Source organism: Cervus canadensis, chromosome 27, assembly GCF_019320065.1.
Source record: "Cervus canadensis isolate Bull #8, Minnesota chromosome 27, ASM1932006v1, whole genome shotgun sequence".
Classification (NCBI taxonomy): domain Eukaryota; kingdom Metazoa; phylum Chordata; class Mammalia; order Artiodactyla; family Cervidae; genus Cervus; species Cervus canadensis.
In genome coordinates, this window is record NC_057412.1 from 150262 (window position 1) to 286753 (window position 136492).

Genomic DNA, 136492 nt, shown 5'->3' on the forward strand with positions numbered 1-136492 from the left:
GATCTACATCTGGTTTACCCATTCATCACTTGTTGAACAATTGGGTTATTTCTACTTTTTTGGCTATGGTGAATAATATAGTGCTATGAGCCTTCCTGTGTAAATTTTTGTGTGGACACACACTCTCATTTTCCTTGGGTCTATACACAGGAGAGCAACTGCTTGGTCAGGTGACAACTGTGTGTTTAAGTTTGTGAGTAACTGCCAAACTTTTTCTAAAATGGCTACGTCATTTTACATTCTCACCAGCAATATGTGATCGGTCCAATTTCTCAAGACCTTCAATTTACATTGTACTATATGAGCTATCTCTGCATGCATATCACTGTTCCTCTTGGATTTAAACTCCTAGAGGGCATGAACCGCACTGTGGCTGTCAAAATAGCAATCACAGCACAGGCCAGGTTCTGAACAAATCTCACCTGTCAGTTGGATTACCTTTTTTATTATAATCACTTACAGTTTCAAACTAGAGGGTAATCTTGCTTCAGGAGAAAGTACAGATCTAATTTCACATCTTCCAAAGACGTCTACAGAGAAACCCCACTTATTGCGCCCTTACAGGATACTTGCCATATATGATCTTATTTTTCAGATGAGGAAACTGAAATCCAGGTTACTCGTCCAAGTAATTAACAGCAAAGCTAGACTTTAGACCCAAATTTTCACTGAACCACATTGACCTTTACGGTGAAGAAATTCTACCTATTTTGCAATAAAGGGGGAGGGGGGCGGGGGGAGAGGGAGAAACAGACTTAGTTCAGTTCAGTTGGGTTCAGTTCAGTTGCTCAGCCGTGTCCGACTCTTTGCAACCCCATGAATCGCAGCACGCCAGGCCTCCCTGTCCATCACCAACTCCCGGAGTTTACTCAAACTCAGGCCCATCGAGTTGGTGATGCCATCCAGCCATCTCATACTCTGTCCTCCGCTCCTCCTCCTGCCCCCAGTCCCATCAGGTTCTTTTCCAATGAGTCAACTCTTTGCATCAGGTGGCCAAAGTACTGGAGTTTCAGCTTCAGCATCAGTCCTTCCAATGAACACCCAGGACTGATCTCCTTTAGGATGGACTGGTTGGATCTCCTTGCAGTCCAAGGGACTCTCAAGAGTCTTCTCCAACACCACAGTTCAAAAGCATCAATTTTTCGGCGCTCGGCTTTCTTCACAGTCCAACTCTCACATCCATACGGTGACCACTGGAAAAACCATAGCCTTGACCAGACTTATTTAAAGGCTTTTTTCCCCGCGTCTATAAACTCCCCAAAGGCAAGGACCAAGACTTTGCTTCTTTTGTTATCTCCTACTCTACACCTGGCTTCCCAGGTGGCGCTAGTAGTAAAAGAACCTGCCTGCGAATACAGGAGACGCAGAGAGATGTGGGTTCCATCCCTGGGTGGGGAAGATCCCCTGGAGGAGGGCAGGGCAACTCACTCCGGTATTCTTGCCTGGGCAATCCCTTGGACAGAGGAGGCTGGCAGTCCATAGGGTTTCAGTCAGACACCACTAAAGCGACTTAGCACGCACGCAGGAACTCCGTTCATAACAGTAATTCAAAGACTACTTCTGTGAACAATGATATAATGACTAATAAGCTAAAAATCAAAAAAGGAGGGTATTGTTAATCGGGGTCTGGTTCAGTTCCCTCATTGCGCCCGTATCTGACAATATACGGTAAGCGTCTAACCTCTTGCCAACGGCGGCAGCCAGGGCTATATCTCGCTTAAATCCCCCAAAGTTGGCCTCTGTGCCTGAAAAACGTCACCACATGGGACCCACAGAAGCGCTGCCGCTCTAGCTATAATCCCTGTGCGCCAAGACACTGCCCGGCGCCTTGGGCTAGCGTCCGCTGTCAGAAAAGCGGAACTAGAGATGGAGCTTTTTGCCCCTGACCAACATGGCCACTCTGAGACTTCAGACTGAGGGCGGCAGCCTACGGATCACGTGAGGAAAATCGCGGTCTTCTATTGGCTTCCTCTGCTGGACGGCCACGGGGACAACAACCCACGTGGGCCGGCCTTAAAGGGCCCGCGGCTGTCTCCGCCGGAGCTCTGCCCTCGGTGGCCGGCCGGGGCCCTCGAAAGGCAAGGCGGCGGGCGGGGCCCGGCGCTCTCCCGGAGCCTCGGTGACCGCCCCCGGCTGCGACGCGAGCCCCGAGGCGGTTAACAGCCAAGTCGGCAGACCGGAGAGACGCGCGAGGATCCCGCGGGCGGCCGCGCGGGGATGGAGGACGGCTCTGCAGGGCCCCGGCTCGGGGCGGCGGCCGAGGCGGCCGAGGCGCTAGCGCAGCCCGGGGGCACGCTGCGGCCCTTCGCGCAGTTCTCGGGGGCGGCCGGGCCCGATGAGGGCGGCGGCGACTGGAGCTTCATCGACTGCGAGATGATGGAGGAGGTGGACCTGCAGGACCTGCCCAGCGCCACCATCGCCTGCCACCTGGACCCGCGCGTGTTCGTGGACGGCCTGTGCCGGGTGAGGGCCCTGGCGCGGCGGCCCGTCGGGCGGAGGGCGGACACTTGTTGCCGGGACGAGGCGGCGCCGAGGTCCGGGGCCGGCCCGGGGCAGCCTCTTCAAGCCCGGCCGCCGGCGGGGCAAAGCAGCGATGTCCCCGGCCACCCTGCCTCGGTCCCCCTCTGTCCCGGCTGGGGTGGGAGCGCCCTCCCCGAGATCCCGGGTTCCCGAGCACCTGCCGGGCCGCGCGCTGCCCGCCCATGGTGGGGATCTTCAAAGGGGCTTACCTTTCACCTGGGCTGGCTGTTAACCACCTCCCAGCGATGCCCCTGCCCCCCGCCCCCGGGTGTGAACTCGGGTGGGTTAGAGGGGCGCCATAGCAGGAGACGATCGGAGGATGAATAAGCTGCCCAGATGGCCGGGGATGCGCGTACCCTCACCTTGGGGCTTGGGTCGTGCCGGGCACTTTACTTAACTCCTTTGAGGAGGGGTCGCTTCATTCATAGGGAGGAGAAAACAGAGACATTTGGCCGCGCGACGTTGACTCACTGTACATAAATAGGACGGCGTCTCCGCATTCTCAATCTGCACGTCTGGGAAGGAAAGCCAATATTTGGGTGAGGAGCCGCGGTTGCTCTTTATCCAGCGCTTGGCCAGTTTTGGTTGAATGGAGTTGGGGGAAGGGGACCATTTCCTAGGCCTTAAGGATAGTTAGTCGGGAATCCCGCTCCCTAAAGGGGCGGGGGGCAGGGGATACTCAGTAAAGGGGGAATTGGATTTTGTTTTCTGTTTTTATTTTCCCCTCCAGATCCCCACCTTTTATACACGTTGGAGGGTGAGGGGGCAGGTATGAGTAACAGATGGTGGTGGGGAGGAGGGATTTATTTCTGATCTGCAATCAGTGTGCAGAATAAAATGTGGACCTCATCGGGCATTGCAGGATAAAGCCTGCCTTTGAGAGAGATGCCTCATTAGGGGAGCAACTATCAAAGAAAGTGTTGCTTTCGGATGCTTGGCTCTGAGTCTGCAGTTGTCAGTGAACTGGAGTTGAAGGCGGCTGCCAAGAGGAACACCATTGGAACTGAGAATGGTGCCCTTAAGTACCATCAGGTACAGGCCCATCTACTCTCAGAAAGGATGTCCAGTGCTGTGTGCTTAGATAAGGGTCTGTGACTGCTTTCTAAAGCTCCAGTTGGCGCAAATACAGGGTCTAACTCCTTTCACTCTAAAACCTTTTCTCTTCTTGAGGCTGAGGTCTCTCAGCATACGGAGTCTCTTTCTTAAGGGTCCTAGGCTGTCATGCCAAAGGAGCAAGATCAGATCATACAAGGTGCTGCTTGTGTGCCTAGCAGTCTCATAGTTTTGCAGTCTTCTCTGTGTCAGAGACCATCCTGAAATTGCTGCGTCTGAAATGTTGCCCACCTTGCAAGCTCTTCACTTTAACAAATGCGTGGAGATTCTGCTTTGAGCCAGGCACTATTCTAGGCTCCGAGGGCACAGCAGTGAAGAAAAGAGCCTTCCTGCCTTCAGGACTGGCATTTTTGTTGGGGAAAACAAGACAAGAAACAAATACATATCAAATAGGTCAGGAGGTGATGGTACTATAGGAAAAAAATTGGCCTTAGGAGATAGGGATGGGAGGGGGACGGCTGTTTTACCATGAAACGATTGGGGAGAGGCTTACTCACAAGGTACCGTTTTGAGCAGAGACACCATTCATTCATTTATTCTTTTACTGTTTAGCGAATGCTTCCTGTGCTTCAGGTGCTGTTTTAGGCCCAGTGGACAGAGTGGTGAACGCAATGAGCTTTCTGCTTATGTTCTAGCAGAGGCTGAGGAAGGGAGAGACAGTGTTAAAAAGGGGGTGCACAGGTGGGAATCAGGATGATGTGATAGGGAGTGACCGAGGAGAGGACAAGGACTGGGCTACAGCAGTCAGGGCCTAGCAGGGACACTGCAGTGGTTCAGGAGGTTTAACGAAGAACTGGTTGGTTGGGGCAGGACTGAGGGAATCAGTAGAGAGTGTTGGACAGAGGGAAGTCCTGTTGCTGGGGAGGAACCTCCTGGCAGGAGCTGCAGACATGGAGGGGTGGAACTGAGATGCTGAAGCAGTGAGCTGCAGGTTAAGAAGTACCCCAACTTGCCCCAGCTTTCTGATCTCATCATTGGTGGAACCAAGCTGGCAGCCAGGAGGCTGGGGACCCCAAGCAGTGCAGCTGGTAGGTGGGGTCAGGGCTCAGAGAAGGTGGAGGGGGCAGAACACGGCCCTGGGATCAGTGCTGGTAAAGAGGACCTACAGAGAGAGTCAGCCTGCAGCCCACTTTACACCAAGTGGCCCCGGAAGGCCACTCTGCACTGCTTGGATGTGGCTGGCAGGAAGAAGCTCCTCATGTAGATAGTTTGTGGCGGGCATCCAGGCAGAGGGCATAGCAGATGCAAAAGTTCCAGTTCAGGGATGAGCGAAGGCCTTTCCAGGGCCCAGTGAGGGTGATGGTTGTGGCCGAGGTTGGATGCAGCCAGGGAACGGTTCCCTGGGAGCCTGGGAGGCCCTGTGAGGGATTCGGGTCCTGTTCTAATTAAAAGCTAGCTGGAGAATGGCTTTGGGGAGGGAGGCTGGGTGGGCAGGAGAGGCAGAAAGGAGGCCCCTTGTGAGCATGTCAGCTCAGGTTGTCAGGGGAGCTGGCCAGGTGTTTGCACTAGGCTGGTGGGGTTGGAAACTGTGCTTTCTTCTCCATTTGGGGATCAGGAGCTCCGAATGTGGGCAGGGGGGCTCTGTGCCTTGGTTGCCCATCTACAGGGTCCTTAAGACCACTGGAGAGCCTTCCAGTAGAAAGCTAGTCTCTCATTTAGCCAACACCACCCCTCCAGGTGGGAAGATGCAGTTTCTGAGATTTCAGTTGGACAACCTTACTGTTTTGAAGGCCATTTTTCCTAAAGCTGGAGTGTCACCTTGGGGTGCTGTAGTGAAAATGTGATTCTACTTGAGGTCAGTGGTGTCTGACCCTTGAGTAGGCAGACTGTTAACTGTGTTGCCCACAGAGGTCCCCTTTGTTCTGGTGGTCTGGCCCTGCAGGTATCTTTACTTGGTCTGTTGGAGGGTCACCTGGGTGAGTGACAGTGTCTTAACCTGTTAAAGCTACTGTAACAAAATATCACAGACTGGTGGCTTCTAAACAACAGGAAATTATTTCACACAGTTGTGGAGGCCAGCGTGGCTGGGTGAGAGCCCTCTTGTGGGTTGTAGGCTCCTCTGTGTCCTCATGTGGTGGAAGGGATGAGTGAGCTCTGTGGGGGTCTCTTACAAGGGCATTATGTAATCTAATCCCTCTAATCCCATTATGAGGGCCCCACCCTCATGATCCTTAATGACCTCCCAATAGCTGATACCATCATCTTTGAGAGGGAAGACATCAGTCTATGAATTTGGGGGAAACAGGCATCCAGAGGGTGGCAGGTGATGTGAAGGAAAAAGGCTGTGTCAGTGTTCTTCCCATGTGTATTCATGTCATTCTCTGACCTTCATCTTAAAGGAAATAAAGAAATTGACCTGAACTATCAGTTCATTTCCTGGTGGCACAGACGGGAAAGAAACTGCCTGCAATGCAGGAGACCCAGGGTTTGATCCCTGGGTTGGGAAGTTCCCCTGAAGAAGGGAATGGCAACCCACTCCAGTATTCTTGCCTGGAGAATTCCCTGGACTGAGGAGACTGGCAGGCGACAGTCCATGGGGTCGCAAAGAGTCAGACAGGACTGAGCAACTAACATCAGTTCATTAGGGAGTTAATATCAGAAGCCCATTTTTTAACTATCACAGTTGGATCTGATATGTAAAATGTATTTTTGTTAGCTGGATCATCATCCAGTATTGTTAATTGTTTATCTAAAAAATGACTGAAACCATATCATCATTAATTTCAAGTAATATTAGTCATTTCAAGTAATATATTAGAGAGATTCACACCATTACGAATAAATGAAAACTTTTATTAAAATAAGATTATTTTTCTGTTGTACAAATGTTTGCTTAGCATATTCCACTGCTGTATTCTTCTTGTGAACCTTTTTGGTTTTTACTGAGAAAGCAGAGCTGTGCTTTGCACCAGAAATTACCTGTGCTTTGGATTGTTGGCAGTGGTTGGCTGGTTCCCTGGAATAAGAGTTCAGTTAGTTGTCACCATGCTAAACAGAAATTCAGAGTTCTCGCGTAATATTGTTAGTTTCCAGGCAGTAGAGGTGGTTCCACAGAGTAATGGAAACGAATACCATGTTTCTGTTGTCTGAGCCATGAATGTATATGTGACCGACAGAGCTTTGCCTGCAGGCTAATTTGGAAAATGCTAATTATAGAAAAATTCACTCTCCTAGTGAATAAACTCACCTTTCTTAAAACAAATGTCCATGTAAGGTTTGTGATACTGCCATAACTTTCCTCTGAAAACATGAAATATCCTGATGGTCATGAAAGGAGTTGGAGCGGTGTCCTTAAATTCTTTTCATCAGGGAAGGCCCCTGAGCAGTTCACGAAACGCCTGTGCCCAGGCCCCTTCACACCAACTCCAGTCTTGGCCTGGGAGTCGTGGCCTGGGAGACTCCCCAAGGTGGTTCTAATTGAGAGACAAGGTTGAGGCCCACTGTCTAGCCAAAAGGGGTCTAGCCTGACCAGAGTCATTGTTATATCATGAAAATATCCTTGAGTCATTGATCACCGGTTCCACTCTCAGCCAGATCTGTGCCTTGGTCTTCTCCAGTCCAAAATGAGAGTCAGGGCCATGCTCTGGGGCCTCCCTTCTCCTAAGCGCCATTTGACCCTGTGGCTATAAAGCAGGATGACTGGCCATCAGCCCCAGAGCCCAGCCTTTGGGACAAGAACACGTGAGCCAAGAGCACCTCCTCGAATGTGGGCTTGCCTCGCATGGCCTCTGTCCTCATCCTCTTGTGCTGCTGCTCACTCCTGCTGCTGCTGCTAAGTCACTTCAGTCGAGTCTGACTCTGTGTGACCCTGTAGACGGCAGCCCACCAGGCTCCTCCGTCTCTGGGATTCTCCAGGCAAGAACACTGGAGCGGGTTACCATTTCCTTCTCCAAGGCATGCATGCATGCTAAGTTGCTTCCATCGTGTCCAACTCTGTGCAACCCCATAGAGGGCAGCCCACCAGGCTCCTCTGTCCACAGGATTCTCTCCATCAGACGTCAGATCCCAGACTTGGCCTCCTAAAGCCTGTAGTTTGGTAGTAAACAGGTTATCACTCAGTAGTGATCTGATGATTGAAACGTTGGGGAGCTCCCAAGTGGCACAGCTGAGGTGCGTGGTTTCCACTTGCACGGCTGTTATGTGCTTGGCCGTGTAGCTGTCTGTGTCTGTCTCGAGTCAGTTTGTGGCAGCGTGCTGTAGAAGAGTTAACAGCTGGGTTCCGTTGCAGCGTGACATCCCCGCCTGCCCGGACCATCACTTCCAGCCTAGTGTCACCGGCTTGCTCAGACTTGACCCAGGCCTCACATTTCACCGTAAACCTCCTCAAGTGTGGAGAGATTTTAAGCCAATATGGTATGCTTTAGTTTATTTGGGAAAGTTCAGAATGTTCTAAGTTTAAGAAAAGCCCGCCTATTATATATGTGCAAAGTTTACAGTTATCCACTGTTTCCCTAATTTCAGAATTTCTGGCTCATGTATAAACAAACAGAACATATTAACATCCACGAGGTTCTTTTGATCGCTCCTCCCTGTTCCCCTCCCTCGCAAGCATTCGATCCCCTTTTCAGCTCAACCCATCAGCACCCGTCATTCATTGCTCAAAGCATATCTTCTTCGGTGCAGTCATTTTAAGGACTTGTCAGCAACTACAGACATTTCAAGCCCCAAGACAATTACATAAAGGAACCGGGGGAAAAAAAAAAAGGCTTTGTGATAGAACAGCTAAAGCAGAGGCTGTTTGATTCCAGTGTTTATATTTCAGGCTCTACTCCTTTCTAAAAAGGCCAGCAGATGACACGGTCCATTCTTTTTGCCTACAGGCCACCCCTGTTCTGTGACTGCCCCACTCCTGTACGCTGATGGCGCTTGTGTATGTCAGTGTGTGTGTTGGGGGTGGGCTGGGGAATTGCCTCCTCGGTGTATGTTTTCTGTGCACAATTGTCAGGACCCATTTCAAGGGCTGAGGAGAACTAGTAATTCAAAATACAATTCAGTTGCGACAGAGAATTTTTTCCTTTGTAAATACTAATCAGAACGTGGATACGCTGGCACTTAATGAAACTATAAGTGACTCTGCTCTGCTCTCTGAGCAGTGATGGGCTACACCATGGCCATACTGGAGTGGGCTGCCATTCCCTTCTTCAAGGGAATCTTCCTGATCCAGGGATCGAACCTATAACACTATAAAAGAATGCGATTTTAGACTCCACTAATTAACGTAAGTAAAATATCTGATTGATAGGTTTACAGCAAAAGCTGTCAGTCCATATACTGAACTGAACATTTCTGAACTGAAAGTTCAGAAAATTAAAGCTTTTTTTTTTTTTATGTTGGGAAGGCTCAGTACTTTTCCTTTCATTACTAATTTCAGCAGGTGCAATATGTATTTCCCATGTGTAATCATAATTAACACCAGAGAAAGAGGTGTTTGAAGTTGGCCTGAATTCAGAATTAAAAGACAAAAATGTTTTTGGATTCAGAAAGCTAATTTTGGAGTTTGTTTTTCGCTCAACAATAGCTTGTTTTACTTTGTCACCTTTATCATTTTTGTTAAATTTTCTGCTTTACTCTACTGATAATAAAATAGTTTCTGTTCATTTATGTGAAGTGCTTTCTGTGTAATATATACCATTTCATCATTTTACAAGAACTCTGTGAAATTGGTACTATCATTCCCATTCTACAGATGTGAAAACTGAGGCCAGGAGAGGCCAAGTAACCTGTCCCAGGTCACATAGTAAGTGCTGGCCCTATGATGCAAACCTGCTTTCATGTTAGTTGCTCAATCATTTCTGACTCTTTGCGACTCCATGGACTGTAGCTCACCAAAGTCCTGTCCATGGAATTCTCCAGGCAAGAATACTGGAGTGGATAACCATTTCCTTTTCCCGGGGATCTTCCTGACCCAGGGATCAGACCCCAGTCTCCTACATTGCACAAAACTGGTTTTAGCCAACTCCAAAGCCTGTTCTGGAATCATCTTACAGTATGTAGTAATGCACGTGAATTTTTCATATCTTTCATATCTTATTTCAGCCCTAGGATAGCTCTATGAATAAAGTTCTTTTATCCACAGGAAACTGAGGTTCAGATGAATTACAACTCTGTTATTCTCTCAGTCATTTATTTATGTTTAACAGGTATATTTGAGTGCTTTTGCTACATCAGTCGCAGCCCTGATGACATTCTTGGGTTCAAGCAGAAGGCAGTACCTGGGTGCTGGAGCCAGACAGACCTGGATTGAAATCCTGGCTCCATCACTTCACTCATTTATTCATTCATTCAACTCATTCACTCCTTCCTTCAATCATTCATTCATTCACTCATTCAACAAGTATTTTTTTAGGTAATATATTGTTTGAATTTCATTTTTATTATTGTCATTGAGTTTGTACATTTTGATACATTTTTAAATTTAATTTTTTTGAATATAGTGATACACTCACATTGTTCAACACCCAGAAAGTATTAAAAGGTATATAGTGAAAAGTCTCTCTCCAGGCCTTGATAGTCAGTCCTCTCAAAAGTAACTATGATTTTTGGTAAATGTTCTGCTTCCAGAGTTTCTATATGCATGTTTGAATATAACATGGGTATTTCACTAGACTTTCATCTCTTTCCCCTTGACACACTAAAGTTGCATATTTGTTTACTGTTCTGTATCTTGATGTTTTCCCCACACAACGGTGTAGCTTGGAGATGTTTCCATGATGGTTCACAGAAAGGTCTCGTTTTTTCCTGCTGCGTAGTATTCCATTGCACACATACTATACTTTGTTTAACCAGCCCCTGTTGGTAGATATTTGGTTTGTTTCCGTATTTTTCCTATTACACATGACTTTTCCATGAGTTACTTCAGATGGGTGGCAGAGAATTCGTCTAGTCAAAGGGCATATTCATTTTAACACATGTTTCTCAGGGCCTGCTGTGTTCTGAGCACTGTGCGGGTGGCAAGGCCCTCTGTAGGACCCCAGATGAGTCAGTCAGCCTCCCCAGGCCCAGGCTGCCCAGTTGCAGAAGGAGGACAGTAACTCTACCCCCCACAGTCTTGGTGAGGTCAGTGTGAGAGGTCACAGCCCTTGTTGAATGACAGACAGCATCCTTCCTCCTGGTGCTCCCAGGCCGGCAGGGAGGACACACGATTTTTTTTCTTAATTGTATATGCTATGTAAATACAGCCTACGGGCTTCATGGGCTTCCCAGATGGCTCAGTAGTAAAGAGCCTGCCTTCCAGTGCCGGAGATGTGTGTTCGATCCCTGGGTCAGGAAGATCCCCTGGAGAAGGAAACGGCAACACACTCTGGTATCCTTGCCTGGAGAATCCCACGGAGACAGGAGCGTGGCAGGCTACAGCCCATGTGCTCACAAAGAGCTGGACACAAGTGAGCACACATACACACACACACATGCAAGGGCTTAACAGATCCCTAACAAACCACCCGTCCTTGGGCAAGATGTCCTCCCAGACCTCCGCCGCTTCATCTATGAAGTGAGCTGGCGGAGCTGGATCAGCTCAGCGAGTCGCTTCCGGCTCTTCCGTCGGTGGAGCGCGGATGGCCTCTTTGCCCCTTGCTCCCCCATAGGATTTCCCTGGCAGGAACTGGCTCAGGAACAGAATATTCTTTGGTGTGACCGTGACTCTAGTTCTCTTCCGTCAGGCTTTCCAGCCTCACACCTGTAGGGGAGACAGAACCCTGCCTCTGCGTGTCCTAGGTTTTCGGCTGTGACTCTTTAAGAGAAAGATGGATCACAAGAGAAAACAGTTACTAACGCATGCAGTATGCATCAGCGGGGAGAACCCTCAGCACGACGACGTGGAGACTTAGAACTCGGCTTGTACAGCCTCTTCAACAAAGAATAAATTGATAAGAGAAACGGTAGGAGGGAGGGAAGCCGTTTCAGGCTTCCAGCTCGCTGCAGGGAAGTCCGTTCGTGGGAGGAAGCTGATGGGCACAGTGGCACACTCCTCCATGAGAGTCTGGAACGTCTCCATTAAGAGGGTCATTTATATCCTACCTTCAGACAGGAAAGAGAGGAAAGATGGAGGTTTCCTGCATATGTGCTTCGTAACTACCTTCAGATCCAAATAACTTTTATGTTGAAGAGGCATACTTGGGGGGTGACATTCTGGCTTCCCCATCCCCACACTCCTGCCTTACCCTGCAGTGGTCCCTGGGAAGCCTGTCTGCCAGTTTGTGGAAGAGAAGAGGTCAATTTCAGTCACTTAACTGCTTGTGTCTGTAATTGGTCTTGGAAATTTCATTGCTCCAAGAGGAACCTGTGTCAGAGACACTCTACCTGACCCCACAGCCAATTCTGTCCAGTTGCCATTTGAGAGTTTGCCAGAGGTTTATCCTCACAAAGCCAGAACACTTGAGTGGGACTTTTCTTTTTTTTTGAAGTTTGTCCATTACTAGGGACTTTTCCAGATCTCCTGATAGTCACTTATTATCGACAGGGTGACTGTGTGCTCCAGTTTGCCCATCTCGTCCCAGGAAGGTTACTAGTAGTCCCCTCTTTCATCTGAAGTTTGAGTGATCCATTATACATGTACTTAGTAATTATACAGTCTGTGATAAACACCCTTTTAGCACTTAGCGTTGGCCAAATATTTTATGTACATCATTAAATTTCATCCTTGTGCTTAGTTGCTCAGTTGTATCCGACTCTTTGCAGCCCCATGCCCTGTAGCCTTCCAGGCTTCTCTGTTCATGGGATTCTCCAGGCAAGAATACTGGAGTGGGTAGCCATGCCCTTCTCCAGGGGAATCTTCCCAACCCAACATTGCAGGCGGATTCTTTACTTGTCTGAGCCACCAGGGAAGCCGACTCATCCTTCTTACAACCTTCTGTGATAGATACTGTATTTGCCCATTTTATAGATGACAAAGTCTTTCTGCTGCCTTTGCGAAGCTAATTAGCACATAGAATCCCATGGCAACTGGGCATCAGATTCTAGGCGCAGCTACAGAACCACGGCAGAAAGGACCTCGGGCTCAAGCCTTTTTCATTTCTGCAGGGAAGAATCAAGGCTCAGAGCGGTGCTGAGGTTTCCTCAGGGTGAACTCACTACATACTGGCAGAACTAGAATTTTCCCCCAAGCCGCCAGTTACACCGCTTGTCTAATTTCCTGTGCGATGATGTCCTCCCCTGCTCCGTCCCCCAGCCCTCGCTGAGCATGCAGAGCTGCTGTTTAGTCAGCTGAGTCATGTCAGAGTCTTCTGTGACCCCCTGAACTGTAGCCCGCCAGGCTCCTCTGTTCCATGGGATTTTACAGGCACAAATATGGGAGTGGGTTGCCATCTCCTGCTCCAGGGGGCACCCAGGGCATGTGGATAATGAGGTGGACATCTAGAGTCCACCATCGGCTGGAACAGGAAGAACTGTCCCTGCTCCACCGTTAGGGGGCCCCCGAAGAGCAAGGTATCTGTGGCCGGTCCTGGTGGAGGGGCAGAGGAGACGGTGTCCTGAGAGCTAGTCCCCAGGCTGTTCGAACACCAGCGCCCGCCACCAGGGGGAGGTCACCTCACATAAGTTCTGCCATAGAGACTGGTGGTTGCCTTAGGATATTTCTGGCATCAAAGACAGAACGTGCATTTTCAGAGGGAGAACTCCCTCCTTGTGCTGCAGAGAAGCTATTGTAATCATCGGTGTGTAAATGAAACTCACAAGTGGAGAAACACCTCCCAGAAAGCCAGCCAGGGGAGGGGACCCTCCCTGCTGCTGGGCAGTGGGACCCCCTTTGGTTCCAATGGGGAACAAGGATGCTGCACTCACCTGAAAGAGTGACCCCCCTCTCCAGCTGCCCCTAGTACACCCTGTGACGTCCTCCGCCCCCTGCTCTGATCTGTGGTTACTTGTTCAGATTGTGACTCAAACTACCAGCCTAAAGAAATACAAAGAGAGCCCACTCAGACAAAGCAGGAACTTCACTGCAGAGATAAGGGCAATTTTCTGAGCTGGCTTCTGCCATTAGGTTGCTCCAGAGATTAGTTTTCAAAGGCAAAGCTCTGTGGTGACCCCTGTCCTCTGAGGAATTATCTGCTGCCCAGGCGACATGGTGACAGTATTGCTGAAGTCAGGATTTGGGACAGTTTGGGTAGATCTCAGCTCTGCTCACACAACCACCTTTCCATCCTAAGCTGCAGATCTCAGATGGTGATGGAGAACCCTCAGGCCAGAGTCAGCTGACTGCTGTTGTTTAGTCGCTAAGTCGTGTTCGCCCTTCGTGACCCTGTGGACTGCAGCATGCCTCGCTTCCCTGTCTTTCACTATCTCCAAGAGTTTGCTCAGACTCAGGTCCATTGAGTCTCTGATGCCATCTCATCCTCTATCACCCAGTTCTCCTGCTCTCAATCTTTCCCAGCATCAGGGTCTTTTCCAGTGAGTTGGCTCTTCCCATCAGGTGGCCAGAGTATTGGAGTTTCAGCTTCAGCATCAATCCTTCCAGTGAGTATTCAGGGTTGATTTCCCTTTGGGTTGACTGGTTTGATCTCCTTGCTGTCCAAGGGACTCTCAAGAATCGTCTCCAGCATCACAGTTCGAAAGCATCAATTCTTCAGCGCTCAGCCTTCTTTATGGTCCAACTGACTATAAACTCCTAAAAACAGACCACTTACCAGCAAAACTCACTGGGTTATAGTTCGTGAACTGGCCAGGAGACCCTTGCAGACGTCTGGCAACATCTCTCTCTCTGGAACAGCCCCATCGTAGATATATCCTTCAAATTCAACCACCTGTTTGACCCTGACACAGCATTTCCAGAGCGGTTCTCATTTTTCACATCAACTCTGAATTTGTGTGTTTCTTCACAGTGCTTTATAAGTTTTCAGGGCATGCTCAGACCCCAGTGTGTTCTGTTACTTGTTATTTCCTTGATATATCTTGGGAAACACCATTATCGAATGGTCAGGTAGTCTGTAACCTCCACGTTCAGAGTATTTCCGTTATTTGGAACACAATGAAGATAGTGACCTGGTTCTCACTTCTGTGAACATGCCTGAGACGGTGGCATGGATGAGTTGGGTGGGCGTAGAGAGGTGGTGTGTTTGGGGGGTGACTTCCTGCGTTTATTGGAGTGTAGCTGTGCAGAGGATGGAAGAGAGTCCACTGTGCTGTATCTGTGGCTTGGACTGAGGCAGTAACAGCCAGCCTGTGGCTAAGATTGTGAGCACATTCTTTATCTTCTATTGTAAAACAAGGGCTGGGTAGTCCTTTACCCTACTAGGATACTGGGAGAATGAAATATAGCAAGGCCATGTTTGTGATAATTCTTGAAGACAGAACATACCCTGAAATAATCTGTTTAGTCTTTATCAGGACTTTGTTACTTACTTTATGATCAGAGGTTTTGTATTGAATCAGTTCAGTCGCTCAGTCGTGTCCGACTCTTTGCAACACCATGGGCTGCAGCACGCCAGGCCTCCCTGTCCATCACCAACTCCCGGAGCTTGCTCAAACTCATGTCCATTGAGTCAGTGATGCCAATGTATTGAATAGCCATTTCATTTTTATTTCTTTCTCCTTTCTTTTCCTCCTCTGTTTTCTCTCCTACATAGCCCAGGGACCACACTGGCAGGATCACCTACTTGCAGGCTTTCTTCTTGCGTGTTGTTCACCTTATTTTTATGGCTTAGCCCAGAGTGAAAGTATCCAAAAGAGAATGCACGTGTTACCCCGAGAATGCCCACCTTCTTTATAGACAAATGCCTACCTTCCTTAAGGGCTTCCCTGGTAGCTCAGTGGTAAAGAATCCTCCTGCCAATGCAGGAGACACAGGTTCAATCCCTGGGTCGGGAAGATCCCCTGGAGAAAGAAATGATAACCCACTCCAATATTCTTGCCCAGGAAATCCCATGGACTGAAGAGCCTGCTGGGCTGCAGTCTGTGGGGTCACAAAAGCGTGGGGCATGACAACAACCTACCTTACTTTGGTGTTGCGTGTGTTAAAAGCACAAAGAGCCAGACACAGTTGAGCGACTGAGCACAGTGCAGACGTTATAGAAGCAGTAAGATGCAGTAGTTACAAGGGTGGACTCCAGAGTCAAGTCGGTCTGAATTCAGATCCCAGCTCTGTGAGACCTTGGTCAAGGAAGTTATCTTCCCTGTGCTTCAGTCCCTTTGTAAAATGGGGTAATAAAAGTATGAGATGAAAAGAGCATATAAATAAAGGGTTAAGAATAATACCTTCTGTTAGCAGTTTTATTTCAGTGATTACTAAAATGCAGACTGTTGTATCTGAGATTGCTTACTGCTGTAATCCTGTGCCCAGGATAGTGTCTGCCACATAATAGGCATTTAATAAATATTTGTGCAGCAGTGGAAATAAGACATTAACATTATAAGGAAAGTATTGCTCTTTTAAGTTCATTAAACGTCAAGCCTTATTTTCCCAGGAGTAATTTTAGGCACCTCCAGAAGCTGCCTACATTATCTTAGCCCAGTAGGCTCTGCTGAGCTTCCAGGTGGCTCAGTGGTAAAGAATCTGCCTTCCATGCGGGAGACTCGAGTTCGATCCCTGGGTCAGGAAGATCCCCTGGAGTAGGAAATGGCGACCCACTCCAGTATTCTTGTCCGGAAAATTCCATGGATAGAGGAGCCTGGCGGGCTACAGTGCATGGAGTCACAGAGAGTCAGACAGGCCTGAGCGGACTGAGCACACGGAGGCTCTGCAGCGTTAAAATTGTTGCACGTGCGCGTGTGCAAGTGCGCGCACACACACCCCCAGGCCTGTATGAAATTGACAGGCTTAGATTTTCCTCAACATTTAGGATACTGTTGTGAAATGTATTGTAACCGAAGACTACCCTGGCATGTTATCACTTGTAATGCTTAGAAAACCATGTTTTAACATGAATGAGTGTTGCCACAATGTTGAAAACAAAGAAAACTATAAACACTTAAAAAAATAGGTCAGCAAGATAATGTACATAAAAAACCATCAATTTTATCTGAAACAAAATCATTATTGATGATGAAAAGAAATCCTAGGCTTCTCCACACACACACACACACACAATCCTGTAATTGAAAAATATATTGTCATCTTTGCTGCTGAGGTTTTCCCCCCTCACTCCATCCCTCCCCTCTTCTTTCTCTCTCTCTCTCTGCTTCCCTCCCCTCCCTTCTCCTTCCTTGTTCTTAGAATGCCTTTTTGAGGACACATAGATCTTTTCAGAAATTCACTGTCATCTGCTGAATCCCATGTGCTAGCCAGCCTCTGGCCTCCTTGGTAGAAGGGAGCAGGTTGTTCTTGGCCAAATCTCGTCTGAAGAGGGCAAAGTCAACTTGTGATCTTCTTATCTCTGAACGCTGCTGCCCTGGTTTCCATCAGATTGTGCCAGGAAAGATGACCTTCCTTAATGAAATGCATGCTGTCTGCTTAATACTCAGTAGACTGCTGTGCTTTTAATTAAATGAACCAGTCTTTAAAAACTTGAGTCTTATCCCCGAAGCAACATGGCACCCACAGTCTGTCCCCAGGTCAGCCATTCCAGATGGTTACATCAGAGAGCGAGCAGCACCCGTGGGGACTGAAGATTGGATCGAAGGGCTTTAGCGTGGTGTGATCTGGGCTTATCGTTCTTGGGGTGCTTTCTTTGTGCTTTTGGTCCAGGATAACTCAGCCTTCATCCAGCCTTCCAGTCAGGGTACAGGCACGACACGCTGACTTTAGCAAGAAGTTACTCACCGTTGTATTTACATCTACACCGTGCCCGGGTGTTGTTCAGTTGCTAAGGCGTGTCTCACTCTTTGCCCCCGCCCCCTGCCCCCGTGGACTGCAGCGTGTCAGGCCTCCCTGTCCTTCACCAACTCCTGGAGTTTGCTCAGACTCATGTCCATCGAGTCATTGATGCCATCCAACCATCTCGTCCTCTGTTGTCCCCTTCTCCTCCCGCCTTCAATCTTTCCCAGCCTCAGGGGCTTTTCCAATGATTCAGTTCTTTGCATCAATTCTTTGTGCTTTGAAGACTAATTCATTATAAAATTTACATTTGGTCACTAAAATAAAAGCATTAACTGAAAATATCTCATTCTTTTCTCTCATTCTGTTTGTTAGAAATAACCTCTAGTTTTTATGTGTATTCTTTCATACATAGTCTATATACACCATGTGTATGTATTTATAAATATTATATACACTCTTTTGCTACTTGCTGTCTTAAAATATTAGACATCTTCCACAAGACTCAATGCATTTCTTTTGATAACTGCCTTGCATTTCTTAATAAGAATGCAATGTAGTTTATTCTTTTTTCTTTTTTGTTAGACTTTTGGCCACGCCATGTAGTCTGACCAGGGATCAAACCCATGCCCCCTGCAGTGAGAGTTCAGAGTCTTAGCCGCTAGAGCCCTAAGGAAGTCCCAGCAGTTCCTACTGATAGACATTTAGTTTGTTTCTAGGTTGGGTGTTTTGTTTTTGTTTTTTCCTATTGTGAGGAGCATCCTTATACAGACCTCCCTGAGTGTCCATGGGGGACCCATTCCAGGACGTGTGGTTACCAAAATCTACAGAAGCTTGAGTCTCTTATGGTAGATGACATCATATTTGCACATAACCTCCGCAGTGTAAATGCTCTGTGCATGCGTGCATGCTTAGTCGCTCAGTCGTGTCCAACTCTTTGCAACCCTTTGGACTGTAGCTCGCCAGGCTCCTCATTCCATGGGATTCTGATGAGAATGCGAATACTGGGGTGGGTTGCTCTTTCCTTCTTCAGGGGATCTTCCCAACCCAGGGATCGAACCTGGGTCTCCTGCACTGGCAGGAGGATTCTTTACCCTCTGAGCTACCAGGAAAGCCCCTACAAAGAATGAAAGCAAAACGCAACGACCAAACCTTGTTGGTATTTTGAGTGAGATTCCTTTGGGTTGATATTTACTTTGGGATAATTGACATCTTTAAATATTATGTTGTTATAATGTTGTTCTGGGCTTCTCTGATAGCTCAGATGGTAAAGAATCTGCCTGCAATGTGGGAGATCCAGATTCGATCCCTGGGTTGGGAAGATCCTTTGGAGGAGGAGACGGCAACCCACTCCAGTATTCTTGCCTAGAGAGCTAGAGAATTCCATGGACAGGGAGCCTGGTGGGCTACAGTCCACGGGGTCGCAGAGTGTCAGACGCTACTGACTGAGTGACTAACACACAGTGGTGTTCTACTTACTTAAGCCATCTTTTATGCCATATGTGCAGGTTTGGCATTTTCCATATGCATATATATATTCTTCACATAGATCACCTATATATTCCTTTAGTTTGTTTTTATGTTTTAGATTTTTCAGTGTAAATATTTTCATATAAGTTTAAGAAATATATTAAAATATGAAATCTCCTTTTCCATTAGACTTCCTTTTCCTTTCATGTAAAGGGACTGTTGTTTCCTGCATATTGACTTTGTAGCCATCTGCCATACTAAAGCCTCTTATGGTTTCTTCTGCATTTTGCAGGTGTTAAATCACATCATCTGCAAATAGTGGCAGTCTTGCCATCCTCTTTGTAATACTTGTGTTTTATTCTCTGATTCACACGGCACTCAGACACTAGATTACAGGAGCTTGTGGCCAACCCTTGAGGGAAGTGTGCTGGTGTTCCACCATTGACCTGAACCTTGGCCAGGCAGTGTGGTATTTTAACTCACCTCTGGTATCTCTGACAAATACTTGCCTGTCCTAGACCTGGTTACATGCAACAGACACACCCAGCTGTCTCATTGCTTTTCTCTTACCTAGCACTCAGTTCTCCTTCTAAAGAAGTGACTTCAGCCTTTTGGCCAAAGTCATCATCTTCCAGGAATTCACCAGAATGACCAACAACACAAAGGAAAAGAGGAGAGGCACCTGCTTTGTGTTCTCTAGGTCTCTTAGAAAACACGGATCCGTTCCTTTGGCCACATATGTGCGAATCCACAGAAAAGGTAATATTGTGGACATCAGGGAACTTGACAACTTGTGGGCGCTGTTGACAGTGGAATACCCCCAAATGTTCCCATGGCAAGACTGGAAGAGTCCACAGCGTGGCCTGACGTACTGTTGGGATTGTGGCAAGCAAGCAAGTTAAGGATATGGTTCCTGCCAAGACAATTAATGTCCACTAGACAGCTTCCTGAAACATGGGAAGGGAAATGATCGGAAAAAGAAGGAAGCCAAAGGGGAAGGTACTTGGGTTCAACTGAAGCTCCAGCTGGCTCCACCCAGAGAAAGAAACTTTGCAGAAACCTGCAGAAAGGAGCTTGAGCTGCTGGAACCCATTCGCTATGAATTTAGGGCATAACAGGTATAAAAAAAATAAAAGGTCTCTGGACTATAAAAAACAAAGAAAAAGAAGTGACTTCAAGAACATTAAAAGCATTTTTATTGTAGTATTGTTGATGTACAATATTATGTAAGTGTACAATGTATTGATTCACAGTTTTTGACTGTTATACTCCAATTGTCCTTACTATAAAATATTGGCTATATTCCTCATGTTGTACAATATATCCTTGTAACCTGTCGCTTTCATACATAATAGTTTGTACCTCTTAATCCCCTAACCTTTATTGCTCCTGCCTCTGCCCCTCTCCCCGCTGGGAACCACCAGTTTGTTCTCTGTATCTGGGATCGGTTTCCGTTCTGTTGTATTCACTACTTTAACTTTCAGATTCCACATGTAAGTGATACACAGTATTTCTGTCTGACTTAATTCACTTAGTGTTAAGTGACTTGCCCTGCAAGTTCATCTGTGTTGTTGCAGATGGCAAAAATTTCCTTCCTTTTTATGGCTGAGTAGTATTCCATTGCGTGTGGATCACACGCACCGCATCTTTCAAGAACAGTTTCCGAACCCTATGTCTCTGTCTGCACAGTCTGGACGCTGCTGATGGAGCACCCTGTGTTGATGGAAATCTTCTGTGTCTGCTCTGTCCCTTGTGATAGCCGCTGAGCATTTGAGACGTGGGTGTGACTGTGAAGCTAAATTTTATTTCATTGAAATTAATTAATTTAATTAAAATTAATTTAAATCATGATCAACTATTGAGCACTTAAAATGCAGCTAGTGCTGCTAAGGAACTGAGCTCTTAATTTTGCATATGTTTAATTTATTGTTTTATTTTTTTTTTTTTTATGTTAAGACTATGCTTCATGGCACAAGGGTTCCTAGTTCCTCGACCAGGGATTGAACCTGTGCGCCTTGCTGGGGAAGCACCGACTCTTAATGACAGGACCACCAGGGAAGTCCCTTAGTTTAGCTGAAATAGCCGCCTGTGGCTATTGGCTCCAGCAGTGGGCAGCACCGGTTCTTCCATCATGAATGACATGAAAGGCTGGGACGTGAGCGTGGAAAGGACCCGGCAGCCCCGCTGTGCCCGGAGGGGTGGCGGATGGCCTCGGAGCGTCACACGGCACGTTCGTGGTTAAACAGGAGAAGCCAGGCTCCCTGTTCTCGTCTCTGGCTTTTCTCACTGTGCTTGACCCTCCTCTCAACTCCTCCCTTCCCACGTCCCTTCTTCAAATGACAGCTGAAGTCCAGGTGTGTACCGACTTACACACCTTTGATAAACACGTCTTAACCCACTGACTTCTCCACTAAGTCTGGAGAAGTCTGGCTTCGGGGCTGGTGCAGATGTAGAATTTTCAGCTGTGTGGTCTTGCCCTGCAGGGCCAAGGCTCTGTCGTGAGAAGGGCAGGTGCAGTGGGCCTGGCCACGCCCCACGGTGGTGAGTCCAGGTGCAGTGTCTGGCCTCTCTGCCGGTGGGATCAGAACATCCTTAGACACCTGAGGATGTCTAAGATGCTCCGACATCCTCAGGAACACTCGTTCTGTGCCCTTTCAGTTCACATTGTCTTCTGGTCCCTTCCTTAAAAGATTGTAAACATCGGTGCTTCCAGCATGACAGCAGGGCATTGCTCCCCACCCCTTGGCTAATCTAAACCTTAAGAGAACTCATGTCCTGCAAGTCAGGGAGGGGGATAAAGAAAGCAGAGCCTTCGAGAAGGCCCTCAACCGGGGACTCCAGGGTAGAGGGAGGACCTCTGAGTCTTGAAGGGCCCCACGGCCTTGTTCTTGAGGCCCTTGGAATTCTTGCTGCCTCTGCCAGCCCCTTTTCTTCCCCGGGGGTTCCTGGTCAGTCACTCAGGGTCACTGCTGGGGTCCTCCTTAGCTGGCCCCTCTAGCCACTCATTCAATGGAGGCAGGAGGGTCACACCCAGGAAGGAACTCTTTTTTTAAAAAAAAAATTGTGGACGTTCAGTTGATTTACAGTGAGGTGTTAGTTTCAGGGGAACAGCAAAGCGAGTCAGCCGTGTATCACGTGCATACATGGGGGTGGCAGTCCAGTAACTCGGCCGTCTCTGACTCTTGCGACCCCGTAGACTGCAGCCCACCAGGCTCCTCTCTCCGTGGGGTTTCCCAGGCAAGAATCTTGGGACGGGTTGCCATTTCCTCCTCCAGTGGATCTTCCCGACCCAGAGATCAAACCCATGTCTCCTATATTAGAGGCGGATTCTTTACCGCTGAGCCCTCAGGGAAGCCCATACATCTGCATATATCCACTCTTATTTTTTTAGATTCTTTTCTCACATAGGCCATTACAGAGTATTGAGTAGTGTTCCCCATGCTCTACAGCAGGTCCTTATGAGGTACCTGCTTTATCTGTAGTAGTGTGTATGTGTTGATCCCAAATCTTCCAGTTTATTCTTCCCTGCCCCTTTACCAGGCCTCCCTCTGGTGGCTCAGACAGTAAAGAGTCGCCTGCAGTGTGGGAGACCTGGGTTCGATCCCTGGGTTGGGAAGATACCCTGGAGAAGGGAAAGGCTACCCACTCCAGTATTCTGACCTGGAGAATTCCATGGACTGTGTATAGTCCATGGGGTCACAAAGAGTCGGACACAACAGAGTGAATTTCACTTCACATATATATATATTATCATCTTAGAAAGGCTTCCCTTGTGGCTCAGCTGGTAAAGAATCCAGCAAATGCGGGAGACCTGGGTTTGATCCCTGGGTTGGGAAGATCCCCCAGAGAAGGGAAAGGCCACCCGCTCCAGTATCCTGGCCTGGAGAGTTCCATGGGCTGTGTAGTCATGGGGTCACTGGAAGGAACTGCCCCCTTTCTCTGGTCACGGTCAGCTTAGTTGTTAAGAGTGCAGGACTGCCTGGGGTCCAGCCCAGCTCTGCCCCTCCTTCCATGAGGCCGGGCCACGCTCCACCCGCTCTGTGCCTCAACTTGCCTGCCTGAAAAATGGGGGTGGTCACCCTCAGGGCCCCTCCCAGGGCTCCCAGTGAGGAGCGTGTGAGTCCCTAGATGGAGCGAATTCCGATGGCCTGCCTTGCCAGGACACCCTCCACAGAGGGTCACTCTTCTTTACACGGGAGACGTGATGGCTCTCCCTGTCCTGAGAGCAGGTGACCCCCTCCCCCAGGCCCAGTCCCCCTCTGCCCCTCCAGGGAAGCTCTAGATGCAGATCTGGGGAGCACTTCCTGGATGTATGCGGACGGCTGAACCCCCTGGCCCCAGAGAGTCTCCTTTGCTGGCTGCATCACGCGGGCGACCTGGCTTGGTGGAGGGGTGGCTGGTGTGTCTGACCGCGGGTCCCGGCCCCTCGGGGCGGCTGGTCCTGCCCCCGTGACCCCCGTGTGAGCTGCTGGGGTGTCAGCTCCTCAGGCGGGAGGAGGGCCTGCCTCCTGGAAGCCTGATCACACCCCCCCACCGTGTTTCTCTTTCTCGGCCCAGGCTTCCAGAGTGGCTCTGATGACAGCACCCACCCGCAGAGCCTGGCCCCACGCGCTGGAATCTGCGATGAATACATGGCTTGTGTACCCTCATCGCAGAGTCAGTAATTTGCTAAAAGGTCAAACTCAGCTTGATCAGAACACAGCATATCTAGGATTCTAGTCCTTCTGTTGCTCCATTTCCCCCCCGCCCCCATGATCAGGGAAAAATCCTGGAGAACTCTCTTAAAAACTGGGCAACTTTTCCTCCCCCTGGGATGACCTTTTCCCCTGCCTCTCAGCACCATACAGAGAAGGGAAATGGAGCCCCGGTGACCTGACCCACTGTCTACACAGCACCTACTATGTGCCAGTGCCCAGAGCAAGGGGCGCACCTGGGGGTGCTGATGCAAATGGTTGTGTGGTGTGTATTCCACGCCAGGCACTGTTGTACATGCTTAGCAACGTGGATGGGTTGCATCCTCACACAGACCCGGGCGGGAGATGCTGTTCTTGTTCCCATTTGATAGATGCAGGCACTGAGGCCAAGAAGCCTGCTCATCGCTGCACAGCTAAATTGGGGTGGGGGCTGGACTTGAACCCAGAGTCTGGGTTCTTAACCACTCTCCCTCACCCCAACCGCCTCTCCGCTCTGGTCCCTCACTTTGCCTGAAGCCAGCATCCCTGGGAGGTACTCACTTGCTGTGTGAAGATGCTGAGGCCTGGAGAGTCAGTGTACAGGCCAGTAGCCCGCCTGGGGTTCGGACGCCACACCCAGGGCCCTGACTGCAAGCCCTGCTCCTTCCTGGCGCCTAGAGGCTTTGCCAGTCCCAGCCCCTGGACCCTGCCCTCCTCCCCTCTCACATCACCCATTCAGTTGAGTGACTTCAAGGGGCTCCAGGCTCCCCTAAAGGGAGCACCTCTCTGCTTCTCTCTCCCACAAAACATTCTCATCTTCTTTCTTTCTTTCTTTAGCCGCATCTCTGACTATGAAACTGTTCTGTCTTCCCACACGCGTGTTGACTGGTCATGTTTCCCCTAGCTTATTTCCTCTGGACAGTTCTTATCATTTGCCTGTTCAGCTGCTGGACTGTTTGTTTTAGGCAGGTCCACTGTCTGACTCAAGGGTCAGGACCGAAATTCCCCTGAGTCCACCAGTCAATACATAACATCTCTGTCCCTCTTCTGGCCTGCAGTGACTCTGAAAATAATCACGTGTCCTTGGTGCTGAGTAAGGGGATGAGAAGGTAGACTGTGTCCATCCCCCAGCCCTCCAGCCTCACAATCATAAACCAAGGGTAGGGACTTCCCTGGTGGTCCAGTGGTTAAGACTCCATGCTTTTCCTGCAGGCAGTGCGGATTCCATTGCTGGTCGGGGAGCTGAGGTTCTGTATGCCATGTGGTGCAGCCAAAAAAAAAAAAAAGGCAACAATATAAACAAAAAACCAAGTGTAGAGTGGCAGTGTTTTTCTTGCGTGGAGGTCGAGGCTGTACCTGGTTCCTCCTGTCTGGGGCCTAGCAGGCAGGAACCTTCCACAGGCGTCCATCAAGGGAGTAACTGGGCAACTCCCATGTATTAGATGGGAAGACCCAAGAAAACAGAAACTGGCCCAGAACTTCCACGAGAGAGGAGAACACCCACAGCAGTTTTCTCCTTGGTTTCCCAGACATTTCCCCATTTCTGTATTCACTGAACCCTATCTCATATTCTGAAAACCATGCACACCTGTTCTCTGGGTACATCTCACTGAGGCTCAGTTCCCCCAGTCTCTAGGAGGCTCTGTGTCCATGTCTACAAAACCCACACAGTTATTCCAGTTTAGGCCGCCTCTCCCCCCATCCCTTGCCTAAGAGAGAAGGCAAGTGGGTTCACGCATGAGGACCTTCCCATCCTTACAAGACAGCAGTAACGCCAGCTCGCTTAGCATCCCTTCATAACTTCCCTTTTTAAAAGGAAGCTAGTGATTTGATGTCGTACCTCAGCCCATGTCACCAGCCGAGTATTATTCGTAACTAGTGTTTTATAATCTGTGGTGATGCATCCGGGCATCTGTCCTGTGAGGGTGAGCTTTGCATGTGGTAAACACAGGTTGTGCCTTGTCCAGTAGCCATAGGCACTCTGCAAGCACGCAGTTGACAGGTGGGAGGGTGCATTAGCTTTGTGTCGAAACACACGAAACCTCCAGTATCTGAGCATTTTTTTTTTAATCTAAAATTGTTGATGCTTCACTATGACACCTCCCTCTATGATCAGGTTCCTCGTATGAAACCGTCTCAGTGACCTTCTCTGCAACTGGAGCAGGATCGAGGTCCTCATATGAAGACCTGGTCCATATAAACTCAAGTTACGTTTTATTGAAATCTCAGTGAGGGAGAATTTAGCTCATTTCAGAGAGAAGGCCAGCATCCAGCCCTGGCACGTGACTGTGCTTGTGGGCCCCTGTGTGGCGAAAGCCCCTCTGCTTAGAACCCAGAGCTCGATCCTGTCTTCATGCTCCTGTGAGAGTGTGCTCAGTCCCTCAGCCTGTCTGACTCTGTCCAGTCCCACAGACTGTACCCCACCAGGCTCCTCTGTCCCCGGGATTCTCCAGGCAAGAATACTGGAGGGGGTTGTTGTTTCCTCTGCCAGGGGATCTTCCCGGTCCAGGGATCGAACCTGCGTCTCCTGCATTGGCAGGCAGGTTCTTTAACCACGAGGGCCACCAGGGAAGCCCCTCTTCATGCTCCCAGATGCCCTTGAAAGGAGCAGCACCACAGCCTCTTCCCAGGTCCTCCTGGAGCCCAGTTAAGTCAGGCTGGCGAGGTTTTCCTGTGATTGAAGATTGACGTCACCTAGTGATCACTAAGTGTGTAGAAGTCACATAGGAAAAACTCGTCAGGGATGAGACAGCCTCAGCCCAGAAAACGTTCCTTCTTGGGATCAGGAAACACAAGGAAGAGACAATTAGGTCCTGTTCGCTTTTTAAGGCTCCGGATGGCCCCAGAGAGACAGTTTAGATAGAAAAAGCAGGTTGAGGATCTGGTGAATGAGTGTGGGAAAAACTGTCCCACTGTGTTGAAAGTGAAGTCGCTCAGTCGTGTCTGACTCTTTGCCACCCCATGGACTGCAGCCCACCAGGCTCCTCCATCCATGGGATTCTCCAGGCAAGAGTACTGGAGTGGGTTGCCATTTCCTTCTCCAGGGGATCTCCCCGACCCGGGTCTCCTGCACTGCAAGCAGATTCTTTACCATCTGGGCCACCCCCTCTCCCCCCCGCATTGTGTTGACCTGCCAACTAATCCTGGAGCTGGGAAAATGGGACTTACCCCTCCCCCAACCCCACCCCAAATGTTCAGCACCTCCCGATGCAGTGTTGTATTCAGAAGAACAGCAGCCTAAAGACTGATCCTTGGGTTTTATCAAATCTTTATTTAGCCCCTGAGTCGGGGGACAGTGCCAGCTGGTGTGGCCATGTGCTTGGGCATCATCAGTTCAGTTCAGTTGCTCAGTTGTGTCCAACTCTTTGTGACTCCATGGACTGCAGCACATCAGGCCTCCCTGTCCATCACCAACTCACAGAGCTTACTCAAACTCATGTCCGTTGAGTCCATGAAGTCATCCAACCATCTCATCCTCGCTTGTGTCCTTCTCCTCCCACCTTCAATCTTTCCCAGCATCAGAGTCTTTTCCAGTGAGTCAGTTCTTCCCATCAGATGGCCAAAGTGCTGGAGTTTCAGCTTCAGCATCAGTCCTTCCAATGAATATTCAGGACTGATTTCCTTGCAGTCCTGGATCTTCTTGCAGTCCAAGGGACTCTCAAGAGTCTTCTCCAACACCACAGTTCAAAAGCATCAATTCTTCGATGCTCAGCTTTCTTTATAGTCCAACTCTCGCATCCATACATGACTACTGGAAAAACCATAGCCTTGACTAGCCGAACCTTTGTTGACAAAGTAATGTCTCTTTTAATATGCTGTCTAGGCTGGTCATAACTTTCCTGCCAAGGAGTAAGCATCTTTTAATTTCATGACCGCAGTCACCATCTGAAGTGATTTTGGAGCCTAAAAAAATAAAGCCTGACACAGTTTCCACTGTTCCCCCATCTATTTGCCATGAAGTGATGGGACCATTTGCCATGATCTTAGTTTTCTGAATGTTGAGCTTTAAGCCATCACCCTGCACTAATGAAAGCGGGGCTGTCTGGGGAGGGAAGCCCAAGCTGCTCGAGAGAGCTGCCTGCAGGTGGGGCCGGCGGGGGTGGGGTCCGGGCTCCTCCTGACACCTAGGTGCAATGCCAACCTGGCATTTCCCCCCTTCTTCCTCCGTGTCCGCTCCACTCCCTGGCCCCCATAAGCAGCACTTCTCTTCTGGATGAAAGTTGAGACATTAGGGTGAACTGGATTGTTTTTCTCAGGTTTCCTGACTCCCCAGTGTTTTTCTTTCATCTGTTGACAAAGGAAGATTAGGTCAAGATGGTGAGCTTTGAAAGCCTGGCAGAGGGAGCAAGGGGGTCAGAGAGAGTGTTCCCAACTCTTGGTGGCGTTTTTACAGGTAGATTCCTGGTCTTGCTGCAGCTTGCTGTGTAAACCACCTGTGTCGTAGTGGGGGTGAAGGGGAGTGGGTGGGTTACAGGAGACGGTGGCTTTTTCTACCAACTTGTGTCCACTGAGGGCCATTTGGGTTTTCATTAAAGACCCTGATGCTGGGAAAGATTGAGGGCAGGAGGAGAAGGGAACGACAGAGGACAAGATGGTTGGATGGCATCACCGAGTCAACAGACATGAGTTTCAGTAACTCCAGGAGTTGGTGATGGACAGGGAGGCCTGGTGTGCTGTGGTCCATGGGGTCGTGAAGAGTCGGACATGACTGAGTGACTGAACTGAACTGAACTGAACTGAACTGAACTGACCATCGTTAAGATCCAAGTTGTGGGATCTTGAACCCTTTAAGTAGATCAATTAATTGAATTGGAATTCAGCAGCATTTAAATGACTTAAAACTCTGTTTAGTCTCCAGGTAGTTGTGTTTGAAGCTCAGCTTTGATTTCCATCCCTTTCTTCACATCCTCCAGGATTTCCCTGTCTCCAGTGTCAAGGGGTGTCCCTGCATTGACCAGTCCGTCTCTGCTGCTTCCATGGGTCACCAGGCCTTTGCTCTCACTCTTCCCTCCCCTTGGAGGAGTTTTCTTTCAGAAAGCATAGCTGGCTTCTCACGTCCTCTGGGTCTTGGCTTACCTGTCATCATCTCAGGGAGCAGGTCCCTGTCCATCCTGTTTCAGCTGCACACCCCCCACCCCCGCACATCTTCTGCTCCCCTCACTTTGTTTTCCATTGTCCTGCTTCTCACACGCCGCATGTCTTACTTATTGTTTATCATCCACTTCTTCCTATCTGCCTGTGAACTGTGCATGGGTGGAGGTTTGTTTCAGGTTGTTCACCGCTATGTCTGTGTCCCCCACTCCTAGAGCTGTGGGAGGTACACAGTAGGTGCCTATATCAGTACGTATCAAATGAGGAAAGGAATCCTCCAGACAGATTCCCTATGCCTGATGTCAGCTGAGCAGCATCCAGGAGGTAAGCCCTGGGCTTGACTCGCTGTTGATGCCCCGCGCATCATAAGGAGCTTCCCTGGTGGCTCAGATGGTGGAGGGTCTTCCTGCAGTGCAGGACACCTGGGTTCGATCCCTGGGTTGGGAAGATCCGTTGGAGGAGGGCATGGCAACCCACTCCAGTATTCTGGCCTGGAAATTCCATGGACAGAGGAGCCTGGTGGGTTACAGTTGATGGGGAGGCAAAGAGTCGAACAGGACTGAGTGACTTCACTTTCACTTCTTCATAAGGAGAGAACTTCTGGGTGTCCTTGTTTCTTCTGCTGAGCACCACACAGGTGTCACCTGGACACACATTATAAGGGTGCAGATGGATGACTTTTTTACTAAAGAAGCAAATCTTTATCATCACCTCCCACCCAGATCATAATAGAGAATATTATTGTGCCCAGAAATTTCTAGACCATCCAAATCCTGATCACTTTATCACACAGCTGTAGTTGGCTAGACAGGCTTTATGTCTTCACGAGGACTCAGTTTTTCTTATCCACGAGATTCCTAGCTTCTCAAGTGTAGGAGACGAGGCCTCCAGTCCTTTTGTAACCATCCTTAAGGACTTGCCCAGAGGGACAGACCAGCCTTCGGCCCTGGCTCTGCCATCGGAGGAAGCGTTGGCTAAAATCCTCTGGTCCTGGCACACCAGAATGCTGTCGGGTGCTAGGCGCTGGTCTTGTGCTGGGAAGGGGGAGGTTTGTTAACCGGATAGAGCGTGTGTTGGGATAATTTGGAGATAAGACTCAGTCGAAGGGTACAGTTTAGAAAGGGAATTGAGAATGTTTTTTTCCTGAGTTTGAGTTCTCAGCCTCTTTTAGATCAGAGTCCTGAGGTTGCTGTCTTGTGTGGCCTGCTCATCAGACATTCATTTATTCATTTGCCCAGCCAATATTTTCTCAACTCTTCTGGCCATGTCCTCAGACCCAGGGGACAACCGAGCCATGCTTTGGCCATCAGGGGATGGACCTTTGCATGGCAGAGACAGCTCATCTTTTTTATTTATTAGATATTCTAAAAGTCATTTATTTGGCTGTGTCGGTTCTTAGTTGCATCATGCCGGATCGTTCATTGCAGCGCATAGATTCTCTAGCTGTGGCTGGAGGGCTTCAGAGCATGCAGGTGCAGAGCAGTAGTTGTGGTATGTGGGCTTAGTTGCTCCCCCGCATGTAGGATCTTAGTTGCCTGACCAGGGGTTATACCCGCGTCCTCTGTATCACAAGGCAGATTTTTAACCATTGGACCACCAGGGAAGTCCTCAGATCATTTTTAAATGTCTTGGTTATCGATTGTGATTTCTGCTAGAAGTAAAGCAAATGAGGAGCTTTGAGGAGCAGGGACAGGAAGGATTTAATGGGGGCCCAGAAGGTTCTCTGAGGAGGTGACATCTAAACTGAGGTCTGAGGAAGCAAATAGTTCCAGGCAGGGGGCTGCCTGGTGCAGAGGCCTCAGCAGAAAGAATGGGGGACCTTCACACAGGAAGCTGGTGTGAACAGAAAGTGGTAAGCAAAGGAAAATGATTAAGTGTTGAAATCCTAAATATTCATTGGAAGGACTGATGCTGAAGCTGAAGCTCCAATACTTTGGCCACCTGATGCAAAGAACCGACTCATTAGAAAAGGCCCTGATGCTGGGAAGGATTGAAGGTGGGAGGAGAAGGGGATGACAGAGGATGAGATGGTTGGGTGGATCACCGAGTCAATTTACATGAGTTTAAGCAAGCTCTGGGAGATGGTGATGGACAGGGAAGCCTGGCATGCTGCAGTCCATTGGGTCGCAGATAGTCAGACACAACTGAGCAACTGAACAACAGAGTATTGAAAAGTGTTTGCTGGACTTCTGTATTAGTTAGGGCTCTCCAGGGAAGCAGAACTCAGAGGAGAGATCAGTATCTATAGGAAGACCTCAGACAGTGTGGGTCTCATTTCAAACCCTTAGATGTAAAGTGAATTATCGCAATAAAGCAAGTCACATGAATGTTTTGGTTTCCCGGAGCACGTAAAATTAATGTTCACATCACTCTGTAGTGGTAATAATAGTAACAACTGTGCAATACCATTATATCTAAAAAAAAGTCATACCCTAATTAAAAAATACCTTTTTGCTAAAAAATGTTAACCGTCATCTGAGCCTTTGGTGAATCATAGTTGTAACAATACAGGTCACCCATCACAGATACCATAACAAACATAATAATAATGAAAAGTTGGCAATATTTCAAGAATTACCAAAATGTGACACAGAGACACAAAGTGGGCAGACGCTGTTGGGAAAGTGGCACCAGTAGCTTGCTGGAGGCAGGGTTGCCACACCTGCGATTTCTGGAAAAGTGCTGTGCTCTGCTCAGTCACGTCAGTCGTGTCCAACTCTGTGTGACCCCGTGGACTGCAGCCCGCCAGGCTCCTCTGGCCATGGGACTCTCCAGGCAAGAACACTGGAGTGGGTTGCCATGCCCTCCTCCAGGGGATCTTCATGATGCAGAGATTGAACCCAGGTCTCCTGCATTGCAGGTTTATTCTTTACCCTCCAAGCCACCAGAGAAGCCCTCCCCCGACAAAAAAAAAAAGTGCAGTCACTTCAACGCGCAGTAAAATGAGGTCTCCTTGCTGCTGTGTGTAGCTTATGCTGTCTGTGAATAGAAGCAAGCTACTCTGCACCTCCGCAGTTACAGTGGCCGTGCCCAGAGGTCAGCTCCACAGAGAGCTTCCTTGACTCTCTGGGTGGAGCAGCATGCAGTCCCCCGCCCCTCCCATCTGTCCTCACAGTTGTCTTCAGACAGCTCTGTAAGAGCCTAAACCATTGCCCTTCCAGCTCACACCACTAAAGGCATGTTCACTAAAGGTGTTCACTAAAGGCATGTCAAAGCATGACCCTCACATAAGACCTAATGCCACATATCTACACGAGGCTCTGGGGACTCGTGCCTGGTGTGTGTTTAATTTTTGTCGTTGGCATTCCGGATGCTCTTATGAAGCCTCTGATGAAAGTCAGGCTTAGAAAGCGTAGACGTCTCTCTTCGAAAAAGATTGTATCCCAAGGCAGGCAGGTACTTGCTTCTGCAGTGGTTTGAGGAAGCTTGGCCTGTGAGCATTTTTAAAAATTTCTAAGCACATGATCCAAAGCTAAAAACAACTTATGATCTTTTCAATATTTACCTCCTTTGGGCTGATGTCTTCTGCATCCTTTGTAATTTTCCCCCTGCCTGTCCCTAATTACACCAGCTCACCTAGCAATTTGATGAACATCTTAATGGGTGTTCATATCAACGGGATTATATTTCATAGGGGAATGTAATTTTCCACTGCAGTCAGCGATGAAAGAAGAGGAGGTCAGTAAAAGAAAACCTTTTGCAAGAAGGATGTATTTGAGGAGTTTTTCAGAAGAACACACTATAATTATGAAGTTTTATTTTTACTGAGTACAATTTTTTTTAAAAAAACAATGTCTGTTTTCTTAAATTTGGTAGAAGCATCAAGAAAGAGAAATACTTTTGATATTGAAAGGCTTGTTTTTTCATCATTATTTTGCTGTGAGGTTTTTTCGGTGCATTCATCCTGAACAAGAGAGACATTTGGGATATTTCAGGCTAACTGAGTTTCTGATTTCTCTTTACGTTCTTAATGTCCTATGAGGGCTGGGCAGGGATATAAATTGAGATTTCTTGAAATAAGGTGTGACTTTTCTACATTTAGAATTTGTGCAAAGATGGTGTTGCTCAGTTGCTCTGACTCTTTTTGACCCCATGGACTGCAGCACGCCAGCCTTCTCTGTCCTTCACCAATTCCCGGAGTTTACTCAAACTCATGTCCATTAAGTCGGTGATGCCATCCAACCATCTCATCCTCTGTTGTCCCCTTATCCTCCTGCCCTCAATCTTTCCCAGCATCAGGGTCTTTTCCAATTAATCGGCTCTTCACAATCAGGTGGCCCAAGTATTGGAGCTTCAGCCTCAGCATCAGTCCTTCCAATTCATATTCAGGACTGATTTCCTTTAGGATTCACTGGTTTGATCTCCTTGCAGTCCAAGGGACTCTCAAGAGTCTTCTCTAATACCACAATTGAAAAGCATCAATTCTTCCGTGCTCAGCCTTCTTTACGGTCCAACTCTCACATCCATATGTGACTACTGGTAAAACCAGTAACTTTGACTATACGGACCTTTGTCGGCAAAATGATGTGCCTGCTTTCTAATATATTGTCTAGGTTTGTTATAGGTTTTCTTCCAAGGAGCAGGCATCTTTTTTCATGGCTGCAGTCACCATCTGTGGTGATTTTGGAGCCCAAGAAAATATAGTCTGTAACTGTTTCCATAGTTTCCCCATCTATTTGCCATGAAGTGATGGGACTGGATGCCATGATCTTCGTTTTTTGGATGTTGAGTTTTAAGCCAGCTTTTTCACTTGGCAAAGGTGAAACTCGATAAACTGTTGCCTGCTGGTGGGCAGCAGGCTGGGCCTTCCAGAGGATTCTTGCAAGCTGTCTCTGAGCAGCCCTGTCCTTGGGAATCCAGACAGGAGCCGGGGCCACTGCCCCCCCTCAGCAGGAAGTTCAAAGGAAAGTTGTCCTGGGGTAACTGGGAATAAACAGGTAGCTCTCGGTTAAACCTCTTAATCTATTTATCTTTGTGTGTGTGTGTGTGTGTGTGTGTGTGTGTGTATTTGTTTTGTTTGTTTGTTTGCACCAAGCAGCATGCAAGATCTTAGTTCCCCAACCAGGGATCGAACCCGTGGCCCTCACAGTGGATGCACAGAGTCTTAACTCCTAGAACACCTGGGAAGTCCCTATAGTTTGGTTTTTTAATGGTCAGCCTTCAGGTCTTTACAGTGGCTGACCCGGTCACGGATTCTCTATAAAGTGTGGTTAAGTTTATCTACCTACAGAGATTCAAACAACATAGAGGCTCTGGGTGTTTGATAGGGCTGCCGTATCCAAGTGCCACAGACTGGGCAGCTTAAACAATAGGCGCCTACTGTCTCACAGCTCTGGAGGCTGGAAGTCCAAGCTCAAGGTGCCGGCAGGTTTGGTTTCTCCCGAGGCCGCTCTCCTTGGCTTGTAGATGGCTGTGCCTTCACATGGCCTTGGCCTTGTGCATGGTCTATGTCCTAATCTCCTCTTCTGATAAGGACACCAGTCAGATTGGGTTAGGGCCCACCCCAAAGGTCTCATGTTACCGTAATCACCTCTTTAAAGACCCTATTTCCAAATATAGTTACATTCAGAGGTACTAGGAGTTAGGGCTTCAACATATGAATCTGGGAGATAAGTCACAGTTGAGCCAATAACGCTATTAGTGTGTGTGTGTGTGTTTCCCTGATGTCTAGTGGGAAAGAATCAGCCGGCAATGCAGGAGACACAAGAGATGGGGGCTCACTCCCTGGGTCAGGAAGATCCTCTGGAGAAGGAAATGGCAACCCGCTCCAGTATTCTTGCCTGGAAAATTCCATGGACAGAGGAGCTTGGCAGGCTACTGTCCATGGGGTCACAAAGACTCAGACATGACTGAGCAATTCAGCACCCACACACACTGTTATTGTAATCTTCCCTCTCCAGCTGAAACAGAGAGTGGGATGGTGGTTGGAGGGTGTGGAGGAAATGGGGAGGTGTTGGTCAAATGCACACACTTTCAGTTATGAGATGAGTGACTTCTGGGGACCTAACGTACAGGATGGTGACTGTGGTTGATATTTGTGTTTTTGAAATGCGTTAAGAAAATAGACCTTAAGTGTTCTCATCACATGCATGAAAGAGGAGGGATAACTCTGTGACGTGACGGATGTGTTAACAGACTTCATTTTCAGTGATTTTTGTCATGTGTAACAGGATTGCCATCTGGGAATGACCACTCTTTTTCTTTGGGGCTCTTGGCTTCTAGGCTCAGAATTTAGCAACTGGCGAGAATCAGGGGAGAAGCAGGGACTGGCAGGGGAGGGAATTTCCTCTTTTCTCCTCCTTCTGCTTCTTCCTCTTATTTTTCTTCTTCCATTTGAGGAAACTTTTCAAGTAAGAGGGAAGAAGGGGGTATGAATAATCCTTTCTCAGATTGGCAAGATCTTTTAAGGGGTGATACCAATGCATCTTTTGACTGTCCGAGGTATTCATTTTTATTTTGTTCTGTTTTTAAGAAGCCTTTATGCCCTGCCTCCCTTGCTCCACCCCGGTCCTGAGCTCTCTGAGCAGAAGCAGTTGGGATCCTAGAAACAGCGCCCTGATTTGACTGGGATGTTAGAACCGGCACCTTTCAGTTCTAAGATGCTCTGACGAAATGATGAAAGTGAAAGTGTTAGTCGCTCAGTCGTGTCCGACTCTTTGCGACCCCCTGGTCTGTAGCCCTCCAGGCTTCTCTGTCCATGGAATTCTCCAGGCAAGAATACTGGAGTGGATTGCCATTTCCTCCTCCAGGGGATCTTCCAGGCCCAGGGATCGAACTCGGGTTCTCCTGCACTGCAGGCAGATTCTTTACCCTCTGAGCCACCAGGGCAGCCCGACAAAATGACGCAGGAGGCACAGACCCTGGTTCCTTGCCCTCTCCCACCTGGGTGCATGTTTGGTTGCTGTTTCCCACAGAGACCGAGACAAGTCTGGGACAGCTCTAGGACAAGATGTCTCTAGAAGGGTTGAGAACTCCAGACTCACTGCTCAACGTTTTTATTCTTTTCTCCGTCCTTCTGCTGCTGCTGCTGCTAAGTCGCTTCAGTCGATCCGACTCTGTGTGACCCCACAGACGGCAGCCCACCAGGCTCCCCCGTCCCTGGGATTCTCCAGGCAAGAACACTGGAGTGGGGTGCCATTTCCTCCTCCAATGCGTGAAAGTGAAGCCACTTAGTCATGTCCGACTCGTAGCGACCCATGGACTGCAGCCCCAGGGTCCTCCATCCATGGGATTTTCCAGGCAAGAGTACTGGAGTGGGGTGCCATTGCCTTCTCCGGTTCTTCTCCTAGTACTGGCTTAAAAACTGTACTTGAAGTTTTGGCCTGACACTCCCCTCTGTCCTCCTTCCCTGTCCTGTTCACAAATGTCCCCTGTGTCTCTGGCCTTTCTCTGCTCTTCCACGGCTCACAGTAATGTTTTAGACCCGTGTAAAGGTGATGCTAGGGGTGGTGGGAAGCTCCCAGGTCTCAGGCTTCAGACCCAAAGGGCCAGGGATTGGGGGTGTCTGCTCTGTACAACCTCAGTCAAGACATTTAGCCTCTGTGCGGTTGGATTCTCTCATCTGTTGTTGTTACTCAGTGGCTCAGTCATGTCGGACCCTTTGCAACTCCATGGATTTGCAGCATGCCAAGTTTCCCTGTCCTTTACCGTCTCCCAGAGTTTGCTCAAACTCATATCCATCGAGTGGGTGATGCCATCCAATCATTTCATCCTCTGTCATCCCCTTCTCCTCCCGCCTTCAGTCTTTCCCAGCATCAGGGTCTTTTCCAATGAGTCGGCTCTTCCCATCAGGTGGCCAAAGTGTTGGAGCTTCAGCTTCAGCACCAGTCCTGTCAATAAATATTCAGTGAAAGTGAAAGTTGCTCAGTCGTGTCTGACTCTTTGAGACCTGATGGACTATACAGTCCATGGAATTCTCCAGGTCAGAATACTGGAGTGAGTAGCCTTTCCCTTCTCCAGTAAATATTCAGGGAGTGGGGCAAATTCTGTTACATCTCTTAGGATCAGAGTAAGGCTCTCACAACAGTGAGCGGCCTAAGAGAAGACTCCAGAGCCTAGCTGGGCGCTTGGGGCCGTGAGGAGCACAGGCGGTCACCCTCATCCCCACCGCCCACCCCATCACCTCCCTGACCTCAGTTGTTGGGAGCTCGCCACCTCCCCTGCTGCCTTCCTTTGCAAGCGCTGTCCTTCCAGCTGCCTCGAGCCGCAGCCCATAATTCCTGCAGCCCCGGAGGACGTGTCTGGATGGGAGCCCGTCAAGTGAGCTGCAGTGATATTTGAACATGAGCCCCGATCTGATTATTCCTCAGTCATTCAACCCCAGGCAAGAATGGATTCATACTTTCCACTGCCGCCTGCGCCAGCCGGTTTCCATATCAGCCAGAGCCTCAAGAAGATGGAAGGACACACTCTCATTCTTTCCATCCCCGCTGACCCGGCCTGCTGTCAGGGCGAATGCCAGCACGTTCAGCTAGAGGAAGTTGCAACTGCTGACCCGGGTCGGGCCGCCTGGCCCCCGCCGTGTCCAGCACCCTTGAAGAGAGATAAGCTATCTTTGGTTGTTCTAAAGCTGGACTCCGCCTTACCTGGGAAATGACCGGGGCCTGCTCCTTGCTCCTTGGGAATTCTCGGTCAGGAGCTTTCGTTTTTGAGCCATCGGTGCTTTGGGTCTAACGATGATGCAGTGTGGCATTTCACCCCCTGTCCCGTGGTGTTAGTTATAAAGAGTGAGCTTGATAGCAAATTCCATATGGATTCTTCCCAAGAGCCCTGGGAGACAGATCGGTAGCTGTTATTTCTATCTTACAGAGTAGAAAGGTGGTTTAAAAGGGAAAAAAAAGGGAAGAAAGGCATTCTCCTGCTTGCTCGGGGTCATCATTGCAAACCAGTAGGCCCGAGTGGAATTAGAGTTCACGGCCCTGGACTTGCCAAACCCTCACTTCCCTGCTACGAGCCCAGGGACATTCGTTGCGGACATTCTATTTCAGTTTTAGAAAATTTCTTCAAGGGAAATGAGAGACGGGTCTATTTTAGGACCCCTGATTAAATTTCGTTTCATTCCGTTTTCTGTAAAGCAAAGAGTTATTCATCAGCAAGCATTAAGCGACGTCTGAGTAATGCAAGACCACTGTTAGGTTTGGGGGTCACGAGCATTTGTTAAATACATGCATTGAGTCATATGTTTTAAGAGCTGGGAGGGACTTAGTAATCATCTAATCTACTGGCTTGCAAATGTCAGTGACCTGTCCTCTGTCTTTAGCACTGCATTTCTTGTGGTTTTCTTTTCTTTTTTTTTTTTTAACTTTTTCGCTGCACCTTGAGGCATACAGGATCTTAGTTCCTCGACCAGGGATCCACCCCAAGCCCACCTGGACCCCCAGGGATGTCCCAGCACTGCATTTCTAACAAACTTCCCAAGTGGTTCCTAAGCTGCCAGCCGGAAAGTTGCTAAAGAACCCACCTTTGAGAATCACTAAGTACAAATCTTTCTTTTTCGCATTTGCCTGTTTATTTTTCTGCTCATCTGTTTTTGCTGTCCTTCAGGTAAGGAATCCAGGGCCCAAAGAGCTGAGCAACCTTTCCTGGGGTCGCACCACTCGGCAAGTGTCCTAGTTGGGACTGGAAACCCCGTTGTGGCGTCCCCAGGGCGTGAGCATAAGTGTGGCCCGACAGCATGGCTGGCCGGGGCAGGTGGCCAAGGCACTGTCTGCAGAGCCTCCCAGACCTCTCCTGGTGACGTGTGCCAGGCTCCGGCAGCATCACTCTGGCCAGGACGGGCCTCTCAGAGGACCCAGTGCGTTCAGGAGCTTCCTCCCCAGGCCTCTGGAAGCCTTGCCTGTGGGGCTGTCCAGAAAGCCTTCTCTGTCTCCGGGCAAGCCCACCTCCCTACGGCTGAGATGGGACCCACCAAGACCAGAGCAGGTGCCAGGGCTTAGCCTGGAAACAGAGCTGGTCTGTCCATTTTACCTGCTGGCCTGTGACTGCAGCCTGCCTGGGAACCCTACTGTTACACCCTCCGTTCACTTGTCATAGCCCATGCGTGTCCCTGGTCAGTGGCTTCCATTATATGGCCCATTTTATTTTATTAAAAACTTTTTTCTTCCAAATTTTTTAATAGATCTACATTTTTATTTTCTCATGGTCTTTAATACCACCAAAGCCCATTTCCATAAATAATTAAGATGATTATTAAAAATCATCAATATACATTATTTAGGTTGTCTTTCCCACATTTAAAACAATATTTAAATGTATTCATTTTAAACTGAAGGATAATCGCTTTACAATATTGTGTTGATGCCTGCCAAACATCAACATCAATCAGCCACAGGTATATACCTATGTCCCCTCTCTCTTGAGCCTCCCTCCCACCTTCCTCGCCATCCCACCCCTCTAGGTTGTTCCAGAGCCCCAGTTTGAGCTCCCTGTCTATTTTGCTGAGATGTAATCGGCACATAGCACTGTCTTAAGTTTCAGCTGTACAGCATCAAGATTTGATTTAATACATCATGGCATGATCACCAGAGTGTTTAGTGACTATCCATCATCTCATGCAGATACAAAATAAAAGGAAAAAAAAAAAAAAACATTTTTTCCCCTTGTGATAAGAACTCCTCGGGTTTACTCTTCATGTATAACACAAGACAGTATGGATTATATTAATCATGTTGTGCATTGCATCATACTTGAAACAGCCCACTTATAAATGATTGTCTAGGCGACTCCAGGTGGGGTACTGGCTATCTAATTGCTAGTTTGGCTCAGTGGAGAGGTGATAAGAATACATAGTTTGGTCTGTCTCAGATTTCCAGGGAGTCTGGCTAATTGTTATGCAGAGCAGGAAACCTCCTAACCTATGATGTAATACATTTCTTAATTTCCTCCTGCAAGAGAATTCTGATGTCTTTCTTCCATCCCTCCTCCTTCCTGGAGTTTCTCAATCTAATATTCTAACTTATTTCCAGATCAAATCAGTTCAGTTCAGTCACTCAGTCGTGTCCGATTCTTTGCGACCCCATGGACTGCAGCACTCCAGGCCTCCCTGTCCATCACCAACTCCCGGAGTTTACTCAAACTCATATCCATTGAGTCAGTTATGCCATCAACCATCTCATCCTGTTTTCCTCTTCTCCTCCTGCCTTCAGTCTTTCCCAGCATCAGGGTCTTTTCCAAGGAATTGGCTCTTCGAATCAGGTGGCCAAAGTGTTGGAGTTTCAGCTTCAGCGTCAGTCCTTCCAATGAATATTCAGGACTGATTTCCTTTAGGATGGACTGGTTGGATCTCCTTGCAGTCCAAGGGACTCTCAAGAGTCTTCTCCAACACCACAATTCAAAAGCATCAATTCTTCAGTGCTCAGCTGTCTTTATGGTCCAACTCTCAAATCCATACATGACTACTGGAAAAACCATAGCTTTGGCTAGATGGACCTTTGTTGGTAAAGTAATGTCTCTACTTTTTAATATGCTGTCTAGGTTGGTCATAACTTTTCTTCCAAGGAGCAAGCATCTTTTAATTCATGGCTGCAGTCACCATCTGCAGTGATTTTTGAGCCCAAGAAAATATAGTCTGTCACTGTTTCCACTGTTTCTTCATCTATTTGCCATGAAGTGATGGGACCAGATTCCATGATCTTCGTTTTCTTAAACGAAGATCTTAAAACATGTTGAGTTTTAAGCCAACTTTTTCACTCTCCTCTTTCACTTTCATCAAGAGGCTCTTTAATTCTTCTTCTTTTTCTGCCATAAGGGTGGTGTCCTCGGCATATCTGAGGTTATTGATATTTCTCCCAGCAACCTTGATTCCAGCTTGTGCTTCATCCAGCCCAGCGTTTCTCATGATGTACTCTGCATATAAGTTAAATAAACAGGGTGACATGTACAGCCTTGATGTACTCCTTTCCCTATAGGGGAAAATTTATTTTCCAGATGGTACTCATTTAACATGGATACCAGCATGATGTCCTTATTGGGCCTACCTAAATTATATATATATTGAGGAGGGAAGATCATGAGGTAAGTAGACAGAGAGATACAGGGTCAAGGGCAATGTAAAATTTTCCATTTCTACTGCACGCATCTTTCTGGGTTTTTGTGTGTGTGTGTGTGTGTGTGTCTCTTTATTCCCATCCAGATATAAATACAATTTTTCTGTTTAATTGAGAGCAAACATGTTAGTGTATGTTAGTAACAAAAGAGTCCAAGGTGTAGGAATGTGACCTGAACTCTATCCTTACCGTTGTGTGAACTTCCTGTCAACTCTCGGTTAGCCTCTGCCCCTGCCCCTCTCTGGATCTTAAATTCTCCATATGTAGCATGAACAGCTGATTAAGCAACTGCTAAGATTTCCTTCTACTCTAGCATTTGATAGTTGCATCTCTCTAATGATGCAGACAATACTACAAAAAAAAAAAAGCAACACAATTTCAACTCCCCAATTATAAAAAGAAAAAGAAAATTGCCCATTCCAGTAATAAGAGAATGAAATCAAAACCAGAGATAGGTGTTTACGGTTGTCTATTGGAAATTGCAAACTCAAATGTCTACAGGTGACAGGCTTGCATATAAATAGGTGAAGCCAGCCATGAGCAAATATTTTTATGGACCAAGGAGCACATACCGTGTCTATAGAAGGCAACTTAGCTCCAGTCTCCTGCTGCCATGCAGGAATGCAAGTGGGCCATGTCATCCAAGAGAAGTCAGAAATCCAGGCTTTTCTGTTCCATTTCCTGATATTTAAATCTCCACAGCACACATCTTACCCTTCTGCCTTTTTGAATCCTCAGCTCCGTGTTGGTTGTCCTTAGGACTCTGACCTTAGCTGGCTCAGCTTCCTTACCCTACTCACCACTTCTGGTGGTCTGCTCATTGGCACGTCTGGACCCCTCTGGAGGGCCACAGACCCGGCTTGCCACCTTCCGCGGGCACCTTCCGCTCCGACGCTCACAGACATTTCAAGATCTGTGGGTCCGAACCTTGGCCACAGTCTTTACTCCTGAACTTGCCACCTGTCCTTGGTTCCCTCCCAACCATGCAGTTGTTTGAGCCAGAATCAGGAAAAATGCTGCCGCCCTCTCTCTCCTCCTCAGGTTTCAGCCAAAAGGTTTGTAGATTTCACATCTCAACATGCTTTCCATTTGTTTCCACTTTCCCATCCTACCTGGAAACTGTCTTGGTTCTCAGAACACCTCTTGCCTTAGTTACTTGGTCAGCCTCCCAGCTGGGTTGGCGCTACCCACTGGCGCTAGTGGTGAAGAGCCCACCTGCCAATGCAGGAGACATAAGAGATGCGGGTTTGATCCCTGGGTCAGGAAGACTTCCTGGAGAAGGGCGTGGCTGCCCATTCCGGCACTCTTGCCTGGAGAATCCCACGGACAGAGGAGCGTGGCTCACACAGAGTTGGGTGTGACGGAGCGACTTAGCATGCACATACAGCCTCCTACTAGCCTTCCTGTTCTGCTCCGGCAACCTCCAGTCCACCTCTGGTCTGCTCCCGAGGGCGCGTCCTGAGACCCGTTCCGTCATCTCTTTGTTTTTCATCTGCTTTTACCAATTCTTCTACACTTACTGGGCTTCCCTGGAAGCTCGAACGGTAAAGAACCTGCCTGCGATGCGGGAGACCTGGGTTTGATCCCTGGGGTTGGGAAGACCCCCTGGAGAAGGAAAAGGACAGCCCACTCCAGTGCTCTTGCCTGGAGAATCCCCATGGACAGGGGAGCCTGGCGACTACAGTCCACAGGGTGGCAGAGAGCCAGACATGACTGAGTGACTGATCACAGCACAGCACGCTTTGTTGCCGGTCAGTTGCTCAGTCATGTCCAGCTGTTTGCGACCCTGTGGGCTGTAGCCGCCAGGTTTTCCTGTCCTGGAGGGCAGCTGATTTTCCATGCTGAGTTAGTTTCAGGTGCTCAGCAAAGTGACTGAGTTATACATGCATGTCTATCTGTCTATCGTTTCTCAGATCCTTTTCCCATATACGATATTACAGACCATTGAGTAGCATTTCCTGTGCTTACAGTAGATTCTTGTTGATTATCTAATTTCTATATAGTAGTTAATGTTAATCCCAACCTCCTAATTTATCCCTCCTCCCCCCACCCCCGCCACCTTTCCGGTTTGGTAACCTTAAGATTGTTTTCTAAATCTGAGTTGTTTCTCTTTTGTGAATAAGATCATTTGTGTCATTTTGTTAAGATTACACATAAAAGTGATACCATGCGGTATTTGTCTTTGTCTGTCTGACTGAAGGGTTCACTCTTGTTGTTGTGCACCCTGCTGTTGTTCGGTTGCTAAGACATTTTCGGCTCTTTGCGACCCCCTGGCACTGCAGCACACCAGGCTCCTCTGTCCTTCACCATCTCCTGGAGTTGGCTCAAATTCATGTCCATTGGGTCAGTGATGCTGTCTAACCGTCTCGTTCTCTGTATCCCCCTTCTCCTCCTGTGTTCAATATTTCCCAGCATTAGAGTCTTTTCCAATGAGTTGGCTGTTCGCATCAGGTGGCCAAAGTATTGGAGCTTCAGCTTCAGCATCAGTCCTTCCAGTGACTATTCAGTGTTGATTTCCTTTATGATTGCCTGGTTTGATCTCCTTGCAGTCCGACGGACTCTCAAGAGTCTTCTCCAGCACCACAGTTCAAAAGCATCTTCAGCGTTTGGTGTTCTTTATGGTCCAACTCTCAGACCTGTACAAAACTACTGGAAAAACCATAGCTTTACTATGCGGACTTTTGCTGGCAAAGTGATGTCTGTGGTTTTTAATATGCTGTCTAGGTTTGCCATAGCTTTCCTTAAGAGCAAACATCTTTTAATTTCATGGCTGCGGTCATTCTATGAATTTGGACAAATGGATAATGACATGTATCCACCAAGATGGTATCATACAGAGTAGTTTCACGCCCTAAAAATCCTCTGTGCTCTGCTTATTCCTCCCAAATAGGCTTTCTCCTCCCAAGTAACCTCTGATCTTCATAAAGAAACTGCCTAGCATTGCCAGCACCTAGCAGTTTCCTGCCCTGTTGTGTATTATTAACAAGTGTTTGACAAATGAATGAGTGTTAACAAGTCACTTAGAAACTGAGTCTTAGAAGTGACCCCAAAGGGAAACCATGGTTCATTAAGTATCTCTGCATTGTCTTCTCCCACGATGCTCTTGAATATGATAAAACTCATCCGACTGCAGCAGATTTCCTGCCTAGCAGCAATTAGACTTCATGGAAATCTGCCCAGTTTAAATTTTAAAACATTCACGTGCGTTTACCAAAATGTGCAGATTTCTTTAGTGTTTCTGCATTATTCTCAAGCTGCCCTAAAGTCTTTCTTCTAAAGATGATACTTGCCGCTGGTTGGGGTTTTGTTTGTAATAAAAGTATCATTCTTCCTTTAAAAGGAAAGCTGAGTTTAAGAGCACAAAAGGCAATGGGAGACAGAGTTAAAGTGAGATGGCTGAACCCCTGACAGCCGCCCACCCGCCACCACTCACGGATTTGGAACTGGACGGTGGCCCAGGGGCTCTGTTTCTGCTTGTCACGGGCGCGTCTGGAAGGTGGCCAGAGCCCTGCCCTTGGAGAGGCCCTGTTGCTGGAGAAAACGGGTCAGGGAGAGGGCACGGCCGAGGCTGGGGGCGCACATATGAGCCTGCGGAGCTTGTGGTCCTGGGCATCATCCTTCTGGGACAAAAATGGTGCAGAAGGAGGACACTGAGCAACAGAAGGAAGAACCTGGGGCCATGTACTTGGAATTGTGTTTTTTATCTTTGGGTGATTCCTAGGGATGTCTGGGCTTCCCTTGTGGCTCAGCTGGTAAAGAATCCGCCTTCAATGCAGGACACCTGGGTTCCATCCCTGGGTTGGGAAGATCCCCTGGAGAAGGGAAAGGCTACCCACTCCAGTATTCTGGCCTGGAGAATTCCATGGACTGTATAGTCCGTGGAGTCAGAGAGTTGGACACGACTGAGCGACTTTCACTTTCCCTACGAATGTCTACACTGCTGAGTTCATGGACATGAATCAAAATCTTCCTCAAGCTCTCCCACACAGTTTGTTTTTTCTCCTCTAGTCGTCCCGTCTGGGATGCAGGATTGTGGAAGTGCCCAGAGGGCCTTGGCTCACTCGCTCACCCAAAGTAACCAAGACTTAACCATAGCCAACAGCGTGGTGGAGAAAACCCCAGCTCTGGTGCTATGCAAGCCTGGGTAGGGCCAATTCAAGTCCTTTGAGCTTGTTTCTTCACAAGTAGAACAGACCTCAGAGAACTGTCCCGAGGATGAGTGAGATGGCTCATTGGAGGGTCACATAGTGGCTGCTGTCTCATCTACTCTTCTGGGTCTCAGTTGGTAAATTTGGGGGGCATGTCCTGGGTTCGTGGAGTTATGCTTTGTTGTTGTTCAGTCACTCAGTTATGTCTGACTATTTGCGACCCCATGGACTGCAGCACGCCAGCCTTCCCTGTCCTTCATTATCTCCTGGAGATTGCTCGAACTCCTGTCCATCGAGTCAGTGATGCCATCCAACCATCTCATCCTCTGTTGTCCCCTTCTCCTCCTGCCCTCAGTCTTTCCCATCATCAGGGTATTTTCCAGTGAGTTGACTCTCTGCATCAGGTGGCCAAAGTATTGGAGCTTCAGCTTCAGCATCAGTCCTTCCAATGAATATTCAAGACTGATTTCCTTTAGGATTGACTGGTTTGATCTCCTTGTAGTCCAAGGAACTCTCAAGAGTCTTCTCCAGCACCACATTCTGAAAGCTCAATTCTTTGGTGTTCAGCCTTCTTTATGGTCCAACTCTCATATCTGTACATGACCACTGGAAATGCCATAGCTGCATCTCATAATGTTTATCTCTGTGTGTGTGTATGTGTGTCTTAGCACACACCAAGTCCATCCATGTTGTTGCAGATGGCAATTTCCATTCTGTTTATGGATGATATCTTTATATGTTTTTATGACATGGGTAATTTTGGCAATTTTCTATTAGTTGGAGAATTATACAATATACAATGTCTGTCATAACAGGAACAAAGAAAATTACAAGCAGTGGTAGTTATAAGATGTACTCGGGCCTCAGAGGAGACAGGAGGGGACAAAATTGAGGGAATGAATGAAGGCTTTCTGTTTGGGAAGAAGGAAGGATGTTTCTTATTGATATGATAGCCAAGGAGCCAAGTCAAGACAGAAAAATGTTACAGTACAGAGGGGAGAAGCTGATCCAAGTGTCTTGGGCTTGATAATCATATAAAGTGGAAGTGGAGGGTATCTGCTTAGACTGAGCACTCAAGATTACGAAAAGGGATGAAACCTCAGCTGAGGCAACATCCAGTGAATAGAAGTTTGACCTAGAAATCTTGAAGACCCATCTGAGGTATACAGGATGTATTTGTGGTGGGACTGGTTGGCCAGGTTTTGTAACATCCAGTGAGCAGGGGGGGAGCTGTGAGCAGGGGGGAGACCGAAGTTTGGTGGCAAGCATGGTAACAGGACATTGATGAGAGAACTTGATTGCGGCAGAATATTCTCATCAGTGCTGTTAATCAAGAGATGAGTTCAGTAATCCTGACTTTATCTGAGTCCCGGTGTGCTCGTGTCCCTCTCCCCACCCCCATCACCATCACCACCCCAAGGTTCGTCCCAGGAAGAACAGAGACCAAGAGGACACTGGGAACTTTCAGTCCCCAAATCTGGGGGTCTCTGCTACCATCTTTCCATTTATATCAAGTGCATGTTCAAACATTTTCCTTGGATCCCCATCATAAGACCAGCCATTTCTCCTTGCCCACAGAGTTTTCAGCTTGGATATAGGGATGGAGTTCAGATAAGCCAAATGCACCCACTTTCATGGGCTTTATTTATTTAAAAAAACAGAAATTTTTTGTTGTTGTTGTTTTTTAAATTATTTTGTTGAGCTTTCTTTGGGATTGCCTTTCTTAGGGATTGGAATGAAAACTGACCTTTTCCAGTCCTGTGGCCACTGCTGAGTTTTCCAAATTTGCTGGCGTATTGAGTGCAGCACTTTCACAGCATCATCTTTCAGGATTTGAAATAGCTCAACTGGAATTCCATCACCTCCACTAGCTTTGTTTGTAGTGATGCTTTCTAAGGCCCTCTTGACTTCACATTCCAGGATGTCTGGCTCTAGGTGAGTGATCACACCATTGTGATTATCTGGGTCATGAATATCTTTTTTATACAGTTCTGTGTATTCTTGCCACCTGTTCTTAAGATCTTCTGCTTCTGTTAGGTCCATACCATTTTTGTCCTTTATCGAACCCACTTTGTGTGAAATGTTCCCTTGATATCTCTAATTACCTTGAAGAGATCTCTAGTCTTTCCCATTCTGTTGTTTTCCTCTATTTCTTTGCATTGATCGCTGAGGAAGGCTTTCTTATCTCTCCTTGCTATTCTTTGGAACTCTGCATTCAAATGGGAATATCTTTCCTTTTCTCCTTTGCTTCTCGCTTCTCTTCTTTTCTCAGCTATTTGTAAGGCCTCCTCAGACAACCATTTTGCCTTTTTGCATTTCTTTTCCATGGGGATGGTCTTGATCCCTGTCTCCTGTACAATGTCACGAACCTCTGTCCATAGTTCATCAGGCTCTCTGTCTATCAGATCTAGTCCCTTAAATCTATTTCTCACTTCCACTGTATAGTCATAAGGGATTTGATTTAGGTCATACCTGAATGAGCTAGTGGTTTCCCCTACTTTCTTCAATTTAAGTCTGAATTTGGCAATAAGGAGTTCATGATCTGAGCCACAGTCAGCTCCCGGTCTTGTTTTTGCTGACTGTATAGAGCTTCTCCATCTTTGGCTGCAAAGGATATAATCAATCTGATTTCGGTGTTGACCATCTGGTGATGTCCATGTGTAGAGTCTTCTCTTGCGTTGTTGGAGGAGGATGTTTTCTATGACCAGTGTGTTCTCTTGACAAAACTCTATTAGCCTTTGCCCTGCTTCATTCCGTACTCCAAAGCCAAATTTGCCTGTTACTCCAGGTGTTTCTTGACTTCCTACTTTTGCATTCCAGTCCCCTATAATGAAAAGGACATCTTTTTTGGGTGTTAGTTCTAAAAGGTCTTGTGGGTCTTCATAGAACCGTTCAACTTCAGCTTCTTCAGCGTTACTGGTTGGGGCATAGGCTTGGATTACCATGATATTGAATGGTTTGCCTTGGAAACGAACAGAGATCACTCTGTCATTTTTGAGATTACATCCAAGTACTGCATTTTGGACTCTTTTGGTTGACCATGATGGCTACTCCATTTCTTCTAAGGGATTCCTGCCCACAGTAGTAGATATAATGGTCATCTGAGTTAGAGTCACCCTTTCCAGTCCATTTTAGTTCACTGATTCCTAGAATGTCGACATTCCTAGAATGTCTTGCCATCTCCTGTTTGACCACTTCCAATTTGCCTTGATTCATGGACCTAACATTCCAGGTTCCTATGCAATATTGCTCTTTACAGCATCGGACTTTGCTTCTGTCACCAGTCACATCCACAGCTGGGTATTGTTTTTGCTTTGGCTCCGTCCCTTCATTCTTTCTGGAGTTATTTCTCCACTGATCTCCAGTAGCATAATGGGCACCTTACCGACCTGGGGAGTTCCTCTTTCAGTATCTTATCATTTTGCCTTCTCATACTGTTCACGGGGTTCTCAAGGCAAGAATACTGAAGTGGCTTGCCATTCCCTTCTCCAGTGGCCCACATTCTATCGGACCTCTCCACCATGACCCGACCCTCTTGGGTGGCCCCACACGGCATGGCTTAGTTTCATTGCATTAGACAAGACTGTGGTCCTGTGATCAGATTGGCTGGTTTTCTATGATTATGGTTTAGTGTGTCTGTCCTCTGATGCCCTCTCGCAACACCTACTGTCTTACTTGGGTTTCTCTTACCTTGGACGTGGGGTATCTCTTCAGGGCTGCTCCAGCTAAGCGCAGCCGCTGCTCCCTACCTTGGACGAAGGGTATCTCCTCAGGGCCGCCCTCCTGACCTTGAACATGGAGAAGCTCCTCTCGGCCCTTCTGCGCCTGTGTAGCCGCCACTCCTTGGACGTGGGGCAGCTCCTCTCAGCTGCCGCCCCTGACCTGGGGCCTGTGGTAGCTCCTCTCGGCCACCACCCCTGACTTCAGACGTGGGGTAGCCCATCTCAGCCACTGCCCCTGACTTCGGACTTGAGGAAGCTCTTCTCGGCCGCCTCCAGGCTTCAGCAATACGTGAACTGTAAATTTCCAGATGTTCAAGCTGGTTTTAGGAAAGGCAGAGGAGCCAGAGATCAAATTGTCAACATCCACTGGATCATCGAAAAAGCAAGAGCTCCAGAAAAACATCTATTTCTGCTTTATTGACTATGCCAAAGCCTTAGACTGTGTGGATCACAATAAACTGTGGAAAATTCTGAAAGAGATGGGAATACCAGACCACCTGACCTGCCTCTTGAGAAACCTGTATGCAGGTCAGGAAGCAACAGTTAGAACTGGACGTGGAACAACAGACTGGTTCCAAATAGGAAAAGGAGTATGTCAAAGCTGTATATTGTCACCCTGCTTATTTAACTTATATGCAGAGTACATCTGAGAAACGCTGGGCTGGAAGAAGCACAGGCTGGTATCAAGATTGCTGGGAGAAATATCAATCACCTCAGATGTGGAGATGACACCACCCTTATGGCAGAAAGTGAAGAGGAACTAAAAAGCCTCCTGATGAAAGTGAAAGAGGAGAGTGAAAAAGTTGGCTTAAAGCTCAACATTCAGAAAACTAAGATCATGGCATAAGGTCCCATCACCTCATGGGAAATAGATGAGGTGACAGTGGAAACAGTGTCAGACTTTATTTTTCTGGTCTCCAAAATCACTGCAGATGGTGATTGCAGCCATGAAATTAAAAGACGCTTACTCTAAAAAAAAAAAAAAAAAAAAAAAAGACGCTTACTCCTTGGAAGGAAAGTTATGACCAACCTAGACAGCATATTAAAAAGCAGAGACATTAGTTTGCCAACAAAGGTCCATCTGGTCAAGGCTATGGTTTTTCCAATGGTCATGTATGGATGTGAGAGTTGGACTGTGAAGAAAGCTGAGCGCCAAAAAATTGATGCTTTTGAACTGTGGTGTTGGAGAAGACTCTTGAGAGTCCCTTGAACTGCAAGGAGATCCAACCAGTCCATCCTAAAGGAGATCAGTCCTGGGTGTTCATTGGAAGGACTGATGCTGAAGCTGAAACTCCAATACTTTGGCCACCTCATGTGAAGAGTTGACTCATTGGCATAGACCCTGATGCTGGGAGGGATTGGGGGCAGGAGGAGAAGGGGACAACAGAGGATGAGATGGTTGGATGACATCACCGACTCGATGGGCATGAGTTTGAGTAAACTCTGGGAGTTGGTGATGGACAGGGAGGCCTGGCGTGCTGCGATTCATGGGGTCGCAAAGAGTTGGACATGACTGAGCGACTGAACTGACTGAACTGAATTATTTTTTTGGCCATGCTGGGTCTTCACTTGACGCGTGGACTTTTCTCTGTTGCGGCAGGCGGGAGCTGCTCTCTGGTTGCCGTGTGCAGGCTTCTCCCTGCAGCGGCTTGTTGTTGGGGAGCACAGGCACCGCGTATGAGGGTGTCAGCAGTTGCAGCTCCAGGGCTCTGGAGCACAGGCTCAGTAGTTGTGATGCACAGACTTAGTTGCTCCCAGCAGGTGGGATCCTCCCGGATCAGAGAGCGAAAATGCCTTTCTCCTGCATCGGCAGGCAGATTCTTCACCACTGAGCCACCAGGAAAGCCCTTTCATGGCATTTAGAAGGTTGAATCAGGGAGAAACCTTAGAGATCAAGTGTGTTAGTCACTCAGTCGTGTCTGACTCCTTGCGACCCCGTGGACTGTAGCCCACCAGGCTCCTCTGTCCATGGAATTCTCCAGGCAAGAATACTGTAGCGGGTTGCCATTTCCTCTTCCAAGAAAAGAAAATGACTCTTTGCGACTCCATGGACTAAACAGTCCAGGGAGTTCTCCAGGCCAGAATACTGGAGTGGGTAACTTTGTCCCTTCTCCAGCAGATCTTCCCAACCCAGGAATTGAACTGGGATCACCCTCATTGCTGGCGGATTCTTTACCAACTGAGCTATCAGGGAAGCCCAAGAATACTGGAGGGGGTAGTCTATCCCTTCTCCAGGGGATCTTCCCCACCCAAGAATCGAACCGGGGTCTTCTGCCTTGCAGGTGGATTCAAGAGATCAAGCTCAGTGGTTGTGAACTTGTCTCATTTTTGCGGGGGTGGTGTTGTTTTTAATGAAATATTTTCTTAAGATCGACTCTTCCACTGAACCTAGGACATAGAGCAAAGTGCAGCTGCTCCCCTCATGGGGCACTGTGGCCACAGACCCGCTGGATTTCCCCTTTTTTTATAATTGATGAAAGGGCAGGCAAGGTCAGAGCTTGCCTATGGGCCCCCTGTGTTCTCTTCTCTCGGCTGTCTTCCTGCCACCGAGAAGCAGCAGGTTCTGGACCCGAAAGGGCTGTGGACAGATCCAGACCTTTGACATTCTAGCCTCAACGGGATGAAAGGAGATAGATATCTCAGGAGACTTTTAATCCGAGGTTCTTTTATCGAAGCCTCTTATGAAATCCCTTGGTCAGAGGGGTGTTAACTGCTCGTGTTCTGGTCCCACAGATGCCTGTATGCCCTTCAGATAAAGGTCAAGCTCACCCTGAAGACTTTCCAGCCTCTCATCCACAGCAACACAGGGTGCCATATTTCCCTTGTGATAACGAGAGCTCTTCTTGCAGTAGGGTGATGGTTCTCTGCCTTTCCTTGGTCACCAATTGTGTTAATGATCATTAAATTAGGTCTTTGATAGGCCTGCCAGTAAAAGCAGTTTGTTGTAATTTACCAAATTAAATAAAGTGTCTTAATGATTAACCATAAAGTTGTTTAAAAATTGTATTGGCCGGGACTTCCCTGATGGTCCAGTGAGTCAGACTCTCGCTCAGACTCCACACCCCCAACGTGGAAGACCCAGTTTCCATCAGTGGTCAGGGAACTAGACTCCACATCCCACAACTAAAGATCCTGTGTGCCACAGCTAAGACCCGGTGCAATCAAATAAATAAGTTAAAATAATAAACGTTAAAAATTGCATCTGTATTCTCTGTTGCTGTCATTGTTCAGTCACTCAGTCGTGTCTGACTCTTTGCAACCCCATGGAATGCAGCATGCCAGCCTTCCCTGTCCTTCACTATCTCCCAGAGTCTGCTCAAACTCATGTCCATTGAGTTGGTCATGCTCTGTGTAGTTTTAACTTAAAATGAATTGGTTGGCATTGGCATTATTAGGGAATTTTTATTTCATAAATTAAAAGTACATTCGTGTTTGGCATAATACTTATTTTTAAGAAGTAGATGTATGCTTAATTTTTATAGAAGACATCTAATCACTTTTTAAGTGGTGATTTATTTTTATTTTTTCAGAATTTTGTCAGAAAATCAAACTATGTTTTGGCATATTTAAACACGTTTCAGCCATTTATAAAGCAACTTCCCTCTGAGAATGCTTCAAAATCATGGTTAATTTTTGTGGGTCTCTGTTAAAGTTTGCAACTTACTTGAGTCTGTGATGGGGGAAAGGATTTTTGAAAATATATATAGTTTTATATAAACCCATGTAAATCTCTATAAACAGGCATTTTCTAATGCTTTACTAAAAGTGATTTGTAGGTCTTCTTTTCAAATTGTGTTTGGAGCAAGTTCATTGAGCACATGAGAAAATTAGAGAGGACTGTGATCACATTCTAAGGGCTTCCCTGGTCGCTCAGACAGTAAAGAATCTGCCTGCAATGCAGGAGATCTGAGTTCGATCCCTGGGTAGGAGAGATCCCCTGCAGAAGGAAATGGCAACCCACTCCTGTATTCTTGCCTAGAGAATCCCATGGGCCAAGAAGCCTGGCGGGCTACAGTCCATGGGGTTGCAAGGGTTGGACAGGACTGAGCAATAACATACACACCCACAATCACATTCTATTTTGGGCTTATAATAGTGTTATTAGGTTGATCATGTACTTTACCATACCAAATTTTGGTTTCAAGTGTTCAAAGACAGAAAGAAAAGAAACCAAATCCACCACCCTCAAAGAGCAGAGATGTGTCATCAGAAAGATGTGTTACAGATGATGCAGAAAATGTGTTGTGGATGATATAAGCAATATGGAAAGTGATTTCCAAAAGAGTTTTGAGCCATAAGGCATGAAGTGTGGACAACGTGCTTTACATATTTCAGTGGCGGAGTGCTGATTCAAGACGCCAGCCAGGCTGCTCTGCAGTCTAAAGTTATTGTTTAAGAAGTTGTCATTTGCATCCTGTTAGGATATTTTTCTCTATTTTCACAAGGGCTCTTACACCACTGGTACTTAAATTAATAGAAATTACATGTGGAATGGAATGTAGTTAATGGAAGAAGCAAATCACCTAGTCTTTTGAAGAATTCTTGAGCCCGAGAAGAGCTGGCTGGATTTCCCTCCCTCCCTCCCCCGACTTCCTCTCTCCCCCACCTCTTACTTTCTTTCCTTCTTCCTTTCTTTGTTTCTTCCTTCTTTAAATTATTATTTCTTTACTTGATTTATTCTCTTTTGTCTTCTCCAGAGCATATTTTACCTATACCAAAATTTTTTTTTCCCTTAAACTCTTCATGTTTAGAAAGGAAGATGTCTTTTTCATGATCTGGGATCCTCTAGCTTGATGGGTTTTCTTTAAAATCTCCTTGGCCACCTGAGGCGAAGAGCCAGCTCCTTGGAAAAGACCCTGATGCTGAGAAAGATTGAAGGCAGAAGGAGAAGGGGACGACAGAGGATGAGATGGTTGGATGGCATCACTGACTCCATGGACATGGGTTTCAGCAAGCTCCGGGAGATAGTGGAGGACAGAGGAGCCTGGCGCACTGCAGTCCATGGGGTCGTGAAGAGTCAGACATGACTCAGTGACGCAATGGCAAAACAGGCAGCACACTTCCTGAAGCTCCATTCAGACGGGGGCCGTGGTTCTCCTGCTGGGGCCTTGAGGACACAGGCCCTCCCTTCCCCGTGTCCTTTCCCCCAGGCTCGGTCTGTGGTTGGGCAGCGGAACCTGCCTCCCGTCTCCTCCACGGCCTCCCACTCCCTTAGAGAATGTGCCCTGAGCCCAGTGACCTTTGGCTCCAGAAAGGAACTAACTCTGATGAACCCAGACAAGGCTGTCACCTCTCTGAGAATGTTTCCTCCCGTGTAAATGGAATTAGCATGTACCCAGATGAGAAGTTTTAACAGATAATATGTGCGAGCACTGACACACCGTTGCTGGCCCATAGGATGTGCTTACATTGTTGGTTCTTTCCCTTCCTTTTCTTTCCTTTTCCCTCCAGCTAACCCCACCACTCCCCTGCCCTCCCGTGTTCCACCCAGGAGGCTCTGCCTTGAGACATTGTCCTTGCCCCAAGCAGTGCCCAGAGGGTACACAGCAGGAGGCGCTCTGGGGTGACGGGAGAGAGGGGTCCCTGCCTTCTGTCTGCAGCTCAGGAAGTTCTTTCCCCCCAAATCATGGTCAGATTGGTTTTGTAATCCAAGATATGCTAGCGTGCACAGAGTCACCACAAAATAAAGGCTGCAGTCGTTTTTTTACCAACTCAGTGGATGTGAGTTTGAGTCAACTCTGGGAGATGGTGAAGGACTGGGAAGCCTGGTGTACTGCCGTCCATGGGGTCACAAGGAGACATGACTTAGTGACTGAGAAACAACAACATTTAAAAAAATGACTTCAGGGAAATGAGCTCTTTTTTTGAGTCTCAGTTTTTCAGGCTTCAGGGAAGTTCCTACACAGCAGTTCTCCCAGCTTCAAAAACCAGTTTTATTCCAGAAGATGGTGAGTCCACCATTTGGGATTCGGAAGGCGTTTTCCCATGTGCCCCTGAAAAGGCAGGTGTAGACATGTTCTATTCCGTGGGTTCCGTCCCATCTGTCCATGAACAAAGTAACTTAGAGAAGCAAAGCTCCCCTCTGCCTAGAGCCCCTCATCCTTAACACGCCATCAGTATGGAATTCCTCCCATTAAGGTGAAAAGTGAAAGTCGCTCAGCCGTGTCCAACTCTTAATGACCCCACGGACTATGCAATCCATGGAATTCTCCAGGCCAGAATACTGGAGTGGGTAGCCAGCCGTTCCCTTCTCCAGGGGATCTTCCCAAGCCAGGAAGCGAACGCAGATCTCCCACACTGCAGGCGGATTCTTTACCAGCTGAGCCACAAGGGAAGCCTAAGAATACTGGAGTGGGTAGCCTATCCCTTCTCCAAAGGATCTTCCCAAGCCACAAATTGAATCAGGGTCTCCTGCATTGCAGCCGTATTCTTTACCAGCTGAGCTGTCAGGGAAGCCGACCCCCGCCCCCACCCCATTAAGGTAAGGAGATCCATCTAAGGAGCTCCATGTACCATAATCGTGCTGAGGGACTAAGGTGGCACCAACACACCTTTGCTCCCTGGCATCCCTGCCATTTCCCACCATCAGATGCACATTTTAGACTCAGCTGCAACTTCACACCGTTGTAAAGATGGAACACAGAATTCTCAAAATTAACCTTAAGGTTAAAACACACTCTACTCAAGGTCAAGCTCTTAACAGCCAATCGGATTATGTTAACAAGGTCTTTCTATGGATTTGGTGGCGGGGAGGAAGCGCATCCAATATAGAGTGCCTTTCTCCTGCCTAACGGGAGCACAGAAACGTGTCTAGGTTTCAGGACAGAATTCTGACTTTGGGGGGGAGGTAGAGGGACAATGAGGCGTTCGATAAGGCGTCAGCAGCCAGCAGATGTGCTGAAGCAGGAGTCAGCTTTCAGTGTGTGTCTCAGGCTTCCAACAATAGGACCTCGTGTGCTTGCAAAGCTGGGGCTCCAGTCCTGAGTGGAAGGCTCATGTCTGCGTGGATGCTGTGTAAGCATACGGCCACACAACTTGGCCAACCCCTCTCCTGTTTTCAGAGCCAAGCCCCTTTTATCCACCATGTGAAATTTGGTCCTGACCGTGAGACCAACCGAATGCACGTGAGACAGGCCAGTGTCTAGTTCACTCCGATTATCTGCTGCCCAGTAGCAGACAGAAGTCTGGAATATAGACAAAAGAGAGAGCTACTTTCCCTCCCCTCCCCCTTTTCCTGTTACGTTACTATTCCATTACACCAGCAGCAAAAAGTATGAAATTCCAGTGGAGCCCATACTTGCTAGACATGTCTCTGGTTGTTAAGTTTACATCCTGCAGTGATTTCCCTAAGCATTTTCTCTGTCAGAAACTGGGCTGAAGTTTTCCATTTCAAAGTTGATTTAAGATTAATCCGAATGGCTGGTTACCTTTATCGAAGAGAGGGATACCTCCTAGAGCTGTTTTCTCCATCTTTCAAGTATTCAGGGTTTCCTTTTGCTTTAAAGACCTTGGTTTGTGCCCACACAGCCTCAAATTGCAGAAACAAGCAGAACCATAATAGGACTTGGGGGTTGCATGGGCGGGGTTGGGGTGGGGGGAGATGCCAAAGCTATACCATTTATCAGACCTTTGGTTTAAAGCCTTCAGGTCAAAGAACACTGACGTGACTCTGGCCTCCCCTCAGCTCCCTTCCCAGGTGAGGACAGGGCTCCATGGTCCCGCGTGTCTCCCCTGGGCCTGAGGCGCTCTTACCTGCTGGCCCAGGTCTGTGTGCGTGCCCTCATGTGCATGAGCCCCGGGGTATGCACGTGTGCACAGCGTCTGTGTGTGCCCCGTGCACTGTGTGCGCACTGGGACGGGAGACAGGAAAAGGAGCAGGGCGGCAGAGGCAGGGGGTCTGCTTCCTTGTAACTGAGAAGCTATAGGACAAAGGAACCGTCTGGTTTGGGGTGGGGTGTGGAGGCAACCTGGCACTGCTTGTCTGTAAGCAGGACCTCCGCAGACCCCGGCAACGGGCACTGGCCCTGGGCCCAGTGCTTCCCCACACTGGGAAGTAGCTCTCATTCGTCCACATCCACATGCCCCCAAGGACGTGTCACCCAGACCCTCCACCCCTCCATTAATGCCACATTCTGGGTACTCAGTTCAGTTCAGTTGCCCAGTCATGTCTGACTCTTTGCAACCGCATGGACTGCAGCACGCCAGGCCTCCCTGTCCATCACCAGCTCCCAGAGTTTACTCAAACTCATGTCCATTGAGTCTGTGATGCCATCCAACCATCTCATCCTCTGTCGTCCCCTTCTCCTCCTGCCCCCCAATCCCTCCCAGCATCAGGGTCTTTTCCAATGAGTCAGCTCTTCACATCAGGTGGCCAAAGTATTGGAGTTTCAGCTTCAGCATCAGTCCTTCCAATGAACACCCAGGACTGATCTCCTTTAGGATGGACTGGTTGGATCTCCTTGCAGTCCAAGGGACTCTCAAGAGTCTTCTCCAACTCCACAGTTCAAAAGGGAGCTCAGGACCCTGCAGTTCCCTCTCCAAGTGACCCAAATCCACTTCCCAGCTCTGTGTGAGCCTCTTTCCCCAGACCGTGGACTGAGCCATGGGTGATGCCCAGCTGGGCCAGAGGGTGGCTGGGAGACACAGTCTCCAGGGCTGTGGACAGAGCTTCACCACGTCATCTTGGCTGCCCACCTGAAGTGGGGAAGTCCCCTTGAGGTGTGACCCCAGGGTGTGGGGAGCAGGCAATGGTCAGAGAGGTCAATATTCTGTCACACTCCAGTGAGGGACACCAAGGAGTTTGAGATCTTAAATTTTGAGCCCAGTATTCCTGGACTCTGTGACTCTCTCTGTCGACTCAAGTTGCAATAACACAACCCCATAGGTTGAGTAGCTTATAAACATCAGAAAGGTATTTCTCACAGCCCTAGAGGATGGAAGTATGAGATCTGGTGAGGTTCTGGTGAGGGCCCTCTTGTGGGTTGCTGACTCTTATCCTTACATGGTAGAAAGACTGAGTGACATCTGACCTCTTCTCATGAGTGCACTAATTCATGATGATGATGAGTTCCACCCTCTTGACCTAATCACCTCCTTAAGGCCCCACCTCCAAATACCATCACACTGGGATTAGGGCTTCCACATCTGCATTTCAGGGGGAACATTCTGTGCATTGCAATTTTTTTTTGTTTTCAAGGTAGTGATAGCTTATGGTGAATAATGTCAGATTCCTGATCTTGAAAGAAGATTTAGCTTCAGGACCAGGGACCAGGCTTGATTACTCAAGAGCTTTTGTGTAGCAGAGTTTTACTAAAGTATAAAAAGGGACAGAGAGAGCTTCTGACACAGACATCCACAGATGGTGGATGGAGCCTGCCTCCTTGCTAATCTTAGCAAGGGAGCTATATACTTTTTAAGTTGGTTATTAAGTGAAAGTGAAGTCGCTCAGTCATGTCCGACTCTTTGTGACCCCATGGACTGCAGCCCACCAGGCTTCTCTGTCCATGGGATTTTCCAGGCAAGAGTACTGGAGTGGGTTGCCATTTCCTTCTCCAGGGTTGGTTCCTTCTCAGTTGGTTATTACAGTAAATCAGAAGAATGTCTCAAGGTTGTAAAGGTCTTACCAGACCCACTCCCACAACATACATTTTAAGATAAAGGATTAGAACTAACAATAGAAAGATCTTATCAGACCCACTCCCACAAAATACACTTTAAGATGACAGGATTAGTCTGAAGATTCTTAAGGAGAAACATGTCCTCAAAGAGGATACATTGTTGTTATATAATCATTGGTTCAGAGTTTAAGGAAAATCATATCCTCAAGCAAGTTTTGTTGTGTAATCATTGAAAGTGAAAGTGAAGTAGTGTCTGACTCTTTGCCACCTCATTGACTGTAGCCTACCAGGCTTCTCAGTCCATGGGATTTTCCAGGCAAGAATACTGGAGTGGGTTGCCATTGCCTTCTCCAGGGGATCTTCCCAACCCAGGGATCGAACCTGGGTCTCCTGCACTTACCTCTGCTTAAAGAAAGTGATGTTGCATATGACTAAGATGTGGGAATGTTGAAAAAGTAAAGTTTGTCCCTTTCTCCTCTTTGAGAGTCCCAGACCCCTTTCTCCTCCTCTTCAGGGACACTGGATTCCTTATCAACGTACCTAAGAATTAACTCTCTCAGTAGGAAGATGGAAAGTATTTAAAATTTATTATTGATGTATAATTTCTGGCCATTTAGGTACATGGTATATGGGCCTGCATTTGATCATGGAGGCAGCCTGCTTCTAACCCCTGCGCTGTTAAGCTTGAGCTTCTCTGGAATTCTTCACACAGGATTTGGAGGCCTGGGGCCTGGGAGGACTTTGCGTGTCCAGAAGCCGTCTGTGCGAGCCCACCTGGCTGTCTCCAGGCCCGCCCCACATCTGTGCCACGCGGCTGCCTGGCCTCTGTGCCTGGGACAGGGCCGCTTCCTCTGTCCCTAGGCGTCTCCTTTCATCTCTACACAGCTCTCAAAGTTTCTCCGTCTTTGAAGCCAGCTCTCCCCATTTACACTGTGCAATTATCTAGAACATTCCAGAAAGGTGGAAGGTTAGGCAAGAAACAGAAAGCTCCCCAGTGAATGCAGTAATTAGCCTTCACTGCCCAGGAGACAGGTTGTAGCTCCCCTGAGACAATAAGCTTGCAAAGCCTTACAAATAAATTGCTAGGAGAATGAAGTGGAACAGGAAGACAAAACGTAAGCTTTAACGTTTTGTTGTTACACGCAGCATGCAATTTTTCTGATAAATTGCTTTATTTATTTATTTTTGATTTTTTTTTTTTTGATAAATTGCTTTAAAAGTTTCTGAACGCTCTCAGTTTCTGTTGTGACCTCACTGCAGACGGGCACTGTCCACAGACCACACAGGCCACTAAACATGAGGTCGCATCACTCATCTGTGGTCCTGGTCAGTGCCACGCATGCATGCATGCATATACAACAGTGAGCAAAAATCCAGACGTGAGCCCGCCCTTACGGAGCATCAGTCAGACGCAAGTACACAGGCATTGTGGAGGGAGACACAGTGAAGCCCTTGGAATAAAAAGTCCTGTCATCTCTCTGTGGCTAAGATTCATTCAATGTAAGTGGCAAAATTTTCAGAGAGCACATAGAGGAAAGACCATGGAATTCATCTAGTGATGCCCTTTTCTCAAACGGCAAAAATTAAGGTGTCAGCCAGGAAGAGGCCCTAGTGCCCTGTGATGGTGTCCTTTCTAGTGTAGGCAGTGTTTTCTTAAAAATTAATTTACTTATTTGGTTGCATCAGGTCCTGGTTGCAGTTGGCAGGCTGTGTTGCCCTGAGACATGTGGAATCTTAAGGACTAGGGAAGTCATTAGGCAGCGTTTTCTGATCTGTTGTAATATGTGACACACACACACGCTCATGCAAGTGATCACTATCAGAGTGTCTTTCCCCAGCTATGACTGTCTAACTGGATAACATGGCTGTTTCCCAGCTGCTAAGCCCCAGCATCCCAGTCACCATGTAAATGGCGCATCCGTCCAGATGTGGGGTGGGGGCTAGGCTGAGAGGCACTGCTGGCTGCCTCTGGGAGACCTCAGCTGTGCAGGGTTTTTCATCAGCGTTTCTCAAACTATCTCTGAGGATGACCTGCTTTGTTTCAACCTCTTGCCAACTGATAAACAGAATATGATAAAAATGAATTACTAGAAGTATGCATGGGAAGACAGACAAAACACAAGCCATAATATTTTATTGGTAGATGCAGCAGATGGGCAGTTCTTCTGACAAGTTGCTTTAAAAGTTTCTAAACACTCTCAGTTTCTCTTCTGACCTCATGGCAGACAGGTGCTGACCACACTTGGGTTGCACTATCCGAAATGTCAAGTAGGGGTCAAAGCTTGGACTTAAAATTGTAAATTGTATATTTATCATTACGAGGTTTTCATAAGCTTTTCAGAAAAAAGAAAATCAATGAGTATCATAGTCAATTTGCGTTACTCTATCAATTTCTTTGAAAATCTTTTCTGGTGAGCAAAGGCAGCATTTTACAGAGTTGTGATCCTTAACTGGGTTTTTGTTCTGCTTTTATTCGCTGGCCATTTTCTCACATGTGTGTGCCTGGCACTGCTGCCGGGGTCCTGGCCCTCCTCCGCCTGGTGGCTGCCCTAACCTCTACGCGGCTCTCCCCTCTGACCCCTGTTCCCCGTTCAGGTCAAGCTCTGCGAGGTGCCTGGAGTGGTCTTCCCGAGTCTCAGGCCTCGTTTCATTCCTTCCAGTGGGCTCCCAGTTCTTACAGGATGGTGTCTACGGCCCTCCAAGGCCTGATCTGGCCCCCGCTTGCCTCTCCAGCTTCATTTCCTTAGATATTTTTCTATCATGAACATCCCTGACCTAAACATCTTTATACCATTTGTCTTTTTTTTTTTAATATGCTAATAGTGCTTAGTTGTGTCTGACTCTTTGCGAGCCAATGGGCTGTATGCCTCCAGGCTTCTCTGTCCATGGGATTCTCCAGGCAAGAATACCAGAGTGGGTTGCCATTCTCTTCTCCAGGGAATCTTCCCAACCCAGGGACTGAACCCGGGTCTCCCTCATTGAAGGTGGATTCTTAACCATCTGAGCCGAGCCACCAGGGAAGCCCAATATACTAATTATTTCCCCCAAATGAAACCATTGAGTCCAAGATCATGGACCTTATAAACATGGTTACATATTGCCAACTTGTTTTCCAGAAAGGCTGAGCCCCTTTTCAGCAAAAACACCATGCATCCTGAATTTCAGCTCAAAAAGGCGGGGCTGATATTGGCACAGAGTTAAGTTTTACACTGGGGCATACAGTGTATTCTCAGGTTTCTAGTGAAGTGTGAGGTGTTGGTCGCTCAGGCGTGTCCGACTGTCTGTGTGTGTGTTTGTCACTCAGTCCTGTCTGACTCTCTGTGACTCCATGGACTACAGCCCGCCAGACTTCTCTGTCCACAGGATTCTCCAGGCAACAACAAGGGAGTGGGTTGTCACTCCCTTCTCTGGGGGATCTTCCCAACCCAGGGATTAACGCGGGTCTCCTGCATTGCAGGCAGATTCTTTTCCATTTGAGCTGCAGGGAAGTCTTAGGTTTCTAGTAGCTCATGTCAAATGAAGTGGCTTTCTGCTTTGGATGTTAGTTCTGAAAAGGCAAGAGCCTGTTCTCCAGCTTTCTTTTCCCCTGAAAACAGTGGACACCCAGTCAATACATGATGGCAGTGGTGATGACCGAGTCTGAGGCTGGAGTGAGTAGAGGTTAAGATAAAGGGTTTGTTGAAGAAAGATGCCCTTCCCTGTGTGTCCAGCGGAGGTGAAGCTGGAAAGTAACAAAGGTAGCCAGCCATGCTGGTGGCAGAAGGTTGACAAGGATGCATCATCAACAGCATCTTTGATTGTTTGGGTTAAGAATATCAGAGTAATGTGTGTGCTCATGATAATAGCGCCAGCACTGTGAGCACTGTGCGTGTCTCCTCCTGAACCCCCACAACAGCTGTGTGAGCTGGCATACCTTTTTATGAATGTGAAACTAATGCCCATGGAGGTGAAACTGCTTGCCCGAGGTGGCAGATGCACAGTCCCGAGAGTGAAGCTGGGGTTCAATCCTGGGTGGCCCCAACACTACCCTGAGACAACACTGTTGAACTTCTCCATATGTCTGCCTTGTCATTCTTTTTTGTGTTTATTATTGTTGTTGTGTTCTTATAGAAAAGTCACAAATTCAATACAGCCAGCTTTTTTTTCTGAGCCACTTGTAAATAGTTGCCAACCGTGTCCCCCACCACTGCCTACAGTAGAATATCCCCTAAAACAAGGACACACCGCCAGATCATCACATGAAACTGTAGGGATTGGGACATAAACACTGATATATTGCTGCCGTGTGATCCTGAGACTCCGTTCAGAGTTCGCCACTGGTCCCCAGTGGCGTCCTTTGGATCCTGGTGGAGCTCACATGTGCCCAGTTGGTTGTCTGAGGTCTTGAGTCCCCTTCAGTTTAGAACGGCTCTCCCATATTTCCTGGACTCTCAGGACCTGGACGCTTTTGATTTGTCATTTCATTGAATGGCCATCAGTCTGACGTTTCCTCATGATTAGATTTTAGGTCTCATACCTCTGTTTTGGGGTTTTTTTTCCTTTTAGTACAGCTCGGCAGTGTGAAGTATGTTGACGTTGCTGTGCAGAGATGCTGCTGTCCTAGACATTTCGGGTGTAAGAACCCTGCAAGAGGACACGGGCTCTGCTGGCACCGCCATCCCCCCATCCTGTCCTCCCAAAGATGCGCTCCCTCTGAGATCGGTGGTCCTCCCCAGGGCATGCCCCAGGCCTCTCTTCCTGTGCCACCTGGTTGTCTAGCCTCCCCTAGAAAATATGCTTTCCTAGGAATGCCTGGCCCATAGTAGGTATTCATCCAGTGATGGCCAAATATTCAGAATGCTCGGGGGTAATTATGGCATATAGAGTAATTGGATTTTTCAGAAGCACGAGCGTGTCCCCAGACGGATGTTATTGCGGACACCATCAGGGCTCCAGGAAGTCTTTATTGATTTACAGCTAACATGTGACCTTCAGAGGTTACCCCAGTGGGAAACAAGAGCAAGACGGTTGTTTTACGTGCCTTCATAATGGAATTCACAGAGCGCTCAAGATTTTCTTGAAGCGCTGGTTCTGCCTGACATCACAGAAAATATGAGGCCGATCTAGGAGTGGCCCGCCTGGGTTAATGCGGTCACATGTAAGAGGATGTAATGGAGTGTAACACTAGTGTGCCGGAATGACACACGGTGTGGAATTTTCTGGGTAGATCCTTGAATTGAAGGAGATAGGATCTTGAGCCTGTGAAGGAGCCAAACCCTGAGCCTGTGGGAAATCCAGTGGGCTGGGAGCCAGTCTGGTGTGCACCAGCTAGTTTGAACAGTAAGACCATTGTGCCCCTCCCCACCCGCCACCGACACGGGGCCAGTGTTGACAGAATAGTTCAGCTGTTATTGGTGTCGACACTGTATGAATTCCTGTTTAGCTTCTTTTCATAAATAAATGACTCAGATAACTAACTTTTATGTAACCTAATCCAGGAAGAGGTAAACGTTTTCCAGAGAGAGCTGATTCTTGCAGTTCTGCTGTCAAATATTCAAACTAGCCACGTAGCACTAGCAACAGTATATTATTATACTCCTGGAGGAAAGGAAGACTAGTCTGATGTATTTTTGTTTACATACAGAGCATCAGAATGGTACTTAAATAGGATACATAGGCAGATCACTATTTTCTTTCTTTCTTCTTTTTGTAATTTTTTTAGCTTTTTTTTTTTTTTTTTTTTTTTTTTTTTTTTTTTTTTTTTTTTTTTTTTTTTTTTTTTACCACCGAGTGGCATGCGGGATCTTAGTTCCCTGATGAGGGATCAAACCCATGCCCCCTGCATTGGAAATGCAAACCCTTAACCAGAGTGCCAGGGTAGTCCCTAGATCACTACTGTTGACATCAGAAATAGTCCAGCCACAGCTTACAAATACACTTTGGGGATTTTTTTTTTTTGTACTAAAAATAAAAGTTTTAAAGTAACCACTTACCAAGAAGAGTTTCTTGGTGCTGGAGAAAATGGCATACGTTTTTATCCCATATTTACACCAATCATGATTTCAGCACAGCATTAGTTTATAAGTATCCTCAGAGAGACTTTGCTGGATATTACTCTTTTTTGTTTCATCATTTCACCATTCATTATTCTCCATGTAACTTCCTCCAGGCTCTCGCTGTGTTCCCTAAACAGATGTATCCTTCTGATGTCTTTGGGAAATGATGTCAGTTTTTATGATTTTTGATTTTTCAACATCTTATTTTTGTTGTCACTTCAACCAGATTTTCTTCTGGTACATTTCAAATTATTACATTAAGTATTAAATTATTAAAGAATTGCAAAATAGTTTCCATTATAAAACCCTGTTTTCATTATTTAAAACTATTCAACAACCTTCCTTATGGAAAGATGTTTTCCAGTAAATGGATGTCCTGTGAAAATCAACAGCCTGAGATGAATATCAATATGGACCTTGTCTGCCTGCAGCTGTTCTTGCTCATCAGTTTTTATTCTTATTCACTATTACCTGTTTCTTCTAAGTATGAAAGATGGAGAAATGGTAAGGACTTTTTAAGTTCTTACATAAGTCTAGGTTGTAATCCTTATGTCGAGTAGTTCACAGAGGAGGTTTTTTAAATTTTTATTGAAATATATTTGATTTACAATGTTGTGTTAGTAGCAAAGTGATTCAGATATAGATATATATAGATATAGATATTCTTTTTTCGCTTCTTTTCCATTGTAGGTTATTACAAGATGTTGAGTATCATTTCCTGTACTACACTAGACAGTAGTATAGTATACTATATTCCTACTAATATAGTATACTGTATTCCTACTATACAGTAGTTGGTTATTTATTTTCTATGTAGTAGTATGTATATTTTAATCCCAAACTCCTAATTTATCCTCTTTGGTAATTGTAAATTTGTTTTCTATGTCTCTGAGTCTACTTCTGTTTTGTAAATAAGTTCATTTATATCATTTTTTTTAGATTCCATATATAAGTGATACCATGTATTTGTCTTTCTCTCTCTCTGACTTAATTCACTTAGTATGATCATCTCTAAGTCCATCCATGTGCTACAAATGGCATTATTTCATTCTTTTTTGACAGCCACGGAACATTCCTTTGTGCATATATACCACATCCTTATCCATACATCTGCCAATGGACGCTAAGGTTGCTCATGTGTCTTGGCTATTGTTCATTGGTGCTGCTGCGAACATTGGGGTTACGTGTATCTTTTCGAATTAGAGTTTTCTCGGGATTTACACCCAGAAGTGGGATCACGGGATCACATGGTATCTCTATTTTCAGTTTTTAAGGCACGTCCACTGTTCTTCACAGTGGCTGCACCAAATTACATTCGCACCAACAGTGTAGGGAGGGTTCCCTTTTCTCCACACCCTTTCCAGCATTTATTGTTTGTAGCCTTTCTGATGATGCTGTGAGATCTCACTGTCTGGTGTGAGGCGATACCATGTGGTAGTTTTGATTTGCATTTCTCCATAGAGGAGTTGTTTTGTTTTTAATTAATTAATTTATTTTAATTGGAGGCTAATTACTTTACAATATTGTGGTGGTTTTTGCCATACATTGACATGAATCAGAGACACACATGTCTACAGAGCAGTTTTGAAACCAGCCTTCCTCACAGAAACTTGCGGCCCCTTCCAGTGTGGGTGCTTCCTCACTAGCCCCTTCATGGGTAGCTTGCATCTGTGCTGACATGTGCCTTTGAGGAGCCAACACCTTCAGACTAAAACATGCTTGTCAGGATCACAAATCATGCACCTCTGTGAACAGTTTAGGTGATTTGGGGTTTGTCCTAGAGTGTTCAAGAATGCCTAGAACCTGACATCTTAGATTCAAAAATAAATTTGAGGAAAAAATTTTAATGGTCTTAACTCTTACCTCAGTTCAGAACCTGACATGAATGAGCTCACCAACCAACGTCACCTTTAAGACATGTTTACTGACTCACCGCAGAAATCTGAGGACATGTGTGTATACCTCAACTCGGCCTTTTTTGGTACTGTCTTAAGGATTTACAAGAGCGTGTGTTTGGTTACAGCCATCCTGGGTAATAACAGTCAGAGGGCATGAACGTGCATGTTACATGTTGCCAGTAGGAGCTTCATGACCTCAGGCGGCCGGTCTGAGCTCGCCGAGCCTTGTTTCTGCAAAAGCAAGGATAATAAAATCCTCCTCTACATCATCCAAGGATTTCAGGCAACTCAGATGAGTTGGTACCTGTGACGAGACTTGTGAACTGCCAAGCGTGGGTTGAATGTAACTTAAAATTATTATTATTCAGAGCCGGCATAATAAACCAGGAAGGGGGAGCTTTGTTCTCAGAAGATGGTCAGGACCTTCTATGGGACCCGGTTCTGGATATTTTGACTGACTTAATTCGTGGAACAAGGGGATATTTGACAGAGTGACATCTGAAGCATTAAACTAACTAGACCATTACCAACAGGACCTTTGTGCACCTTACAAACAAGTTCTTTATCTTCTCCCCTGCCTATGAAAGTTAGAGAACCGCCTACATAATAGGATTCAGTGTGGAGCTTATTAACTTGAACTTGTCTGAACTCATGTACACAAGCCTACCCGCCCCTATCTAGAGCAAACAGGGTCAGATAAAGAGGTCTTACGAAAGAATCCTGTGCTGTGAATCAAACACAGATCACGTTAAACTTCCTAACACTACTTAATTTTTCGGGCAAGTTTTCTTTCTTCTTCCCCCACCCCCTTATCCTGACCTTGGATGAATTTTCCAGCGATTCCTGGAATAAGAAGGCTACATTCATCCATCTTTGCATCCTCACAATTTCCAGTGACTCTTAATAGGAATTTCATGCAGCTAGTCTGACAGTAACTTATGTTCTTTTTTTAAAAAAATGATGATGATTACTCGGAAGCCTATATTTAGTATTCAGGTGAAATGGTTTTACAGTGCTCAATTAGCATAGCTATTAATACACTTGAGTGTTAATGTCTCTGCTTCGCTTCCCCACAGTTTGTCCTGTTCTGTAAGCTGAATTATGTTCCAGGTGATGTATGATCTTTCCTGTTCCTGCTGTCATCCCCCTGGAGCTCCTTTACCATTGATTTTGCAATAGGTAGGCCAGATCCAAGGAGGTGAAATGTGCTCCCCAGCACGGCATAGCTTGTTTTTACCAAAGCTGGGGCCAGAGACCGAAAGTGACTCCTGGACCAGTGTCCTGAGATGCCATCAGTTCAGTTCATTCGTGTCTGACTTTTTGTGACCGCATGGACTGCAGCATGCCAGGCCTCCCTGTCCATCACCAACTCCTGGAGTTTACTCAAACTAATGTCTGTAGAGTCGGTGATGCCATCCAACCATCTCATCCTCTGTTGTCCCCTTCTCCTCCTGCCCTCAATCTTTCCCAGCATCAGGGTCTTTTCCAATGAGGCAGTTCTTCGCATCAGGTGGCCAAAGTATCGGAGTTTCAGCTTCAACATCAGTCCTTCCAATGAATATTCAGGGCTATTTTCCTTTAGGATGGACTGGTTTGATCTCCTTGTTGTCCAAGGGACTCTTTCTCAAGAGTCTTCACAGCTCCTTGGAAAACCAGAGTAAAACCTCGGCTCTTCAAAATCCTTAAACAGCCAAGTTTTCTGTAGGAAAAGGATAAAACATTCTGATCGTTAGAAGTTTGATGTTTAACTCTTTGGAGATCCTAAAGGAAAGCAACCCTGAATGACTGATGGCATCAATGGCTATGAGTTTGAGCAAACTCCAGGAGCTGGTGAAGGATCGGAAGCCTGGCTCGGTGCAGTCTATGGTGTTGCAAAGAGTTGGGTACGACTGAGTGACTAAGCGACAGCCATTTGGAGATTAGTGTCTAATGTTTCACAGTCCGTCCTGCCTTAATCTTAAATAGAGATGAAAGGATTTTTTTTTTTTTTGAGAATTTCCTTTCTTGCTAATTCTTCTTTTTAAAAAATATACATTTGTTTTTTGGCCGAGCTGCTCCTTGTTGCTACTGCGCAGGCTCTCATTGTGTCTTCTCTTGCTGTGGAGCCTGAGCTCCAGGGGTGCAGGCTGTGGTGGCTTCCGTTCCTAGGTTCTGCAGTGCAGGCTTAGTCTGTGCCACATGGGCTTAGTTGCTCCGCGGCTTGTGGGACCTTCCCAGACCAGAGATGGAACTCATGTCGCCTGTATTTGCAGGTGAATTCTTTGCCACTGAGCCATCAGGGAAGCCCCTTTCCTTGACAATTCTTGATAGTGCCTTTCCTAGCTGATTCCAGCTCATCCATCAGTCTGAGCTTTAGTTACTGTGTGTTGCCGTAGGTGGAGGTGATGTGGTTTATAAGATAAAAAAACAGCAAGCCTGAGGCCTGCTTTCTTATAGAAGGTCACTGGTCTTGCAAATCTTTTGATGATTTTTTTTCTTTTTTTCGAGCATGTTCCTTTGTTAATCTGTCAGGGCAGGGGGCCAGCATGGGATAACATCTGCCCTGCAGTGGCCAGGTGTCTTGGTGAACTGTCAGAGGCATTAGGAGAATCAGGCTTTTTCCATCAGTAGTTAGTGAAGCCACAGGCATCTCCTTGACGGCTTGATCTTGTCAACATGGTTTGCCGCCGGGTATAATGGATCAGCCTCCACTATTTTAAGAATTCGTGTCAGGCCGGGTACGATTTCATTGTCGCTTTGCTTCGGATCCCGATTCCAAGTCAAACATCCAAGAGAATTACACCTGACGTTGTAGCCTCAGTTCCTCGTCTGTGAGAAAGCAGTCTCGCTTTCTGTCCCGGAGAAGCCTGAGGATGAAAGAGAGCAGGGGCCAAGTACCTGCCCCCCAAACCTGGTCGGTAGGAAGCTGCAGCTTACAGGAGCTGCTGTTTTCCCATCTCTTCATCATCACCACAGTCAACGATGGCTGCCAAGGCGATCAGCATCATCTTCTCCTGTGAAAACCAGACACTGCCTTTCTCATCCAAGTGTTAGTTGCTCAGTCATGTCCCACTCACTTCGACCCCATGGACTGTAGCCCAACAGGCTCCTCTGTCCCTGGGATTCTCCAGGCAATCCCTTCTCCGGGAGACCATCCCAACCCAGGGATTGAACCCAGGTCTCCTACATTACAGGTGGATTCTTTACTGTCTGAGCCCCCAAGGAATCCAGCGTGAAAATACATCCAACGTAAAGTTGTTTTAGTGTTTTTTCTTTTAAAAAATTATTCCGGAAATTAAAAAACTCACCACTTGATCCATGCTAATACGAATCTTAATATGTCGCTCAGTTCAGTATCTTCCCCAAGCTTGGAACAAAGTATATTGTGATTTTAAAGCTGTGTGCCGGGCTTTCCAAGTGTTGGGTTGGGTTTTTTTTTTTTTTTTTTTTTAAATAGTTATTTGTTTCTCTCTTTGGCTGTGCCAGGTCTTAGTTGTGGCACTAGATCTTCGATCTTTGTTGCAGCATGTGGCGAGTGGATCTAGTTCCCTGACCGGAGAGCGAACCCAGGGCCCCTGCATTTGGGGTTCAGAGTCTTAGCCAGTGGACCACCAGGGAAGTCCCTGGGTTGGGTTTTATTTCCAAGTCTCTTCTTAAGTCTCTCTCTGAGTTGGGCAATCACGTGATCTGCATCAGTCTTTCCATAGGTGATATAAAAGCAGGTTGCCCCTGCCACACCTCGTTGGATTGTTGTGGAGGTTATGAGTTAATGTCTCTGAAGTGGGTGGCTGTAATGAGCCATGCAGGTATGAGGTGTCCACGTGGGTTGATGGTCAAAGGGATGTCGCCCTTACCCGTGGCTCTGGTTTGGCTTTGAAGTACCATAAAGCATCCAGTGTTTGATCAACTGTGCATAATAGCATCCTTCTCAGCATTGACCTGAGACCTTTTGGGTTACATGACTGACCTGACCCAGTTCTGATCGAACTCAGTTCCTACACAGTAAGAAACAAAAACTTTGATTCTATCATGTCCTCCTTCGAAAAATGGGCTGAGATATTCCCTGGTACCTATTTTCCAGCATTTTGAAAATTGTTCTAAATCTTTACCCTATTGTCTGTTTGGGGCTGCTAGGTCAAGTTGTGTCCAAGAGAGTTCTGTTGTATACTTTGTGTCAGAGTCTGAAAATTTTCATTGGAAACCTCACTCTCTTGAAAAATTGCTAAAAATGTAAAATTATGTATTTTCTATTTGTGTGAATTACACATTTTATTATGAAAGCCATCTTATACCATGTCAGTTTAGCACGAGTGCATGTGTGCTTAGCCACTCAGTTGTGTCCGACTCTTTGCAACACCCTGGTCTGTAGCCCACCAGATGCCTCTGTCCTTGGGATTCTCCAGACAAGAACACTGGAGTGGGTTGTCATACCCTCCTCCAGGGGATCTTCCCAACCCAGGGATCGAACCTGCATCTTCTGTGTCTCCTGCATTGACCGGCAGGTTCTTTACCATCTGAGCCACCAGGGAAGCCCCAGGTAATGCTGCCGTTATCTTAAATCTCTTATCAATTCTTTGCTACTTTTAAAAAACACTTTGTATTTATGAAGATTTTCAAACATGTACAAAAACAGAGTAAATAGTCTAATGAAACCCAAGGACTCAGCTCATCACCCAGTTTCAGCAGTGATCAACACATGGAATCCCCCCTTCCCATCCTTACACCTCGGGGTAGTTTTAAATACACCCCCTAGCATCGTATCGTTTCAAGGATATGCATTTCTAAGAGATAAGGAGTCACAAAAGTTCATTCTTAATATCAAATATCGATTCTGTATCCGAATTTCCCAAACTGCCTCAAGTATCTGTTTTTGTATTTAGCGTGTTTGGATCACAATTCAGATAAGACAGACCCATTCCCCTTGGTTGATATTTCTTAACATCTGCTAATATCTGGGCTGTTTGTCTGGTAGAGAGTCCCTCTCTAGACACTTCTTGGCAATAGCCCACTGTTAGCACATCCCTTTATCCACCTGTGTATTGTGAACTCATAGACCTGAAACGTGGTCAAGTCCGAGTGTTTTGTTAGCTCTGTTTTCATTTACGTGACACGTCCTGTCACTGCTGCCCATCCCGAGGTGCACACTGTCTTGCTGTCTCCCCTTTTCTGTGTCAGATCAGTCCACCCCTGAACCGCTGTGTGGTCAGTCTGATCCAGCTTCTAAAATTCCCCGTCAGCTTTTCACCTCCTGGTTTTAGCTGCCATTCTTGACCCTGGCCTCCTGAGTCATCATTTCATTAGTGCTTCAGCAACCAGTGCATAACTTACTTTGAAAGATTTTTCCAAAAGTGTCCCTCCGTGGGTATTAGACACGTTGAATGATTGTCACCATGATTTTTTTTTTTAAAGGGAAAAAGTGATTGCCTGATTCAAAATGTTTTCACATCTATATATAGAAACACACATATTATTCAGGTTGTTAACTAGAAAAATAAAAATAATTCTAAGTCTCAAAGATAGGAGATGAGTATGGGCTTCCCCAGTGGCTCAGTGGTAAAGACTCCTGCCTGCATATGCAGGAAACGCAAGAGACTTGGGTTCCATGCCCGGGTCGGGAAGATCCCCTGGAGAAGGAAATGGTAACTCACTCATGTATTCTTGCTGGGAAAACCCCATGGACAGAGGAGCCTGGAGGGCTATAGGGATCGCAGAGAGTCAGATGTGACTGAAGCGCCTGAGCACACCATGGGGCCTGAGAAGTAATTAGTAAAGAGTTGGCTTGTGCACTCTTTTCCCATAGACTCCAATTAAAGAGTTGAAATGTCCATTGTTTCTGAGGGTTTTGTTTTTGTTTGTTTTTAGAGAACACAAGTGATTTTAAAGCATTTATCTTCCTTAAAACACAGGGAAATCAATTTAAAGTACTCCACATTCATGTTGATGTATGGTAAACACCAACACAATATTGTAATTATCCTTTAAAAAGTTCTAGAAAGTGTCAAAAAAATTTAAAAATAAAAAATAAAGTTCTCCACACTAAAGGAATAAAAAATAAAGTACCTCATGTTCCTTTTGTTAATAATGTAAAAAAAAAAAATCAATGATTAAATAGTGTAGTTTTCTTTAAACAAAGCATAATGGTGATCCCATTTTACAAAACAGAAGGGACTATACTCCTAAGAGCTGACTCATTGGAAAAGACCCTGTTACTGGGAAGGATTGAAGGCAGAAGGAGAAGGGGCAACAGAGGATGAGGTGGTTGGATGGCATCCCTGACTCAACGGACGTGAGTTTGAGCAAACTCCGGGAGATACTGAAGGACAGGGAAGCCTGGCGTGCTGCAGTACATGGGGTCACAGAGTCAGACACAACTTAGTGACTGAAAAACACGAGCTTCCCTGGTAGCTCTGATAGTAAAGAGTCTACCTGCAATGCAGGAGTCCCAGCTTCGATCCTTAGGTCAGGACAATGCCCTGGAGAAGGGAATGGCTACCCACTCCAGTATTCTTGCCTGGATAATTCCATGGACAGAGGGGCCTGATGGGCTTCAGTCCGTAAGATTGCACAGAGTCAGACACGACTGAGCAACTAACACTCTACTCCTTCTCATTCTTTTACATCCTCATCTTTATTTCAGACCTCTTTTTGGTGTGAAAATATTTCTGCTTTATAGCTTACTCATTTCATAGAAAGTAGATCAGATTCTGAATTGAATTCAGGAACTTTTGATCACGAGCCCAGGACTGTGTTACAGCCTCATCTCCTGGAGTGTGTGATGTCTTTGTGAAGCCCAGAAACATGGGTCCATCTGATGAATTTATGATCAGAAGTTCATCTGGGTCTTAGACTTAAGATTTTAAGTTGTACCTAGGTCTCTGGATTTTATATATCATTCCACTTTTTATGTGGAATAACCTTCATCAGAATCATTTCAGGAAATGAGAAAAGTAGGATACGGTTATGAGTCAACCTTGGAAAACTACAGCATGGAATGAATTAGTCAGAAGAAGGGTTTCGGTGGCCAACATGAGCGGTGTGCTATCAGGAAGTGGTGTGACTTTCCATGATTTTATGTTCTGCAAATCATGTGGCATAATGCTCCAGACACCTGGAATCTTTTTTTTTTTTTTTAAGCCATAAGTTTTGAGATAAAATTGAAAAGTACCCTGGAGTGAAAGCACAGCCCCTTCAGTAGTTGGGCATCCCTACTGACAGGTCAAATGGGTTTCCACTCCAGTCCCACTCCGTGGGGGATATAGACATTCACCTGAAAGCCCTTTGGGTGAAGCCCTTTAGGGTCCAGTCAGAAAAACAGTCAGTCTTGACAGAGTCACTGCTGCCGAGGGGTGACCTCTGTCCTTTTGTCTCTGATACTTTTTTTCACACTTAGTGTCGCTGGTTATGAAGCAACATCATTCACAGTCAGTAGGAGAGTTGCTCTCCCGGTGTTGTGCTGCGTTTTGGAAGGGTGCTTTGAAGTTCAGAACCAGGCGGTGTGATCTGGCCTTCCGTCATCCTGTTTAAGGGCAAAGGGAACCTTGCTGAAATGGAGTGGATTAAAAGTTTGGATCTTCTAAGTTTCTTAAAACTACCTCGCTAGAGGAAACTGCTGAAAACGGAGTTGACCAGTAAAACTAAACACGGAGAGAGGTCAGTTTGTGGCTTTCTTGGGAAAGAAGTCAGTGAAAGACAGTCGAGAGCAATCAAGTCACCTCCGTTCTCTGTGTTAGGCTTGGAAGGGACAAATAGCATTCAGTAATGACAGCTTGGGAGACAGATGTATATAGAGGTAGAGAGAGAGTCAGAGAGAAACAGAGATATCTGTGTCCTCCATCAGTCGGAAGTCACATTCGACTCTTGCGACCCCGTGGGCTCTAGCCCACTAGGTTCCTCTGTCCATGGGTTCTCCAGGCAAGAACACTGCAGTGGGCTGCCAGTTCCTTCTCCAGGTATATGTGTATGAATATATATTTTAACCAGCCGATCTAGTGGAACCATTCACTGAGAATAGAGCCTACGCCTGACTGCTCAACTCCCATTGAACGTCCGTGAGAGTCCAGTTGACGCTGTTGCCCTTGGCAACCCGATTGATAAACATTCCTCTGGAAGAACGCTGTCAACCAGGTTTGACTTGTTTGCCATGCGCGGCCACCTGGCAAGATTCCTGTGGAGACTCACCCGTCCCCACATTGACCCCAGGACGGCTTCGTGTCCCTGTCACGTGGTACCACTGGCGATAATCGGACCCTCTCCCTCCCCTTCCAGCCTGGACCTCGCTGTGTGCCACAGACGGATGCTGAACGATCTCCCCTGAAATTCACCCCCATGTGACGGGATTAGGAATGGGGGGCCTTGAGGAGGCGATCAGGTCAGAAGGCAGAGCCCCCATGAATGGGATTAAGTACTGTTGCTGCTCAGTCATGTCTGACTCTTTGGGACCCCGTGGACTGTCACCCCCTCAGGCTCCTCTGTCCATTGGGTTCTCCAGGCAAGAATGCTGGAGTGGGTTGCCGTTTCCTTCTCCAGGGGATCTCCTCAACCCCAAGGATCAGGCTCACATCTCCCTCCGTTGGCAGACATGGGCAAGCAGATTCTTTACCCTGAGCCACCAGGGCAGCATGAATGGGATTAGTGCCCTTACAAGAGGGACCCAAGGAGAGCTCCCTGCCCCGTATGCCAGGAGGACACAGTGGGAAGATAGCCCTCAGTGAACCGAGAATTGGGCTCCCACCAGACACCAAACCTGCCAGCCTTGATCTTGGGCTTCCCAGCCTCCAGAACTGTCAGAAAATAAACTTCTGCAGTTTCTAAGCCATGCAGTCTATGGTATTCTGTTTTAGCAACAGAACAGACTAAGTCAGCAGCTGGGGGCGTCACCCAGGGACCTTGTGCACAGGCAGACTGTGCTTCCCTGGGTCTCAGGTGGGGCCTGGTGTTCTGTGGGTCTCACGGGTCATAGATGCGGCCAGTGCTGCCCACTGGGGGCCTCCCCGTGAGTACCCAGGCCATCCAGGGCAGCTCTGCATAAATGAACTCTGTCTGCAGAGTTAGCAAGCTCAGTCCCGAAGGGTGTCACCCCTGATGCTGATACCTGCAGAGCTCCGTGTGTCCACGACCTCAAGTCTCTTGACATTCATGCCTCCCCCTGCAGGGCTGGGAAACACCCCAGGGTGGAGGAGCCTCACAGGCACATGGCAGGAGTCTCCTGCTGGCCCTTCAGCCAGCATCACGCACTGCACGCCATCCTCTGAGCCACACGCATGGTTGTCTGCCCCGGACTCTGCCTGTAAAGGCCTGATAACTCCTTCCCTTTTTCCACTGACCATACTCTTTCTTAGTATGAAGAAGATTTCTAGAATAATTGGTCATCTAAGTCTTCTCAGGGGACCCATGAGCCCTACTCTTTTTTTTTTTTATCTGTTTTTAATTGGAGGATGATTGCTTTACAGTGTTGTGTTGGCTTCTGGCGCTCATCAGCATGAATGAGCCACAGGTATACACATGTCCCCTCGCCACTGAACCTGCCTCCCACCCACCCCGTCCCACACCTCTCGGTTGTCACAGAGCACCAGGTGGCGCTCCCTGAATCATATAGCAAATTCCCACTGGCTGTTTTACATATGGTAAATATATATGTTTCAGTGCTTCTTTTTCAATTGGTCCCACCCTCTCCTTCCCCCACTGTGTCCACAAGTCTGTTCCCTATGTCTGTGTCTCCTTTGCTGCCCTGCAAAATAGGTTCATCAGTACCATTTTTCTAGATTCCATATATGTGCGTTAATATACAGTATTTTTCTCTTCTGACTTACTTCTCTCTGTATAACACAAGTTCTACTCTTAATCTTCATTCTAAGATTTTTTTTTATCACACCCCCCTTGTCTTCTTCCACCAATGTGCAGGGCTTAGAAAGTTCAGAAGGACAAGAAAGCATTTCAACTTTAGTGGCCAAGGGAGAAACGCTGGATGTTCTACCAGTGATGATTTGAGAGCTTTAAGAATTCCTTAAGGCTGATTTAAAGAAAGTTAGAAGAAAGAATGGTCTCCGGGGAGGCCCTCACCCTAGGCCCTGCGGCGCTTGCTGTATTTCAGAGCCACCCATTGTCAGAATGTGGGTTTTGTGTTTTGGACTTGCTGACGAATCGTTAAGTCAAAGTATCGGAGCTGCTTTCGGCTGCCTCTTTCTCCCTTGATTGCTCCAATGGAAATAGATTGAATCTTTCATTGGTTATTTTATGACCATGGAATTTTCAAATAAACCAGCAAATCGACATCATTATTTTAAGATCCTAGGAAATATGATTCAGGGTTTGTCATTTTTTTCCAAGGAAGAAACTGTTTTAGATATTTTCTGCAAGGGTAAATTTCTGTGACTTTTCCAGTTAGAAGCTGGCCAGCAACCTTTCACACAGCCCGTTTGAAAAGAAACAGTGTTCAGAATGTAAGAGTAAAAATAGTTACTCTTGGCTTGCACGCACCCTCATGGATGGCTTCCCTTGGTGTAATGGGTACCTTTGAAAGCCTTGCCTCTGTTTTCCTTGGGTCTTTGTTCAGGAGGAAAAAAAAGCCCCATTCCAAATGATTGCCAGAACTGTGGCATTTGACAAGGCAAGTGTAATCATTGTCATCAAGTTGCTTCACTTACTTTATCAACTTCAGAGAGTTCTGTGGTTTTGCATGTATGAATGACTGACTTGGGGCTTGGTCCTGGATGATGGCAGGATGTGAGTTCCATCAGATACACAGCAGAGCTTTGCACACCCCACTGAGTGTGTCAGAAGAGAGCTGGCTATGCATTGCAGCGGTGACATTCCTGTCCAGATGGTTTTCTTCCAGTGCCTTTTACTTGAAAACATTCAGGCAAACCATAGATAGGAATTTGTGCTTCTGCAGAGACCTCATATGAGGATTTCTGGTAAGAGGGTTTATATGGTTGTGTGTGCACGCTCAGTCATGTCCGACTCTTTGCAACCCCCTGGAACCAGAGACCACCCGGCTTCTCTGTCCATGGAACTTCCCAGGCAGGAATACTGAAGTGGGTTGCCATTTCCTCCTCCAGGGGATCGTCCTGTCCCAGGGATCGAACCCATGTCTCCTGAGTCTCCTAGCGAATTCCTTACCACTGGCCTGGGTGGCTCAGACAGTAAAGAATCTGCCTGCAATACAGGAGACCAAGGTTCATTCCCTGAGTCAGGAAGATCCCCTGGAGAAGGGAATGGATACCCACTCAAGTATTCTTGCCTGGGAAATACCACGGACAGAAGAGCCTGGCAGCCTATACAGTCCATGTGGTCGCGGAGTCGGACATGACTGAGTACACACACACACACACACACACACTCCTAGCTCTCTGGAGGCCCCATCTCCAAATACAGACATATTCTGAGGTCCTGGGGGGTTAGGACATCAACACGGGGATTTGGGAGGGAATGCAACTCAGCCCGTGACTAAGGTCGTAGAAACCGCTTTGAAACTGCAAAATTATTTCTTAAACTTGGATTCTTGTGTATTGCTTCCAGTCCTTTTCAAGAATGGTCCTGTCAGCATCTCAGCAGGGGGATGGCAGATCTGGAATTTTACCGTGGAAGTAAGAATTGCAACAGCAACCTCATTTTCCAAGTGATATTTCTGGTCTCTGGGGAGGGTTTTACTCTAGGAGAAATGGATTAGGATAGACATCCTGAATGCTCCACGGGTGACAGAGTGGACCTCTGCCCCTTTGGAGTCCCAGCTCTGCTTCCTCCCGATCCCTGGCCCACCTCGCCATGGAGGCTGTAGGACTTCTGGGGGTCAGCCCTCAGACGAACCCCTGGCTTCTGTGCCCAGGAGCTCCTGGGGTCGGTGCGGGGGTCCAGGTCTACCCTGGGCCCTGCCAGCTCCTCCAAGAACCACAGTACAGTAGTTTCTGGGCCCCCGGCCATGCCCGGCCTGTGGTAGATACTCACCGAATGGGTGGATTTCAGCATGTCAGCCATGGGGGCCACTGACCTCCCTGTCTTCTGTCACGTCCGTTTGGCGGCAGAGGATCCCACTAGTGGAGTTAACCACCACCCTTTGCTTTGGGTAAGTTGGGAGCAAGGCAGTATTGGGCCGTCCTGTTTCAACCTGGGCTGGAGGAGAGGTATTCATTTTCCAAATCTACTTCCACGGTTGGTCCTCTGGGGGCCTAGCTGCCCACCCACTAACACTGACTTTGAGCAACCACAGCATGTCCTGTAACAGTTAGGTCTGGAAACCACCTAAACCACCGATGCCAAAATGAACACTGTCATGAAGAAATGAAGATAATAATTACACCGAGTCATAGGCTGTCTGAGAAAGTGCCACAGGGGCCGATTTCGCCTTTTTGAACACAGGCTACCAAGGCCATGCCTGCTGGGCACCCGACTCCAGCCTTTTGCCCAGAACCCTGGAGAGCCACCGACAGCCTGAGTCAGAGGACGCCAGGGCCCGGACGGGGCAGGCAGGAACACGGCACCTGAGTCACCGGCCAAGGCCCCACGGCTTCCCTTCGGCCCGTTGGGTAGAGACCGTAACGCGCGTGCGAAACAGACGGGGCGCGTCAGACGCGCCTAGTGGCCACATCACCGCATCCAGCAGACGAAATCTCACAGGCCCCCTCCCGGCTGTTGACCACAGGGCAGTTCGTTTGACCGTGCTGGTCATCAAAATCACCGAACCTAGACAAAATAAGAAACAAGCTCACAGAAGAAGCACAAGGAGGAAAAAGCATGCATTTCTTTGTAATCGCTTTATCCTGTGATAGTCCTTTGCTTGAATTTACAATATAAAACTTGCAAGAAAGTTTGCTTTAGATGACACCAAGAGAGAATTTGGGGCTTCCCAGGTGGCACTAGTAAAGAACCCGCCTGCTCATGCAGGAGACCTAAGAGATGTGGGTCGATCCCTGGGTCAGGAAGATCCTCTGGAGGAGGGCATGGCAACCCACTCCAGTTTTCTTGCCTGGGAAATCCCATGCACAGAGGAGCCTGTCTGGCTACAGTCTATAGGGTTGCAAAGAGTCGGATACAACTGAAGCAACTTAGCACACACACAAGACAATTTAACTTTCTTCTGCCGGCCCATTTTGCAGTAGACTTTAGTAGAATTACTAAGAGATGCAGACATTCATAACAGCTTTTAAAATTATTATGAATAATATTTTTCAGTGAAAACTTTTATTTCTCATCATGTTTAGCAAAATATCAATTGTATCACAATATAAAGACAAAGATTTTGCTGCCATAATAGTATTTAAATTTTAAGTACATAAATGTTGTGTTAAAATGTACTGTGCTTGACTTGCTGATGGAGAGAGTGAGCTAGTGGTAACCAGTGGGGAGAGGGAAAGGGGAGCGGGCAAGATAAAGGTAGGGGAGTAACAGGTACAAACTCCTAGGTATAAAGTAAGCTACACGGATATATTGTATAACACAGGGAATACAGCCAATATCTTATAACAACTATAAATGGAATATAACCTTTAGAATTGTGAATCACTGTTATACAGCTGTAACATATAATATTGTTATATTATATGTTGAAGCATATATACTTCTGAAGCAACTATACTTCAGTTTTTTAAAAAAATACTATGCTCCTATTTCAAACATTTCAATAGTGCAGAAAAGGTAAATCCTGAGCATGTACTGACTTAACCTGTTTGACCACTTTTATCCTTTTGAAGTCTGCACTTTCCAAAGTTTGCATTTGAAATCTCAGCTTTCCCAGTCTTAAGAGGTCATTCAAGAGCTTTTGCAGGAATCAGAGAGATGCCATTTTATTAAGAGAACTGATTTGACTGTTGAATGTTTGTCTCAGAAATCTGAATCATCCAGCTCACATCTAACCTTGCAAAACAAGTTTCCTATGTAGTTTGAAAGCAAACAGTACCCTGTAATTAAAACACATTGAACGTCTTAATCCACTGTTTCTCACAAAGTGGTAAAGTGTAGTTCTTAGGAACATGAGCTTAGAACCCGTAGACTTCGGTTCACAATCCTGGTTCCAAAGCTGACAGGGAGTCTTCTTGGCTCAGTTGGTAAAGAATCTGCCTGCAGTGCAGGAGACCCCAGTTTGGTCCCTGGGTTGGGAAGATCCCTCGAAGAAAGAAAAGGCTACCCACTCCAGTATTCTGGCCTAGAGAATCCCATGGACTGTATAGTCCATGGGGTCGCAAAGAGTCGGTCATGACTGAGCGACTGTCACACTTTACATAAGTTAATCACCTGAAATTTCTCACAAACATGACAGACTTAAACTTGACACCAGGAAAATGCTACTGAGTCCACTCCAAATAATTAGCTCATCTCCCCAAGTAAAGAACTCCTATAGGAATATGGTAGTGAACTGTACATACTAAGTCGCTTCAGTCGTGTTCAACTCTTTGCAACCCTGTGGACTGCAGCCGTCCAGGCTCCTCTGTCCGTGGGATTCTCCAGGCAAGAACACTGAAGTGGGTTGCCGTGCCCTCCTCCAGGGGATCATCCTGACCCAGGGATTGAACCCAGGTCTCTTATGTCTCCTACACTGGCAGATCAGGCTGCTGTAATGAAATTCCACAGTCTGGGTGGCTTAAATAACAGACATGTATTTCTCACAGTTCTGAATTCTGGGGAGTCTGGGGTCAGGTGCACAAATGGTGCAGGTTCTGGTCAGAGCTCCTGAAACCTCGCTGGCGAGACTTGAAGGTGATTATCTTCTTGCCGTGTCCTCACGTGGCAAAGAGGCAGCAAACTCTAGTCTTTCTTCCTCTTGATAGCTTTGTTTTGAGGGGGGCGGTGGGTGCTGTACCACATATATTATCACCCGGCTTATTTAACTTATATGCAGAGTACATCATGCAAAATGCAAGGCTGATGAATCCCAAGCTGAAATCAAGATTGCCAGGAGAAATATCAGTAACCTCAGATATGCAGATGACACCACCCATATGGCAGAAAGCAAAGAGGAACTAAAGGGACTCTTGATGAGGGTGGAAGAGGAGAGTGAAAAAGCTGGCTTAAAACTCAACATTCAAAAAACTAAGATCGTGGCATCCAGTCCCATCACTTCATGGCAAATAGATGGGGGAAAAGTGGAAACAGTGGCAGATTTTATTTTCTTGGGCTCCACAATCACTGTGGATGGTGACTGCAGCCACGAAATTAAAAGATGCTTGCTCCTTGGAAGAAAAGTTATGACCAACCTAGACAGAGTATTAACTTCAATACTTTGGCCACCTCATGCAAAGAACTGACTCACTGGAAAAGACCCTGATGCTGGGAGGGACTGGGGGCAGGAGGAGAAGGGGACGACAGAGCATGAGATGGCTGGATGGCATCACCGACTCGATGGACATGAGTTTGAGTAAACTCCGGGAGTTGGTAATGAACAGGGAGGCCTGGCGTGCTGCAATTCATGGGGTCGCAAAGAGTCAGATATGACTGAGCGACTGAACTGAACTGAACTGAACTGAGACAGAGTATTAAAGAGCAGAGACATCACTTTACCAACAGAGGTCCATCTAGTCAAAGCCATGGTTTTTCCAGTAGTCATGTATGGATGTGAGGGTTGGACCATAAAGAAGGTTAAAGTCTTCAACATATGAAATTGGGGCAGGGACAGGGGAGATACAATCCAGTCCATAGCAGAGGGAGCGGTACTTCGTTTGTCTCATTCTCCTGGCTCTTTCATGACATATTTTTACTTTTTCTGCTGGGACTTTTCCCAGATTTTCTGTATCTGCTGGGGGTATTTGCCTACATGGCACGGAACAGGTAAGGGTCTAAGCGTGGAGATGATAGATCACCCAGGAAAGTTTTTCTCTTGGCTCCACTGGAAAAGTCCAGATCTCTCAGGGTCCCTCATGCCTGGCTCAGGTCCTGAGATGCCCACTGCTAGGGATCCTAGTCCTTCCGTGACACCATGGCCCCTTGGTTCTGGGAGTGGCCTGCCTGCAGCCTGGTGGCAGCCTTTCTGTGACCCTTTCTGTTCCAAACAAAACACACCACCCAAACCCACTGTGCTGCTCACTGTGTAGATGTTTCAAAGCAAGGATCCCAACAGAGAAGGCTGTGGGAGGCACTCATTCATGCAGACATGTCCCTGTAGTCCAGAAGGCCATTTTCACTAAGTCATGCACTTGTGACTCATCATTTCTCCACCTTTTCAATTTTCCAGATAGGACATTGTAATCGGGCAAGCGACTTGTACCCTTCCTGTTTCCCCTCTCAGTGGGAAAAAAGATACTCTCTTTCCATATCTAAAATGGAATCGAACACTTATTGTAACATATACATCTCAAGGGAAAACCCATTGCTATTTTGAACCTGCTTCCTCCTATTCTTCAGTTCCTGGTACAGTGGATGTTGCTTATGTCCCCTGACTTCTACTTACTGAACTGGAGGGTTACAATAACTTAGTCACTTATTAGTGTTTGAGAACCCTATGTTTATCTTCAAACTACAAAGACAGTTTTAAGCTACAGGTGGTTTTCCTTTCATGTTCATGTGTGGGCCACCTGTAGACAATATGTGAAAAACTGACTCATTGGAAAAGACCCTGATGCTGGGAAAGATTGAAGGCAGGAGGAGAAGGGACAACAGAGGATGAGATGGTTGGATGGCATCACAGACTCAATGGACATGAGTTTGAGCAAGCCCCGGGAGTTGGTGATGGACAGGGAAGCCTGGCGTGCTGCAGTCCATGGGGTCACAAAGAGTCAGACATGACTGAGAAACTGAACTGAACTGTAGACAATATATTAGCATTACTGGGATTCTTTTCAAATCTTTTAATGCTCAATTATTGTAGTAAGTGCTTTGTAAATGAAAGTGTACTTAGTTTGAAGCAAATAAAATGATTTTCATGTTTAAAGCAAAACCAAACCTAATGGAAAGGAAGAGACAGTGAACAAGTTATTGAGTCAGTATTTTTATGTCATTTCCTCTTAGAGCCAAAATTTAGTAAGTTCTCCGCCTGCTGGCAAATGTTTGGAGCTGGCGGTTGTTATTAGGCCGAGTTTTGGGGGACTTTTGAATGGAAAAAAGTGAGCCTTTGCCTGGTGTGATTTCTAGGCATTTTCTGAGTCACCAAAATATTTGTTGTTATCCGGTTTATTTCTGTAAGTCACTCTCTTCCGATGATCAAAGAGCATGTTGTATCTCTGAGGGATGTCATCTTATTCAAGATGCACTGAAATCTCCAAAGTTTTCCGTGTGTTCAACTGAGCAGTTGAGACTTGGACAGAATCTCCTTGGGCCCATTTGAAATGACATGTTCCAAAGGAACTGTCTGTTAAAAGAAGTCATTGTTTCCTGCTGGACAAGACATTAAATGAATGTGTTTGGCCCGCTGGGGCTGTTCTTAGAACGTTAGAACAAACCTGCTTGAGTTTAGATCCCAGAGTTATTATCCTTCCAGGAACGTTTGTAAATTGTGGGAGACATCGGGGTTGCAGTGGTGACGGGAGTGGGGTGGGGGGAGAGCTGCTGACCTTCAAGGAGGAGTGCCTGAAACAGTCTAGAATGTCAAGAGCAGGACCACATGGGAAAATTCATTTCATCCGAGACATCCTGTTTCATGGGCATATACCTTAGTCAGACTTGTCAAATTGTACATTTCAAAGATGGGAAGTTTACTGTATGTCAATAAAGTTGTTTATTGTTGTTGTTCAGTTGGGTCTGACTCTTTGCCACCCCACAGACTGCAGCATGCCAGGCTTCCCTGTCCTTCACTATCTCCTGAGGTTGCTCAAATTCCTGTCCATTGAGTGAGCGATGCCATCCAACCCTCTCATCCTCTGTCACCCTCTTCTCCTCCTGCCCTCAATCTTTCCCAGTATCAGGGTCTTTTCCAATGAGTCAGCTCTTCACATTAGGTGGCCCAAGTGTTGGAGCTTCAGCTTCAGCATAAGTCCTTCCAATGAATATTCAGGCTGATTTCCTTTAGGATGGACTGGTTTGACCTTGCTGTCCAAGGGACTCTCAAGAGTTTTCTCCAGCACAGTTCAATTCTTTGGCATGCGTTCTTCGACCCTCAGCCTTCTTCCTGGGCCAACTCTCACATCCATACATGACTACTAGAAAAACCATAGCTTTGTACTAAAAAAAAAAAAAAAAAAGTCCTGAGTATAAACGTCCTGAGAAACGCTGAGACAAGCCATAGGCTCACTTGACTCTTAGGACATAAAGGATCTTCCCACTCGACACCCGCCCCCGACCCCCCATCCTTCACAGGGGGCAGACTGAGTGACCTCATCTCTTTTCTCAGTGTTCTTTCACCCGTGTCCTACATTGCAGCAGCTTTCATCAGAAACCACAAGGAGCCCGAGATATACTTCCTCATTTGCAAAATGACCTTCTTAGTCAGCACTCAGATCGGTTCTCACTTGGGACCCACACTCACATACGTCACTAGCTCAACCTTTTGTTGGAAAATACGAAGCCACAGTTCAGATTGTCCTCCGGCTGGGTTTCGGAAGGGTGGGTGACACGTGCTGACCAGGCCTGCGCTGCCCACTGTGCAATGCTGTGGTCTCCCCACCCCAGAGCAGGAGGCAAACTTGAGGAGACAGTGAAACCAAGTCAGGGTGTAGGGGAAGGGTGCTGGTCTTGTGACTCTGCTTAGGTCTTGCCTCCTGATTTAGTTTGTGCTCCGCTGAGAAGTCAGCGGAGGCTACTGAACCAGATTGCAGGCACCCCTGGTTGCAGGTGCAGGGCAGGGGAAAGGTGGTTCCAGCGGCTCTCACACCACTGACAGGGGACCGGAGGAGAAGCTTCGTCCACATATCGGATGCCTGCATCTCATCTCACTGCCCACTGGCCTTCTGGAATGCACCTTGGTGCTCACATGGCAAGCCTTACGAGGCTTCCCTGCTCCCACCCAGTGGTACCCTGGGCTTCCCTTCTGCGTGTATCACTGGTACTGCTGTTGGCTAAGACATAAAGGATAGTTCTCAAGGAGTGCATGCTAAGTTGCCTCAGTCGTGTCTGACCCTTTGTGACCCCATGGACTGTAGCCCGCCTGGCTCCTCTGTCCATGGGATTCTCCAGGCAAGAATACTGGAGTGCGTTGCCATGCCCTCCTCCAGGGGATCTTCCCAACCCAGGGATCTAGTTGGCATCCCTTACGTCTCCTGCATTGGCAGGCAGGTTCTGTACCACTAGAGTCCCCTGGGAAGCCCCCCAGTTCTAAGTGAAAGTGAAAGTGTTAGTCACTCAGTCATGTCCAACTCTCTGTGACCCCATGGCCTATAACCCACCAGACTCCTCTGTCCATGAGATTCTCCAAGCAAGAAAACTGGAGTGGATTGCCCTTCCCTTCTCCAGGGGATCTTCCTGACCCAGGGACTGAACTCAGGTCTCCCACCATTGCAGGCAGATTCTTTACCATCTGAGCCAGCAGGGAAGCTCTGATGGAAGGTGGGTGTTTCCAGAGAGCAGGGCAGTGTCTCCTTCATTTGCTCTCTTTCAGGGTAGTGTGGCTCCTCCTCAGAAGATGCTCAGCAAAAAAAGCTTGATGAATGACTGAGGAAAGGAACCCCAAATCAGATTTTTCTCCACTCATTTACAAGTTTTAAAAAATGCCAGGTATATTTTTCTTTTCTTTTCTAAATTCCTCTTTTCAGTTCAATATTTTGGAGTTTACAGAGAACACGATCATGAATTCATTCAGTCACTCAGTCCACAGAGAATCTCTGAGCCTCTCCTGGGGACCGGGACCTGGGCTGGATGTGGCAGGCAGCAGGAAGGTCACTTTCCAGTCCTAAACTCCAGACTAGTTACCCCTGTCAACGTGTGCTAGGAAGGAAAACGAGTGCTTAACAGAGGACTCGGCCATGTCCGAGGGGCAGCATCTCTGAGGAGTGGTGCTTCTGTTGTTTTTTAAGTGGCGCAGACGTGGGAGGTGGCCCAGCAGAGAGCTGCCTGGATAAAGGTTCTGAAACGTGAAGACCCGGCCGGGGCAGCATCCATGACCAGGACAGCGGCTGGAGCTGGCCTGTGTCACGGGTGGGACTCGCACCAAGGGATAGCTGGGTTTTTCTCCTGAAGGTGAAAGGAGGCCGTAGGAGGGCTCACAAGGAGAGGACAGGTGGGTTCTTAACACCTGGCTTGGGAACATCTCAAAGAAGAGTGAGCCATGGTGCGTTCTCTGAGGCTCACCTTCCAGCATCCTTCCCCGGATGCTGCCTCCTCCCCATGCTCCAGGTCCCATCTGTGGAGCAGCCTGCAGCGAACCGGGCGGAGCTTCCAGCCATCCCTTCAGATAAACAGGCTGCCCTTTTTATTATTCAGTCACTCAGTTGCGACTGACTCTTTGCGACCCCCATGGACTACAACATGCCTGGCTCCCCCGCCCTTCGCTATCTCCCGGAGTTACTTAAATTCATGTCCGTTGAATAGTGATGCTACCTAACCATCCCATCCTCTGCTGCCTCCTCCTTCTCCTCCTCCTCCTTTTGCCTTCCATCCTTCCCAGCATCAGGATCTTTTCCAATGAGTTGGCTCTTCGCATCAGGTGGGCAAAGTATTGGAGCTTCAGCTTCAGCATCAGTCCTTCTACCAGTGAATATTCAGAGTCAATTTCCTTTAGGATGGACTGGTTTGATCTATGGCATGGCCAAATGAAATAAATAGGTTAGAGAAAGATAAACCATGCGAACACTAATCAAAAGAAGACAAATCAGAAAAGCTGGGAGAAGTGAGAAGGGTGCAGAAGGATGAACTGGAGGAAGATGGGACCGGAGACAGAGCTGGGACAGCTGCCCCCACCTCGGTGCCCCTGTGCCAGGCCCTGTCCTGAGCCCTGGGGTGCAGCTTTAACAGCTCACAGCCACCCTAGGAGGCAGGCCCTGCTTTTATAGTTTCTGAAACTCGGGTCAACCTGGCCCTGCTCGCAGCCTCTCGGAAGATGGCGTGTGGTCCTGCCTTCCCTGGCCCCACTTCCCTTAGGACCTTCCTTCTGCGGCTGTTTTATGGGTAATAGCTCCAACTGCCCTGAACACTTAGGTTGAAGGGGGAAAGGGAAGTTTGCACTGCCCCCCTTGTCTGGTATTTGCAGAATGTCTAATGATCTGTCTGATATTCCACCTGAAAAGGGCAAGTCTGGAACACTGTGTGTGTTTATGTGTGTGTGTGTGTGTGTGATTTTTAAAATTTTTTCAAATGCAGCAGAGGAGCAGAAAGACCATTGGGATATATGCTAGGACAGCTGCAGATGATGCTTACTGCATCTAAAGTTGGCTAATCTCTGCTGGGTGGGCCCCTTGTGGACACCAGAGGTGCTCAAACTTGCGCATGCATTCCAGTCACCTGGAGGGCTTGTTAAAACCCAGAGCTTCTGATTCAGTAAATATATTCTCCGCTGTGTAATGAAATACCACAAGTGGAATGGCTTAACTCAATACCCACTTATTAGCTGGCAGGTCTGCAGTCAGAAGTCGAGGTGTATAGTCAAGAGTTGGGGTGTGGTGTGGCTAGTTTCTCTGCTCCAGGTCATGCAAGGCTAGCATCAAGTCATGGGTGGAGCTGCCTTCCTTTCTGAGGTCTGAGGAGGAATCTGCTTCTGCAAACACTCAGATCCCCATTTCCTTCCAAGGCCACCCTCTCCCCTTGAGGCAACTTACATCCTGACCCCTTCCTCCGTCAAGACAGTGACAAAGGATCTCTCTCACATGTCAAGTCTCTGACTTCAGAAATAGCCTGGTCCTTCCAAGGGCTCAGCCTGGCTAATCTCCCTTTCACAAACTGTGCTGTGTGACACTGGAGAGGGAAATGGCAACCCACTCCAGTCTTCTTGCCTGGAGAATCCCATGGACAGAGGAGCCTGGAGGGCTACAATCCATGGGGTCGCAAAGAGTCATAAGCCAATCATGGGTAAAACCCATCGTGGCTATGGTCCTGGAGACAATGTTATGCCTGGCGTGTCCACCGGGGAAGGGGGACAGTGGGCCATTTTAGAATTCTGTCTGGTACAGTAGGTGGGGCAAAACTGTGCACTTCTAACACATTCCCAGGCAAAGAGATGCTGCTGCTTTGAAAGTACATTGTGAGAACTACTTACTTAGGCTAATTGTACCACCTTTGACTTTTGTTGTTGTTGTTCAGTTGCTAAGTTGTGTCTGACTCTTTGTGACCCCATGGGCTGTAGCACACCAGGCTCCTCTGTCCTTCACTGTCTCCCAGAGTTTTCTCAAACTCATGTCCATTGAGTTGGTGATGCCATCCAACAATCTTATCCTCTGCCACCTCCTCTCTCCTTTGGCCTTCAATCTTTCCCAGCATCAGGGTCTTTCCCAATGTGTGGGTTCTTTGCATCAGGTGGCCAAAGTATTGGAGCTTCAGCTTCAGCAGCAGTCCTTCCAATGACTATTCAGGGTTGATTTCCTTTAGGACTGACTGGTTTGATCTCTTTGCTGTCCAAGGGATTCTCAAGAGTCTTCTCCAGGACCATAATTCGAGAGCATCAGTTCTTCGGCGCTCAGTCTTCTTTATGGTCCAACTCTCACATATATACATAACTACTGGAAAAACCATCGCTTTGACTGTACGGACCTTTGTTGGCAAAGTGATGTCTCTGCTTTTTAATATGCTGTCTAGGTTTGTCATAGCTTTTCTTCCAAAGAGCAAGTGTCTTTTAGTTTCATGGAAGCAGTCACCTTTGACTTAGATTGTGCCTAAGTTACAGAACAGATAACTCAGTTTTACGTCTAGAGGTAATATTCAAAATTTATAGCAACTAGGACCTTGTGGGCGCTGACCAGTCAGAAAGGATATCCACCAGTCAGGGCAGATGCTGTTGGTGTATAACCACTGTGGTCCTCCTGGGTGGCACTTGCTGATGGAAGAATCCCCGCAAACGAGGGCTGGAGTCTGTGCTTATACCAGAGCTGGGACTTTGGCTACTCCACAAGCTAAGATTAAAGAGGAAATGTCCCAACAATGCTAAGTCAGGAGAAGAGGAATAAAGAGACGTCTTACTGGTTCCAAAATTGATTCATCTTCAATTGATTCACCTTCTTTTCATTCTGTCTACTCCATGTTCTATAACCTCCCTCAAGGTTAAAATCTGGATTAGTTTCCTATTTCTGCTGTAACAAACTACCACAGATTTAGTGCCTGCAACCACACAGGTTTATTATCTTACAGTGCTGGAGGTCAGAATGCCAAAATCACTCAGTGGGCTAAAATCAGGAATTGGTTTCCCTGACTTTTTTCAAGTTCTGGAGGCAAGAGCATTGGTTCACAGGCTCACATCACTTCAACCTGCTTCCATCATCATATCCGGGTCCAACTCTGACCTTCCTGCCTCCTTCTTACTGTCCCTGGACAATCTCAAGGTCATCTCCCATGTCAAGGTCCTCAGTTAATCACACCTGCAAGGTCTCCTCTGCTCTGTAAGGTCATGTGTTCAGAGTCCCAGGGATTAGGACGTGGATGTCTTTGAGAGGCCGGTCTTCAGCCCGCCTCACTGTGCAAGGCCCATAGTTACGTGGATCACAACAGCAGATACTTTCCTAGATCTTCCTCTGTGCCAAACCCTTTTTAGACATTAGGTCACGACTGTCACAACCACTGTATGAGGCAGGTTCTGTTGTTAAGATCCTCCTTTTACAGACAAAGAAACTGAAGCACATGGGAGTGAAGAACCTTGTCCAAGGTCACACAGCTGAGAAATGTCAATGCCAGGGCTCCAACCCAGACAGCCTGGCTCCAGGGTCCATGCTCTTTCCCACTCTGTTACATCCTTCCCATCCGTGGCCAGGTCAAAAGCAGCCACTTTATGTAAATGACGGAAAACCAGGGTCACCTTCCCAACCTCAGCCCCTAATCTACCCATCCATCCTCCGCCTCTCCCTCTGCCTGTGAAGGAGCCTACTCTTAGTGGGAAAGCAGTCCATCGGTTCGGTCTTTCCTTCCCTACCGTCCAAGTCTAATCAGTTACAGAGACCTGGCCACTTCCACCCATCTCTGAAACATTCTTCCAGTTCCTATCTCTGGGAAACAAACCGCCCTGCACTCAGCGGCTTAAAACAGCAGCAGTTGTTTATTTTGCTCAGGAATCTGCAACTCGCGCCGAGATGACTCTTCTCTCCTCCACGTGGCGTCTGCTGGGTTTGCCTGGCTGGATGCCGGGGAAGCCACTCCAGAGGTCCCACTCACACGGTTGGCAAGTTGTGCCAGCTCTTGTTTGGTAGCTCAGCCAGGGCTTTGGGCCAGGGACCTCAGTTCCTCTCCACGGGCTGCCTGGGCTTCCCAACAGCATGGTGACTGGTTTCCGGGAGAACAAGACGCAAGTGCATGGCCTTTTATGCTCTGGCCTCAGAAGTCACGTGATGCCACTTCCACCCTATAGCATCTATGGTTGTTGTTCAGTCACTAAGTCGTGTCCGACTCTTAGCGGACTGCAGCCCGCCAGGCTCCTCTGTCCATGGGATTCTCCAAGGCAGGAACACTGGAGTGGATTTCCATTCCCTTCTCCAGGGGATCTTCTTGACCCAGGGATCGAACCCAGATCTCCTGCTTCGCAGGCAGATTCTTTACCATCTGAGTCACTAGGGAAGCCCCATAGTGTCTGTTGAGAGTCTCACAAAGGCTCACCCATGTTCAAGGCCAGAAGACACATAACTGTCCTCTTGGTGGGGGAATGACAAGGTTCTATAAGAGCATGTGGGAGGGGAGGTTTGTGGCAGCTCTCTTCAGAAAATTCCATCTGCCAAAAATGTCTTTATAACAGCTCTCTGCATCCTTCCCACACTGGTGGGTACCGTATTCAAAAACCCCAGATTGGGTCTGTGAACTAAAAGAAGATCTTGTCTAATAAGTTCACTTATAAAATATTAAAAATGTAGCCATATGTACTGCATGGTGTTTTTTTGTATTTTAGAATCAAACTAACAAAAGTATGATTTCCCAAGAAATCCAGAACATCAGATTAACAAATACCAACACTTAACCAATACCATGCCAAAATACAGGCACTCAAAGAAGTTTCTTCAAAATCACACTGTGTATGTCTTTAATAAAAAGCAACTCCTTTTTTGAGTATGCATGATTGTGGATGAAGAAAATGTTAACTTTCCGAATTTTGATGCTTTCAAACTGTGGTGCTGGAGAAGACTTGAGAGTCCCTTGGACAGCAAGGAGAGCAAACCAATCAATCCTAAAGGAAATCAACCCTGAATATTCACAGGAGGGACTGATGCTGAAGCTGAAGCTCAAATACTTTGGCCACCTGATGCAAAGAGCTGACTCATTGGAAAAGACCCTGATGCTGGGAAAGATTGAGGGCTGGAGGAGAAGGGGACAACAGAGGATGAGATGGTTGGATGGCATCACTGACTCAGTGGACATGAGTTTGAGCAAACTCTGGGAGATAGTGAAGGACAGGGAAGCCTGGCGTGCTGTAGTCCATGGGGTCGCAGAGATTTGGACACGACTGAGCGACTGAACAACAACAATACCTTATATTCAGGTAGTAATGAGAAAATACAGGGCTATATCCTTTTCCTTCTCATTTAAAAATCTAACCCTATTTTTAAGGCCTTAACCCACAGGACTTTCCATAGCTGGACTCATTGGCTACTGAGACAGGATCATCACTGATCCCTACCCTCCACCTCCAATATCCTAAGCTTTTACTGCCTGCAACACAGATGGCTCATGTGTATTATCTCATCACTAGAGTTGCAGTCTCATCTCACAGGCTATGATGTTAAGCCCCTGTAAATGGCAGGAACTGTGTCTTAGGCTTCTGAACTCCCTTACAGAATACTGTGTGTGTATGCCTGTGTGTTGGTCGCTTAGTCGTGTCCGGCTCTTTGAGATCCCATGGACTGTAGCCCACTAGGCTCCTCTGTCTATGGAATTCTCCAGGTAAGAATATTGGAGTGGGTCGCCATTTCCTTCTCCAGTGCATGAAAGTGAAAAGTGAAAGTGAAGTCGCTCAGTTGTGTCCAACTCTTAGCGACCCCATGGACCGCAGCCTACCAGGCTCCTCCGTCCATGGGATTTTCCAGGCAAGAGTACTGGAGTGGGGTGCCATTGCCTTCTCCATAGTTTAGTGGAGGAAACCAATTAAAATGTGATAAAGGGAATTCCCTGGCAATCCAGTGGTTAGGACTCGGAGCTCTCACTGCCAAGGGCCTGGAGTTTGATCCCTGGTGAGGGAAATAAAATCCCAGAAGCTGTGAGATGCGGTCAAGAATATGTGATAAATACTAAACACTAGAGGTTCCCAGTGTTATGAGACTATGTAGTAGGTGTGATTTAACCCAGCCGTGGAATCTGAGAAGGCTCAGAGCAGATCCTTGATAAATGGTGGTTGAATGAGCAACAAACGAGGAGTTTTCTTCAGACATGGAAATCTGTTCTTAACTCCGAACAGCCCACACAAGATGCTGCTCAGCGTAGATGCTTGAAAAATAATGTCTTATCTGCAGGTAGGGAAATACCCAGCCCTGGGAGAACCCACCTGTCCAAGGAATTTTCCCCTGTAACTGACCTGCTGCCTGGAATTTCCCTCTTAGTAATGCATTCACTTGTGACTGAGACTTTGATCTTCAGAAGTTGATGATTAAATGCAAATTCTCTGGCAGGTCTTATACATTAAACAGCTGTCACTGTGAACAGTCACGGGGAAAGGTTTATTAGGTAATTCCAATCAAAGCTATGGTTTTTCCAGTAGTCATGTATGGATGTGAGAGTTGGACTATAAAGAAAGCTGAGCACCAAAGAATTGATGCTTTTGAACTTTGGAGGTGGTGTTGGGGGAGACTCTTGAGGGTCCCTTGGACTGCAAGGAGATCCAACCAGTCCATCCTAAAGGAAATAAGTCCTGAATATTCATTGGAAGGACTGATATTGAAGCTGAAACTCCAATACTTTGGCCACCTGATGTGAAGAACTGACTCATTGGAAAATACCCTGCTGCCGGGAAAGATTGAAGGTGGGAAGAGAAGGGGACGACAGAGGATGAGATGGTTGGATGGCATCACCGACTCAATGGACATGAGTCTGAGTAAACTCCAGAGGCCTGGCGTGCTGCAGTCCATGGGGTCGCAAAGAGTCGGACATAACTGAGCAACTGAACTGAATTGAGTCTTGTTAGAAGGGAGATGCAGAAGGCAGGATTGTCTCAGGAAGAAAGGAAAAGATTGGATGTGATTCTGGAACAAAAGGACAGAGAAAAAAAAACAAAAACACAGCTGAGGAAGCAGTAGGTGTGGGGACTTGGCAGGGACCCGAAAGAGCTCCATAGTTTTACTCTGAGAAGGCATCGCCCTGGGGGACATTTGAACAACCTGGATGGGAGATCTTTGCCCCAAAATCAGATATTCTGTGCTGACCATACTGTGGAGCCTGCAGAACGTGTGAGGTCTGCTCAGCCCAGCGACTCACACCGTGGAGCCAAACAGAATCACAGGCCCCTGTCCTGGCCAGTGCATGACCTTGACTCCAGGGAGACAGGCTCAGTCCACACACTTTGGACATTTCACCAGCTAAAGAGGGCTGGCGGGAGACCTTATCAAAGGTAAACAAAATAAACATTTTCTGGTGAAATCTGTTTGTTAAAGATATTTAGATTAGAAATGGGATTCTTCCTACAGTTGAAATTTCCAAATATTAGTGAGTTAAAAACAAAAGATTTGGGAATAATGAATGAAAGGTCATGATACCAGTGCATGTGTGCGTGCTCAGTCCCTCAGTGGTGTCCAGCTTTTTGTGATGCTGTGGACTCTAGCCCTCCAGGATCTTCTGTCCGTGGGATTTTCCAGGAAATGGGTTGCCATATCCTCCTCCAGGGGATCTTCCTGACCCAGGGATTGAACCCACATCTCCTGCATCTCCTGCATTGGCAGGTGGGTTCTTTACCACGGAGCCCCAGTCCTAGGAAGCCCCAGGACACCAGACTGCTATGCAAAAAAAAAAAAAAAAAATGAGTAGATTTCCTCTCTAACCTTCTGCCTTACTTAGTGTATCTGTTAACCATGGTCCTTGACCCAATATTGACATAGAACACAGACTGGGGGAAGGGAAAAGCCTTTTTTTGTCACAAAAATAATAAATGTGCATTGTAGAAATTCTAGTAAGTCCAAAGAAGCAAAAAAAGAAAGCTCAGCAATCTTTCTTTTCATCAAGATGAAGTCACAACAGTAAACACTGCTTTGAAACCTGGGGTTTTTTTTTTCCCCTCTAAATAGCAAGTTGTGAACATCTTTTTTATGTTGTTAAATAGTTTTCATCTCCTTCCTGTGAGGTGCTGAGTGGCTCTGTGGTGTACTAATGCAGCATATTTATTAGCTGGTTTCTGATCAGATGATTAGTTTGTCCTAGTGTGTTATTTGCATAAAGAACAGTGCAGGGAATGTATTTGCATCGAAATCTTTTCCCACAGCCCTGAGGATTTCCTTAGGACAAACTCCTGGGAGGGATTCAGGGTTTTGGTTGACCTGGTTTATACTCAAAGTTTAAACTGTTGGGTTTACTATGTTCACTTGGGGCTTCCCAAGAGGCTCTAGGGGTAAAGAACCTGCCTGCTAATGCAGCAGACATAAGAGATGAGGGTTCAATCTCCAGGTCCAGAAGATGCCCTAGAGGAGAGCAGGGCAGCCCACTCCAGTATTCTTGCCTGAAAAATCTCACAGACAGAGGAACCTGGAGGGCTACCGTCCGTAGGGTTGCAAAGCACTGGACATGACTGAAACGACTTAGTACGTACAGTTCACTACCATATTCCTATAGAAGTTCTTTACCTGGGGAGATGAGCTAATTATTTGGAGTGGACTCAGTAGTATTTTCATGGTGTCCAGTTTAAGTCAGTCATATTTATGAGAAATTTCAGGTGATTAACTTACGTGAAGTGTGAAAGGCGCTCAGTCATGTCCAACTCTTTGCGACCCTGTGGACTGTACAGTCCAGGGAATTCTCCAGGCCAGAATACTGGAGTGGGTAGCCTTTCCCTTCTCCAGGGGATCTTCCCAACCCAGGGATCGAACCGGAATCTTCTGCATTGCAGGCGGATTCTTTACCAACTGAGCCACAGGGGAAGCCTGGTTTGTTGGTGGGTTGAGGGACACAGTTACACACTCAGATCCCTTCAGGAATGCTGGATTTGTCCCCCAGCTACCCTTGTCAGTTGCCCCCTTTTGGGGCTGAGTTCAGCTGAGAGCCACCTCCCTAAGTCCCCTCCTTCTCAAGGTACCTCCTATCCCAGAGCTGACCAGTGCAGGGGTATCATGGCCCAGCCCTTCTGCTCCAGTGAGGATCGTCCCGTCTCCAGAACTCCCCACAGGTCTGCAGGGCTTCCACTGGGACCACCTGATGGCTGCACCCTCCCTCTGCCCAGCCTCTTCTTCTCCCCTCCCCTCCCACCCCTCCCATCTCCTTCCTCGCCCTGGGCGTTGATCACCAAAGTGAAAGTGAAAGTCACTCAGTCGTCTCTGACTCCCCGTGGACTATACCTACAGTCCATGGAATTCTCCAGGCCAGAATACTGGAGTGGGTTGCCTCTCCCTTCTCCAGGGGATCTTCCCGACCTAGGGATCGAACCAGGGTCTCCGGATTCTTTCCCAGCTGAGCTATCATACTCCCTACCAAACCTCCTGCACAATAACCTGTGTCTCAGAGTCTAGGAGCAGCCAGTGACTGTTGGGTTTTTGGTTGGTTGGTGGCGGGGGGTTGGTTACAGGAGCAGAAGTAGGGGCTCAGCCAACCCTGGCCACGGATTGCTGAGTGTGCCATGGAATTTCACCCCCGCAAGGGGAGCGCTAGCACCACCACAGCCTCTGGGGCAGCTCACACTCATGGGTGAAGTCAGGTTCTCTCTTCTGAGAGTTCTTTTCACATAAGAAGACGGATCAAACTGTATCCGTGAATCTCACAAGACCACTTTAAAACGCTGTCTTCTCAAAAGGATCTTTTGAAAGCTATCTTTAAAAGCCTCACCCTGAGAACACCCGGATCTCAATCTACCTTTAGATCATCCTTCCAACTCATGTTGCCGAATATCGGTGGTAACCAAAACCTTCTGTCTCCATTCATCTATGAGCCAGTTCTGTAGAAATCCATCAGCGCTGATTCTCAGCCGAGCCGTGCACCTCCCTGGTATGGCCCAATCCTGTCTTCCCTAACGATTGCTAAAGAAACCAACTGTGGCTTGTAGGCGTTTGCACGGAATCTAGGCCATCTCCATACTAGCGTCCCAACCATTCACTTGCATAAGAGTATAATTTCAGGCGTGAAGAGAGCATGTTGCAAATGCCCAGGGAGTCACCCGTAGAAATGCGATGTGTCAGAGAAAAATAAAGAATTGCTGTGTAAGGAGGAAGGGACATGCTCTCTCTGTGTATTATGTGGAGTAATTATTTGACACAGAACATTTTGAGCCCGGAGATGTGGATGGGTAAGCTGCTTTGTGTGTGTCCCTACCTCTCAGTGTCTGGCTCAAAGCAGGTGACTAATCTATTTTGATGACTTACTAAATTAAGCCAGAGGCCAAAAACTGAGATGCCTCTGGGGTCTGGAGCGATGGAGCCGTTGGTATTTGAAGAGCAGGGGCTTAGCCACGGGTTCGGCCATTGCCACATGAGCGTCTGGGCTCTGAATTGCCACATCTTCCTTTTTTAAAAAACAAAAATTTCATTATTATTTTTTTAATACCAAAAACATTTGGTATTGGGATATAGCCAATTGACAATGTTGTGATCGTTTCAGGAGAACAGTGAAGGGAATCAGACGTACATATACATCTATCCAGCTTCCTTTATTTTTAATCTCCCCCCCAAAAAAGAAATTATATTTCTCTGTGAAAACTCCCAATTTTAATATTGGCAACTAATAGTTTTATTTGGGGGAGGGGCACTGCCAGTTCACAACCAGCAAGCTAACCTGATGGAGAAAAGGCAGCTCGCTCTTTTCAGACGCTCTGGTGTAAAGAGGGATGTGCAAATTTCGTCACTTGACAGAAACACCCCAATCTTCCTAATGAACAAGGTTGGCGTGATTGTCCTTGTTTTTTCATGGTGACTGTCAATAACCAAGATGTGATGTTTTGTTTGTCCTGTGTTTATTGTTGTGAAGTCTGTTTTGAATCTGTGATACCCACACAGGTGACAGGATAGACTTCCGTAGGCGACTTATCATCAGATTTTAAAGTAATCCTCAATGATGAAAATGTGAAGTGTGAAAAGACAGCATGCTCTGTGGTCCCCTGGGTAACTTCCCAACAAAGATGTGGAAATGGGGCCTGTGGGTGGTAATGGAAAGAGTAGGTAAGAACACATAATGCTTTTCTCTTCTCCCGCACTTGGCAAAACACGATTTCTAAGCTGAGGTTCTGAGATTTAAAACCAGATGTGGACACAAGCTCTGCAAAGCCAAGTTATTGAAAACTGAGTTTTCTCTCTGTTATTAAAGACTGACAGATTTCCGTCTGACCTCATTCCTTCCCTCTTTGACTCTGGTTCGCCAGTCACTCACCCGGTACTGGTGGGGTGCCCGTGGGCCCACAGCGCCGTGCCAGGCTCCCTGGGAGAACTCACCGGAACCAGAGCAGGGTCCGGGCCGGCCTCGAGGCAGCGTCCTCACCAGCCAGAGCTTGCGTTGTGTCAGTTCTTCCAAGATGAGTGTGGAACATAGACTGAGACAAACAAGGCTTTTCCACCAGCATTCACACAACGGCGTCAAACTCATCGTTTGAATGTGAAGGGATTTTCTGGGTGGGAATGAAGTAGTCTAGGGTTGTGAAAGCTGTTTGGAGCTGGAATGGGGAAAAAAACAAAACCAAAAACAGGTCCTGGGGACTGATGAAGGCTTCCGAGGTGGCTCAGTGGTGAAGAATCCACCAGCCAATCCGGGAGATGCAGGTTCGATCCCTGGGTCAGGGAGATCCATTCCCTGGAGGAGGAAATAGCAACCCACTCCAATACTCTTGCTGGGAAAACCCCTGGACAGTGGAGCCTGGCAGTCTGCATTCCAGGGGGGTCACAGAAGAGTTGGACACGACTCGGCGGCTGAGCACGCACGCACGGTGACTGATGGACACAAAAGCAGCCTGTCGCCAGCCCACCCCGCACAACTGTTCTATCCAGGTTTCTGTCACCACGGCGTTGTGCCCTGGCTTGGGAACAGCCTCAAAGCAGAAGTGAAAATCAATCATTAAAGCAAGGTGTGTCTGGAAAGGAACAGACTAAGAGAGCAAATAAGGAATAATTAATTAGTGTGGCTTGGGCCCCAGTCATCTCCAAATAAATGTTACCTCCCTTAATCCGCAGCTGCTAGTCTCCAAGTCATCAAGTGTAGTTTAGATTTGCCTATGGCTATTTCTCCATCTCAAGAATTGCAAACACTGAGTTTCCAAGAAGTGACAGAGGGGTGGTTAACCTTCACGTCTTAATGCGAAGGAAAGATTGAGGTAATAAGGAAAAAAGTTAATGGGATTTCAAGTGCACATGGAATTTAACAAGCAAAATGAAATCTTGGATGAACTGTGACCTGTCTTTTAAGGTATCGGTTTGAACACGCTTCTCCTCTCTACTTTTCCCCGTCGGTTATTTTATTTTACTTTATGTCTTTCCTTTCTTTCTGTTTTTGGGGAAGGGGTGACTGCATGCTTTTCTTTATTTCCACATAAGCTTTAACAGAGCATGGTTGCCGTTCGGCTAAAACACACCTCTAGCATTTTCACCACTGCAGCCATCATTTTTGGCTAAAAAGAATAGGAAGTTCTATGATATCCCAGAAATACAATTTATTTGTACACTATCTTATACTAATCTATGAAGAGCATCAAATGACATTTCAGGCTTTTCCAGTTTTTTCCCAAAGTATCAAAAATGACCAAAGCTGAAATTTAGTTTTAACACATCACTGACTGGGGGGTTTTGGCAGAAAGTAACACCTGTGGTGTGAATACACCTCCAGTCAATAATGTGCTATTGCTTCTTCCATGTTGTCGTACAGATTCAGAAGATTGATGGTTATGAAACATGAAGATGATTTTCATTAAAGAGGGTTTTCTTGCCCCAGATTTAGAATTCATAGGCGTCAGCTCTGTAGGGGGAGGCGGGCACACCCTCTTGTCTAAGGGTTTCTGGTTCTGTGTGTGTCCTCAGTCACTTGGTCGTGTCTGACTCTTTGTGACCTCGTGGACTGTAGCACTCAGGGCTCCTCTGTCCATGGGATTTTCCCAGCAAGACCACTGGAGTGGACTGCCATTTCCTTCTCCAGGGGATCTTCCTGACTCGAGAATCAAACCCATGTTCCCATGTCTCCAGCATTGCAGGCAGATTCTTTACCCAGTGAGCCATAGGGTAAGTTCTCTTGCCTAAGGGGTTCTGGTTAGAACCTTCCAAGTCCATCACAAAAAAAGGCTATCAGTATCAGCTCTGTCTTACATTTTCTTTCATGCAAAGGCCCCTCGCTGTGGCCGAGCAGATCTTACCAGTCACAAAGCAATTCCATGAACAGTAAATTTCTGAGCTGCATCTGGCTCCGCCCCCCGCCCCTGTCCATCCACGCCCCCCCCCCCGCCCCCCGCCATTACCCCTCAGAGATAACAAAAATGGAAATCTGAAAGAATAGTTTCCATTCTCTTTTTCACACGTGATCATCATGAAAAAAGCAGGTTGGGAATTTAACCACACTACCTTGGAGACAATAGGTCTCCAAACATTTTTGATCATGAACCTCATAGATAAAAAATATTTTTTTTTATAAAAATTTTTGAGCTCAACTGCCAGTAAAAACATTTAATTTGTAAATTCTAGACAAATGCTATTCTATACTGTACACCTTAAAACACACCCTAAAAAACAGCATTTTAGAAAAGACAAGTGAACACCTATTAAATTGTTCTCGTTCTGCCCAAATGACCAAGGGTTGGTGTAGACCCCTAAGGAGAGTCACACGCCTCTGGGAGTGTCTATGGGGGGGCCTCAGTCTCGAGCTGGTGGCGAGCTGGTGGTGCAGCCCCTAGCCCGGACGTCCGAGAGCTGCTAAGCTGCAAGGAGGGAAGAAGTGCATCCCGGAGTGTGAGCAGCACCGCTGAGCAAACGTGTGCCTTTACCACCTCCTGCAGTGAAAAGGAATGGCATGGTCTTTGTTTAAACCAAAGACACAGGACACCCTCCAGTTAGGAACACAGATGGCCATGGCTTTTTGATGGCTGGTGGATGCTGGCTCTTTACCTGTCTCAGATGGACCTTCCCTGGTGAAGTAACTAGGGTGTCAGGCAGACTGCATGGGGTGCCTGTTGTGGATATTAAAAGAGGGAGAGAACACGAGGCCTGGAGGGGCGTCTCCCAGAGAAGGGGTGTTCAGTGACGGGCTCTGAAGGATAAATAGGAGTTGGCCGGCAGAGAAGAGACTAGGGAGGAGCTCACTGAGGGACCCGAGGAAAGCAGGCAAAGCTGAGGTCCGCAGTCAGAGAAGGCCGCTTACCTTAGGGGCACCTTTGCCCCTAGCCTACGTTTTCTGAACCCAGACACTGGAGTGGTTTTGTGGCATGGAAGACCCTTCATGCCCCTCCTCTGCTCAAATCCTTCTGATATCAGCATGCAAGCCAGAGACCTGCCAGTGGCTAAAAGTCTCACTCGGCCTGGCTCCCAACCACTTTGTCCACATTCCTCCTCTGCGGCCCACCCTGAGGCTCCTGCAAGGTCTGGAATGTGCCCGGGGACGTTGTGCCCTGTTCCCTCAGCCTGGAACGCTGTTTCATGCATCCACTGCTTCACTCCCCTCCTTCCTTCAAGTCTTGATGTGCCCACCTCTCATCTTCTCAGGGGTGCCTTGGGGAGTCTGTCTGCTTTCCCTTTCTTCCTTCCTTCCTTCCCTCCTCCCCCCTTCTTTCACACTCTTTCTCTCACTTTATTTCTCCGTTTCCCATCTTTAATTATTCCTCTTACCACTATCGAAACATACTGTGTATTTTACCCCTTTAGCTCATTTCTTTCTCTTTTTTTTCATCTAGAATATAAGCTTCATGAGGGCAGAGAGTTTTGTCTGTCTTCACCTTTGAACCCCCAGTACCTGGAACTGTGCTTGGATAAAAAATTAAGTAGATGGATGGATGAACAGATGAATACCAAGTGAAAATCTAATCTTTAACCTACAGAGCAACAGAAAGTCACTGGAATCTCTATAGTTTTAGTAGGAGAGGAATGTGATCAAGCTCAGCTTCGGGAAATATTTTGTTGTGGGAGTTACATGCTATCTGGGAGCAATAAGAAATTGGCCACAACAAGGCCAATTAGAAAGCTACCGTGGTTGCAGAGGGCTGCCTGAAGTGGGGTGCAGGAGGGCCAGATTGGCGGGGGGGGGGTGTCCAGAAAACCTAGAGACATCTCCATTGACCAGCAGGGCACCTAGGAGAGGAAGCCATGCAAGATGCCTGAGAGACTTAGAGAACGTAGATGGGTGAACATTCAGGGACAAGGCCGCAGTGCAGGAGGGGGTCCATGGAACAAGCCAGGGACCTGGCGGTCAGAGGATCAGGGCGAGCCCTGACTCTCCCCAAGACAGTGACCCCCTCTGAACCTCAGCATCGTTATGGATGAGACAGGAACTAGAAGCTCAACACATCAACTGCTGACAGTGTTTCGGGTCCCGTCCTGGGCTCTCTGCCTATGTCACATGGTTCAGTCTTCATGGCCACTCGGAATTTGACATGAACCTGGGCTTCCCTTGTAGCTCAGATGGTAAAGAGTCTGCCTGCAGTACAGGAGACCCAGGTTCGATCCCTGGGTTGGGAAGATCCCCTGGAGAAGGAAATGGCAACCCACTCCAGTATCCTTGCCTGGAAAATCTCATGGACAGAGGAGCCTGGTGGGCTGCAGTCCATGGGGTCGCAAAGAGTCAGGCACGACTAACACTTACTTGGTTGACAAGGTGAGCACAAGAACGTCCCTTCGGTGAATAACACCTCTTAGACTGGGGAGTGATCAAGGTGAGTCAGTGGCCGCTGTGTTTTTCTTTTGTGCAATAACAGGTTGGGGGAACAATGCTTCACATTATAGTGGGAAGGACTGTAAATATTAAATAACAGTAAAGCTAGTCCATTATCTCAGAAGCTAAAGGTGCCACTAAAATGTGAGTTTCCCTGCAGTTCAAGATAAACACTCTGATATCTTTGATCTCCATTGGGTGTGTCATTTTCCCTCCTAGGAGATCTTTGGCAAATGTCTTCATCCTCTGCTCTGCTCTGCGAAACACAGTCAGAACTCTCTTTCTGTCTCTGGTCATCCCATGGAAGGCTTCGCAGGTGGCACATTCTTGGCGTGGTTGTGAACCCCTTGGGGTATGTAATGGGTGTGATGAGGTCATTTTCACTCAGCTTTAGGCGTGCTGTAATGGGAATGATGAATTTCAACATAAACCTCATTTTTTCCTCGCTGAAAATAGAAACTTCTTAATGAAAATATGTTCTGACTGCTTGGAGCCAGAAATGCAGGTTGAAGAGCTTCATTTCAAATTTTGAATGGTATCAATGGAAGAAATGCAAACCATCTAAAGCATTCAAAGGACAAAAGCATTCCATTGTGCTTCTCTAACTTCTGGTTGCAGTTTTACTATTTTAAGTGCAATTTTTAGCATGCTTTTCGAGAGTTTTAATGAGACGTTTCGGTGGGCACTGTTTTCTTCAAATCACTTACATCCAACTTGAAAACAAGAATTAAGAAGGTAGTTGAGTTTCTGACCACAAGCGACATACAAATACCATGTGTATTAGTCGCTCATGTCCAACGCTTTGCAACCCCATGGACTGTAGCCTCTGTCCATGGAATTGTCTGGGCAAGAATACTGGAGGGAGTTGCCATTCCCTTCTCCAGGGGGTCTTCCCGACCCAAGGATCAAACCCAGGTCTCCTGCATTGCAGGCAGATTCTTTATCATCTGAACCAACAGGGAGCTCATACAAATACCATAGGATGTTTAGAAATGCAAGTTCATGTATAATAGACATACAGTCCAAGATGGACATTCCTAACAAGAACTTTCAGGTGAGCAAATGAAGTGCCAGCTGGGGCTTTGGGACATCACGAAGGGCCGTGCTCTGTCCCTCTCATTCCATGGGACACTTGTGCTGTTGGACCCTAGGTGCCCTCTCCTGGGCCAGGGCTCAGGGACACTTTGTGACCCAGTGATTCTTGCCAGCATCCAGTCTAGCCTCCCTACAATCAGCACCACTTTGAGCCCCTTTCCTCTAGAAATGGAAGCACTCAAGTTCCCTAAATATGATTCAGATGGAAGTGAAAGTGTTAGTCGTTCCGTCATGTCCAACTCTTTGCGACCTCATGGACTACATGTATCCTGCCATGCTCCTCTGTCCATGGGATTCTCCAGGCAAAAATACTGGAATGAGTAGCCATTCCTTTCTCCAGGGGATCTACCCCACCCAGGGATCAAACCTGGGTCTCCGCATTGCAGGCAGATTCTTTCTTTACTGTCTGAAATTCAGATGGAGCTCACCATCAATTCAAACGCAGGTACAGAATGGCATGTGTTGGGAGGCTTTAGGGACAGCCTGATGAAAAATCTATCATTTATCACTGATTTCTTTGAGCAAAGACAGTTGAACCATCTTCAAATACCTCATGATAACTTTTTTTTTCCCATCCATATAATGAAACCATGGACTTCCCCCACTCCCCGCCCCTATAGCTCAGAGGGTAAGGAATTTTTCCCTGTGATGCAGGAGACACTGGAGATGTGGGTTCAGTCCCAGGGTGGGAAAGATCCCTTGGAGGAGGGCACGGCAACCCACTCCAGTATTCTTGCCTGAAAAATCCCATCGACAAAGGAGCCTGGCAGGGCTACAGTTCAAAAGGCTGCAAAGAGTCAGACACCCCTGAGCACACATGCTGTGAAGCCACAATTGTAAACGAGTGTGTTCAGTGCTGTTGTCTCAGATGAACAGAAACGTTCCAGGTTTGCCCACACAATTGAGCTGGAGCTTCATGTCATGAGTTTTAATAGGAGGGGGAGGCGAGTGAGGAGGAGATGGAGAAATGAACCTCTTCTTCCTCCTCTGATCCCCCTTTAGCTCTTGTTCACCGAAGCGGACTCCAGGAGAGAGAGGAGAGGAGGGACAGGCGTGCTGGGGGAGTAGAGGGCACCTCTGTGTCTTCTACCTCCTTGTCCCTTTTCCCCATTGCCTCCCTCCACCAACGCCTCCCATACCCACGCTGCCACCAAAGCCTGCATGTGCCCCCAGGGTCCCCTGCAGCCTCTGCGCTGAAAATGCAGCCAGTCCAAGTGCACAGTCCCTGGAACCAAGCACCCGCCAACGTGACCCTGTCCTCTTGGTGTTTGATGCACCCATAAAGAACCTGCCTGCTAATGCAGGAGACACAAGAGACACAGGTTCAATCCCTGGGTCAGGAAGAGCCCCTGGAGGAAGAAATGGCAACCCACTCCAATATTCTTGCCTGGAAAATCCCATGGACAGAGGAGCCTGGTGGGCTACAGTCCATGGGGTGGCAAAGAGCTGGACACAACTGAGCAGACACACACACACACACACGTACACTATTTTACAGCATTCAAAACTTTTCTAGGTCTTTTGCATTTAAATCTCCTGGGTTGAGAGTTACAGGTGATTTGGCAAAGCAAACACCATAACTGGTCTCTTACATAACCCTACAGCTGGCAGCAGGGAACCACGCATGGAGATTAAGCAACCCTCACTCATCCAGGAAGACTTTGCATTTCCTTTTATGGAGGGATAAATAATCTGGTTTGCTCTTTCCCATTGCATATATTCTTTTCATTATTGGCTGACTTTAATGAATCTTTGAAGTTAATTTTTTCATGTGAACAGCAGGATTCCACTTAACTTTTGGAAGCTTAAGAGGTGTCCATGTGTGCCTCTAGACTAGAGAATGTTTTTCATAAATAACGTGACCGCGTTTAAGTGATAATGAAATTGGAGAGAGTGGGAAGAACCTAGCACTCAGACCGCCATAGGGACCTAAATTGACAAAGTACTTGGAAGTTCAAAGAGTTGCAGCATTTTAAGGGGATTAAGGGCTTCCCTGGTAGCTCAGCAGTAAAGGATTGGCCTGTCAATGCAGGAGACTCCGGTTTGATCCCTGGGTTGGGAAGATTCCCCTGGAGAAACAAATGGCAACCCACTCCAGTATTCTTCCCTGGGAAATCCCACAGACAGAGGAGCCTGGTGGGCTACAGTCCATGAGGTTGCAAAGAGTTGGACACAATTTAGTGACTAAGCGATAATAACATTTAAGAGAGATAAGCAACAAGGACCTGCTGTATAGCACAAGATATAGTCAATATCCTGTAATAACTGATATGAGAAAAGAATCTGAAGAAGAACAGATACACATACATGTATAACTGAATCACTTTGCTATACACCTGAAGCTTACCCAACAGTGTATATCAACTGTACTTCAATTAAAAAAATTATAGTAAAATGAAAATTTGGGGGAAAAAAGGAGTTGCAGCCTTTTCAAAGAACTGGTATCCTGCTATTCCGGTATGCTTCTTCTAGACCTAAAAAAAATCTTCTAGACCTCTTACCTGCAAAAAGGCCAACTGAACTAGCTTTTCAACTGTACTATCCATTCTTTCTATTTCTTCATCCTTTCCTATTTAAAACAAAACCGAAAACACTCAGTCTCTGAGTCTCCAAACAGACAGCCTCTTAATGCTTTCTATCTCAGCTTCAGAGGTTCAGATTACTCTAAAATGTTTTCGTATCTTTTTTCCGAATTCAGTAGGTGTTAGAAAATGATCAAAGAGCTGCCTATTCCTGGTTCTCCAATTATAATTATAAAGTTTTCCAACGAAAATCCTAGGATCGCTTCCCACATTCTCACTATGAAATACAAGTGGGAATTAGGACATTCAACCAATAAAGTTTCATCAGAAAAAAAAAAAAGAAAAGGGGATAGGGCACATTTCGAAACAAATTCTACTTTTTTTCTTTAAAAAACAGAGGTCATTGACCAAGACAGATTTCCAAATGTCTTCTCTAATATCCCGGTGTATGAAACTTTGATTTAAGTGTTGAGGAAATTACAGGGATCAAACCATTCCCCAAGACTTCAGTTTCCAGGTCTCTCCAAGCCTTGAAAATTCCCCACAGGCTAATTACTGTTTACTGCTGTAGCCCTTCCTGCTTCTGTCTGTAACATTTTCCATCCTGAGAAGGGTCGTCCCATTCAGCAGCGGAGCCTGGTGACTGAGTGGCTGAATGGAATTACTACCAGTGGAAACTATGCTGCAATAGGGAGAGATAAAACAGCTGCGAAGCAGACCTCGGCCGTTTTTTCCATCCTCCCCAAGCAAAGTTAATTAGCATAGGGAAAATGACTAAGGTGTTGACGTCACCTCTTTCCAGTAGAAACTTACACTCTGTCCCTGTCCGCCTGCGAGTCAAGCACGGCTTGACTCAGGAATTTGGTGTCCAAACAGGATGCCCTGGAAGCAGGGCTTTTTTTTCCCCCGGGGGGCGGGGGCAGCCGGACCTCGTTGCTTTATAAGTGCCAGCTCGAGGAGGAACCGAACAGCTTCTGGTAAAGGAACTCCGTCCACCTGGGGCTTGACCGCGGGAGTCGCTGTAGCGTTCACTGTAAGAAAGCAAGATGCACTTTAGAAATTTTAACTACAGTTTTAGCTCCTTGATTGCCTGTGTGGCAAACAGTGAGATCTTCAGCGAAAGTGAAACCAGGGTAAGGCTTCTGATATAATGTGATTTTTTTTTTTTTTGAGCGTTTTCAAAGCATGATGTTAATTGGTACTATTAGCTGAGATAGTTGATGGGGATGTGTGGTTCTCTTTGTGGGTTTTGGGGATTTTTGAAATGCATCCAGAATGCTTTGAGCCTTCAGAATCAAAAGGTGTTGCCTGAGGATTTAGCTCTGAAGGAATTTTTTAAAGCCCAGTATTTAAAAATGTCTGTGTCCCTTGGCCAGTTAGTAAGGCAGGGTTCAGCATGGTGGTTTTTTTTTTTTTTTTTCATTCTGTGTAGATTGTAAGTAAACTTTTGGAGGGAGGACTTTTCTGACAGTGCACAGAATGTTTCACTTTGACATCTCAAGTTCAGGATACTTTGATTTTATCTTAGGAAATCACTATTGTGGAGATATTTGAATGTTTGCAGTAATTATAAGGGCCTGTCTTCAACTTTCTAGGTCTTTCCAGGTGGAGAAAATGCACCCATAGCAAATAATAAATAGATAAGTTAAATATCCTACCTCCTGGAAAGCCGCTGTCATCAATGGTTATTAATATAACTTATTAATATAAATAGTGATTTTAACTACTATGCTTTACTTCTTCATTTGATTAAAATGCCAAGATTTCCATCAGTAGCTATGACGCTATCTAACTGATCTCTAAAACAAGACTGTATATGAATGAATTCTGTGTGTTCTCTTTAGGGGGCAGTGATCATGTTATATCCTTATGCCTAAAGCCATACTGAGACTTGGGAAGTTTTCTTTCTTTTTTTTTTTTTTTAATCAAATTTAACTCCCTAATCATGTAGTCTGCTTACAAGCCAGACTCGTAGTTTTTGACTAGATATTAGAGCACAGTCTATTTCTGCATGCGTGCTTCAGTCTTGTCCAATTCTTTGCAACCCTATGGACTGTATGTAGCCTGCCAGGCTCCTCTGTCCATGGGATTCTCCAGGCAACAGTACTGGAGTGGGTTGCCATGCCCTCCTCCAGGGGAACTTCCTGACCCAGGGATCAAACCCACATCTCTTAAGTCTCCTGCATTGGCAGGTGGGTTCTTTATCACTAGGGGCTCCTGGGAAGTCCAATCTATGTGTAAACCTACTACAAAGTCTATATATTTAATATTAGCCTTATGTGAGTAAAATCACTGTTTACTCATTTCAGTAGAGATGCCACCCAACAACTGTAATAACAAATAAGATTATTTTATAAAAGCACGGTAGGAGAGCAATACAAAATTAACAAGGTAGTGTGGGTTCTCTTGCGCTCTGGTCCTCAGCCCTGACTTGCCGTCTAAAAATATCCATCAAAGTCATCTCTCTTAAGTTATGAATCATAGCTCGAAACAGTTGGTCACAGTGCCTATGGATGAGGTCGTGTGAAATTCCAAATCCGTACAGACACCCTCACGCCCCGGACTCGCCCGTGCTCCACAGAGGGGCGGAGACCAACCGAGTCACGCGCGGCCAGATGAACTCAAAGCTTGACCATCTGCTGCACATTTGCTCTCCTTCTGTTTCTCTGCGACACCTCTCCTGGGAAAGTCACAGACTTTTCCATCAACTAAAGAAAAGCCAGTGAACTGGAAGAGAGAAACTCTGTGAGCTCTTCCCACCTGCCTAGTGGAGATGCCAGCCAGGAGGGAAGGGAGGCCCTGCCCACATCCCCCCTGCCCGATGGAGCAGAAACTGACCAACCACCCATCCATCCGGAGGCCCATCCCTTCCTCCACTTCCCAGCACCAAGAAGTCTCAGGGACGTTCTCCTCTTCTGCTGGAATCCTCTCTCCCCTTTGCAGAAACAGCATGCCCTCTATAGATTTCCAGGGTCCTTCCAGGCCTCCTCGTCTCGCCAGTCACCTGGGTAGAGGACACGCTGCCTGCCCCAGCCCAGCTCTCAGCCACTCCCATTGGCCTCTCACCATCCCCAGAGTTTAGTCTGCAAAAAAGATTCAGAAACCTGGTAACTGACAGCCCCTGCACAATCTTCCTACAAGTTTCAAGACTGTCCATCAACACCTTCCCCTCTGGTTGGAAAAGATGGCAGTGGTCTCCCAGTTCCCCAGAACGACACCCCCGTCCAGGACCCAAACCAGTGATGGTGGGGGCGGTGGGGGGGAGCAGTGCTCCTGCAGAACTTTTCCCAGGAGCTGATGAAACATCCTCCTGAATCTAGGCTTTTAATCATTGAACTCAGGCATTTCAGTTCTAAGATCTCATGCTGTTTCACAGTGTTCACTAGTTCTTAAAACACTAGAGCTAAATGCGTACTTGTATTAAAGCCAGTGTGTAGAAACAGGTTCTTTGACAGTACATTCATTTTTAAAAACCAGTACTATTTTAGACAGTTAAAAAATGACCGACTGAATGGGAAAATACTATTGGGAATTTTTTTTTTTAAACTGCTTCCTTTACATTAAGAAATGCAAGGCCTTTTTATGCAGAGTGAAATAAGTCAGAAAGAGAAAGACAAATATCATATATTAACACGTATGTATGAAATCTAGAAAAATAGTACTGATGATCCGATTTGCAGGGCAGCAAAGGAGACACAGACATAAAGAACAGACTTGTGGACACAGTGGGGGAAGGAGAGAGTGTGATGATTTGAGGGAACAGCATTGAAACATACATTACCATATGTAAAATAGATACCCAGTGGGAGTTTGATGTAAGACACAGGGAACCCACAGTCTGTGCTCTGTGACAACCTAGAGGGGTGGGATGGGGAGGAAGGTGGGAGGGGCTTCAAGAAGGAAGGAACATATTTACGGCCGATTCATGTTGATGTATGGCAAAAACCATCGCATGTTGTTAAGTAATTATCCTCTAATTAAAAAAAAAAAGAAAAAAGGCAAACAACCATAGGGAAAATGTACCTTTACCACCTATAGGGCATAAAAAAAAAAAAAAGAAAGAAAGATGCAAGCCTTTTTAAAATTAACTTTATTGTTTCCCAATTCAATTAAAAAAAGTTTTTTTTTTCAAACTAGCTCCAGTGTTTGAAAGCCCTAAGTAATATTTGCTGGACAGGGCATTGTCCTAAGCGGAGTGGTGGGATTCTGGAACTGGATTGGGGAGGATCATGGAACAATAGGATCTGAAGTTGGAAGTTCTTGAAACAATGAATGATTCAGTTTCTCCATAAGAATTGTAATGAAGCCGTCCAGTCAAAGGTCATGTGCAGGTAGATTCCAATTCCTTTCATTTTTTATTTTTCAGGCCAAATTTGAATCCCTCTTTAGGACTTATGACAAAGATATCACCTTTCAGTATTTTAAAAGCTTCAAACGGGTCAGAATAAACTTCAGCAACCCCTTATCTGCAGCAGATGCCAGACTCCAGCTACATAAGACTGAATTTCTTGGAAAGGAAATGAAATTATATTTTGCTCAGGTGAGTAGATTGCACTGATACCCACGCTTCCCCCTTCTCCCTCTCTCCCTTAGAGTGAAAGAAAGTGAAGTCACTCAGTCGTGTCCAACTCTTTGCGACCCCATGGACTGTATGTAGCCTACCGGGTTCCTCCGTCCCTGGGATTTTCCAGGCAAGAATCCCATGCCATCAAACCCGGATCTCCCGCATTGCAGGCAGACGCTTTACGTCTGAGCCACCAGCTTTCCCATAAAACAGCGTATATACCTATTGTTGTTACCGGCACTAAGTTGTGTCCGACTCTTCTGTGACCCCATGGACTGTAGCCCGCCAGGCTCCTCCATCCATGGGATTTCCCAGGCAGGAATCCTGGAGTGGGTTGCCATTTCTTTTTTCAGGAGATCTTCCCAACCCAGGGATTGAACTTGGGTCTGCTGCATCACAGGTAGATTCTTTACCACTGAGCCACCAGGGAAGTTCCTAGACACCCATTACCTATATGTTGATTGAAAACTCCAAGAAATCATCTTCAGAGGGGCAAAATTCATACTAGAAATGTATCACATCCCCTATTTTAAGAAGATAGTGGGGTGTAGTTGATCCCTGACCTCACAGATGACCTTCTTGAGTTGAGTGATGATGGGAAAAAGAGTCTTTTTCTGACTCTGGAAGGTGGAGGACCACAGGGTAGTGGGCGTGACTTTGCTAGAACCCCAGACTAGAGCGGTTCTGGCTTTATGCAGGTTCTGCACAGGGCTCAGTAGCCTGCTCACTTCTGGAGAACCTGTATCTGCACATCAACACGCCCTGCATATCAACCCACCCTGCACATCAACACGGGGGCTGCCAGGTCCAGTCTGAAAGGGGCGGGGGGGATGGGTTCATCAGGCAGGTAGCAAAATGGTAAGAAGTCCTTCTGGGAAGAAATCCTTCTGGTAAGCAGGGGTCTGGGCACCAGGGCAGTCCCAGGTGGGGTGGGGGGCTCCAGGGCAGGTTTGCTTTTTGTCCTGCCCATCACCCTCTTCCTGTCCCTTCCCCCCCTTGATGGTAGACCACCCACCTTCCAGGCAGCTCATAAATTTCCACTTGAGGGTGTTATAGAAGTCTTAACAGCTTGGCAAGAGGGCAAGAGCCCTTCAGCTCCTGCTCCCTGGTGAAAAAGACCCCCTTGGGGGCCCTGAGTTCTCGGAGCAGACCCTGTAGAGGCGCTTCTGGACCCTGCGGGGAAGGCAAACTTGCCAGCCCTGCCTGGGTAAATTTGGAGCCGGATGCCCTGCCCCCTGGTGGTTCCAAGCCTTAGACCTTGAATCCTTGGGAACAGATGCCCTTCTGCGTTTGGTGTGGTTCCATTTAAGTGATTGCTTAGACCCTCCCATGACCTTTTCTGGTTTATTAAAGTAAAGACATGTTCATTGTGAAATTTTTAGGCTGGGGGGTGGAGGAGGGGTGGGATACTAAAGAACAAACAAAATCCAAAGTGGCCAGATTTGAATGTAAGATGACTCCAGACAGCCCTCCATTCACTGGCATAACTTTTAAGCCCCTAGAACCAGGATCTCAGTTATTGTCCCTTATCATTATTTTTTTTCTTAAAATATGTATCCTAGAAACTGGGCTTCCCAGGTGGTGCTAGTGGTAAAGAAACTGCCTGCCAGTGCAGGAGACAGAAGAGATATGATTTGATCTCTGGGTCGGGAAGATTCCCCAGGAGGTGGACATGGCAACCCACTCCAGTATTCTTGCCTGGAGAATCCGCATGGACTGAGGAGTCAGGCTGGCTATATAGTCCATGGGGTCGCAAAGAGTCAGACACGACTGAAGCGCCTTAGCGTGCATGCACACATCCTAGAAGGTACATTTATTTTTTCCTTCCTCCCTTTAGGCATCTGATTCAGAGCCCCAAAGGGGGAGGGAAGCCTGAGAGCGTGGCAAGTCCCCATCCCTGCTTTGTCCCCCTGAAAACTGATGTCGGTCCTGGAGGTGTTGCTTAGCCTTTGGAGCATCTGTGATATGTTGTAATGCCTCCGTAACATGAGGAGCTGCAGGCAATTGGTTCTGAAATCCCTTCTGACCTTGGCCACAGCGCTTTATTTTTTTTTCCATCTGTACTAAAATTACCTCTATATATTTTCTATTAGTCTCAGTTCAGTTCAGTCACTCAGTCGTGTGTCCGACTCTTTGCAACCCCATGGACTGTAGCACGCCCAGCCTCCATGTCCATCACCAACTTCCAGAGCTTGCTCAAACTCATGTCCATTGAGTCAGTGATGCCATCCAACCAACCATCTTATCCTCTGTCGTTCCCTTCTCCTCCCGCCTTCAGTCTTTCCCAGCATCAGGGTCTATTCCAGTGAGTCTGGGTCAAGCATTCTTTCTCGTGGTCCACGGTGCCTATGAGTCCCTATCCCGGGAGGGTGCTCTAATCACGTTTGCACGGTGATCTAAGTTCCATCTCCCCGCCGCTTGTGAACCGTATGGCGATTCATCCCGGGCTGAGCCTGTGGACACGGCTGCGTCCCTGACCCCTGTCTTCCGCAGGCGGTCGTGAGGCGCCCTCACGCTGCCTCAGTCCTTCCCTCTTCAAGAAACATCTCCTCCTCCCTCTCTCCTCCAGACTTTACACATAGGCAGTTCGCACCTGGCCCCTCCGAATCCAGACAAACAGTTCCTCATCTCTCCTCCCGCCTCGCCGCCGGTCGGCTGGAAACAAGTGGAAGACGCTACTCCCGTCATAAATTATGACCTTTTATATGCTATCTCCAAGCTGGGGCCAGGTAAGCCCTGCCCTCGGGTAAGGACTAGGGGTGGGGGTGGTGAGGACCCGTGGAGTTCTTGTGCCCAGGGCGTCCATCAGAGCGCCCCCTCACCCGGTCACAGGATGGATGCCAGCGCGCGCTGAGAATTGTCTCTGTTTGGCTTTCTGCCTCTGCATCAGGGTCACCCATTGCCGGGGAGCATGCACACCCGCCCGCCTCTGGCCTCCTCCCTTAGGAAGAGGGGCAGGCTGGTCCTGGGGATCTATCACCGTGATCTCTCTGCATCGCATCACGTGACTCCCTCCTCTCACCCACTGAGCCCAGCCCATGGTTGGGGGGTGGGAGACCCAAGACCCCCCTCACAGGTCCTGTTGCTCCAAGCAGGGATGAGCTGTTGGACTTTGAAAGGGGAAAATGGGCCTTTCCCCACTTCCGTTAAGTTTCATTTTTAGTCAAGGGAATTTTGTCCATCGATCTGGTCCTCACCTGCCCTTTTGAAGGTGTGAGCAGTCAGAGACCCATAGATCACAAGAGGAGAAGGAGCCCCAGGCACACAGGCCCACAGACAGGGGTGCTCACCCGCTGAGCTTGCCAGGGAATGAAGAGGCTCTGTGCCTCTGAAGGGACAAAGGTGTGAGCATTTGGGAAGAAAGGTACTCTGGCCTCAGGCTTCTCATCCAGAAAATGGGTATTCCCCGGTAGAGCTGGACGCAGTATACAAGATCATCATGTAAAAAGCACTTCATACAGTGCCTGGCTCATCAGCAGAGCTCAGGATCTATTTTCTGGAAACAGTAAAATGTTGGTGGTTCCCATCCTATCGATAGGGTTTGGTTGAACTGGAAGGTGCAGGCAGGGGTCTTGGAGTGACCAGGTTTGAGCCCCACTTCTGCCCTATCCATGGGGCAAATGCAATAAACACCGAGGCCATCAGCTTTCTCCTTGACCAATAATCTGATTGATGTTCCTTTGAGTGGAGAGTTTTGTTTTCCTGGACCATCAGCAGTTTCATATGAAAAAGGTGACATTGCTGTTAACACCTCTCAGACAGAAAATTCCCTCTATGGTAGAAAGCAAAGATCACATTACCCGCTGCCCACCATGGCATGAAGTTCAAGTTGGAAGTGCCAGTGTTCCTCCGAGCAGCTCCAGGCTAAGGTGCATTAGCAGAGCCCAGGATTGGAAACTTCTGGAATGTTAGAGAAGGGAAAAGGGAGATGGTCACCTGGAGAAAGGAGTCAAAGTATCCCAGGGGCCGGAAGTGCTGTTAATGAACATTCTTTACACTCTAGAACCTACCGCTTTTTTTACAGATGTCTTGTTTGAGAAGCCCTTTTAGAGAATAGACATCAGTTTGCTTTCAGTTTATCCAACAATGAGCTTGAATAGTAATTCATATTTCAGCTGTGCTTTTCAGCCAACAAGACTGCAAAGATTTTGCAAATGTGATCCCATCCCCTTGCTTTCTGGATTACGCCTCCTTGGCAGGAGATAAAGATTTGTAAAGAGGATCGTGACCAAGATTTTGGGTGATACATCTGACCCTCTACCTTAACTTTCTGCCCCCTGAGAATATTGAAGCTCGTTCACCCTCTCAGTCCTCAGTCACGTCCAGCTCTTTGCAATCCCATGGACTGTATGTAGCCCACCAGGCTCCTCTGTCCATGGGATTCTCCGTCAAGAATACTGGAACGGGTTGCCATTTCCTCCTCCAGGGGGTCTTCCCGACCCAGGGATCAAAGCCTTGTCTCTTATGTCTTATGCATTGGCAGGCAGATTCTTTACCACTGGGCCATCTGGGAAGCGCTCACCCATTCAGTGAAATGAAAGTCACTCAGTCATGTCTGACTCTTTGCGACCCCATGGACTAATACAGTCCATGGAATTCTCCAGGTCAGAATACTGGAGGGGCTAGCCATGCCCTTCTCCAGGGGATCTTCCTGACCCAGGGATTGAACCCAGGTCTCCTGCATTGCAGGCAAATTCTTTACCAGCTGAGCCACCAGGGAAGCCCTTTCAGAGGCAGTTACAATAACATCCCAGTCTCACGTGTGAGCTTGAGAAGAGGCAACAGCTTTTTTATGAGTAAAAGCCCCTTGACTGAGCCTGATAAATTTCAGGCTGCCATACACCAGCAGGACTCTCCAGGTTTGAGGGGGTTGATAATCGTGTGGAAAAGGATGCTGTGGTCAAAAATGCTTTTGGAGCACCTGGTTCAAAACTCACATCTGTGTCTTTTGGGCAAAGAGGCTTCCCCATGCTTCCTGTCTCTAGCCTGGGCTGTGAGCTTCAGTGAAAGCCTTCGGTGGGGAGAGGTGCCCAAGAGGGCCTTACCTAACACCTTTATTCATACAACGATTTTTCCTGAATGGGTGCCACTTTCACCGCACCAGGGAAGCCCCCTGGGTAGTTCAGAGAAAGCTTAGTGTACATGCTAGAAAAAGTGAAAGTGTTAGTTGCTGACTAACCCGACTAAGTCGGGTTGTGTCCGACTCTTTGCGACCCCGTGAACTGTGGCCTACCAGGCTCCTCAGTCCATGGAATTTTCCAGGCAAGAGTACTGGAGTAGGTTGCCATTTCCATCTCCAGCAGATCTTCCTGACCCAGGGATCAAGCCCAGTCTCCCTCATTGCAGGCAGATGCTTTACTGTCTGAGCCAAGGAGACACCATCCAGAGTGTGTCTGGCTGTGTCCTTCAGTCCCCAGTGGATGCCCACAGAAGCTCAGCGAGCTGGCTTCTGCCTGCACATCCCTCTGCTCTTGCTTTTTTTGGCCCTCATCTCCTTGCCTGAGTTACCCTGCAATTATTTTCTTTCCCCAGGGGAAAAGTATGAACTGCACGCAGCCACCGACACCACCCCCAGCGTGGTGGTCCATGTCTGTGAGAGCGATCAGGAGAATGAGGAAGAAGACGAGATGGAAAGAATGAAGAGACCCAAGCCCAAAATTATCCAGACCAGGAGGCCGGAGTACACGCCCATCCACTTAAGCTGAACTGGCGCCCGGGACGAAGACGTGCTCCGAACCATGCTTGCGAGAAGGCATCTTTTACTGTGGAAGCAGCCGGTCACAGCTTTGGAGGCGGCAGCCGTGACCGCTGTGGCGGAAATTCCAGTTCACGTTGCTCAGAAGAGAATCGAGGCTTCGTCCCCTGGTTCCAACGCTGCGCCTCAGTCAGTGTTCGTGGCTCCTGGCCATGCCCCGAGCCGATCACTGAGTTTGGGGTGATCGCGCAAGGACATCTGGGAGCATCTTGAGAAAACCAGTAACGATAGTGTTTTGTACTTGTTCTCTTCCGGTAGGTTCTGTCTTGGCCAGGGGCAGATTGATCCACCGACCCCGGGGAGAGTCTTTGTGTCTAATCAGTCTACAAGGTAGACTCTCTCTCTCTCTCCTGGTGGGAAAAGGCACCACGCGAAGCCCCAAGGCGTCTGGTGCAGAAAGGTTGTGAAAGCAACAGTGCAACGTGGAAACTAGCGTTTCATTTTTCCCCTTCATGTTCTGGTATTTGTGCATGTATATTTCTCAGATTTCTCAGAACTAAGCTTTGTTCGTATATAGAGTTGCGCCATTGCTGTTTTACATCTTTTGGGGAGATAGGAAGGCATCCGCAAAGTCTGTCACCTTTCCAGATTCATGACTGTCTTTGCAACAGCACCCACGGCAGGGTGGAGGGGATTCTACATGGAATACACACACCATTCTGCATCCTGTCCAATGCAACCAACAACTTGTGCTTTTGCAAAAGAAGTCAATCTGAAATTCCTGCGTAGCATTTCGCTTATAAAATTCAGAAAATAGCACTTTCACTGCCAACTCTAGTGGGTGAGAAATTTTAGTTTAGATGTTTTAGATCAGACAATACATGGGTTTCATTTCTTTCTTTGACGTGGTGGTTTATATAACATGAATCATAGCCAAAACCCTTTTTGGGGGCAGTAGTCATTTGAGATCATTAATTTGTTTACCCCCACTAAAACATCAAGATAAACCTGTAAATAAAGCCGACAGTATATATTCACACCTGTTGTGCACCTGGGTGAGACGTATATGGCCGTGGAAGACTAGTGTCAGCTGTGTTAACCTCCTGTGAATTGTATGTTGTAGAAAATGCCTTTCGATGTTTGATGGGACTTGAATTCAAAGCACGTGAAGTGGATAGTGGGTATAAGAAGGGAGCAGTGCCTTTCCCATGAATTCCTGGTGGAGTTGTCACACTAGGTTACTGTTTGTAATTTTTTTCTAGCTGTCCTGTGTATGTCCGGTCCATAGGTATTCTCTTTTGGCCTTACGATACTGTAACCATGTTTGTCCTTTGGAAATACCTGAGGCCAAGTAACAGTGCATGCTTTGGAAAAGGGGAAGAGGGCTTTCTTTAAGAAGCAAAGGCGTTTGGCTGTTCCTATCAAGAAACTGACTGAACGGTCTCCAAACCCTGTTTACAGGACCTGGTGGGGTGTGGGGGACAAATGAGCAAGAGACGCTTGCATAGCCGTTCAAGTGTTCCTAGTTCAGTGCTTTTAAACTGGAGAGGCTAACCTCGAGATATTTTTTTTAACTGCATTCTCTAATAAATCGACACAATATGCTCTTTATGGAAAAGCTTTCTGTTGTTTTATTTCTAAGGGTCAGCCTGTGAGCCCTTTGACTTCTGCAGTCTCAGAAGGATGCACTCCTTTATCAGTCTGGGTTTGAAAACCCCCAGGTCCTTGCTGTGGTTCACAGGCTGTCGGCCACACTAATGGGGCATCACGTAGCAAAGAGGAAAATGGATAAAACTGAAATCAGAAGTCTGGAGAGTTTCCTTTGTCCAGGGAGAGGATGCTGAGATGAACATCCCTTTTGCCATCAGCTCCGCTAAACAATGGGCTTCCCGGGTGGGGCAGTGGTAAAGAACCCACCTGCCAATGCAGGAGGCACAGAGACATGGGGGGGTTCCTCCCTGGGTCGGGAAGATTCCCCTGGAGTAGGAAACAGTAACTCATTCCAGTATTCTTGCCTGGAAGATTCCACGGCCAGAGGAGTCTGGCGGTCTGTAATCCACACGGTGGCAAAGAGTCGGACATGACCGAGTACATGCGCACACACACATACACACACCCCTCTAAACAATGTTTCTGATTGTTAATTTGAGGAATTTTCTTTCCTATAGAAAATAGGCCTGTGGAACATACTAAGTTGCAAAGGCCAGTTATGTTCAGAAAGTCTATCTGTAAGCCTCCTATCTGAATTTCATCTGGAACTCTTATCAAAAATGGTGGTGCACTCCTGGCCAGCACTCAAAGGCCTGAATAACACTGTTTATTTGCAAATGATGTATATATGTGTACACATACACATATATATATATATATTTATCTTTTGGGCTCAGATGGTAAAAGAATCCATCAGCAATGTGGGAGACTTGGGTTTGATCCCTGGGTTGGGAAGATCCCCTGGAGAAGGAAATGGCAACCCACTCCAGTATTCTGCCCTGGAGAATTCCATGGACAGAGGACCTGGAGGGCTACAGTCCATGGGGTTGCAAAGAGTTGGACACAACTGAGGGACTTCCACTTTCACACTCTCTTATTTGCGAGTGATGTCTGCATCTTTTTCAAGATGAACATCAGGCATTTTTCCATGGAAATTCGCATCCTCCTCTGCTTTCCTTTTAAGAGCAGCCTCATTCTGTCATTCTGCAAGAGCACCTGCATATTTTAAATTCATATATGTTTGAAGTCTAAGCATGTTGGAAAATCCTCATTTGCATCAAGATGGTTGAATCTGATTGTTGAGAAGATTCGCTAATTAACCACCAGGGAAGGAGGGTGAGGCTGTTTTTTGTCATCATGTTGAATAACTAGCAGCCACTGCAGAGCAGAACTGGATTGGGAAATGTGCTGGTCCAGGGTTCTATTTCATAAATAGAATAAAATTGAATTGTGTTGTCAGTTAACTCAGATTTCCTGCAGGTCCCCTTACACAACTGGAGAAATATGGGTGGCTGGTCCCATTGCCCAGGAAGCCTTCAGATCCTAGAGTAGAAATCCGCAAGTCAACAAACAGCCTCACTCGTGATGGATGATGTCTGACGAGTGGTTCTGAGTTCAGGTACCTGTGGCGGCCTTGGCTCAGATTCCAAAGCTAAGCATGCTCACAGTCTGGTCTCCAGGCAGACGGCTATGTTGCTGTTGGTCAGTCGCTAAGCCCTGTCCAACTCTTTGCCACCCCATGAACTGCAGCACACCAGGCTCCTCTGTCCTCCACTATCTCCCAGAGTTTGTTCACACTCATGTCCATTGAGTTGGTGATGCTCTCTAACCATCTCTTCCTGTGCCACCCCCTTCTCCTGCCCTCAATCTTTCCCAGCATCACAATCTTTTCCAATGAGTGGGCTCTTTGCATCCGATGGCCAAAGTCCTGGAGCTTCAGCTTCAGCATCAATCCTTCCAATGAACATTCAGGGTTACTTTCCTTTAGAATTGACGAGTTTGATCTCCATGTAGTCCAAGGGACTCTCAAGAGTCTTCTCCAGCACCACACTTCAAAAGCATCAGTTCTTCAGCAAAGGCCCCTAAATCATGAACGTGCCCAGGATTCAAGCATCTCTGTAGCCCTCCTAGTGAGTGGGCTCAGTAAAATGCAAAACAACAGACACCAAACAGGCAGAATCATGCAGAATGCATCCTTTGCCATTGTTTGGGTGTGTTCCTTAAATAGATTTTGATAGAATATATTTCTCATCTGCTGGTAAGTAGCTTAGAGCCATCCATTCCAGAAAAGAAAATCAGCATACTCAAAATGTGTGCTAAATCCAAACAAAGGGTGGTAAATGATGAGAGAAGTATAACATTTCATGCAGCTATTAATACTCAGGCTAAAAACATTGACTTGCAGTCAGCGAGAATTTAGGATTTGTCATTTCCAGAATATTGTGAGATTTAGTGCCCAGAGGAGATTTGCGTTTTTTGGAGAGCTTTAGTTTTACGTGAAATTGTACAGACCTCATCACTAACTAAATAGATCTTCTCAAATGTTGCAAAGGATCAAATAAATACACTCTATGGCCATGTTATGACCAAAATTGAATCAGCAGCTGGAGTATGTCCTATTTTATAGCATTTAAAGAATCCTGTGGAATATTTATTCCAAGTGCCTATCAAGTAAAGTTCATCTAAATGTCAACAATTCAGATGGAAACTACATAGATAATTTACATTAAAATGATTTGAGAAGTTAGAATGCAAATAAAAAATACATTTTTTTTCTTTCCCAGTTCTCCTGTCTTCTAATTTTAAAGTAGGACGCCGGGAATTTCAAATATGCCACTGCTTTTGGCAATCTTTAATTCACATCTGAAATTCTCACTCTCATGACTCACCAAATGTTACATGGCAATCAGGTCGATGAATTTTATTCTCACATACCTTATTTTCTTCAGCACTCCCTCCCCACTGTTCGTGAAAGGTCATTTTAATCATGACTATGCTTGTGAAAGACAGAGAAGATTATTTGCAAGTGATTGAGATGAGGCGCCTACAGTCCTCGTCTCTGTTTAAAGATTCTGATCAGAGATTAGATAACGTTCTACACAGCGACTAAGAGCCCAGTGACTGCTATGGCCCCTGCTCAGAGTTGCACCTTCCGATTGACTTTCAAGCTCTGGTCATGTGGAATTTGCAGTGTTGCTAACTCACTTTGTCCTTGTCTCTTCCCTGGGCCCCACTGAATGTGTTTCCTAAAACATCACCCCACTGCCCAGCCCTGCCTGGGTAACCCCACAGTGATGTGTATCCCATGAGACTGGTCCCATGTCTTCCCTACTCACCTGTGTCTGAATCCCTTGCAGTTACCACTGTGCCCAGCCTGCAGGGCTCAATAAACATGCCTGAAATAATCAACCAACTCAATGATCCTTGGCCTCCATCTCCATTATTAATGTCCCCCCCTCCCCGAGAATCATTCCAAGCCACTCCTGCTGTGTCACCCATTGCACCCCAGACTTCCCCATCATAAATGTATGACCTTCTCAGTGTGGTTGGTAAACTGTCTGGCTTCCCTGGTAGAACATAAATTAAGTGGTGGTGGGATTCCTGGTGACCCGTGACTCATGGTAGACATTCAACAAAAAGTTGGATGGATGGATAGCTGGGTGTGTGTGGGAGGGATCAATGGAAAGTGGGTGGTGGGGGTGGGATGGATGGATGGATGGATGGATGGATGGATGGATGGATAGCTGGCTGTGTGGGGGAGGGATCAATGGAAAGTGGGTGGTGGGGGTGGGATGGATGGATGGATGGATGGATAGCTGGCTGTGTGGGGGAGGGATCAGTTGAAGGTGGGTGGTGGGGGTGGAATGGATAGATGGATGGATGGATGGATGGATGGATAGCTGGGTGTGTGTGGGAGGGATCAATGGAAGGTGGGTGGTGGGGGTGGGATGGATGGATGGATGGATGGATGGATAGCTGGGTGTGTGAGGGAGGGATCAATGGAAGGTGGGTGGTGGGGGTGGGATGGATGGATGGATGGATGGATGGATGGATAGCTGGGTGTGTGAGGGAGGGATCAATGGAAGTGGGTGGTGGGGGTGGGATGGATGGATGGATGGATAGCTGGGTGTGTGAGGGGAGGGATCAATGGAACGTGGGTGGTGGGGGTGGGATGGATGGATGGATGGATGGCTGGCTGTGTAGGGGAGGGATCAATGGAAGGTGGGTGGTGGGGGTGGGATGGATGGATGGGATGGATTGGATAGCTGGGTGTGTGGGGAGGGATCAATGGAAGGTGGGTGGTGGGGGTGGGATGGATGGATGGATGGATGGATGGATGGATAGCTGGGTGTGTGTGGGAGGGATCAATGGAATGTGGGTGGTGGGGGTGAGATGGATGGATGGATGGATGGATGGATGGATGGATGGATGGATGGATGGATGCTGGGTGTGTTGGGGAGGGATCAATGGAACGTGGGTTGTGGGGGTGGGATGGATGGATGGATGGATGGATGGATGGCTGGCTGGCTGTGTAGGGGAGGGATCAATGGATAGGTGGGTGGTGGGGGTGGGATGGATGGATGGATGGATGGATGGATGGATGGATGGATGGATGGATAGCTGGGTGTGTGAGGGAGGGATCAATGGAACGTGGGTGGTGGGGGTGGGATGGATGGATGGATGGATGGATGGGGATTTCAAAGGGTGTGCGAGAGTTCACTGAGAACAAAATAGAAAAATAGTAAGGCATATTCCCCTCTGCCTAGTCAGTAGAGCCAATAAGCAGCTCCTTGTTTGAATCCAGCAAACTGACAGACTGCTAGAGCAGCAATAATCAAAAGGAAAGAAAAGGAGACACAAGTGTGTTGGGGTAGATCAATAGATGAGAAAAGAAAAAAAAATTGTTTTTAACATTTCTTTTCAAAATAGGGTGAGTGACTGAATCATCAAAACACTTTTCAGGAAATGTTCTCTATCTGGAGCAATGCCTCAACAGAAGCAGTAACAACAGCCCAGTAGTTGTAAAGCAAGTACGTGCATTTGTCCAAAGCTCATCAAGAACCATAGACTTAAAACGGGTGTGTTTCGTTTTATGTAAAGCGTATCTCAATAAAGTTGATTTAATTTTTTAAATCAGGATAAAGGAAAAAAAATCTTAAGACAAAGGACAAAAGTTAGGGGAAGGCCTTAATGTTCACCATATCCTTGTCATTTTTCAAGTGCGTAATGCTTGGTAAAATACTCAAGGACTTCCCCGGTGGCTCAGTGGTAAAGAGTCCACCTGCCAATGCAGGAGACGTGGGTTTGATCCCTGGGTCAGGAAAATCCCCTGGAGAAGGAAATGGCAACCCTCTCCAGTATTCTTACCTAGGAAATCCAAAGGACAGAGGATACTGGAGGATTACACTCCATGGGGTCACAAAGAGTCGGACACAACTTAGCATCTAGACAACAACAGCGACATTCTTAAACACAGAGCTTTACGGCAAGGCAAAGCAGCTTCCCAAAGAGTACGCTCATTCTGATTAAGCTTTCCTAGAAGAATTTGATATGCCCATGACAATTTCTTAACTTTAAAAATCAATTTGAGTCATATTTCTTAAAGTTTAATACATGACTAATTTTTCACATGTTCAGAACCAACCAATTGCTTCTTCAAGAATATAAGCATCCACAAGTAACCAGTGGTATGTGAAATTCATTTTAGCAGGTCTCTAAAGTCAATCCACACTCTCATCAGGCCTCAGGCAGGAGTGACATACTGGACCAGGAAAGTACATCCATAATGATGCATCTGAAAATAATGAGCTATTAGAAAAAGAAGCAAAGTAACAACAACAAAAACAAAACCCAGTATGTTTCTGCAAGGTCAACTTTCTTTCTGAAGCTTCTAAAACATTTTTCCTGCAAAGTATACAAAATGTGCATCCTTCTTCTTCTTATCAAAAAATGGGCCAAAGTACTAAACAGACATTTCTCCAAAGAAGACATACAGAACTAAACAGACATTTCTCCAAAGAAGACATACAGATGGCTAACAAACACATGAAAAGATGCTCAACATCACTCATTATCAGAGAAATGCAAATCAAAACCACAATGAGGTACCATTACACACCAGTCAGGATGGCTGCTATCCAAAATTCTACAAGCAATAAACGCTGGAGAGGGTGTGGAGAAAAGGGAACCCTCTTACACTGTTGGTGGGAATGCAAACTAGTACAGCCACTATGGAGAACAGTGTGGAGATCCTTAAAAAACTGGAAATAGAACTGCCATATGACCCAGCAATCCCACTTCTGGGCATACACACTGAGGAAACCAGATCTGAAAGAGACACGTGCACCCCAATGTTCATCGCAGCACTGTTTATAATAGCCAGGACATGGAAGCAACCTAGATGTCCATCAGCAGACAAATGGATAAGGAAGCTGTGGTACATATACACCATGGAATATTACTCAGCCATTAAAAAGAATTCATTTGAATCAGTTCTAATGAGATGGATGAAACTGGAGCCCATTATACAGAGTGAAGTAAGCCAGAAAGATAAAGACCATTACAGCATACTAACACATATATATGGAATTTAGAAAGATGGTAATGATAACCCTATATGCAAAACAGAAAAAGAGACACAGATGTACAGAACAGACTTTTGGACTCTGTGGGAGAAGGCGAGGGTGGGATGTTTAGAGAGAATAGCATCGAAACATGTATATTATCTAGGGTGAAACAGATCACCAGCCCAGGTTGGATGCATGAGACAAGTGCTCGGGGATGGTGCACTGGGAAGACCCAGAGGGATGGGCTGGGGAGGGAGGTGGGAGGGGGGATCGGGATGGGGAACACATGTAAATCCACGGCTGATTCATGTCAATGTATGGCAAAAACCACTACAATATTGTAAAGTAATTAGCCTCCAACTAATAAAAATAAATGGAAAAAAAAATAAAAACATTGAAGCACCACAAGACTTCCTTGGTGATCCAGGGGCTAAGACTCTGCACTCCCTGTGCCTGGGTATGATCCCTGGTCAAGGTATTAGACCCCACAAGTTGCAACTAAGAGTTTGCATGCAGTCAAATAAACAAATAAAAATAAATAACACAAAACAAAGAAAAAAATACTTGGTGGACTTGAGAAGCCCATTTGTCATTAACAAAATTGTAAGCACCGTGAGTATTGGAGACATAACTTTTAAAAGCTATAGAAGATCCTCAACAACCATTATAAGTAGTGGCTTTTGTCATATCTGAATGTTTGTGCCTTACAAAACTCTAACATTTTATGCAGTTTTATTATAGAAAAAGTTGCCAAATGACTTCTCTTAACTGTGTTAACTTGAAGGTGTGTTTCAACTAATGAGGCAACATTAGTCCCAGCTTCAGGTTTTGGTCTTTCCGGCAGCTCTCTGGTGGCAGAGGTACTGACAAGTAGCCGCGTACATGCTGTCTGTAGCAGAAAGCCCGCAGGCGTAGCGCGGCTCAATCACTCAGTCCTGTCCAGCTCTTTGTCACCCCAGGGACTGTAGCCGCCAGGCTCCTCTGTCCATGGGATTCTCCAGGCAAGAATACTGGAGTGGGTTGCCATGCCCTCCTCCAGGGGATCTTCCTAACCCAGGGATCTAACCAGTGTCTCTTATGTCTCCTGCATTGGCAGGCAGGTTCTTTAGCACTGGGGCCATTTGGGAAACCCAGCAGAATACATACCGTCCTGCCAAATCCAGGAGATAGATAGGAAGCAAAAGTTGCTCAGTCGTGTCCAACTCTTTGCAACCCCATGGACTATACAGTCCATGGAATTCTTCAGGCCAAAATACTGGAGTAGGTAGCCGTTCCCTTCTCTAGGGGATCTTCCCAACCCAGGGATCTAACCCAGGTATCTGGCACTGCAGGCAGATTCTTTACTAGCTGAGCCACCAGGGAAACCCAAGAATACTGGAGTGGGTAAGCCCATCCCTTCTCCAGAGGATCTTCCCAACCCAGGAATCGAACTGGGGTCTCCTGCATTGCAAGCAGATTCTTTACCAGCTGAGCTACCAGGGACAGACAGGAAAGGGGTCTTAAAAGCCACACCAAGATGTGACATATTTTCATTTGGCATCTGACTGCCCATCTACTGTTTCCCTAAACCTAACTGGGCAACATCTAGACTCTGAGTGGCTTCAGCTTCAAATCAGTAACTTCAAGTTCGCTCTGCCGAATTTCATAAATGATTTGCCTCTCAGTTTTGTTGAGGCCTGATCGATTCCAGATTCTTGATGAATTTAACGCTCATACTGTTTGTGGCTTCACCAAAGCGGATGTCATATGTTCCCCAAAGTTACGCAGTATCTCTGACTGAGTCTAGTGTCATAACCTATTGAGAAGTTTCCTTTGCATGGATGTTTTCTCCTTTTTTTTTTTTTTAAAATCCCTGTAGGCTTATTAGGAAAACTATGGGAAGAGTTTCCCCTTCCAAAGTGTTGAACCAGGATAATGTGCTCCTAACCCTGCGCTCCATGAGCCCCCAGATGACGTCAACAGGATCTGAGGTCCTGGGGTCTGGCGATCCCGTCTCTGAAAGATCAAGAGCTTCCTGGTGGTCAAGCTTCCAATGTCTGAGAAAAGAGCCAGAGTGAAGAATCTGTGCTCAGAGCTGGGAGGGGGCAGGACTGGTTGGAGCTGGGGTGGGAGAAACAGAAGGGGCTACAAATGGAGAGAGCTGACCTCGGAAGAGCTTGGCTCATCCTGGTGAGGGTTTCAGCGCCAAGTGTGAAGTTAAACTTGGCGAGACTGGGAGTCAATGGTGGCTCCCACTTCAGGAGCCTCTTCTTTGCCTGGGCCGTGCAGGCCTGAGCAAGGGCAGGGGTAGCCCCTACGGAGGAAGGCGTAGACTCTCCCATGGCACAGCCAGGCAGGGGTAGGGGTGGGGTAGGTGGTAGGCAGAGCCCCAGGTTTCCTGTGTTCACCCAAAGAGCCCCCAGCACTGACCTCCACTGACGTGCCAGCCAAGCTCTGAAGGCGCCTTCCTGAGTGAGTTTCCTTTTTACCCTCTTCTTGGGGCGTCTGGGTTTTTTTCCATTCGGTTCAATCGCTCAGGCGTGTCCAGCTCTTTGTGACCCCACGGACTGCAGCACACCAGGCCTTCCTGTCCATCACCAACCCCTGGAGTTTACTCAAACTCATGTCCATTGAGTTAGTGATGCCATCCAACCATCTCATCCTCTATCGTCCCCTTCTCTTCCCGCCTTCAATCTTTCGCAGGATCAGGGTCTTTTTTTAAATTTTGCTTTTCATTTGGACAAAAATGTGCTATAATCTAGAGTTTCTTTTTTTTTTTTTTTCTTAATTTCCACACAGGACCCTTAGACCTGTCCCTCCTCCTGTGTTCCTTATCCACCCGGCCCAGAGCACAGCCCGCCTCTCTGCCCAGAGAGCCGGGGGTGTGGGCCGCGGGGATCTCAGCGAGCTGCGGTGGGTTTGGGAGCTGACACCCCCGACTCCTGGGGCTGCCCGCCAGCCAAGGCCAGCCAAGGCCAGCAGCGCCCCCTGCTGCCCGTGGTGAGCTGTGCACTCCGGGAGTGGGGAGCCGAGAGACCACAGCCCGTGGGGGCTGGAAATGATGAAGCCCGACAAGGAGGAGAGGAGGGGAGGCAGAGAAGGAACCCGGACAGACAGTGGACCCAGCGAGAGGCCACCCCTGCTCTGACGAGACATCTGCATCGTCCCCAGTCGTGAAGAGACTTCCCAGAGCTTAGCAGAAGTTGGCTTAAAACTCAGCATTCAGAAAACTAAGATCATGGCATCCGGTCCCATCACTTCATGGCAAATAGATGGCGAAACAGTGGACACAGTGAGAGACTTTTTTTGGGGGGGGCTCCGAAATCACTGCAGATGGTGACTGCAGCCATGAAATTAAAAGATGCTTGCTCCTTGGAAGAAAAGGTATGACCAACCTAGACAGCATATTAAAAAGCAGAGACATTACTTTGCCAACAAATGTCCATCTAATCAAGGCTATGGTTTTTCCAGTAGTTATGTATGGATGTGACAGTTGGACTATAAAGAAAGCTGAGCACCAAAGAATTGATGCTTTTGAACTGTGGTGTTAGAGAAGACATCTTGAGAGTCCCTTGGACAGCAAGGAGATCCAACCAGTCCATCTTAAAGGAAATTAATCCTGAATATTCATTGGAAGGACTGATGGTGGAGCTGAAACTCCAATATTTTGGCCACCTGATGTGAAGAGCTGACTCATTGGAAAAGACCCTGATGCTGGGAAATATTGAAGGCGGGAGGAGAAGGGGACGACAGAGGATGAGATGCTTGGATGGCATCACCGACTCAATGGACATGGGTTTGGGTGCACTCCAGGAGCTGGTGATGGACAGGGAGGCCTGGCGTGCTGGAGCTCATGGGGTCACAAAGAGTGGGACCTGACTGAGCGACTGAACTGAATTGAACTGACAAGGAGGAGAGGAGGGGAGACAGAGAAGGGACCCAGGCAGGTAGAGGACCCAGCGAGAGGCCACCCCTGGTCTGATGAGACAGCTGCCTTGTCCCAGTCATGAAGAGAGTTCCTGGAGCTTAGCAGAAGTCCGGCGGAGACTGCGCCTCCTGGGTTTAGAAAGGATGGAATCGGTGAGAATGCAGCTGTGAATCTGGGTGGAGGGGTTGTGGTTGGCAGACTGGCCAAACTGGCCTGCAAGATTCCAAGCCCACCCCAACCCCACGCCAGGGAACAACCCCCTCCCCGTGAGTCTGGGCAAGGCCTGTGACATTATAAATGTCTTCCAATTGATGAATATCCACAATTAAAATTATGTGCCCATGAATTAGTATCAGTACTTGACAATATCTATCTATATGAAAGGGCATTTTTAAAGATGAAATTGGTAAAATCTCAGTACAAATCAGCATTAACAGATGAACATTTGCAACTGATTTTTATTGTAGGGTATACTAACTTTGAACTCCACTTAAGTGAAATGTTATCCCTCCCTCAAAAGGAGAGAATTCCATTGACAGAGCTCTATTACAAAAAATGTACTGAATAGTTTTTGAATTTTGTAAGAAGTGTGTAAATTTGTTTTTTCCTTTTGTTATATTACTGCCTCCACAACGTTCTTATTTTTGCCTATTCATTTACAGGGCCCAAAATATTTACTGTGATGGCCATCACCCCCAAGATGATAATCACTTGTTACGGCAAAAGGGATTTCGCAGCTAGAACTCAGTACCCAACTCAGTTGACTCTGAGTTAATCCAAAGGAAGATGCTCCTCCCAGGTGGGCCTGGCCTAGTTGGGCGAGTCCTGAAAGGCGTTGAGAACCTCAGCTGGGCTCTCCTGCCGGCCGGGAAGAGGCAGAGTATGAGAGGAGGGCCGTGTGCCAGGCACCCAGGGACAGCTTCTAGAAGCTGAGAGCCACCCCTGACCAGCAACAGCCAGCTGGAGAAAGGGATGTCAGTTCTACAGCTGCGAGGAGATGACTTCTGCTAACAACTGCATGAGTTTGGAAGAGGACTCCTGAGCCTTGGGTGGGATGGCAGCCCTGGCTAACACCTTCACGCCAAGGGGGTCTCACCTGGGGAGAGGCCCTGAGCAGAGGTCCCAGCTGTCACAGGCCTGGATCCTGATCCTCCAAAACTGTAAGGTGATGAGTGTTGTCTGAAACTTCCACACTGGCAGCAATGCATGGGGCAGTGATACAAGGCTAATACAAAGGTGTAAGGTGTAACCTAGAGAGGAGCTGTGATGTCTCCATTTGGCTAGATCCACAGCGCCGCACAGCATGCTCAAGGCCAGCATCTCTGGGGCAGACCTGTGAGCTGGCAGCCCCTGTGGACCTGAATTCTCCCCAGACCATCTCTTTACTGCATGCAGCAGCCCATGTTGACTTCAACACTGACTTCTTGACTCCTTTCTAATGATGCATTTGTAAATACATCATAATAGTTACATTAAACACTTTTCTAAGCAATTTTGCAAAAAAAAATTTTCCCCAAGAACACAATATTCTCAGTACAAAGCATTGTTATAAACTGTGCCAAATAATGCTACTATGATTTTAAGAACCAAGCTTCCCATGATTATCAGAACCACTGGAAGGGTAGAAGCCCAGAGAAGGCCACACACAGGCCGTTGCGCTATCGTCATGTTTCACTCAAGGCTCATTCAGCAGGTATTTATTTGGCACCAGATATTCCAGGTGCTGGAGATGAGGTGATGGAGACCAAACACACAGCCTGCTCTCACAGAGCTCGGTAGGAGGAACTAGACAATAAATGTACAAATAAATTAATTTAAAAACTTCAGATAGTGAGAGATGCTAGGAAGATAAACATGATATATTTGTTCTCTATGGCTGCTGGCAACAAATTACCACGAATGCAGTCTGATGGCTCATTGGTAAAGAATCCACCTGCATTGCAGGAGATGCAGGCTTGATCCCTGGGTTGGAAAGATCCCCTGGAGAAGGAAATGACAACCCACTACAGTATTCTTGCCTGAAAAATCCCATGGACAGAGGAGCCTGGAGGTGTACAGTCCAAAGGATTGCAAAGAGTAGGACACAGCTGAGTCCGCGTAGTGCCTTGAAACCACATTAACTTATCTTACAGTTCTAGAGATCAGATTTCTAAAATCAAGGTATCCCAGGGCTACATTGTTTCCGGAAGTTCAAGGGGAGAATCCTTGCTTTGTTCAGCTTCCAGGGGCCACCAACATTCATTGGCTTATGACCCCGTCTTTGTGTCACTCTCATTTCAGTTCAGTCGCTCAGTCGTGTCCGACTCCTTGCGACCCCATGGACTGCAGCACGCCAGGTTTCCCTGTTCTTCACCAACTCTCGGAGTTTACTCAAACTCATGTCCATTGAGTTGGTGGTGCCATCCAGCCACCTCATCTTCTGTCGTCCCCTTCTCCTCCCACTTTCAATAATTCCCAGCATCAGGGTCTTTTCAAATGAGTCAGTTCTTCACATCAGGTGGCCAAAGAATTGGAGTTTCAGCTTTAGCATCAGTCCTTCCAAAGAATATTCAGGACTGATTTCCTTTAGGATGGACTGGTTGGATCTCCTTGCTGTCCAAGGGACTCTCAAGAGTCTTTGCCAACACCACAATTCAAAAGCATCAATTCTTCAGCACTCAGCTTTCTTTATGGTCCAACTCTCACATCCATACATGACTCCTGGAGAAAACATAGTTTTAACTAGACAGACCTTTGTCAGCAAAGTAATGCCTCTGCTTTTTAACATGTTCTCTAGGTTGGTCATAGTTTTTCTTCCAAGGAGCAAGCATCTTTTAATTTCATGGCTGTAGTCACTATCTGCAGTGATTTTGGAGCCCAAGAAAATAAAGTCTGTCACTGTTTTCATCGTTTCCCCATCTATTTGCCATGAAGTGATGGGACCAGATGCCATGATCTTTGTTTTCTGAATGTTGAGTTTAAGCCAACTTTTTCACTCTCCTCCTTCACTTTCATCAAGAGGCTCTTTAGTTTTTCATTTTTTACCATAAGTGTGGTGTCATCTACGTATCCAAGGTTATCGATATTTCTCCCAGCAATCTTGATTCTAGCTTGTGTTCACCCAGCCCAGCATTTCCCATAACGTACTCTGCATATAAGTTAAATAAGCAGGGTGACAATATACAGGGAAAATAATATTTGTTACTCTAGCTCTTTGCTTTTATCATCTGTTTTAACCACCTCCCCTTCACACCATTCACGAACGAGAGAGTCCTGCCCCAGGGTTATGGGGATGGATAAAGATAGCACACCCAACATAGGACAGATGAGATGAAAAGAGGTTTATCAGTCACAAAAATTCACAGCCCAGGCTTCCCTGGTGGCTCAAGTGGTAAAGAATCTGCCTGCAATGCAGGAGACCCAGGTTCAACCCCTGGGTTGGGAAGATCTCCGGGCAGAGGGTATGGCAACCCACTCCAGTATTCTTGCCTGGAGAATCCCTAGGACAGAAGAGCCTGGCGGGCTACAGTCCATAGGGTTGAAAAGAGTCGGACAGGACTGAGTGACTGGTACACACTATACTCACAGCCCAGGAGAAGGGGTCAGTGCACACTAGGCAAGAGCATGTGGGGATCACAGAGAACACGGTGAAAAAGCTGGGCTGTGATATACAGGCTCTGTAGTAACAAGAGAGTGCAGTGGCCCCTGGTTCCCATGGGAAGATGTAATGGCCTTGTTTGGTAATTCTACCAGCCAGGCGTGTGATGAAGCCCACTACTCAGGGGGTAAGCAGAAACCAAGCCCTGTCTGTTTGATGAGAGACTGGTGTTTAATTGGGGGACTTTAGCCACAGGAGCAGAGTGGGGAGGGGAACTTGCATTTGGGTCAGAAGAGGGCTTCTAGTTTCATCAGATGTCAAGGTCACATAATCTTGAGTCTCATTTTATGTCTTACACCACATGGTCACATCTGGTACTCTCGGCAAGAAGTGGTCAAGTCAAGATTTCAGCCCATATTAACCTGCCTCCAGAGCTGCGGTTCTAACAGTCTCACTGCACTTCCCTCCTCCACGGTGTGCAAAGCTGGCCCCCAAGGAGGCACAGCGGCCAGCATCCATGCCGTGGTGACACCCGCTCCCACGCTGAATCTGCACTGGCCCCCAAGACTTGGTTTAACCAACAGAACATGGGGGGAGTGACCCTCTGCCCGTTCTGACTCTCAGAGGGCCTGGCAACCTCTGCTTCTGCCCTCCTGGCAGCCAGCTGCCAGGTAAGAGTCTGCAAGTACTGGGAGAGGAGCTGGCAGGCATGGGGCCTCAGGGCAGGGGGACCCCTAGAACTAGATGCGAGCCACCTGGCTACACTCTGGCACAACGGGGCCTCACACAAGGGAACGCTACATGTGATGCAGGCTGAAGGTGGTACAGAGGCAGTGTAGGAGTGTCAGCTGTAGGCAGGGTGGGAGGTTAGGATGGGTGTGTTATGTACTGTGCTCCAAGATTCTTTGGAAGTCTTTGAAAGATCGCTGCAGCTCCTTTTGAAAACAAGTCTCTTAGTCCATCGTTCTTTTTTTTTTTTTTAATTTTTACCCTTTAAAAAAATTTATTTATTTATTTGGCCATGCCAGGTCTTAGTTGCAGCATGCAAGATCATCAGTCTTCATTGTGGCATCTGGGATCTAGTTCCCTGATCAGGGATTGAACCTGGGCCCCCTGCACTGGGAGTGCAGAGTCTTAGCCACTGGACCACCAGGAAAGTCCTATATTCCATCAGTCTTGAAAGCCTCCTTACACCGTTTCATACGAGTTGGCCGTGATGAACTGAATCAGACAGCAGGCCAGCAGCATGCCACGCCGCTGAAGGAATGTGATTCCAAAAGTCACTCCAGTGATGAGTCCCATGTTGGTCTGCAGGAAATTGGTCACCCGATCATAACAAGAGTCTGGTTCACGTTAGTGGCAGCCATGGTGAGGTTGCGTAGATGCTGGGGATTATAATCAGTTTTGTTCATACAGCAGTTCATAGGGCTCCCCTGGTGTCTCAAACAGTAGAGAATCTGCCTGCAATGTAGAAGACCCGGGTTCGATCCCTGGGTTGGGAAGATCCCCTGGAGAAGGGAATGCCTATCCACTCCAGTATTCTTGCCTGGAGAATCCTGGCAAGGATTGCCAGAGGAGCCTGGCAGGCTACAGTCCATGGGTTGGCATAGAGTCAGACATGACTGAGCAACTAACACTTTTACTTTTCACTTGTTCACGCAGCAACTCAAGGCAATGCCATGTCCAGGAAGTAGAGGTTGGAGCTGCGGTCGGTATGGTTCTGCATGGCCGCAGCATCTCAGCTGTTAACAGGGAAAGGGAAAGAATTAAGTGCAGCAGATCAAAGGTTTTGTGGTCCTGCATTCCTTTTTCTCTGACTCTAAATGGAGGCAGGTCCCTCAAACACAATTGAGAGGGGGAGGGGGGAGGGGCAGGTAGAACCCAATGAATATGAATATTTCACGCAGGTGTTTTCTCAATGGAGACTGTGTGCCAACATGGAAACACAGGCCTGGCTTTCCCCAGCTGTATCTAAGAGAGGCTGGTTCCCATCTCCTCACCCCGTGGCTGTGTTCATATTATTATCTGCCCAATCGATCTAGCCAGCAGAATTAAGCTAAAGCAAGAAATCACTGAGTGATGAGAAAACATGATTAGTCTAGACGCTCAGCGGTTTTCTGAAAGGTTGTCCCCTTGGGATCTGTAGAACCAACCATGAAGAGTTGGGATGGAAGGGACGTTCCTGCATTTTTTATCTTGACCTGCAATATTGAACCACTGTTGTTGTTCAGTTGATAAGGCACGACCAATTCTTTGTGACCCCGTAGACTGCAGCATGCCAGGCTCTCCTGTCCTTCACCGTCTCCCAGAGTTTGCCCAAATTCACGCCCATTGAGTTGGTGAACCGTTGCCGTCACATAATTCTGAACCTGAAATAGTGGTTCATTCCTGAGGCATTCCCCTTAGCACCTGAAAACAAAATAATCTCCGATCATAAGGCATCTTACATGCAAGCGCTCTACAACTCAACTGACAAAGAGTGTATGTTGAAATGACTTCTACACAATGTTCCATTCAAAAATTACTCCCATTAAAAAGTTTTTTTTTTCCCCTAGCAACTTCTGTCTTGTCTCATGAAGCTCAAGAAACTTAGGAATTTCTACCAACTTGGAGGTGGAAACGGTGTGGAAATGACTAGCAGACACCCCAAGACGGGCCTTTGCAAGCGTGTAGTCTGGCCTCTTTTAAGCTGGAGTAACCAGTGTGAGTGTTTGCATGCACTGGACTTTTTTTTAATCAGACAGAGGGGAGGTGGAGAATCTGTTTGGTGATGCTGATCATACTCAGGACCCAGCAAAATGAGTACAAGGAAACCAGCCCATTCCCAGCTCCTTGGAGTTGCGGTGTGGCTTAGAGGGCAGGTTTGCATCCTCATATGTCAACTAGTCCTGCTTGAGTCTCTAAGACCTGGGAGAGGTCAAACCCCAGCTCCAAAACTTAGGAAACTGTGAGCCTTACATGAAGCCTGCGGCTTCCAGTCTTACTCTCTGCCCATCCGCCTCGGCCTCTCTTTGGATCCACACCTCCTAGGTCACAAAGTGTGCCTCAGTAATCAGCTGCCAAAAGAAACCAAAAGGATGGGAAGAAGGCCTTTGATTATGTTTTGCTTGTTTTAATGTCTTTACTATCAGTCACTCAGTCTTGTCTGACTTTTGTGACTCCATGGACGGTCGCCCGCCAAGCTCCTCTGTCCATGGGATTTCCCAGGCAAGAATACTGGAGTGGGTTGCCATTTCCTCCTCCAGAACTTTGTGGCTCAGGAATCGAACCCACCTCTCCTGCATTGGCAGGCGGATTCTGTACCACCTGAGACATTTTTCTACCACTTGAGACACAGGGAAACACTTTTATGAGATATACAGATGTACAATTCACCCATTTAATGTGTAGAGTTCAGTGGTTCTTGGTATATCACCACAGTCAATTTTAGAGCGTTTTCATCACTTCAGAAAGAAATCCCAAACCCTTTAGTATCACCTCCCTTATCTCATCCTTCCCCTGCCCTGCCCCCAGCCCAGCCCAAGCAACCAGCGATCTACTTCCTGTTTGTATAGACTTCCCTGTTCAGGAGCTTCGCAGGGACAGAATCGTACATGCGATCTTCTGTGACTGGCTTCTTTCACTTAGTGTGATATTTATGAGATTCTTCCACGTTGTAACACGTATCAGTACTCCATTCCTTTTTATGGTCGAAGACTTTCATTGTGTGTTTGTATATACAGCATTCTGTGTATCTGTTCATTCATTAATGGACATTTCGGCTATTTTTCTGCTCTCATGAAAAGTGTTGCTGTTACTGAAAGAGTCTGTGTGTGGGGTCTGCCTGCTTGCTGCTCAAAAGTCCATAAACAGGCCAGGTTGGTGGAAAGGAAAATTTGCTTTATTTCCAATACCAGCAACTGGGGGGCGGGGGACAGTAGCAGACATCTGTTCAAAGACCGACTCCCCACCCCTGACAAGCAGTGGGTGAGAGCTTTTATAGACAGAGTCGCGGGGGGCAGTGCGCTCCATGCAGAAACAGCATAGTCGTCTCTAACAGTCGTCTTTAAATTGGTTATCAGTGGTCTCACCAGCATCAGCTTGTTTTAGGTACAGATAATCTTCAGTTCCAGGGTGCACTTGTTCCCGTATCTTTATGATGTGACCAGTTCTCAGAATTGTGGCAGCTCGTGTCCTGGGTGCCGTCTGGTTGTCATGTAGCTAGCTTCTCCACCTGGTGTCAGGATATGGCTCAGAGTATTATCTACAGCCCTTGAGAAAGCACTAAAGGTCCTTGACTGTGCTTAATGACTACATTATTATTATTTAGTCTCCTTTGACTGTTTTCCTTTGTTTCCGCATTTCTCACCTCTCTGATTAAACTTATTCCTTGACTAAGGTTTTCCACAGGCAAAAGGCAGGCAAGGGACATGGTTGGGGCAGGGAGTGGGGGCAAGGACCATACAGTCCTGCTGTGTTTCATTGCTACGAACGTCTACGTGCAGTTTTATGTGGACAAACAAAATTTTTGTTCTTCTTGGAAAGACACCAAGCGTAGAATGGCTGGGTCATATGGTCACTTAATGTTTAATCATTGGAGGAGCTGCCTTTCTGTGTTCCAAAGCAGCTGAACCATTCTACACACCCACCAGGAGCGTGTGAATGTTCCGGTTTCTGCAAGTCCTTGCCAGAACGTGTTGTTTATTGTTACCTTTTTCATTCTGGTCATCCTGGCAGGCACAAAGAGGCATCTCATCATGGCGTGTTTGCCTGTCCCTGGTGGCCAGTGGAGCTGAGCATCTTCTCCTGCACTTAATCGGTGGTTCATTTTGACTCGAGAGGAGGGGGGTCTCATCTTCCACCTCACTCGCCCTGCCCCCTTCCTCACCCTATATCGTCCTGAATCCCACTCACCCTAGATGCTCATCTGGGTCCAGACCACGTGGAGTGACGTCCTCTTCCTCTGAAAGCCCCTTGCCAGTCAACACAAGGGCCAGGATTCAGAGCCTGCCACAAGAAGGCTCTCCTGACAAAGGGAGGACTCCTGACACCCGTGGCTTAGAGGAACATCCCTCCATCTTCTTGCGTCTGTGTAACTGGACTCTGGGAGGGAGATCACTAGGAGATAACTCTTAGTATCAACATGGGCTCAAATGTGTGCCTCTACAAGGTTGGAGTGT

At 47.2% G+C, this 136492-nt stretch overlaps 1 protein-coding gene across 2 annotated transcripts; it reads left to right on the plus strand.

Annotated features, from left to right (window-relative positions):
• Positions 1-2030: 2030 nt before the first annotated feature.
• RCAN1 (regulator of calcineurin 1) lies at positions 2031-117403 on the plus strand. Of its 2 annotated transcripts, none has more exons than XM_043448760.1 (4): positions 2031-2463; positions 109900-110073; positions 112667-112826; positions 115630-117403. In XM_043448760.1, the coding sequence occupies exons 1-4, from the start codon at positions 2218-2220 to the stop codon at positions 115800-115802; spliced, it is 753 nt and encodes a 250-aa protein (XP_043304695.1). In that variant the 5' UTR covers positions 2031-2217; the 3' UTR covers positions 115803-117403. The 2 variants fall into 2 exon arrangements, with proteins under 2 accessions (XP_043304695.1, XP_043304696.1); XM_043448761.1 differs by lacking the exon at positions 2031-2463 and adding an exon at positions 106359-106666.
• Positions 117404-136492: the final 19089 nt, after the last annotated feature.

Excerpts from the sequence above, each read along its gene's own strand:
- RCAN1 (XM_043448760.1), top strand. The coding sequence starts at position 2,218 with ATGGAGGACGGCTCTGCAGGGCCCCGGCTCGGGGCGGCGGCCGAGGCG. Across the intron at positions 110,074-112,666 it reads TGAAATTATATTTTGCTCAG|ACTTTACACATAGGCAGTTC; the intron begins GTGAGTAGATTG and ends TCTCTCCTCCAG. Across the intron at positions 112,827-115,629 it reads TATCTCCAAGCTGGGGCCAG|GGGAAAAGTATGAACTGCAC; the intron begins GTAAGCCCTGCC and ends TTCTTTCCCCAG.